General features: G+C 42.9%; 5 protein-coding genes and 1 long non-coding RNA gene across 8 annotated transcripts in view; 3 read left to right on the top strand and 3 right to left on the bottom strand.

Moving 5' to 3' along the window:
* Positions 1–10,357: 10,357 nt before the first annotated feature.
* htr5ab (5-hydroxytryptamine (serotonin) receptor 5A, genome duplicate b) lies at positions 10,358–17,631 on the bottom strand. Its single transcript, XM_076291251.1, has 2 exons — positions 16,912–17,631; positions 10,358–10,690 (listed from the first exon to the last, which is right to left on the bottom strand). The coding sequence occupies exons 1-2, from the start codon at positions 17,629–17,631 to the stop codon at positions 10,358–10,360; spliced, it is 1,053 nt and encodes a 350-aa protein (XP_076147366.1).
* A 28,663-nt stretch (positions 17,632–46,294) lies between these two features.
* insig1 (insulin induced gene 1) lies at positions 46,295–54,223 on the top strand. The gene is made up of 6 exons (XM_076290237.1): positions 46,295–46,526; positions 46,748–47,087; positions 48,161–48,285; positions 49,126–49,292; positions 50,048–50,147; positions 52,066–54,223. The coding sequence occupies exons 2-6, from the start codon at positions 46,754–46,756 to the stop codon at positions 52,093–52,095; spliced, it is 756 nt and encodes a 251-aa protein (XP_076146352.1). The 5' UTR covers positions 46,295–46,526; positions 46,748–46,753; the 3' UTR covers positions 52,096–54,223.
* A 15,849-nt stretch (positions 54,224–70,072) lies between these two features.
* en2a (engrailed homeobox 2a) lies at positions 70,073–72,683 on the top strand. The gene is made up of 2 exons (XM_076291431.1): positions 70,073–70,550; positions 72,361–72,683. The coding sequence occupies exons 1-2, from the start codon at positions 70,073–70,075 to the stop codon at positions 72,681–72,683; spliced, it is 801 nt and encodes a 266-aa protein (XP_076147546.1).
* A 7,833-nt stretch (positions 72,684–80,516) lies between these two features.
* Positions 80,517–101,137, bottom strand: LOC143131617 (uncharacterized). Its single transcript, XR_012988140.1, has 3 exons — positions 101,079–101,137; positions 99,893–99,921; positions 80,517–80,850 (listed from the first exon to the last, which is right to left on the bottom strand). It is a non-coding gene; the product is annotated as an uncharacterized LOC143131617 (long non-coding RNA).
* Positions 101,138–101,236: 99 nt separating this feature from the next.
* On the top strand, positions 101,237–141,183 carry rbm33a (RNA binding motif protein 33a). 3 transcript variants are annotated; one of them, XM_076290235.1, is made up of 19 exons: positions 101,237–101,401; positions 102,621–102,699; positions 109,050–109,095; positions 110,528–110,601; positions 114,289–114,541; positions 116,876–117,049; positions 117,371–117,542; positions 117,995–118,248; positions 120,299–120,740; positions 121,807–121,868; positions 125,158–125,284; positions 125,753–126,099; positions 127,501–127,794; positions 128,040–128,372; positions 129,558–130,235; positions 132,960–133,130; positions 134,551–134,724; positions 135,132–135,220; positions 136,305–141,183. In XM_076290235.1, exons 1-19 carry the CDS (start codon positions 101,383–101,385, stop codon positions 136,393–136,395), a joined length of 3,879 nt encoding a protein of 1,292 aa, XP_076146350.1. In that variant the 5' UTR covers positions 101,237–101,382; the 3' UTR covers positions 136,396–141,183. The 3 variants fall into 3 exon arrangements, with proteins under 3 accessions (XP_076146350.1, XP_076146351.1, XP_076146349.1); XM_076290236.1 differs by having other exon boundaries at positions 125,753–126,111; positions 136,347–141,183; XM_076290234.1 differs by having other exon boundaries at positions 125,753–126,111.
* Positions 141,184–143,514: 2,331 nt separating this feature from the next.
* Positions 143,515–144,179, bottom strand: part of shha (sonic hedgehog signaling molecule a) — a 9,092-nt gene continuing 8,427 nt past the window's right edge. The window contains exon 3 of the mRNA XM_076291250.1: positions 143,515–144,179. This exon is cut by the window's right edge and continues 1,242 nt beyond it. The gene's annotated coding sequence lies outside the window, so the exon portion shown is untranslated.

Genomic DNA, 144,179 nt, shown 5'->3' with positions numbered 1-144,179 from the left:
CCTTGACCAGTTGCTTTAAAGCTTTTGCATGGACTCAGAAAGCACACTTTGCCAAACAGTCTTTTTAAAAGCTCTCCATAAGTGAGAATGGAAATGGTTAACCTTGTCAGTGTGTTTGAGTTTATGGGCATACTGTATGTCTGTCTGTTTGAACGCAACTCTAAACAACAACCATATGCTCATTACAAAAACAAGGAATCCAAGTAAATCCCCCTTCGAAGTAATTATGCCAGACAAAGATCCAAAGGGGACTGCAGGTCACCAGGTGCCAAACCTGAAAATGGTTGTTTGCGCTTGTTGCTGTGTCAGACACAATTAAATTGGAATAATTATAAATAAAAACATCATGCTCATGTCTGCACAGGGGTTGCTTCTGCAGTTATCTCCCAGTGGCACCACGTTTTGTTTATTCCCATTTTGCATTTCTGGTAACACTTTACGGTAAGGGTACATGATTTATCATGAATTCATGCATGAATTAATTCATGATTTATGTATGAATTAATTTCTTAATATCTCATGAATCATCAGGAATTCACGTAAATTCATAGTCATAGTCATAGTTCTGATTTGAACACAACTTTGCAGTTTTCTACACACATGTCATTATTCAACACTTTAGTTGAGGGGCCACAGACATTATGAGCTCATAAGCAATTAAAGGGACACCAGGCAAGCCTGATGCTTTTTCTCTACGAAACTCCCCCTCGCTCGACGCTCGGTCTGAAGCTCTTTTTCTTTTCTTTGCGTCTTCCGTCAAGGGTTTTCGCTGCTTCTTCGCCGGCTCTGCCATTATACACACGTTTGCAACAATCTCTAGCGTTTCGTTAGCCTGCTTTTGTGCTGTAAACTGATCCTGCTTCGGTCGGCGGGTAGGATACACCGAACTTGCAAGTGGGATATTCTTCCTACAGGCAGTAGGGGTGGGCGAGAGAGCCTTCATTCGCCCCGTAATGAGTAATTTAACCATATACCGACTTTACGAAGATGATTAATTAACACAAAAACGTTGCCTGGTGTCCCTTTAACCTTAAATTCATGTAATCATGATGATCATGCTTAAGAAATCATAAATCATAATGATGTACCCATCGTACCTAATGTCTTAGTTGATGTGTTGTTCATGCATGATGGCATGAATGAGAGACTATGAACTAATGTAAATTCCTGATGATTCATAAGATATAAAGGAATGAAGTAATGCATAAATCATGAATTAATTCATGCATGAATTCATGATAATTCATGTACCCTTAGCGTAAATTGTTACCGCATTTCTCATAAACATTTTTTACCCAGAATGGTGAGGTCTGCAGCTGTGCTTTTGTGTCCCTTTTCAGGAAAACTCACATCTCAAAATTAATGTCTAATATCTGTGTCTGGGCATCTACTCAGGCTTTGTTTCCAGAGGGGTTACAGTATAAAAAAAAATATGATGAAGTATGTCTCTAATAATAACCAGAAACATTCTAAATTACAGCCATGGTGGCTTCAGTGCAGTTTTGAGAGGATAATGTCTTGTAATATCTTCGCTCCAGACATTTTCATTTAGGAGGCAGACAGACAGCCAGTGATCAAGACCCACTGGGCTCCATACACTTTCACAATAGTCCTTTCAGAGTGGAAAACGGAGTAAATGTCACTCAGGGATTTATCTGAAAGGTGCTCTATCTCTCCTCAACTCTCAGATGGATGGGATTCTGACAGAATGGGTCCTATGCGTTAGCTTTGTATGCTGTTGCTGTGTGACTGAAATTGCCCATTTTCAGCTTTTCTCATCTGTCGTTTAAGTCATTTTCTTTTCTTTTCAGGAAAAGCGCACTTGGGCTTAGCTCTCAGCTCAGTGGAGTCACAATAGTGAGAGCATCTTAGTTACCATAGACACACAAGACACACACACACGCACACACACACACACATACACACGCACATACACACACACGCAGCCACGCATGCACGCACACACACACACACACACACACAGCCAAATGTTCAGCAAACAGGTACCTTACGTAAAAGGATACCACAAAATGATGCCCGTGTGCCTCAGCTTTAATCTTAGGAGTCCCTCCCCACTCTAACTAAATCTCCATTCTCTGGCCCACCCATTCATATTCTAAACATGCTGCATCTTCACAGGAATTTGCACTAAAAGCCTTCTCTTTGCTTTGGCACACCAATCTATTCACTAATGACGTCATAAGCTGGCAGAACCACGCTTCAAAGCGCTTCAGTGTACAAATGTCCCAGAGCTTACTGCAGACGCAGACTGCAATGCTGCTTTGGCAGACAGATATATCCCAAGTTTACACATTGCAATGTTACAGCTTACACCATACTTACATGCAATGCAGTACTCTATGTATTGGAGATATCATTTCATGTCCAGCTGCTATACAGCATATTTTGCAGACACAATGTTTCATACACATCCATCCATGCAGTATATTATTCACAAGGTGATGGTTGAAATCTGACATTTTTGATGTACAAATTCTAGCCCCTTTCTGTCGGTCTCTCTCTCTCTCGGTCTTATCTCCCGACTGTTCCAAGCGCTGGTGCCGGCCCTGGGATGTTCTCTTGGCACGGGCCCAGAGGAGCATGATAAGTGCTGATGGGCAGGAGAGAGAAAACGCTCAGAATCTCATGGCTGGGGGCGGCCATGCGTACTGATGGACAGCTAAAGCCTCGTATCGGCGTCACACGGGAACATTTGTGATTGCGTTGTTTATGTGGAATGTCACCAAGGGCATCTCGTAATTTATGTCACTGGAGCTGGGAGTAATGCAGCACCAGGGTAAAAGAGGGAGATTATGTTCCAGAGTCCATAACAGTAACAGGCTTTATTTTAAAGAGGGGATTTTTTGCTTTTGATTTACTGGCAGATATAAAAAGCGAGTATGTTTTTGTCCGGCCTGATGGTCAATTTGTAAAAGTGATTGGCAGGTTTGTGTCACCGAAACTCAAGGACATATACCATGACACACACACGCACACACACACACATACACACACACACACACATACCGAGGGTGCGATTTGTAGGGGGGGGATGGTGAGGATTTCCCCCCCTCTGGTTTTCCTATCCCTACGTCTGCTAAATTATTTTTATCGTCGGGGGGGGACAACATTTATCCCCCTCTGCCCATCATATTGATTAATGCTACATCATATAAGTAAAGCGCTGCAACGTGAGAACAGTCTAGTAGGCTAGCCTACATAATAATCTGACATCAGAAACGCACCGTGACCGTCAGTACTGATGCTGCTGACACAGTGGCTGCGTGATAACTTAATTTGGCCTTGATTGTGCAGGACATTTCAGAATGTCGAGTGTGTAATCCATCATAAATGGCTAGGTTCAATGGAAAAGTTAGCTGGACAAATGAAAGAAAACGAGAAGGATTCAGTGAAGCATAATAATGTTTTAGAACCTTCAAAATTAGAAAACTGATGCAACTGAGATGGAGGACAACTGCACGTAGAGTAGAACGTAGGCCTATTGTCCGAAGGAACTTACATTAAATGAGGAGATATTTGCTGAATGTCACTTAAAGTATTACAGAAATTGCTTGGCATCGCTTATTCAATGGCTCTCTACTATGAAGGTATATTGGGTGCAAAAGTGGCGAGCACATTTAACTGCAGATTTTGCATGTGCACACTAAAGTCGTAAATGTGTAACAGTAAAGTTGAAGTTGTACATCTTTTTTTATATCTTGTTAACACAAAATAGGGGCTACGGGTTCACAAATCCTTTTTACAGGTACACAAATCCTATCCTGTGAGTCACAAATTTCAAGAGTCATGCACTCGACACTTTTGCTCCAAACGTTGCAGCGCAGTTGGTGCGAAACACATTTTTTCATACATCAGTTTCATAATCTGAGAACATGCACAACATTCGTGCATTTGTAAACCCAAATGTGAACTAATGCATCCGAAGTTGTGCATCTGTGAAATAATTTCTCATTAATAAAATTCTACAGATCGCTTTGATTTTCTTGCACGACTACAAGTCAATTGATACAAGTGCTCGAATCTGCTTCTACGAGTGACGAGTGACTTTTGCTCCTGGCTAGGTGATATAATAGGAGCAAAAAGATTTGTATGTGTGCACGTCGAGCAGTCGATCGAGAAAACAAGGCGGCCGGATCTGGATCCTGGATCGCGCTCAGATTACCATTGCCTGCTCATAAAGTAAGTAACCTCAGCATGTTTCCTTATCAATGAAGGACACACGATTCATAGTTTTTCTTTGCACAAAGCGAGGAAAAAATATTTGTTGCGGTGTGTTCGAAAATTGAACGATTGTGTCAGATTATGTGTCCTAACGATTTTGGACGGGCAGTGTTATATTTCTGTACTTCTAAACTAGTTATTTATCTAGCGATAGCTAGCTAGCTTGATCTGGCACTGGAGGATTTAGCAAGCAGGTAAGCTAAGCTAAACATAGCTGTCATGATAATGTAAACCAACAAACAAGATAACTTTCTTCATATTATTATCATGTTACTTACCTTATGAGCAGGCAATGGTAGTCTGAGCGCGATCCTGGATCCAGATCCGGCAGCCTTGTTTTCTTGATCGATTCGCTCGACGTGCACACATACAAATCTTTTTGCTCCTATTATATCACCTAGCCAGGAGCAAAAGTCACTCGTCACTCGTAGAAGCAGATTCGAGCACTTGTATCAATTGACTTGTAGTCGTGCAAGAAAATCAAAGCGATCTGTAGAATTTTATTAATGAGAAATTATTTCACAGATGCACAACTTCGGATGCATTAGTTCACATTTGGGTTTACAAATGCACGAATGTTGTGCATGTTCTCAGATTATGAAACACGGATGTGCAAATGTGTTTCGCACCAACTGCGCTGCAACGTTTGGAGCAAAAGTGTCGAGTGCATGACTCTTGAAATTTGTGACTCACAGGATAGGATTTGTGTACCTGTAAAAAGGATTTGTGAACCCGTAGCCCCTATTTTGTGTTAACAAGATATAAAAAAATATGTACAACTACAACTTTACTGTTACACATTCACGACTTTAGTGTGCACATGCAAAATCTGCAGTTAAATGTGCTCGCCACTTTTGCACCCAATATACCTTCATACTCTACCGAAACACCTGTAGTTTGCGGAGGACGAACGAGAAAGCACTCGTTTGATAAATCAGCCAGTAGTAGATAAATCACTTTTAGAAATAATCTGTACTGCAAAAACGAATGTTGGTGGGTATTTAAACTATCTAGCGGGTGTTTTAACAGCTGCAAGAAATAGAAGCTTCATGGTCTTTATGTTCTGGTTCGTAAATTATTTTCATAAAACTTCAAGTTGCCCTATAACTTTACTCTCCAAACTCTTCACTGCACTGTAGGCAATTAACTGACAGTATGATAGGCTATTTATTTTCTGTAGGCTACAATAAACACATTTATTTTTTCAACTTTTGCAATATTACGCACTTGGCTACTGAACGCAAATCAGCAGGAGAGAATGCACGTAGCCTACGCAGCGTGTAGCGCAATGTGTAGGCTATTTGGTTACCAACTAACACTGTTAGCCAATTCACTAACTTAAGACTTCAGTGCCATCATATACAACGTTTTTTTACGAGCGAGCACAATTTATGTTTATGGCATGTCAGCCTTTGATGGGGATCAATCCGTTTGGTTATGACCTGTGAGGTTTAAGTGTATGGAAGTCACACATGGAAGGTTTTAGATTATAACTCAGTTGAATTGCACCAGCTTGTTTTGCCTCTCCCCATGCCCTTTGCCTGTCCTGGTATGGTGTGCAAGGGAGGACTTAAGCCTAGCCCCTAGGTCTTAATTAATATGAGGCAATGGTGAAAAGGATCACAGAGATAATGAATAGTCAGCTGCTTGCTAGATTCTGTCTCTCTTCTGTCTCTGGGGCTGTCTCTCTTTCCTGATCTGCACTGAAGAAGCAGCAGGATTTGCTTATAGTAGCAGTTTGTTTGTCTGTCTGTCTGCCTGCCTGTGATCTCCCCACTTTGCCACTTGTAGCCCAGTTTCGACTGCCTTTAGGGAGTTCATAGTAAAAAAAAAAAGGTCCATCCTTTTGTAAGTCGTACTGAGAATTAAATCTCAGTCTCATTAAATCACACACACACACACACGCACGCACACACTGCTTCACACTCGCATGCTGTGTTTATTCAGCCTTGCTGAAGGAGTTGGCTGTGAGAGGCTCAGGGGCGAAGCAAGCAGCAAGTGGTGCAGCACTGTGGCTGCTTCTCTCTCTCTCTCTCTCTCTCTCTCTCTCTCTCTCTCTCTCGTATTTAACATGTATTCTCTTATTAAACATTTATTTATTAAACATAATTATTATTAAACATAAATGAATCCTTGGAATGGTTATCTTACAATATACATCATGGGTTAAATCCAACACACTAGAGGTCAGTCCTTTGTTTTCTAAGAAGTCTTTAACTATCACTTTCTGTAAAATCAGAGACTGTCAGAGCTGAAGGTTATTTCCATTATTGAAACACAGCGTGACGGCAGCATGTTAAAAGTACTCTCCTCTGGGCCTTTTTAGCCAGAGCCTCAGGTCAGGGTTTGAAGCCGAGAAATCAAAAAGACACATTTACGGAGAGGCTGACCAGGATGCTTACCAGGGACGTCACTAGGATTGAAAGACAGGGGGGGCTTAGGCCCCAGGGTTGTAGGTAATGCGCGTGCATACTGTAGAGCACGCCGGAAAAATCATCACACCTTAAAAGGGCTTCAATGAATTGGTAGGTAGGCTACCCTTTGAGGCCTAGGCTATTTTCAGTGTAATTTTACTATAAAGCTCATACAGTATATAGTTTTTAAGACAGTATAGGCTACACATATCTGGGAAAGTATGATGTGATCGTGCTTTTAATAATATACAAAATACTAAAAGATTTCTATAGTTATTTTTTGTCAGGTTTTACAGCTGACACACCATCATCACTGTGTTATTTAAAGATACACGTGTGCACGAAGTATTACTATATATTTTTAGGGGGGCTTCAGCCCCCCCCCCCCCCCCCCCACCACAAAAATAGGCCTAATGATGTCCCTGTTACCATGTAAGAAACCCGAAATGTCAAGCACTCTGTGTGCAGGAAATCTCCCAAGAGGACTTTTATTCTGTTATTCTGTTGCTATTCTGTTGCTACAGACAAGCACCTTTTGTTGCATTTTATCGCAGCTGTGTTGATTAAGCCAAAGTTATCAGGAAAGACAAGAAAAACATTGTGGCAGGGACATGATGTGTATTGCATCAACTAGACTGTGATAACACACGAAAACAGACTCATCTTACAGGCTAAATGCTTTGCAAGAATCACCGAGACACCTCTGTGGTATGAATCATTAATCAATGTCAAGTAGAATGACTGTAGCAACCTTGTCCATTGTCTGGCACTGACAAGTGCCCTTAGTGACACCTCTGCTGTCAGGAAATTCCCTGTCCACTTCCCCCAGATGCCCACAGGTAAGAAGCCCGAACGTTAACAAGCCGCAGTGGGACAGTCAACAAGCTGTGACCGAAGCGTGTCCCTGTGTCCCCCCCGAATGACGTGATGGAATGGATAGGTCACAGAGTCACAAGTCTTTCTGGTCACGCACCACACACACGCATTCACTGTCATTTCGTTTGTGTGGTGAAGCATCCGTAATGAGGGGTGATATCTGCATCTTTACTGTAAAAGTTTACACTCTGTCGCCTGCTGGGGGGGGGGGGGGGGGGGGGGGGTTCATCGGTTCATTGCTATCGTTGGCTGGGGTGGCATGCGGAAGAAGCTGACAGGGCTGTGTCTGTGGTGACTGTGGGTGGGCCCATATGAACCAGGGAGACCTGCTCTTCTGACAGCAAGAGATGGATACGGAGTGTTCCCAGTCAAAGAGGCGCCCGGGGCCAAATCAGTATGCAGGGTGTCGGTGCAGCCGTCTGCCCAGCAGGGCTGGAGTGCCGGAGGGCGGAAGGGAGTCGGAAATATATTCAAACCAGTTTAAAAACACTGTAGGTTAGTTTGCACAGTCACTTTTTGCTTGAGGGTTAGATGCGCTTGCAAGAAGCATCTCCTGTCTTTTTCGACGTTTTTGACAGCATGGCTCTGTAGCACTTTCCGAACCCCTCTTAATCTCTCTACCTTCTCTATATATCTTCTTTCTCCCTTTCTCTCTCTCTCTCACACACATACTCTCTCTCTCTCTCTTTGATTATCGCTCATTCAATCTTTCATGTAGAAATGAAAAGCATCCCTTCATAAAGGAGGGCCTGCTCAGAGGCAGCATTAATCACGTGTTCCTACTCTTTTCTTTTTTTCTCTCTCTCTCTCTCTCTCCGTCGCTCTTTTTTCATCTCTCTCTCTCTCCGACTCCGCTTGCACTTTCCTCGCCCTCCCCTCCTCTCCTCCGCAGGCTCTCTCTGTGGCTGTCGCTTTTGAGTTGGTGCCTTTCAGGTTGGCTGCACCTGAGCGATTCTGCTAGAGTACATCTCTCGCTGCTAGTTCACACACATACATCACACACACACACACACACACACACACACACACACACTACTACATAGACAAATATAAACACGCACTCAATCACAAACATACAGACACACACACACACACACACACACACACAAACACACACACACACACAAGGAACCTGTAATCTTTGAAATTACAACACTGTTGAAGTGGATCACAGGGTCTTTACAGACTCCCTCTAAAAACAGACATTGTGGCAGAGGTGCTCTCACATCCAACCGGATCTTTTTTGTTTAGGGATCTTGGACATGAAGGCCACTGTACAAGAACAAGCAACTACACAGAGTGTACCCACAGGGGACCCTTTCAAAGACTTTAAAACACTTGAACAGTTGAATTAACCTGCTGTGAGGAGAATAAAGTTGTTATTTCATCAATAAACACCCGTGAGGGCTTGACTATGCTAAAAGCTTCTGCTCCACAGGGTTTTTTTTAAAGAAGGAAAAATGCTATTCTATATCAGGTGTTAACATCATGGTCTGGCCAATTTTATTACTTAACCTTTATTTTAATTACACCTTGTGCACAGATACCCCTGCGATAAAACCTTCACTTGTCTGCAATACCATCTCACATCTTGCTAGATCACACCTTAATGGGTCTCCATGCAACATGTCTTCAACATGGATACTAAGTAACATGACTCATGTACAGGTGGGGAAAGGATGTATCATCAGCACCAATGACAATAGAAGTTTCCCGAAGACCCAAAGCTGCCACATTTGCCCATATAAGGAGATTTGAATATCCTTATAAGGGCAAAGATAGTATCCGGATCTGCTTATATGGGCAACGATGGAAGCTTTGGGTCCTTTTTGTAGGCGAACTTCGAAGGTCTATTACTTCACACACATTGACTTGCTTTAGTCACATTGATCACTTCATGTTCATGAGTGAATAATAACCAATCCAGAAGGCTCTGCTTCAGTCCACAATTTAGGCTCTCTTAAAGACAGTAGTCTACTGAATTGTGTTCCCTCCACAACATGAAACCACATTTCTACCAACACTGGCAGATGTCCACTGAATTCACAAAATGTTTTCCAAGAGTCAGTGTTCCCACAGCTCACACTTGTGAGTCTTGAAGTACTTAGGTCTGTATAGTCAGCCAGCTGTAAATTTGCCTATTTTTGTCCTCAAGTAAGTTTGCTGGAAGTCTTTTTTTGGCAAATATTTACACTCTCCTGATGATGCACACACACACACACACACACACCCCAAGGCAAAGGTCCACCCTAGTGACTCCGTCGTGTGCCACAGTTCTGTACTCCTCTGCATGCATCGTGCCGCTTTAGAACTCCTGTTTCAATAAGTAATATGCTCTCCAGTTCCCAGTTTTATGTCTTTGCTATTTGCTAATTTTTTTTTTTAATAAAAGGCTTTACCATCTCAGTGTTCACCCCCTAGGGTCTCTTGTTGACTCCATCTCTTTTTGTTCCTTAGAGCTCCTGCTGACTGCATGTCATAACTTTGTGTACTGTAGATAGTCAGAACATGCTGGTTTTCTTTGACTATCTCTTCCTGTCATGTTGGCCCTGTCCATTCCTCAGTCCGGTCACCCCCTACGTCTCTTCCTCAGACTCTCCCACACTTACTCTTGCAGTCCTTTTCCCTCTCTCTATATCGATTTTTTTTCGTTCTCTTTCTCTCTTCCTCCTCTTCTTCTTTCTCCCTCTCTCCATCCGTTTTCCTTCCCATTCTCTCTTTCTCTCTCTCTCTCCATCTCCTTCGCCTTCTCTTGTGCTTTCTCTTTCTCCTCCTCTTCCTCTTCCATCCTCCTGCCCCCCTCCCCCACCCCCACCCCAGTTCCTTCAGCGTTGCCTGGAGAAGAGGTTCCGGAAGGCGTTGTTGTAGTTCTTGTTGAAGGCTGTGTAGATGAGAGGGTTGAAGAAGGAGTTGGAGTAACCGAGCCAGAGGAAGACACTCTTCCAGATGGGCGGGATGTCGCACGAGCACAGCGGAATGACCAGCTCCGTCAGGAAGAAGGGGATCCAGCAGAGCACGAAGACGCCGATCAGGATGCCCACCATGAGCGCCGCCCGGCGCTCCTTCTGCTCGCGCCACGTCTCGCCGTCCGTCTGGAAGGAGACGGTGGCGTGGCGCGCCGTGAAGGCCATCTGCGGCTGACGCTCCGCCTCCTTCACCTGAGGTGGAGAGGAGACAAGGGAGGAGAAGAGAAGAGGAGAGGCGAAGAGGAGAGGAGGAGAGGGGAGGAGGGGAGGGGAGGAGAGGATAGGAGAGATGAGGAGAGGAGAGGAGTGGAGAGATGAGGAGAGGAGAGGATAGTGGGATAGGAGAGGAGAGGGGAGGAGAGGATAGGATAGGATAGTAGGATAGGAGAGGGGAGGAGAGGAGAGGAGAGGGGAGGAGAGGATAGGAGAGATGAGGAGAGGTGAGGAGAGGAGAGGAGAGGAGAAGAGAGGGGCATTTCAATTGAGTCATCGCATGATGTCAATATGAAAAAAAGCCAGAAATGGCTTAGTTTGACTTTCCTTCACAACAACCACCCACGCAGATTTAGCCTTTCTGATTTGAATCATTTTTGTCTCGATTGAATTCCCAATGGGTGCTACATCGACCTCTGCTAAATGCCTCCCATTTTGTCCAACTGCCTGTCCCTGTTGAAAACCCAAACTGGAGTCAGAGTCTAATTCATTCCGCCGCCGCAGTAACGGGTGGCTGCCCTTTCCTAACCACCCCACAAAACCAGCTTTTACAAAGCTGCTTTATAAAGGCTTTGTCTCAGTGTCTGCTTGTCCCATTTTTACAGGGAAGGTCTGACCTTTTACAATAACAATAAGTCTGAGATGGCGCAGACACCATCCTATTGTGACTTCGCCGTCTGTCGTCTGAGTCGCTCGAAGGTATGGGAACGAAAACTGGCACTGCGAGCATGAGAGAAAATGAGGGGAGGATAATAAACAAGACATTTCCAACAAGGCAGAATGACAGAAAGAGTCAGGGGAGAGGTGACAGATGGCGAAGGAGAAAGAGAGACACCGAGAGAGATCGCAAGGTACATGGGTGATTTGATGAGCAACAGCAGAGACTCTTGCTCTAAATCAGTCAAGGTCAGTTTGGCTGTCTCGCTTGGCACTCCCCGAGAGAGCGGGTAAGCAGGTGAAATTTTCATTTGCAGCTTGGGTTAAAGACTACTCACAGGCACAGCAAAGAGGCAGCCTGGAGGTCCATCTGGCAATCAGAGTTGGGGCTATAGAGGCTGAGACCAGCTCCAAAAAATGTCAAGTGTCCTGGATCCATGACTTTAAAATGAAGTCATCTCCCATTTCTGTCAGGTCCATTAAGTCAAGAACAACACAGGCAATAAAAATTCTTTAGGAAATTTTATTGAATATATTACAAATTAAATTTGGCGGTATGGCTCTGTTCAGAGGGGTCCCCAGACCTTTCATGAGCACCATGAAAGAGCAGTGAGCCTGGGGACAGCAGCAGCATTAGGGGGCGCTCACACAGTTTAACACTGAGCGAGCTAAACTATTCCCCCATATGAACAGAGCAGGCAACTATGACATAAAAGCCTATGCCATGTTATACACCACAGGGTGGAGCAGGGGAGGAGGTGGGTTGCATAAATGCGAGCAGCAAGCAGTTAGGAATAACTAAAGCAGCTTTAAATAAGGCGCCCTGTTTGGATGTAGCCATTTAGAAGCGAGGGGAGTGCGAAGGGAGTTGACAGCTGATAAGCTGACGCCCTTAGCGGTTAGCAGCGCCTTGACTACTTGGCCTGCCAGAACTGACGCTGACGCTCAATTTGCTGGGAATATTTCACTGTGAGATAATGGGATTATGGCCTTTTCCGGATTTCTGTGAGCAACTTACCCATAGGGGGGCTAAACAAATAACAATGGCTTCTCACCGCTAACTGACCAATTGCGCTGTGCCCTATTTCTTCTGTGATACAACACTTCTTCCAGACTAGTTTTTTTCTGGTCAAGTTGGTGCTCATTCAGCCAAAGTCCAATCAGTTCAAGGAATCTGTACAGAACAGGGGTGTGTTTCCCAAAACCATAGTTGCTAACTAAGTTAGCAACGTTGTTGGTTGCAATGCAATTTTGCATTGCCAACCAACTAAGTTGCTAACAGGATAGCAACTATGGTTTTGGGAAACACCCCAGAGTGATAAATGGCAAATGGATTGTGTGAGTGGGGGAGAGGAAAAGATGGTGCAAACGTATCATCTTGGAGTATGCTCCTTTTCTTTTCCCAACACTGAGCAAACATTTTGGCTTTCCGGGTGTCCGAGAGTGAGAAAGAAGCAAAGACCATAAACCAAGAATCAGCCAAACCAAGAATGTTTTCCCCATCACTGAGCAAACACTTAACAGGTGACTTTACAGGTGTTAAAGAGTGAGAAAGAGACAACAAACATAAACCAAACATACTTCTTTTTTGCAGGTCTTGTTCTGTTGAAAGACAATAACTCCAGTTGGTAGTTATTTTGTTAAAGGACAGTTACTCCAGTTACTGTGTGTGCTAGGCACCAAATACTATTTGGTTGTTAAGTCCGACGTCACGGGCCCAATAGCTTTTTTGTCAAAAAAGGTAACATTTACTAGCGCAGCCAGCCCGTTTTTGCAACTTGTAACCCTTGTCACCATCACCTCCGTTTTAGAGTAAAACAAAATCGATTAAATTTAACAGAGTAATTACTGTAGCTGTGCAGCCAGATGATACAATCAAGGGTAATGTCCAGGCTTCTGCGAAAAATAGGATTTAATTAGGTTGAGGCAACAAGTGAGCAGTAGGATGGCAATTCTAAAGGCTGCTCTGAATAGCGGAAAAAATTGTTTATTTTACTGTCTGTGGAGAAAAACGAGCAGCTCTAAAAGCTGTTGAACCCGGTAAGAGATTTATTATTACCTTTATTGCATTATCACTTAATAACCAAATAGGGACACAGGGCACTAATTAACATACAGACATTTCCGGATCTTATGCAGAGGCAATATTGTCGGTACACTGGCAAGTTCCCAGCAGACTTCACTTGTAGCAGCTAAGTTAACATGTTAGTGAGCAGTGCTGAGCTCTTCTTAGCTAAGGAGAACTTAGAGTCAAGACTCCATGGACGGAGGTGAGAGCTAGAATAGTGGTTCTCTTCAGGGAACTAGGAGGATAAGAGAGAGAGAACAGGTGCTTTCAGGTTACAGGAAGTGTTTGAAGTTAAGTACATATATACTCTTTTGATCCCGTGAGGGAAATTAGTTCTCTTCATTTATCCCAATCTGTGAATTAGTGAAACACACAACACACAGTGAACACACAATGAAGTGAAGCACACACTAACCCGGAGCAGTGAGCTGCCTGCTACAGTGGCGCTCGGGGAGCAGTGAGGGATTAGGTGCCTTGCTCAAGTGCACTTCAGCCATGGATGTGGGCATGGAAGAGCAGTGTTCAACCACTTCCCCCACCCACATTTTTCCTACTGGTCTGGGATAGAACTGGCAACCCTTCGGGAGAAGGAAGGAGAATTGTGACCAAAAAATCCAGGTATCTACAATCCTTGTAGTGTAATCCTACTGTTTATCTATTTGTCTGTTTATGTAATGGCTTACTTTTTAGAGTTTAAATTCCGTTAAGTTCAGTTTAAATCTCACAATGAACAAATTTATTCGTGGAATGAAATCCAATTTGTGGCAAAAGGTTATGTCATTTTGTAAAGTAAGGTTTGCCTTGAAAAATAAACGAGACAAATATTAATCTTGAAAAATATTCAGTTCAGGCCGAAAGCTCTCTGATAAGAATCTCTCCTTCCTCACAGTTGAGTTGCAATACCGACCCACAGACTTCCCTTTGTTGCAATAGCTGACCTGCTTGTCAGGAACCGAGTTCTACATTAGGCAGCACAGCGGCTTTAGACCATCAGTCACGCCTCAAAGTCGCGGGCCATTTCCCTTTCTGCTGTGTCCTTGTGTCCCACAAAGAGCTGCAATAATAGAATGATGCCATGGCAAACAACATCACCCTCTATCTCTCTCTTTCAAGCATTCCTTCACCAAGACAGAGAGGAATTTACCTCTTGTCTTGACTTAACCCACTCAACTTACTATGAAGGAAACGAGAATAATGGCAATCATTTAGCTTCAGCAGTATTGAGTTTTGACATGAAGTGTGAAGTTTCAATAGAAGTTCCAATCATTGTGTTGAAAGTCACAGTAAAAAAAAGAGAAAATTCTTACTTGTCAGCTGTCAGATTTTGGGTTCACTTTGTACAATATGACTTTGCATCCAAAAAGCCATCCACTTGAATTGTGCAGATGAATCCTTTTAACATGAAATTTGTTTATTTGGAGAAAATATTTATATTTTAGATTTCTTTTGAAGTCTTTATTCCTCTGGGCTTTTTGAGGAGTTAGTGGAGACAACATCATCACATTTCACATGTTCATGCATATCCTGGTCTGGTCTATAATTGGATTTAATTGCTATATTAGCACTCAGAGACATGCAGTGAACCCTATAATAGGAAGACATCCTTTTTTTGTCCTGTCAGAACAGGACAAGGCAAGACAACAGATGGATCAACAAGGTTTTCTCAAAATAGCCCTAATAGCAATTGCAGATCCTGTTGCTCAGATATCACCATGCCCACTCAGGCAGGTTTAAGTCTTACTGTTCATTATGCCGAGAGTGGAGACAGTGAATTGTGGAAAATGATACATGCAGGAAAATGCCACAATGAGGTAGTGATTGGTGGCAATTGAGCGATTGTCTGGAAGAAAGAGGGAAGGAAAGAAGGGATTGTTAGGCGAGGAAGAATGGAGGAGAAAAAATGATCAGTTGAGACGACTGAGGCCTTAATGGCATGTCTGAATATATTAGTGTTGATGACTCAATTCCCCAAAGAATAAAGTGATGGTGTTCAAGAATAGACACACATGCAGACACACAAGTGCACACATACACATGCCTAAAGAAAGAGAGAGGGGAAAACACAGAGGGAGTGAGACAATGAAAGAAAGATTTGCGTTCTCTCCTTCAAACGATTCAGCAATTTTCTCCCAAGGTGTGTGTTGTTGGTACCAGCCAAAAAAGCCACGAAGCAGAATATCAATGGTTCTGTCAGTGGTCATTGGTCATCTACTCATCAGTCACTAGTGGTCACCTTTCACTTGCTTAATTTACAATGAGCTACCCATATGTAAACTCAGTCAAGTGTATCCTGCAACATGACAGAAATCTATTTAACCAGATGACCTCTTGCACTCCAGGACTGTCCAGTCATGTATACACCAACAAAACTTTGAGAGTTATCAGCAGCGATCCATTCAGATAGTTCAAACCTCTGAATCTGTGTCATGTTACAGTAGTATCTGCAGTTGCTGTATGTACACAATTTTAAAACAATGTACACACATGCTTCCCCGAGCTTTGCTCTCTAGCACACAATGGTAGATCCACATGAACACAAATGGTCTCTCACTCATGGTGTGTGTGTGTGTGTGTGTGTGTGTGTGTGTGTGTGTGTGTGTGTGTGTGTGTGTGTGTGTGTATGTGTGGTGTGTGTGTGTGTCTGTGTGTGTGTGTGTGTGTGTGTGTGTGTGTCTGTAAGCATGTGGACCATCTCCAAGAACAAATTATGCCTTCTGGCCCTTAATGCATCTTAGGCCATTCAGGTTTCCACCTGAATTCCACAAATGATTATCGACATAATGCTAATGGAAAGCCTTGAGTATATAGGTTTGTGAATGCATAAATTAAGGATTAATCAAAGGAAATCAGAGGGAAACAGAGATTAAAAAGGGCATCGCATTAATATGAATAACTATGGGCAGTTCTACTGTGTAAACCTCAAAGACAGTCTGAACAGAGATAATATTAATATCAACAATCTTGAGATTAAAGGGTGCAGTCAGCAGTTGTGCATTACGTTGCGTTTGTTTATTTTTATGTTTATATTTAAATTTCTTAGCAGATGCTTCTTTCCAAAACAATGTACATGATACTGTATTTTCAGTATTCCGAGAGAAACTCCACAGTGGAGCCTGGGCTGCATAGAGAGACCGCTTTTCTGTTCTGTAGTGGGCAGCTAGCGGATTGTGAGGAAATGTTAATGGAATGTGACAAAATATGTTATGGGCTTGAAATTGCGTACTATCGCCAATTGCACCTTTAAGAAAACAACTGAAAAAGCTACACAGTTTTGTATAGTGTAATAAGTAATAATGTAATAAGTATAATAATAATATAATTTTAATCAACCAAGTTATGTTGGTTATTTGTCATATACATTTGGTTCAAAATAATTTATTCCCTACTAGTGCATGCATCATGATCACTACTACCCTTCACCAGCAGTCAAACCTCCACCCCACAACCCCGTCCCGAAAGCCCGAAAGTAAGTCACCTCTACGACCTCGGCCATGGGCGTGATGGTGTTGGTCTTGCGCGAACCGATGCGGAACTTGGCAGCCTTGTAGATCTTCCAGTAGACGAAGAGAACCACGCAGAGCGGCAGGTAGAAGGCGCCGAAGGTGGAGAAGATGGTGTAGGACGGGTCCTGGCTCACCTGACACTCCAGGTCCTCCTCCGAGTAGGTCTCGCCCCAGCCAAAGAGTGGCGAGAGCGAGATGACGGACGACAGGAGCCAGGTGAGCGCGATCATGACGTTAGATATGCGCTTGCGCGTCTTGAGCGTGTACTCCAGGTGGCGCGTGATGGACCAGTAGCGGTCCAACGCGATGGCCGTCACGTTCCAGATGCTGGCCGTGCAGCAGAGCACGTCGAAGGAGATCCACGCCTGGCAGAGCAGGCGGCCCAGCTTCCAGCGTCGGCCGTTCAGCTCGTGCACCAGGCTCAGCGGCATGACCAGGCCGGCCACCATCACGTCCGAGGTTGCCATGGAGGCCACCAGGTTGTGCGGCACGCGGTGAAAGGTGCGCACGCGCAGGATGGTCACCAACACCAAGAGGTTCCAGACGAACGTGGCCACCACCAGCATGGCCAGCAGTGTGAGCGCCAGCACGCTGAACACCGAGAACGGACGGTAGAAGTTACCCAGCTCCGAGTCGTCCCCGCCGGACGTGGAGTTAGCAGCGGAGAGCACGGAGGCGTTGGTGTATGTCATGACTCGACCTTCCACCCAACCCACCGACATGGTCTCCCCTGGTTCAGCCAGGCCAGCACTTATGGCTCTGCCTCAAAGGTCACTGTGGGGTCAGAAATAGAATAGATATTAGCCCGTAAAGAGTCTCTGATGATGAATAAGCCAAGATGAAAAGAAATACAGTATTAAAAAAGGACAGTTAGCGGTCATCAGTTTAGTACTGATATTCTCTGCTCTGCTATGCAATGTCTGAGCACAGGCCAAAGCCCTCTGTGATTACTAATTGATGTGCTGGATGACTTTCTGTCTAAATGGAGGAAGGAGAAGAGACTCTGGGCTGAATAGTTTATGGCAATGCAGCTCAATTTACTTTGATTTTTCATCACATACTGTATGCTAGTCATCGACATGACTGAATGCAGCAGTTGTTTGAATGTTGTAATAAACTATTTATAATGCTCAGGAGTTCGAGAAAGACATGTCACAATCACTATCATATACGAAATGGCTCCAGCTCTTTCCCTTCTGACCCAAAGTCCTTTTATAATTCAGAGAAACATATCAAAACTGAAGCCATACTAATTGGCATTCCTCACCAGACCAAATCATCATCCATAATCAGCATCACCTTTTCTGGCTCCAACATCCCCCTCTCATCAACAGTCACAAATCTTGGTGTAAAAATGGACTCCCAACTCACTTTTGAAGCCCATATAAATCACCTCTGCAAGACCTCATTCTAACACCTCCGTAACATTTCCAAAATCCGCCCCATTCTCTCCATCTCAGATGCTGAAAAGCTAGTTCATGCCTTTGTCTCCTCCAGACTGGACTACTGTAACGCACTTCTCATTGGGATCCCTAGCAAGAGTCTGCAGTACATCCAAAACTCTGCAGCTAGGATCCTGATGAGAGTGCGGAAACATGAGCACATTACCCCCATTCTCCACTCACTCCACTGGCTTCCCGTCTCCACCAGGATTGAGTACAAGGTTTCCCTCCTCACTCACCAATGCATCCATGGACATGCCCCCCCTACCTCAAAGAAATTATCAACCCACAAAACACCACACGCTCCCTCCGTTCAACTCACTCAAACCTCCTCCACATACCCAGAACCAGACTCAGGACCATGGGAGATAGGTTTTTCTGTGCTGCTGCCCCACGTCTGTGGAATGCCCTCCCTGACACGTTGAGGGCACCACAATCCATTTACTGTTTTAAAAAAGGTTTTAAGACATTTCTTTTTAGCAAAGCTTTTGGTCCCTTTTAGATGTTTTTTTTAAACCTTTTCTTTTTTTTTCTTTTTCCTTAAACTATCCACCTATTTAACTGTTCAGTCATTCCAACTATATGAAACCTCATCTACCTAGCAAATAATTTAACCTTTTAAACTATCCACTTATTTAACTATTTAGTCATTCCAACTATATTAAACCTCATCTACCTAGTTCAGTCATTCCAACTATATTAAACCTCATCTACCTAGTTTAGTCATTCCAACTATATTAAACCTCATCTACCTAGCAAATAATTTAACCATTTAAACTATCCACTTATTTAACTGTTCAGTCATTCCAACTATATTAAACCTTATCTACCTAGCAACCAATAAAGCAACCACCTCAAGTACCTTAGCAACAGCCTAGCAACCATGTCAAATACCCTAGCAACCACTTCCACAGTTACAACCTAGCAACCAATATAGCAACCAATAAGTTTAACCTAGCGACCAGCATAGCAACCACCACAACTAACCTAGCAACAGCCTAGCAACCATCTCAAGTATCCTAGCAACCGTCTAGTAACCATTACAACAGTTACAACCTAGCAACCAATATAGCAACCAATGGGTTTAACCTAGCAACCAGCATATCAACCACCACAACTAACCTAGCAACAGCTTAGCAACCACCTCAAGTACCCTAGCAACAGCATAGCAACCACCATAACTACCCTAGCAACAGCCTAGCAACCACCTGAAGTACCTAGCAACAACCTAGTAACCACCTCAAATACCCTAGCAACAGCTTAGCAACCATGTCAAATACCCCAGTAACAGCCTAGCAACCACTTCCAGTTACAACCTAGCAACCAATGAGTTTAACCTAGCAACCAGCATAGGAACCACCACAACTAACCTAGCAACAGCATAGCAACCACCTCAACTACCCTAGCAACAGCCTAACAACCATGTCAAATACCCTAGCAACAGCCTAGCAACCCCCACAATGTCAACCTAGCAACCACCATAGAAACCAACAGGATTACCCAAGCAACCAGCATAGCAACCACTTAATTTGGCATAACAACCAACATATGTACCCTAGCAACACTATTGCAACTATATCTGCATTATTATGACCGCCGCGCAGCGAAGCGGCGGTCATATAGGTCAAAACTAAACAAAATTAAAAGTGTAGGATCATTATGACACCCTCCAAATGCATGCCAAGTTTTGTGTACTTTCGTTCATGGGGGGCCTTACAATAAAATAATTTATGTGTGCATTTAGTGACGTACACCAACAAGGATTCCCGGGACACTGAAAGACCGGGGTACACAAAACTTGGTGGGCATGTACCCCCACATGGATAGCATGGAACCGTCATTTTTCGTTTTGATCTGTAGCCCCCCCGCTGGACTGGACCCCCCAAAAGGAGGGTAGGGCAGACACAGTTCTCCTAGGATGACCATTTTTTTCCGTATGTTTGCCTCCAGGGGTCATGTTAACCCATTTCATGTGCACACATGTGCACAAACAGATACACACACACACACATACATTCACAGTAATCATACGTATGACACATACTCACACAGTAGACATATGTACACTTGCATGCACAGGCACATACGCAGGCACACACACAAGCACACACACACACACACACACACCCACACACACACGCACACTCACACACACACACACCCACACACATAACATAAACATAACACAAACAATCAAGAATTTCTCAGAATTATGAACAGGCAAGATGGAGGTGGGGTTGTATAAAATTAATTTTACATGTGAAATCTATGAACTAATTATGTTTTGGTACTTGTTGTCTAGCAGATACCAGTGAGAATTGAGTGTGGATAATGCAATTTAGTGAGACAGTTAGAATCATATAGGCCTTTCAGCGTGATTTCTTTTTGTGGAAAAAATGTGCTGGACTGGGCGGCGGTCATATTTTGTACCGCTCTGCGGTACATCTAGTTATTATTATTATATCAAGGACTCCAGTACATTCAGCTTTAGACTCTCAAATGAGCGGAGAGCTGCGGAAACGTTTTTGAGCGAGTAGTCAGTAGAACTGTTGATACTCCTGGAGGGTATTTCAGCAGACTGTGAAGGCGATGACAAGACACTGAGACGCTCATCACAGACATACTCCTTCCGGTGCTGACACTGGTGCTACATACTGCCAGCAGTAAGTTATTTAAAAAAAATGTGCATTTGCACACAGGTTGAGGTGAAATATACGTTCAGCTCTGCAGCACGTTGGGATTCCGCATGCACTAATGTACATACCAAATCAACCGCTGTGAGCATGCTCATTAGAATCCGATGTCAAGGTCTCATGCTGTTCAAAAGAGCATCTGTGTGTGGGAGGGAGGGGTAAATGTCATACTGGAAGATGTGCATTAATTATAGCTATGCTTTAATATCTCCATGCTTAAATAAAAAGATATCTGGGACAGTTTTTACATGGACAAGAGGTACAATTTTAAACCTGAGATATATCTTGGGTAGGTTTTAGAGCAAAAATCACAAGAAACCAGGCCAACTAGGCAGTGTAATTCAACTCCTGATTCAGCAAATTGGCCTCATTAGAATGGCCATTAGAGATATATATGGGATGGTATCCATTCTTAATAAATGATGGAGCGATATTGCATTAGCCCTTGCATAAGTACCTCTAAATGAGTCAGTTGGCCAGCAGTGTTGTGTATTCTGCTGACATAAGCAATATGCACGACTTATTACCATATACATCACTAAAACCAACAGTTTCGGTTATAATTCCCACCGCTTTCTGATAACTCCAACTGCCAAGTGACCTCTGACAGGTGCTGGTGGGGGTTTGGGGGGGGGGGGGGGTAGAGGTGAGGCAGAAGTGGGAATAAGCCACTAACCATGTCCTGGCTAGCTCACCTCCCTCTATTATTAACACATCTCATGCATTTTACAGCTGAACCATCGTGGATCATGTGAGTCCTTCAGTTTTATTTTCCAATTTAAGGTGTTGTGAGCCGCAAGGTTTTATTCTTGTTGTTTAATAAAAAACAGAGGATGAAATAAGATTTGTTTTAATTGGACTTTTATCAGATTTAAATTGCACAACAGGACTTAAAATGGCAACGCTTGTGCCAGGCCTGCGCTTTCTCTAACGACGTTACTGCCTCACTGCTTCCCCAGGGAGGCAACATCTGTGTGGCGGACAAACAATGTCATTGCCACTGACAGGCAGTGTTGGACTTGCTATTTCTGGCGAACTTCACATCTCATGATGTTACAGAGCTCAAACAAATCTCCTCCTGAAGAATGTAGCCACTGAGTTTTGTCATCAGTCAAAACTGAGGCCATGTGACAGACAATGTGAAAAAACAAATAAAAAAAATAAATACAAAAGAGGATATTGCGAACTGTCACATCAACTGAACTTCAAACATATGAGGCAAGATGTATAGCTCCCAGTCAAGGAGAGCTGGAAGCCTTCACTGTGTCTATCTGAAACACTGTGCTGCTGTGAGCGTCTCCTACCCATCACAACCTGACTAAACTGAATTTAATGGCGAGAAGTGAATTAAAAGAGACTTCTCTCTCTCGCATTTGACATTCAGGAGGCGTATTACCGGAAGACTGAGACACGAGACTCTACTCTGTGATGCCTTTGACACATGGCACTGTTCCTGTGAGTGATTAATGTGCCTTTAATCACCTACAGTGTGTCTCATTGCCCAGTGTGCATCGGTACACCCATCCATACACACCATCCTGTCAGGGAACATCTGTGTGTGTGTGTGTATGTGTGTGTGTGTGTGTGTGTGTGTGTGTGTGTGTGTGTGTGTGTGTGTGTGTGTGTGTGTGTGTGTTATCCACATGATCATTACCACATTGGGATGTGCTTCACAAAACCAGTTTATCTTCTTCACTTTCTAGCTCTGTTTCTTTTTGATATCCATCACTCTCCTCAGCCATTGAGCATTCAACAAAAGTCTTCCCCTCAACACCCAACTAGCACCTCCAGCCCCCTTTTTTTCACACACTCACACACACACACACACACACACACACACAACACATACACACACATAGACATGCACACACACACCACACACACAGACACATGCTCACACGCCCTGGCCTCTTTCTGTTGGTATTAGTCACGTCCCTCTCCTTTGTAACCCACCTGCTTTATTAGATGGTGCTCAGGGGCATGAAATTGAGCGCACCCGCATTCTCAATACTGCCAATCACCGGCTCATCTCCCAAGCATCTGCCAGCGCAACCATGAGCGACCATCTCCCTGCTGTGCAAAAGCACACTCTCTTCAGATCGGTAAGGACGTCTGTCCCAAAGCAGTGGCATCTGCCAGTGAGACCCTCATCAGTTGATGGCAGGAAGATGGAGGAAATGAACTCACTGGCAGGAGCTGGGGCTGATAGCTGATTTCTGGAGACCTCCTCCTTCAGCTTTATCTGGGGCAGTTTCACCCAATGCCTTGACGTGTCCCCAAAGGTCCTCTGAGTTAATTAGACACAGAGGGTAATCAAGCAAGCCACCAGTTTTCTTGGGTGAGATTTACAAATGTTCTCTCATGTGCCTCCATGTTTATCAGACAGGTTGGCAGTCACTTGAAAGACAAGTGTTTTCAACAGCTATGTTTAGGAAGTTAGGAGGTTTGTTGGTTAAACACAGGTTCTCCAGTCTTTTAAGTTTCATAGAAAACAACCCTTCAGAGCTCTGGTCACTTTAAAATATGTTACAGACAGAGGAGATATATCACTTATGGATTCCCTCCCAACACAGAGGTACCTGGGGGAATGTTTCAGCACCACGGACAGAGATGTCCCTCACTCTTAACTCCTCAGCCCAAAGCCAAATCAATCTCCCCACATCAGCCTGTTATGCATGTTGATTGAGAAAGGTAGACCTACTGTATGATATGCAGTGACTGGAATGCAACATAATCAATCTGACATAATTGTTTGCCTACAGGAGGAATTAAACACAATTTGGTTCATTCTAAAACAGACATTATGTTAATTAAAAGCCTTTTGAAATTGCAAATGTAGACAAACAAGATTAGTTTATCTATGCTGTTGCCTTCTCTGATGATTTCACTGTTCACAGACACCCAGCACTCTCTCTCACACACACACATACACAGACATAGAGAGAAAGAGACAGAGTGAAGAAGAGAGAGAGAAAGAGAGCGAGAGAGGCTGGATGGTTGAGGGAAAGAAAGAAGTGGGATAGAGAAGACACTAGTGAACAGAAATAGAAAAGACCAATATACATTCATTCATCAAATCCTGGGAAGCAAAACAAACTTTCCTGAATGTCATTCCAATCAACAATGATTGCACAAGTGTCGCAAATGTCACATAATTATTTTTTTTAATAAATGTGTTCCCTGTCAAAATGCTTAATCAATTATTCAAATTCCTCCTGTCTTGATGAGATATAAATATGATATATCGACCTGACATTTACGGACCAAATTTTAATGAAGGAGAATTTCTTATCGTTTTCAAACATTTGCGATTTTTCATGCGAGCATGCTGATGCCGCAGCATCCCTTACGGTGAATATATATATATATTTAATACAAACAGTCGCTGAATACATATATATTTAAAACAAACAGTCATAACGTCCATGCGCGATCTCGGTGAAGTCTCAAGTTAAATATTTTCTAATCAACCTGAATAACCTGTGTAAGTATTTCTACACAAACAACGCCCTCACTTTATCGTTGATCGCTGTAAACCAGTAATCACTATAGGTTACTGGAATACCGCATAAAAGGCATGTGCTCATATGCCGTCAATGTACACAGCGCAGCATCTCGAATTATTCTGCGTTGATTGTGTCATAGCTGCTGCTGGAAGAAACTTTCCCGATTAAATACTTTCTGAACATCAAGGACTATGGTTGCGAAGACTGTTAGGAGCTCCTGTAGCTGATTTAGACGTAATCTATCTCTTGATAAACAAAAACCATCAGACTATGCGCGCTCGTGCTACTGACTAACAAACAGTACAATTTCAGTGTCCATTAAGGTGAAGGCCATAGCTCGTGAGAAAAGAAAAAACAGTATAAGTGAACATCAAACATATTGCCCCATTCCGGTTGACAGCAGATACCCAACTTTGCTTTGGAAACTTACGAATAGGAAAACAACGATTCAAGTAACGCGTGCAGAACTTACCCTGCATTAAATCTCAAGAGACACAAACAAATTAGCGAAAAGAGACTGGATCTGCCCCTTACTTCCATCTGATTTCACAGCTCGTGGACACTCGCCTGGCAAGCACCATGTGAATAAGCTACCCACTCGTATGGCCACAGCATGCTTTCCCGTACAATTCTAACTGTGGATTGAACCAAAGTCCACAACAGTGGCAGGGGGTGGTAAGGGATGGCGCGTTGACGATACACTCGTGCGTCCAATATCCCTGTTATTGAAAACAACCGAGTAAACAACTGGAGCGACATTAATAGCTTTCTATAATGGAAATTTCAATGTCATTGGTTTTATTTGGTTACTGCTTTCATGTCACCAGTTGGCTTTATGATGCGTGAAAGATAACTTTGGAAATCTGAACGACAGGTCCGGGATCGTCTGGGTTTACAAGAGTCTATCAACCCTTTTATTTTCAAATAAAACGAGTTGGAATATAATTTTAGTATGCCAACTGTATGCGTGTGATTTCAAATCGACCTCCTATTGAATGGGATTACCTTGGGAGTTGAACATTTGTTGAAGTCTCTGTGGTAGCTCCAGTTAATTAAAGATAACAATTCATTACATGTGTTTCTTTAAATCTCTGACAGTCGTTTGTAACCCCACTCAACTCAAGTATTTCCCAAGAGTGCAGTCTGTCCTGGAGATATGCAGGTTACATGCATGAAGGGGTGTAGTTTACCCACCTCACACATCTCTCTGGCCTACTTGGAAACGTATACATTTATTTGATGATCTTGAGAATTTATCTCACCAGATAAATGTAGAATTAAAAAGGAAAAGGGCTAATTTTTCTCTTACAGGGGTCAGGTTATGGATTTGTATTGTAGAAATTGCACATGGTTATATCAATATACTGCCAGTTTATAGAGATTTGTTAGGCCTATATGCCTTAATCCCATAATTAGAAGTAGGACTGCAATCACCTCATTTGTGGATGCTATTAAGAGCGTTGCATTCCCAGTGTAATAACCTGGTGATATAGGCATACTCTATGAGCTGCATTCTTTTTCTTGTACTATCTCTCATGTTTTTGCTTTCTAACCACAAATATATTAAACATATATTGCAAATCACTATCCCAAAGTCTAGGTAAAAATTCCAGTTGTTTCAAGTGTTCAAAAACAAATTTCAAATTTACAAATCATGCAGTAGTATAGTTTCCGGAATCGGCAATGTCCCAAAAGACTATTATTGAAAGTGCAAACATTAGTATTGCTTAGTTTGAGAAAGCAGTATTGTTCCTCCATCATCTGATATCATGAATGATACACCTCAGCTATAGCAATGCAGTTGGAATGGGCAGCATCGGTAATGAAACTCTACGACATGACTCAACATATGCATGCACAACAGACAAACATACAGTGTTGGGACTTTAATATCAGTTTCACATAAAGTACACACACACACATACACACACACACACACACACACACATTATCATCATATCCAAATCCTCTTGAGGACCAAACCATTTCCTCTAATGCAGTCTTCCTGACATCCTCAAATGATGAATTACGACAAACAGACTTTGACAGAAAACGTCATTCAGTACATCACTCCCATGCTAGCCTGACAAAACAGATGGACCAGGACTCTTGGCAGACTTGCTCGTCTCTGGACTCTGATTGCTGGCACACGAGGGTCCAGGAGTAGCAGACGAGAGGGCAATCAACGGAGAATCATCTCTGAGAGCCGTCACCGTGGCAAGGATCAGCAAGCACAATCTGCTCTGCTGCCACCCATCATGACTTTTTTTTTTGCAATCTTTTTTCCTCGTTCACGTGGGATGTGTGACGTGCCGTTACACAAGCAGAATAGCCTGGTTTCTCAGGCTGGAGACATGGGGTCACACGATGCTAATTTTTCACTTGAATGAATGTGTGACACATTGCCAAGCAGATGTTACACCCACTACTCCCGTTTACAAATTAGGGTAAAGGACAAATTATTTGGAAAAGCACATATGTCTTGGCTTGTGTCTGTCTGCCTATCCATCTGTATATGTGTGTATGTATGTATGTATGTATGTATGTATGTATATACGTATGAATGAACGTGTACTGTATGTACATGAGAATCTGAAAGAGAAAATAGGTCAAAGGATTAGGTGCTCTCCTTACGCATTCAAATGTGAAACTAATCGAAAATCCAAAAAATCCAAATTTCCCAGAGCCAACCATTACTGTGCAATCACCACACTTCAACTGCCCCTCAGCCTTGCACTTGTTTTGCGTCGGCATTTAAGCCTTTAAGAGTAGGACAGGGAGGATGAGAGACCTTCATTCTACTGCCACTTGCTTTGGGTTTTTACGTGTAATGGACAGCGACTTTTATAAAGCGAGCTGGTGAATGGGTTGTCTAAAAAATGCACAAGGACGGTGAGAAAATGGACAATTAATTTGCTCTGCTTCATTTAATATTGACATTTAAGCCAATCACTTTTTTATGTTTCAGCCCGGGTTGACGCTTCAAATAAGTTCCGACATCAACACCAGATGCTGTAAAATTAGCCAGCATCAATTGTGTCCTGGGGCCTCATGCTTATTTTCAAATTGTGTCAACAATGAACCAGGGCATCCTTTCCAAATCATGCTATTACACAGAAACAATCTCAAGTTGCTTATTACTCCGCCTCTCAACAGCCCTCCTCTCTCTCTTTTATTTTCTCTCAGTATGTATCTATAGACCCTTTCAACAATAAAAACAAAAACAATGCTTGAATGTTCTATTTGGTTCCCAATTTACTTCCTCTGCATTAAGATAACATATGGAATGTTAAAACGGAAGCCTTGTGGGGCCAACTATGATGCTGATAATGGAACTCTCTTGAAAGGGTCTATTGTGTTTCCGGTGATGAGGATGTTCTCTCCTTCTCCGCTCCTTGACCCTCATATAGGCCAGTTTCATTGAAAAGAAAAGAGCACATCTCCATCCACACTTCATTCTCTTCCCTATTCAGCCCTGTCCAGCTCAGTCCCTATATGTGGGTCAAGCTGAGGTTATCGGAGGACAGTTGTCCCCCTGGTGTTTACACTTCTTCCCAATAAGCACACTTGTGATGGATGATGCAGACGCGAGACCATCGGTCATCACATTACCCTCCGGAGTGGGGCTCTGCCACCTGATGGTCACTTTGGTATAAAATAAATTCACACACGTGGAAAGTAACAGAGGTCTTCTCAGGTATTGTTATGCAGAGCCGTTCGGCGGTAATGTCTCAGAGCCGCGCTGGCAGTGTGCAGATGTTTCAGCAATCTCTCAGCGCTGGCACAATGAGGTTTAGCCTCTGCAGGCCCCTCTGGCCCCGCGCCATCCTTTTTGGCAATTTAAATGTGCCAGTAAATATAACCGTATACTGCCAGCAATAGCTGTTGCACTCAGCACTGCACAGAACTGAGAGCGAGCCAGTCACTAATTTCAGAGATGCTAAATCCGCTTAGTTTGACACACATACATATAACATATATATATATAAATTGCATTCCAAAAACAAATTACAGAAGGCACAAAATTGGAACAATTATTGCAAAAGCATGATTTAGAAATCATAACTGTACCTTGGTGAAAAGCTGGGGGTGTGAGGTGACCCATTTATTTCTACAGTCAGTCATGTCCAGCTTTATCTTCTGCTGCAGAAGGGTACATGCGTTACAACTCTGGTCCCAGTCTGTATGAATGGAGTGTCCTTGCTATGGCTTTTAAATAATAAATTGCAGAATGTCCTTTTTTTTTTAGCCGAATCTTCCTGGGTAATCTTCCGCCACTAGACTTTGTTTTCAAAGCCTGGCGGTGAGGCACTAGAAATTAATTGCTCGTGTGACATTTAAACATTTATTTACTCAGAAGCCATCTGAAGCTGCTTTGGTGGAGTTGTCATATTTGAACTATCATGCCAAATGCACCAGTGATTACTGGGCCTGCATTCACTGACAGCGCCTTGTTCCACTAAAGGCATTTGGTATAAAAACAATGTGACATTTGGGATGACGCACAAGCCCATGGAAGTACAAAACAAATTGCGAGTGAATTTGACGTACCTCTGTATTTTCCAGAAAAAGGCCCGACCAAGCAGATTTGTGCTATAGCTATATGAAATCTCATTGATTTTGCATCTGAAACCAGGTTGAGGGCTGCGGCATGCGTGATGTGTTGATGGCAGACTCGTGCGTCACAATGAACTTGAACTGTGGGAAGTGATTCCCCTATAAAATCCTGCTCTTTCAGCAGCACAAATGCACTCACAGTAAACAGGGCAACAAAATGAGTACAGAAGCAAAGGAGAAGTCATGAGGGTTAAGAATGGGTGGAAGGATTAGGCCAAAGATCCTTGATTACTAGCTCCGCTTTAACCATCTCTGATTAGGCATTGGGTTTAGTTGATGTATCTAACTATCCATTTCTGTATCAGGCAGGTATAGGTAGACTGATGCTGGTCCTGGTCTTGGTGCTGGGTCTGTTTTTATGGCACACACACACACACACACACACACACACACACACACAAACATAAAGTTTTAAAAGTTGCGGGATGTTTGCCAAACAGATCTATCCTTCCATGACAGTGACATAAACCCTTTCACCTGATTGTAGGTAGATGAAGTGATCAGGCCGATTGTCTGGGAAAAGCCTCAAGAACTTGACAGAGAATTCAGCTTACTCCAATGATCTGTGCAGTAACCATATTGAGCAACTGTCAAACTAGGTAGAATGATTTATTCTGTGGAGAAAATCACTACGAGTTAAACCTAACACGGCTCCCTGTGTCAGCATCGCGCAGCCTAGCCTGTGTGTGTGGAAACATGCTGGGCCAGATCTGTGGACGCACCCAAACTGCCCCCTGTCCCCATTCCAGTCGGCTGTATGAATTACACAGAGATGTGGTTCCAGGTGCCTGTGCCTCTGATACAATGCATGGTCAGCACTATGTTTATATGTGTGTGTGTGTGTGTGTGTGTGTGTGTGGTGGTTGTAAAAGCATGGAAAATTACATTCTGGTTGTGATGTCTACTGACACCCCTATGAATAAGGGGTAATTAGAGCTTAGAGCTACTAGTGAAATGGAGCAGAAAGGGGAGGAAGTGAGAGGCTTTGCAACTCCAGAGTGTGACATAGTGATCAGGTAAGGAGGGTTTTATCTCCTACAAACGGAAGTGGGGTGAGTAATGGCTGCCTCTCGAACTTTGTTTAGAAAACATCATTTTCTATTTCCTCTGTTCTTCATCCTGTTGTATGATTAGTTTAATCTTCAGTAAACTTCTATTTTTTTTTTCTGTCTTCTCTCTGTTTTCAGAGGAACTGGAAAGTAAGCCGCAGACGTGCTCTGACATTTGAAATAAGCAAGCAAAAGCATTAACATGGAAGATATATTGGTGGTCTAAAGTAGGCTGATTTTTTTTAATGAGTCCGAGAGGTCCTTTTTACATATACAGTGCTGAGTTCTCAAAAGTCATAATGACGAGGTTATACGCAAATTAGAGATACACCTATGCCCCCGAATAACCAGTGCTCCTGCGACTCCGCTCAACTTCAGCTCACAGAACGATCATTATGCAGTACACAACTTTGGCATATTCATTTCAAATATCTCATTCTAATTAGCAATTAATCCACAAACACGACAGGCTAATAATCTTTGAATATGACATTCAGGTAATTGATTTGCCTTAATGTGACAATCCCACAGCAATTCATTAAGGTCTTCACATCGGCCTCTGAAACCTACTCTATGGAATGACACAAAGTTTTGAAGGAGTTAATACAACTACCACGCAGGTCAGAAATTGCAAATCCAGCCTCATCCCCCCCCCTTACGGTCCTCCCTGATAATTATTTCCTAAACGATTTGGGTGTTAATTGACGAGCTTAATGAGCTGTTCGGGACGAGTCTTTGGACCTGCCCGCAGGGCTCCCTGACTCCTCCCCCCTGGGCTGGAAAGCCCGAGGAGATGTCCTCCAAGACGTCGGGAAAATTAAACATGCCACTCTGCCAAGGTCTTCTGCCAAGGTCGTCCGCAAATGCCATGGAAGGCACACCATCAATCTCTCCCAGTCAGAGCTGAGGGAGGGGCAGCAGACCCTTTGTTTCAGCTCATGCCACATATTGCATTTACATCTCCGATACGAATTTTACAGCAGCTTATGATAATAGGGACGCCTTTTTAGAAGTGAACTAGGCCTTGACAGAGAGGCAACGGAACAGGTTTCACATGAAGGACACTTCAAAGACAGCTTCATACACAACTTTCTTTTGTCTTTGAGACAATATGTAAACTTTTATAGATCTGAGCAGATAATGAGTGATTTAAGAAGAGTCCTAACTTCTGATCCATTTAAGATGACTGTCCCCACAACACGTCTCTGTTATGAAACTTCAACGAATGCTGTCTCTCTCCGTTTGTTCACTCTGGGTCATTGGTGTAGCTGTGAATGACACGCCGCTTGACAGAGTTAATTTCTGTATTTGATTAAGACGGCACCAAATGTTTTCATTTTTCTCTTTTTTTGCCTCACCAAAGAGCCCACTCAGGGGGCTGAGAGATGCGAAGATGGGAAAAGTAGCGCCTGTTTACTTGACTTCCTAAAAGCCATTTGGAGTTAGGAGTCCCTGGGAAAGCAATTAACCTCTACATGTGGGATGTGTATGCGTGTGTGTGTGTGTGTGTGTGTGTGTGTGTGTGTGTGTGTGTGTGTGTGTGTGTGTGTGTGTGTGTGTGAGTGTACTGTTGTGTGTATGTGTGCGTGCATGTGTAGCTGCTGAAATAGCAATAGCTCAACTCTCCTACTTACTGCTTCATCCTCTAGCATTCTGTGTCAGCAGGGACAGCTGCTCAGGGCTGAGCTGAGACAGCTCATATCCAGTATGGCACAGAGTGGCTCTCCTGCTAGTCCACACGTCAGCACCCCAGAACTTTTTTTTTTGTTTATGTATTTATTCTTCAGTGTCCCTAAAGTTTGATAAGTATGTGTTCTTTCTCTTTTCTGTTATTCATTTCACTCATTTATTCTTTCTTTGTTTTACTTTTTATGTCTTTCTACATGCCATTCTGTGTCAGCTGCATTTCATTGGCTCTGTACCTGTACTCTGCTAAATGACAATAAAGTTGAATATAATCTAATGTAATCTAATCTAATCTAATTCTGTACTCCATGTTCTCTTAAAAATATATGTATTTCCCTTTTCACTTCTTCTTTTACATGAATATATAAGGCTATGCATCTCTTTCACCCAGATCTTCCAATAAGAAAAAGGCCAGCCAGACATTAAGTTGACATTTGTGTAACTGGACTGCACTGGATGGATTAGGAAGGCTAGTCTTTCCTCTCTCACACCCCTCTCCTGTGTGTCATTATAGTGGAAGACTGGTGATGTTTTCCTCCTGTGGCTTCATGACTAAAAGCACAGTAGTGTGGAAGAGACAGGTAAAGAGGAGGAGGAAATGGGGGTGAGATAGAATTTATTTTTCACTTCTGCACATCTTTGTTCTCCCCAGCATAAATCAGTGGCTCTCTGTGTCGGCAGTTATGTGTGAGAGTGATTGTATGTATATGACATGCCCATGGATATTCTCCCTTTGTCTCTTATTCTCTCTCTCTCTCTCTCTCTCTCTCTCTCTCTCTCTCTCTCTCTCTGTGTGTGTGTGTGTGTGTGTGTGTGTGTGCATGCAGGAGTGGGTACGCTGCATAGCCAAACCTCTCTGTAGTGCACCGCAATCAAACACGTTGTAAGTACCGTGCTGGTGGGGTGAGGAGATGGGGGGGATGGCGGGGTGGGTTGCGTCATCAGTGCAAGAGCACTGACCCTCAACACCCTCACTGATGAGTTAAGATCCATCTCCGCAGAACCCCCCCTCTCTCTCTCCATCTCCATCTATCTGTCTACATACCCACTTAGTTCTCATCTCCCCAACCTGCAATCCTCCCACAGACCAGTGGGCTCTGGCTTGAGGGACACTAATATGCCTCGGTCTGTAGGGTAATCAGGCCATGTTGCAGACGTAGAATGAGAATGAGAGAGAGTAGGAAATTATACATACTTCAATAAACCAATGTGTATGCTAATGGCTGCATGTTATGCATATATCACCAATTGTTTTTGCCAAGTGGTATGCCCGACCCTTTTACTAAGCTCAGCGGACCAAACCCTATAAGCTTTATTTGGAATTGAATATGTAAGGCAATTTCCTGTGGTTGTCTTGGGAACCATAAAAATGATTAAAATGTTTTGTTTATGTTTGCAGCTACATCCCTGCATGTCCCCTGCTGAATTACAGTTCACCGAGAAGGTGACAGGTTTACCTGTGTGCCACACTCTTTAATAGATAGATGAAGAGAGGGGAGAGAGACAGAGAGAGAGAGAGAGAGAGAGAGAGAGAAAGAAAGGTTTGGGTTGTGGTGGGAATTGAGTTCTGATTGTGTGCCAGTGTTATGTTTGCACTAGCAATGGCAAGCACACTCTCTACGCTCTGGCCTTGTTTTCCAAGAAAGAAAGTGACGGGGAAGAAATGTCTTCCACGGTTATGTTGTCATTTGTTGTTCATTGTTATTTGAGATAGGCTATATCTCGGCAGCTGTTGGGGATCATCTGTTGATTCTGTGTCTGCACACAAACTATGGAAATACAGTATAATATTGCTGAGACCGGACAAACAGGAAATAGGTATGGAGAGTGACACCATGCCCATTGTAAAATCATTGAGTTGACTATGTGAATAGGAAACGAGTCATTACATCACATTAAAGCTGCTATACTGTATCTTGTACAGCATAACAGAGAGCCGGGAAGAGAAATAGAGTTTGTTGTACTGAATTTCACAGCTCATTCTTGACACATCTTTTTATGCACAAACTTGGACACATCATCCAAGCTGTAGCCTCAGTGGTTTCGGGTCTTCCAAAAGATACCCACGTCCAGGTCGCTCGACGGAGGTGGATCAAGCCCACGGCCTGTGTCCAAGGGGAGTTCCGTTGACCCCACTGATCACCCCTTCTTCTCCAGCCATCTGGATGCTTACTCTGCCACCTCCATGTTGTTGTCCGTCCTGCTCGTTCCCGTAATGCCCAGTGTTCTCTAGGCCTTGCTGAACCTGCCAACTACCTGGCTGCCCTTTCCTCTTGCGAGCACCCAATCTTTCGCCTGCGCCTGTGGCAGTGCTTACTTTGTTGTTTTCCTCTGTTATGGCCCATTGGGGACATTCTCTCACTATTGTCTACCAAATTGCTGATGAGCTACATGATAATGGGCCATTATTATTTGGGGTTGAGAACACACAGCACTCACCTCATTCCAACCCTAGAAACATTATGCATTACATGACCCATCTCCCACCGCTTGTTCGTCATTTAGTTAATGAAACCATTTTTGGTTTAAAGTCCAACCTCTCTCCCACCTCCCTCTCTTGCTGCAGCTTTCATCATGGACCGTAACAGTCTTCCTGGACAGTCATTGTTATCTCCAGTATCATGAGCTGTCTTGTGGCCTCAGCGACAAAGATGATGTCTAGTCTCAACACGGACTGGGTGACTGGAATTTATAGCTGCCTCTCCAGGTTGACCTCCATCGTCCACTTCTCATGTTGTGGAGAGAAAAGTGACAGTTTTGTGCCTGTTCTTTTTTTTTTTTGCCCGCTCGCCGTCCTTGTGATCATCCCAGCTATTATCGCATCACCACTGCCCTGTGTCACGGCTTTGCCTCGCTCCTCCTCCTGTTAGGGTGCTCTGTCTCTTTTGGCCTCCAGGGGTCACTGTTGAACACTTACCTGTCTTGTTTGTTTTGGTTTCGGCTGTCTTTATGTGACAGGTGCTTGATCTTGTGTTTTGGTTTGCCATGTGCTCCAGGCCATGCCTTTCCTTTGTGTTTCCCTCCATTTTTGTTTCTCACCACCTGTTGTTAATGAGTTATTGTCATGTGACCAATTAGTACTTGTATTTAAGTTCCGGTTTTCTGTTTGTTGGCCACTGAGACTTTGTCAACTCCACACGTCCCTGGTGAGCTCTTTTGAATTCTTTGACTAGCTATGACGAAAACCTTTTGTGTTCATGGACTTTGCTGCTCTTATTTGTTGATCTCTGATTTCGGAAGTGCCTTTTGTTGCCAAAAGCAACTGTTTTTTCCCTCCTTTTTGCTGAACTGATTTATGGACTCTGTTTCTGAGCTTTTTGTGGAATAAACAAGACAACTTTTTTTTTTATTTGAACCTCTGCATTTGAGTCTGATCTCTACCTGGACCATAGCACAGTGGTTAGCACTCCTGCTTGCCAAGGCCAGCGACCCGGATTCAATCCCCGAGTCGGTTCTAATACCTCCTGTCTGTGTTGCTTCTATGGGTTCATATAATGTGTCTTTTTGTCTAGCCTCCCTAACCTTCCTCCTTCCTTCCTCCTGTCCTAGTCCTTCCTTCTAATTCATTTTGTGAAGGATACGAGGACGGAATGATAAGAGGATGGAGGAATGAAGGAGCGACAGATGAGAAATGAAACATCCTTCTCACTCACGCATAATTTTCAAGAGACGTCACTTACTGATAATGTGGCGCATCACCTCTTAGGTTAGAATAAATAGACACGCAAATTGCAGAGACTATAAACTTACACCAAAGCCTATAAATTGCATATGAACATGGACTCTTCCCACTTATTGACCCTGATAATGAGGTAATGATTGATAGTTCTTGAGACATGAATGAAGGGCACGAGCTGGAGGACCTAGGACTGAGAGGCCGTATGCAAATAGACCTCTGAAGTTCGCCTACAAAAAAGTTGCCATCTTTGACACCCGGTATCTGGCGATTTTTATCTATGGGAAAATAACATGGGGATTTTGAATTATCGCACCTGTTAAACTCTCGTGGGGATGAAAGTCGGAAATGCAGACGTTTTCCTCAACACACTTGTCCCCTGCCTTCGAGTGGATACTGTGATCTCCGGTACGTGAAGGCGGCACACTTTGATTTTTGCTACCCAAGAGCTAACTTGCAATGCAACTTGCCATAGGTAGTTAGCTTCAATTAACAACCGGATCTCCTTATATGGGCAAAGATGGCTGTTTTGGTTCTTTTTTTGTAGGCGAACTTCAGAGGTCTATAGAGCTTTGAGATAAACCCTCTCTTGGTGAGCTGGGTGCAGGTGTTTGGAGTTGCACTAATTACTTTCTGGTTTGGGCCTTTAAGAAGCACTTTGAACAGAGGTTGTCCACAGTCGCCGCTCCGTCTCTCCCACACCGTTTTGGAACTGCATTGTACTGATTACTTACACTTTTATTTTCCAAATCCAACACCACTACTGACTTTAGTAAACCTACTCTGTTAAGTTCTATTCTATTTAAGAAATGTAATAGATCATCGCTGTTACTGAGCCAGGCTTGTAATGCCTGCTTGCTCACACTTCCATTGCAGCACAGAACTCTGGATCCACCTTTCGTCTCTCCTCCACACTTGTCAGGTTGATGCCAAACCCTTGAGTCCAGACCTGCTATGTGTCACACTGCCCAGTAGGAAATTCTGCTTCAGCTGACCTTCATCTTGCTGGACTACCTTAGCTTTCCTCCTCCTCCTCCTCCCTATCCCATCTGGTAAGCCCTGCACCAGCCACCTGGGTGTATCTGGACAGACTGTGCGGCAGGTGCTCTCAAGTCTGTGCCATGAACTCCCCTCCGACCAAGCTGAATGGGCCCATAAGGTTGTTGGTGTAAGTGTTCATTCATTCCAATATTTCTTTTAAAATAAATATTGATCAGTGTAGTTTATTTGTTATTTTATGAGTTCATTCACAATCTGTGATTCATTTGAATAGACAAGACACCGAGAAGAGTGATTACACTGTATTACTGGCAATAAAAACTGTGCTACTGCTTCCCTCTGCTGGTCATGTGAGCATTCCAGCAGCCTTCTCTTTTATAAAGTACATTAAGGTACTAAAGCATCTGCATGTTTGCTCTAAAATCATTGCATGTCAATGCATAGAACCCCTTAGAAAGAATCATGATTCATTGTCTACTCAAAGTCTGCGCTATAGGTATTTCAGAAACTCGTTCAATGCCTAGAGCCTGGTGTTTATAGTCTGTAAGGAGTAGTAGTATCAACAAGGCCACACAGAACTGAGATCATATTTAATCACATACGATGTGATCCCAGATGTACACAAACATCACATGAATGGCACAGCCTGTACAGTATAAAGCCACTTTGTCTTGGTTGGAAGAACTGGGATTGGAGAATGCTACAAAGCAGGGCCTGCAATTCTATTTTAAAACACCTGGGGGCAACCTACCTTCAGTTTTGAAGATCGTATGACAATAGGCCCATAAGGAAGTAAAGACTTGACAAAAAGACTGACAAAAAAGGCATTCCTTCACACCATTAAACCATGCTTAATGACATCTTTCAGAATAAAGAGTTTATAGACTGTTTTCATATCATTGCAGCTGAGGCTTTTTTAAAAAAAAGGTTAGTGCAATGTTCACAAGGGATGAAATAAATTGAAAGACCGTAAACAACACAGCAACAAAATGATAGCCTAACACCTAAAGGGCGTTTACAGAGTCAACACATCAGACAGAGATAAGCCGTGAATACATTAACCTTTACAGCCTGTTTGTATGAGCCTGTATAAGCACTTGAGTCCAAACAAAACAGTGGTTATCTGTGTTTCAGTTATGCCCAACAGATTTACTTCTGTAAAATGTAAGGCATGGTGTTGATAATATTTAACTGTTAGGTTAATAATTTAACATAATGAACATACCTTTTACTTGCTTTGAGCACCCTAAGACAACGTTTTATTTCTACCCAGCGTATCTTAAAAACACACAATATAATTGAATGTTTCCATTTAAAAAAATATTTCTCCTCTATGTTCCCCCAAATGCAACATCATCAAGGTTCAACATTCCACATTCATACGCACTGTAAGTCAAATGATAACCCACTGTCATTACTGCAGAAGAAAGTGTATAGTAATATTATTAAAGGGCACCCCCCCCCTTTCCTTATTCCAGTGCCCCTCATCCCTAACTCTACTGCCTGCAAAGGCCCAGGGCTCATGGACTTCAGATTCATCCCTGGTAAACCATCCACAGAGAACAGAGTTCCAACAGCATACCCAGAAGAGCAACAACATTCCACCATGGAGGGTAGAAATATTTCTGCACTTGTTTGCTCTGAGCTGTAAGAGTGGGGTGAGGTGAGGCAGTGAGACAAGGTCAGGTTTACAAAGTAACTTCAGTTTTTTTTTTTTTTTTTTTCGGTAGATCTGTTTTGTAACAACTGATTGTGGAGAAATGATGGCCCCTGTGCAGATTTCAGAGCAAATGTTAAACATTAACAGGCGAAGGGAGAGGTAGCACCTATCTGTAGGAGAGAAGCACACATGGGTACTCTGTTTTGCTTTTTTGTGCACAACTATGTGCATATGTGTGTGTGTGTGAGAGAGAGAGTGTATCTATGTCTGTGTCTGTATTTGTATGCGAGTGTCTTTTTATCTCATGTCATGCATTTCTACGTGTGCAATGTGTTTTCGCTTTCATGTGTGGGCTTATGTGGACGTCACAAACATCAGCCAAACAGGTTCGCCATGCTGACTAGGAATATCTGCTGATAAACCTTTCCAGTCTGCTGATAACCCTACCAATCTTACAAGCATGCTGAGAACTTTCATGGGTAAACACCTGCGTCTTTCCTGCTATGTGTCACAATAAGGCAGATAGGCAGATAGGGAGACCTCTGTACCACTGTTTTACCAGTGTTCCAGACTTCTGAACAGAACTTTGAACAGAAAAATGTTGTGTTAATGGAGTTTCCACCAATACCACAGATAAACGTATTTATTGACATGCACTCCCAGCCCACACACCGAGATAGTGCGCTCTGAATTTTATGAATGAGAAGACTTCAAAACATTGTGGCTCCCCCCTACACACCCACAGAAGGGTCGGTCTGTGATTGGCCTCCTTGGGAACTGAAGACAAAAGGCTGAATCTCATTGGCTCCCAAGTGTGAGCCCATAGGCAGTAAAGAGTGTTGTTTTCCAAAGGCACGCTGATTAAGCACAGTAATAAACATCTAAAACAAAACTAGGTCACTAACTGTCAGGTTAGATTGCCAATTATTGGTCAAGTGCAATAAACATGTGATTGTGTCAGAGTCCTCTGGGAAATTAAACAGTGCTCGGGTGGACTGCGAAGGGCTGGAGACAGAAAACAAGGTCTAATGATCACAAAAGCACAGGATGCCGTACACTCAGAACAAAGGCTCTCCCAGCATATTAATTAAAGTGAGCCCATCGATAGCTTTAACAAGTTGCTACTATTAACTCAAACAGATAGGATCAAATCATTGTTCCATCAAACTTATCATTGGTCGGATCTCACCAAAACGTCATGACTAATGAAGAGCCTTGGATGACTACAGGGCCTGCACAGCATCTCTTGATCCGTCTAACACGCATTAGTAACTATCACGACATATCTACAGCACTGGAACAGTCTGAAAATGAGACTGAAATCAACTCTAGGGCTTAATCCTATGTCTCAGAGGGAGGATTAGCATGTCTTTTTCCCCCCCTACACAACTCCATGCAAACGCATGAAGAGGATGTCAAAATCCAGCCTGATGAGTCAATTTATGGCACGTTTTAACATTTTTATTATTTTAAATATGCTGCTATTCCTCACAGACTTGGAGCCTAATCTGTGCCATGCTTGATCTAGGATTCATTTGATCTGTCATAACATCATGCTGCTTCATCCTCAGATGAAGCCCAACCCAGCACGAGATAGGAGAAAGAAAGAAGAAAACGACTCAGAAAGAGAGAGAGAGAGATGGAGAGAGAGAGGGGTGCAGGGGGAGAGCGCTGAGAGGGATTGCTCCAGAGAGCAACAAAGAAAGGGTGTATGAGAGCGAAAGAGAGACCTTTCATCCCTGATCACCTGTCATTTGCAAGGCAGAAGAAAGAACGAGAGAGAGTGTCTGAGGGAAAAAGAGATGTTTTTTCCTATTCCCGAATTGTGATACTGCTATGAGAAAGAGCTACAGTACGTATGAAAGCAAATGTAATGCCTGTGTACAATGCCTGTACAATATGTGTACAGCTACTCAAAAACTGCAGCCAATACTGCACACACAGGTGAGAATTGACCATACGCTATATTGCACATATCTCTGTTGCCGCAGACGATAGCTGAACATGCCAAGTTCATCAGATGCTGGCTGAAGGCACTGTTGTGCTCTTTTGATAAATGCTTGTGTGTGACATTTAAGCTTTTTTTTTTTTTTTTAAATCACTTGACCCTTGCACCGCATTGGAAAGGACCTCTGTTGGCATTCATTATCCGCCTGCTCCAGGAATCCCTGGAATTCAACAGAAAAAAAACCCAACTACTTTTAAGTGAAGCATTTTGAGAAACACACATTTCTTTGGCTCACTGATTGTAGAAGGTGGGGATGCCTTTGTGCGACTACAGAGGAGGAGGCTTGTTGCTGGGAGGCCCGGATTGTTTCCGTGCGTGACCCTCAGTCTCTGGCACATGCCAATGCCTGCGCTGCGTTTATCTACATGTGCCACATGTCCCCGCCGGGCTTTTGTGGCACACATCATTTGAAAGAGGGGCCTACAAGCTTTTATTTTTCACATGGTCTCTCTCTCTCTCTTTTTCTCTCTCTCTCTTTCCCTCTCTGTCTATTTAAAAAGGAAACATACCCAAATACGACCTGCAAAATCAACCTTTCAAAAAAAGAAAATGAGTGACAGAAAGGAAAGTGGAAGAGTGATAGATAGAGAGAAGAAACAGACAGAAAAAAGAGAAAGATCATGATGTGTGTGTGTGTGTGTGGTGGGGGTGGGGGGTCATGTCTGGTTGAGTCCTGATGTGAGCCCATCTTGGTATCACGAGGTGCAGCCATCACTAAGGGACCCTGTCTGAGACGCCGGAGAGAAAAAGACATATTGAAATTGATGAAAGAAAGCAATCCCTCCTTTCTCCACAGGCTCTTATCCCACAAGGCATGCTGAAGTCATTGCTGGATGGCAAAAAGCTGTTGCCACCACCCCATCCCTGCAAAATGTTGTTGGTAATATTCAACTAAAACATGTTTTCATGCCTGAGGTGTACAATGTCAGTCACACACAGCCTTTCAGAATGCAATTCTGACATGTTCATTCATCCATGGACTCTGGAAATCAAAACTTCATGGGCTTGACTCGCTCTGCATTGCTACAAATCTGTGGCTTAAAATCCTCATTTTAGAGAAAAATAAATGTGTGTTGGGTGGGGGGTTATAACTACCATAGATTCCTGTGCAGTTTTCATCATGGCATAGCAGATTCTTTCCTCATTCCAAATAGAAAAGCTAAGTTAGTGAACACATAGGCTACGGCTGTAAAGCTTTCCAGTGCTCTTCTGCGGCCCTAATACAATTCTGCATTTAAAATCCTTAATTTGTGTTTCCAAACAAACATGTGTGGGGAAACTGCGCTCCAGAGCGTTGAAGTTTTCTGAAACTTGGAAAGCAGCCATATATACTGTAAATCAATTTCCAGATGAGTTCCTTCCTTCATGTTTTTTTTATTATTATTATTATTTTATTTTGGCATCCAAACGACCAAAGCAAATGAATAAATAAAAGAAAGCATCTTCTAAAGACCAACAATGTCAAAAATCGCCTCTGAGTCAAAATTAATTTAAATTTCTTGCCAAGAATATCAGATCGCAGCTACATTTTTCTGTGTGTGCAATAACTTGCTCCAGGTCAGGAGTCAGAGTCTTAATTTTGGTAACGGATTAGCATAAAAAGGATGATACACCCTCAGTATTCATTTCATCAAAATGCCAGGAGCCTGGGAGAGACAGAGAGAAAGAGAGGGAGAGAGAAAGAGGAGAGAGAGAGCAAGTGCTTTCCTGTTTTCCTTTTTGTTACTTTGGCCCACTAATTTGGGTGAATTCATGGCAGACTCAAGTTAATCCCCAAGTCAGACAACTTAATTAAGCGTAATTCTCTTCTATGGGTCTTATAAATTGACATGGCATGTGCCGTACACTGGCTCTCTGGATGACTTAAGTGTTGATGATTTTGTTAAGGTTAGTATAGTGATGGCAGTGCTGGCTTACATCACTTGTCTGAGCTTGGGCATGATTTCTCTATGAAATGATATCAGGGATCTGCCTGGTATGCAGTCATTATATACACACACATACTGTAATCTGTGGGTGTAGCCTATCGCTTGTTCAAATACTGTATGTTTCAGCACAACGCTGACACTTGGTTATTTAATTGTCATGAGCCGTGACCTCTCCCAAATTACATGATGTACTTGTCTACAGTGGTACATAATTATTTCTGCTATACAAGGCTATGCGAAAACATCATTTAGACCTATATAACAAGGAATGGCCATTATCTATGTGATGAAGAATGCATATTAGCAGTGTAGGCAGATGTGGACAGTTTGGTTTTGTATAACAAAGCTTAAGAGTTCTGTCAGCAAGGTATTCATTTTATGATAAAACATTTAAATGGCAAAATATGTGTTTGCATGGGATTACGGCCAGGACAAGAAACATAGGCCTCTGATAACAAGGGTTATTTAATAATGCACTAATGATAGGTAAAAAACCTTTTTGATTACACCTTGATGTGGAAAACATACAGTGTATGTTTGGACTCTGTAACCAGTAGCGCCACAGTAAGTCTGACGGCTCCAAACTGACAGGGGGCAATAGTACAGCCTAATGACCAATGACCTTCAAAGGTCCTACAATTTGTAGCACCCTCTTCCTGTAACATACAAAACAGAAGCAGTAAGGCAACTGCAGACCCTCGCCCCTGTTTTCGACTCTGACTGCAGACCCTTGTACAATATTCACCACAGTGTGATCTGTGATCTGAGCTGGATGCAGGAGGATATAGTGACCCTCTGTCTTGCATAACAACTTGAAGTACGTAAGATCAGCACCGTTTAAGTTATATAAGGGGACACACACACTAACAGACCTGATGACCCCCCCGCCACTGAAAAATAATTCTTACAAATTGTTAATACAAATACATGCACCAGATGCAACCAATGTGATGACAGATGACAGGGTTTTCTAAACAGAAATGAAACTCAAAACAAGTTTCACAATGCATCAGTCACTTCCTGTCTTTTTAAGGAAGCATTAAATATGTATCTAATATGTCCACCCCATGGCCTAATGAGTAGGTTTACCAGACCTTACCAGACATAAAATTAACGGACGGGCATTACATATTTCCATGGGGGGCACAAATTGATCACTGTTGCCGGAACTTAAATTGATCACGGTAGTTTAAGATAGGCCATCAGTGTTTCCCATACATTGACTTATTTGTGGCGGCCCACCACAATATCAACATTGACCACCACACAATGATTTTTCCAGGTTGTACTAAATTGTACTTAAATCTGGTTAGCATCATAACCATGCTGCGCTAATTTGTTAAAAACTGTTGAATTCATGTTAATTCTGCAAACCTACCACCACAAATAGACCCTTTCAAGAGAGTTCCATTATCAGCATCATAGTTGGCCCCACAAGGCTTCCGTTTTAACATTCCATATGTTATCTTAATGCAGAGGAAGTAGATTGGGAACCAAATAGAACGTTCAAGCATTGTTTTTGTTTTTATTGTTTTTAAGGGTCTATAGAATTCAATTCTGTGGGAAACACTGGGCCATTAATAGACACTGGGGTTACAACAACTGAATTCAAGCAGATATCTAGTGCCAAAAATGACCTAAGTGTGGCCTATAATTAGGCTATATTCAATTGCAAGCGTACCCTTGACAAAACATTTTGATATGAAAATGTAGATGTGGTAGTCTATAACCTGTTGTAAAATAGTGCAGCTCCTTTAAAGCTGCAGTTGGCAAGATTTTTTTGATCATATTCACTCAAACCGAGACTATGATCCGACAGAACAACATAAATCAGACGGTTTTAGAAAACAATCAGCACTTCTACCTCCACCTAGAGCCTGTAATTTGTTTTGCAAAAATCCACAGCTCCCGGTTCTTCTGGTCCAATCAGAGCAGGGCTGTGTGAGATCTGACTGTCAATCACAGTCTGGTGTAGTCTGGTGCGCACTGACGAGCAAAACTTGATGAGAGGGTGCTCGGTGGTAGTGGGGGAGGGGCATAAGAGTTGTAAACATTCAACATTTTGGCTACATCCCCTTAAAGGGACACCAGGCAATGTTTTTGTGTTAATTACTCATCTTCGTAAGTCAGTATATGGTTAATTGACTCATTACAGGGCGAATGAAGACTCTCTCGCCCGCCCCTACTGCCTGTAGGAAGAATATCCTGCTTGCAAGTTCAGTGTATCGTACCCGCCGACCGAAGCAGGATCAGTTTACATCCTGCATACAGCACAGAGGCAGGCTAACGAAACACTAGCGATTGTTGCAAATGTGTGTATAATGGCAGCGAAGCGAAGAAGCAGCGAAAACCCTTGACGGAAGATGCAAAGAAAAGGAAAAGAGCTTCAGACCGAGCGAGGGGGAGTTTCGAAGAAAAAATTAGCATCAAGCTTGCCTGGTGTCCCTTTAATCTGTCAGACTTGCCAACTGCAGCTTTAAGAAAGCCCTGTGCGCAGGGATGGAGAGATAAAGGGAGAGGGGGACAGGGTATGTGTGTTTAGAACTGAGATGCGTATGAAGAAAGAAGATGTGCTGTTGAGACTGGAGCGAGTCATATTCAAAATAATGTAAAAAATAAAACTGCAGACAAAACTGAAATCCTCATTCATTTGCTAAGCACTTTCAGATAGAGGGAAAGGGAGTTACGGATAACTTCAGCCATGTGGTATCATGAAGCTCCTCTATGTTCTCCGATAGGTCAGAAGAAAAAACAGTTAACGCTATCAAACAAACCCAGAAACTACTACTACTATCACTAATTACCGGTACAATATGAGACAAAGCCTACCTGCAAGCCGATAAGTCCTATATTTATCATCGGATGACTGGGGTTAGTGCAGAAGTGAAGTGGACTGAGGTTTACTCCTGCAGCAATATCAAACAGAGCAGAGAGAGAATGTGGTATTTCTGGTTAGGCCTTCCATGATGGTTTTCTTAAGTGACAGAAAAAGTAGGGGGACCCAAAGAGAAAGTTTTTAACATGCATTTTTCAAGCATTTTCAGGTGAAAACAAAGACGGTTTCTCTCAGATGCAAACCTGTACTAGATTTATCCAAGTAAGTATAACTGACAAGATTGTCAAAAGAATGTAGGGCCATACGCATGTGACTTTTGAAGCTGATGAGGAAGTCCCAACCTGAATTTGCATGTGGGGAAAGGAGAAGGTGTAGGCCTATTGTTTTTTCCCCCAATCCCCTTTATTTTTTTATGGTTTCGTATCTATTTTCTGATGTTGTCGAAGTAAGTCAAGAGAAATATAACCACTGTCTACATCTGCTTAGCCTATTGGCTTGCCCAGTGGGATGTGCACAGACAGAAGTGACCCAAATAAGCTGCCAATGCCCAGCAGTAAACATGTTTTTGTGTCCCTTTTTCAGACCCCATATCTGGCTATTTTCCTGTCACTCCTCAGTTCTCCTCACTTACACGATGGCATGGGGTGTTTACAGTGTGACACACAAGCATGTGACTGTTCTGACCCCATCGCCTGTGCTGTGTGTCAATGACCCCCCCTGTCCTCACAACAAAGGTATCAGTTCAACCGACAACGCCCATCAGAGTGCCACTGACCCTGTTTCTGCGTTGCCTTCCTGTCTGTCTAACAGGTGACACTGCAGTGGACTTCCATATTGAATTAGGGACAAGATTCTAACCATAAGTCACAGTTGCTTCCAATACATAGGCCTTTCACTGAAAGCAGGCCTGGCATTTTGAGGTGAAGTAGACTGATTACAATTTTTACTAGGCCTAAATTCAGCGTATAAATATTGTTTACAACCAGCATATAATGGAGTCTGATTATCTCACTCTGGACACTTGACCTCATTCCTCATTCTTGTCTTGCCCGTTCAAGTTTGTTTTCAAAGTTACATGACTGCCACCACAGCAGCAGTGAGGTTGCGTTGATCCTGCGCGCGAGAGCATACAGCAGTGGATAGCCTACGTGTAATGCGTGGATGTAGGGGAGGTGGTGTGTATGTCGCGTCATATCGCCCGCCGCTTTATCATTGGCCAGCTCAACTCACCAGACACCAGCGCGCTTGTTTTCTGCAGAGGAAGCACGCCCGTGAGGTGAGCTTTGTGCTAAGGAATGAAATAGCCAACAGCGGTTTTTTTTTCACTTTCGTATCTCATCAAAACGATGATGTGACCAAACAGGCCGCTGACAAACTCTTAGCGCAAGCGGCGGTCACAGTGAAAACATTTTCAGGTGCGATAGTGTAAGCCACGGTCGCCTCTGAATCGCTGCAGACAGTGAGGACGCTGTTGTCTGGTGATCAAGGTAGGTAACGTGATGGAAGATGGTGCTCTCGGCTTAATCCTCTACGAGAACCATGAAGGATTATCAGTAACGTTAGTAAGCTGAAAGAGTGGTACAAACCCAGTAACAAAAACAGTTTGCAATGCTGTTGAACTAGTCGATGAAGGAAATGTTAGCATCATATTTTTATTCATTTAAATTGAGTGTTAACTATTGCCACTGTTTGTGTTTTCCCTCTGAAGTGCCAAATGCCAAGACTTGAAGGACACTGTTGGAGTTGCTCCTGTTCATCACGAATGAAAGCTAAAGACCTGTCGAGTGCCAGTTGGGTTTCATCTAAAGTAGAAGAAATGATGTCCATCATAACCTCAGTTATGCGGCATGCATATGGGTCCATTCACAGTATCCAGTCCGCTAACCTAATACGACGGGGCTTCGTGCTGTTTACCGTCGGAGTGTTTCTCGCATTGGTGCTAAATTTGCTACAAATTCAAAGAAACGTCACGTTGTTCCCCGAGGAAGTGATAGCAACTTTGTTCTCGTCTGCCTGGTGGATTCCACCTAGTTGTGGAACAGCAGCAGGTAAGGAAATGGCTGATTTTCAAACTCTTTTAAGTTAAATGACAAATATTGTATTGCTTCTTTAATTAGTATTAATTTGCAGACCAACATATAAGTACCGAGATGAGACAAAGGATGCTTGTCGCTATTGCAAAAGGAAAGGGGGGGGGGGGGGGTAGGCGATGCCTTTTGCGGAGTCAGGCGGCCATAGTTGACGCTAACGTTAGCTATCAGCCAGACTTTAGTAACGTTACACTTTGTTCCATCATTAGCTCGCTAATCAGCTATCTGGAAGACGTCGTGTGTGGTCCGTTTGTTGTTGTTCAGTGCGTTATGTAATGAGGCTCAAAGTCCACAGAAAAGGGGTGTCTTGTTTTGACTCATTCGATAGTAGCTTGCTAGTTCTATCGCCCATTTTATTCGCTGCCCTGGAAACAGCCTGGCATGTAGGGTCATATGGGGTGTGCTGATTTCTCATTGGCTTTTGTAGAACGGGTGAGTTGCGAAAGCGGCACGTTATTGGCTCTCACGTCGAACATGCCACTTGCCGAAAAAGAGAAACACGGAAGTCGTGCTCTCGAAAAAAATAAATAAATGTGCTGCTCACCCTTCCCCCCGCATTCCATAGACTAGACTCCAGTCTAGAGTGATAGCGTCATGTGCGAGCTACTGTTCGCTTTGTCTATGAAACGAAAGTAGAAATGATGCTTGAGCTTTACTTTTAGTCTGACACCACATCAATAAAAGAAACATCAACGAATTATTCTGCATTTACAAGTTTTAAATAACCTTAACGAAGAAGTAAAGTTAATGGTTAATAGTTTAGCAGATGCTTTCATCAAGGGATTTGCAGAATTCTTTCAACAGAATTACGTTGGACCCACCAGATAATAGAACATTCTAACAGTTTGCTACTGGCCTATTAGAATTTTTATACATCATTAGTTCATAATTTATATACACTTTGTACTGAGATGAAATGCCTCAAGTGTGACCAATGAGCATTTCTGATCTTAAAGCATGACTTTTTGTCAATATTATTGGCTAAATGTTATGATTTTTCATGTATGCATTTTGTTCTTGTACTTCTCCAGCTGTGGTTGGCCTGCTGTACCCTTGTCTGGACAGCCATCTTGGGGAGCCACACAAGTTTAAGAGGGAGTGGGCCAGTGTGATGCGTTGCATCGCAGTGTTTGTGGGCATCAACCACGCCAGTGCTGTATCCTTTTTTCTGACCGTCAACTTTATCAACTTTAAAACAGAGCACTTTTTTTGTTTTTGTTGAACTTTGACATGCAATATGTTCCACTTCCTTACGCAATAATGTCACCTCATGAAAGTTTCTTTACTGTTCTGTAAATTGCCCAAACACTAGTGCACTACATAGTGCATTGCATGAATTATTATCTACAGTGTTGTTAAGCTAAAAGTAATGTTAATAAGTATGCAATGGTGAATATATGCCGAAGCTTTCTCAATTTGTCTAGAACTCTTTGCAGTCAGTATATTTTGATTAACATTACCTGTTTGCATGGCTAAGCATAGAAAGCTAAGGCCAAAAGTGCTTTATAAGTGAGGTGTATTTCACTGCCAATTACAACTTGCTGCCTTTTAAAATGTCATCTTCCTAATTGTTCATCCAAGGCAAGACTGCAAAATATCTGGCAAGGACATGTGTACACATCCAAAGCAGTCAAATCGTTCCATTTGTTGAATACCCACTTCTCCACCAGTGCAGTTCATGGGCTGGTTCAGATGGATGCCTAATCACAAATGTGTTTTTTGTGATTAGGCAGCAAATGCACTGGCTCCTGTTTGTTTACTGTCAAGCCCGTGGAAGATCTTAATCCAGTTTTTAAAACAAAATTGAAATGGTACTTGCACCAGCTTAAAACCTGTAACCTGCTTTGCTTCAATGCAAATTAAGACTCATGTCTGAAACATGCATCAAGCCGTAAGGCCATTCATATGTCACTTTATAATGCTGCTAATGTGTGAATGAAGGTGTCGTCAGTGTCTATTTGCACACTGTATCGCATTTCCCTTAACTCTTCTTCAGAAACTGGACTTTGCTAATAATGTCCAGCTCTCCCTGACCCTGGCAGCACTGTCGCTGGGCCTGTGGTGGACGTTTGACCGCTCCAGGAGTGGCTTTGGCCTTGGCATCACCACAGCCCTGCTGGCCACACTCATCACACAGCTACTGGTCTACAACGGTGTTTACCAGTAAGTATCAGTCAATCGCATCAGCCGTTTGCAACTCAATATGTGTTCATTGCTGCTGATGGTGAAACTAGTAGTTGTGGGCGGGAAACAAGGGCTGATGCTATTTCAAATAAATATTTGTTTTCTTTCAATCTGGAAATCCAGAATAATCAAAACAAACATAGAGTGACAACAGTGAGAGCCCAGTTTTAGATAGTATTTTTCAGCTAGCACCCTTTAAGGGCTGCCCAGAAAATGTATGCAGTTATTTTCCCTGTTGGGAGTCCCAGATATGTGTGAATAAGTAGAGCTGGTAAGATAGGGAGGAAGAATGGAAAAACAGGGAGAGCGAATTCAGCCAATTACCAGCTTCCAACCTGTCAGACATAGGCATGCTCACAAACATCCTGGAGTGCAGCAGGATCCCGGAGCTTGTACACGCCTGTACATAAAGAGAAGAATAAGATCTCTCCCTCTCCCTCTCTCCCTCTCTCTCTCTCTCTCTCTCTGTGGAAGGAGGGAGGTGGAGAAATCAAGAGAAAATGCGAGCACATGAGAGATGGAGGGGGGAGATTCCTTTTATTTCCAGCATTAATCTTTAATGCTTCCTCCTGCTATTGATCTGTCTTTTTAGATCAGTTCATGTTTTTTTCCCTCGTTTTTCCTATCCTTTGTGATTTTTTTTTTTTTTTCGTCCATTGAAAGAAATAGAAGAGAGGTTTTATAAGGATGTGGACATGTCTTACTTAATATAATGTTTTTACCCGATCTTTCAGGTACACCTCTCCAGACTTCTTGTATGTTCGCTCGTGGCTACCCTGTATATTCTTCTCCGGGGGCATTACTGTGGGAAACATTGGACGGCAGCTGGCTATGGTGAGGCCTACTTCTCTCATTTCCTGCAGAACAACTATTTGACACAGTCACAATTAACACAGGCTGAGCTGTGACACATTGATGAGTGAGTCCATGAGGTTCAGTGACTGTACACAGGAAGACCATACGTAAGCATTTTTGAAAAATCTGGGGTTAATTTGCCATTTTCAGACCACAGAAGATAGAGAGGGGCTTGCACACCTTGATGCACCTTGATGGGTGCAGCTATTTCGCAAAATCAACTTAAGAGAACGAGAAAAGAAAAGCGCAACACTGCTTGCTCCATGGTTCATCCAGTTTACATCTGCATTTGTTCATTTGGCAGACACTTTTATCCAAAGCTATTTATTTATATATCTAATTTATCATTGAGGATCTGAAGTTTTGACCTTTGACCTGATGAAGTCAGACCTTCATCAGAGTCATTTTCAGACCAAACATGGCCCATGTTGAGAGGAATCCTGAACAGTGTTGTAAGAAGTAGATTGTGGTGCAGTGCCAGTACACAAAAAAGCAGTTACTTCCTCCAACTAAGAACTATGAACAATTTACTGGTCCAAAGTTGTCAATTAAAAGTGTAGTCTACTCCGAGAGAGCTGGGCAAGAGACTTCAAACGGAGAAGCTTGTCACAGTCCACCCCCCCCCCACCCCCAATTTTGGACAGCTTAAAATGTGTGTAATTATTTCCAAACTGAATTCTCAACGAAGCGATGTCACCGAAATGAGTTCATTGTTAACCCTCACGAAACACAGAGCCCCTCCGCATAGCTCAGCAAAAAGAGAGGGGGAGAAAAAACCCGAAAAACAAACAAACAGAAAAACAACTTAATCTAAGCGTGAGTCATGTCTCGCCTTTCGTCTCCCGTGGAATCTGGGTCCTGTGTAGCCCCTGTTCTCAGCCCGAATAAGGGAGCATGAAAGCAGATTACGCGTGTTGTTTTTCATGCTAATATTCCCAGACCTAGCCAACGGCTGCTTTGTTTACCATTCGAGCCACATTCATTGCCCCCGCGTCTGTTGCGCTGTTCATCCTGGCACAAGCCACTGCTCCCTGACCAAGGGGGACTGTTCTTGTGGGGTTTTTTGCCCTCTCCCTCCCCCATGTTTGTTGTAGCCCTGGAAACCCTTTAGTTGCTGCACTGTGCAAAGCTCCCCTCAGTTGCCTATTGGGTGGCTTCTGTTCCTGTTGGTTTTTGGGGGCAAAGTTTATATAGGGAGTCAGTTATGGAAGTGACTTAACCAATAGTTTGTTTTTTATGAAATTAAAGAATTTTTTTTGGCAGGGGCTTTCTGGATTTGGGGCCCAAAAGGCAAGTTGTTTAGTTCCTGCCTGATTTCCCAGTCCTTGGGCACAGTCGAAAGCGTAACAATTAATTTGGTAGACTAGTTGTTCTGCTTTTTGGATTCAGCTGACTTTCTAATGAATAGTTTGCAGAAGAGGGACTACAGGCTTTGCTTACTTGTAAGAAAGGAAATGGTGGTAAATGTGCCTTCACCCTTCCATTGGTGCTGTTCCTACCACCATAGCAAGTCCTTAAAATCTCTCCACAGAGGCATAAATTATCACTTAGTCAAAGAAAGGAGGATTGATGCCAATTCCTAACTTCTATCCTCCTGCCATATGCTTTCTTTATAAGGACTGTTGGCGCACTGGAAGCAAGCACTCCGCTATCCCTTTTGAGAGAGGAGAAGGGCAGATATTCCCTCTGGGGTCGCTTGATATCATATTTAACTGTCTCAGTGAAGTCCGCTGTGCTTTTTATAACTCTCCATACACTTATATAGGACGCAAAGGCACCCAGCAGTCTGCTGTGTTGTAAGAGCTCAGTGGGTTATGGAATCTTCTATGGGTTTATGCTGCTGTTTGAGACCTGCTTGTCTAATGGTGGTGTTCTCTTTCTCTTTTTGCCCTTGCAGGGAGCTGCAGAGAAACCTCACAACGACTAGGCAGCAAGGCTGACTTTTGAAGGTCAAAGGGCGCAGAGACGCAGGGGTGGAGTGGGGGGGGGGGGGGCAATCCGGTCGCTCCCCCCTCCCACACCTCGAAATGTCGGGACTGTTCTAGAGCCCGGGAGGGGATGCACATCAATCATCGGAGAGACCCCCTCTTCTCGTTTGTACTCCTGATTTATTTTTTTCCTTCTTGTTGCTCAGCGAAAAAGTATGAAAAAGAAAAGAGACATTAACTGAGGTGGTTGGCACACAGAACTGACCCACAGTGCCATGCCCTACACCTCATCTGTGTGGCCAAATGATGCCCTGTGACCTTCCCACCATGACCTTCATCACCATCACCCTCACCATCACCATCCTCCTAACACACACATAAGCATACACACACACACACACACATACACGTTCATCTTCCGGCTGCTGTTGAGGAGGCTGGATGCTGATTTCTCATTGCTGAAGCCTGTGGCTTACTTTGCTCTGAGATAAAAGAACAGCAGGCCATTTCAGGGGGTTGGTGGTTAGGTCGACTGGTCCTTAAAGATAAGAGGGTGCATGGGTGGTGGTGCTAGAGTAAGAGAGTGTTTTTCTTGTTTTACTTTCCTGCTGGATGCAAAAACGAAAGGGAAACATTTCAGAGCTGTGAAAGAAAATGTATGTAATTGTTTTTTCTTTTCTTTTTTGTGTGTGTGTGTGTGTGGTTTAGTTTCTTTTCTTTTGAGGGAAGGGGGGGGGGGTGGCGGGGGCAAGTCTCGAAAGGCAAAAGTACAGCTTGAACCAGAAGTATTTCCAAACCGAAGTTCAGTCGTGCCAATTTGAAGGAACACAGAAGACGGGGGCACCGGGGCTATGTGTTGGGCTCAGCCTTCCATGGGTCAGGGTTGGCCTCCGCCGCTGGGTTAGCCTCCGCTGCTGGGTTGGCCTCCGCCGCTGGGTTAGCCTCCGCTGCTGGGTTAGCCTCCGCTGCTGACCAGCACAAGACACAGCCTGTGCTAATTCCTCTCGTCCTCCTTTGCACCTGACAGAAAGGTGCCAAAGTTCATCCACTCTATCTCTCCTGTCTGCTGAGTGTGTGTGGGGGGGGGGTAACAATTTTTATGAAAGCAAAATTGTTCATTACGTCCAGTAAGTAGCAAGCAGTGACTGATTGGAAAATACTTTGTCCTAATTTGAAGAACCTACAGGCATTTTTTTTTTCCAGCAACCTCGACGATTTGCAATCTGTGATTGCCTTGTATGATAGAATTGAGTGCTTTTGTCACTATTCCATTGTTATTCCTCTTCTTTTTTTGTACTTAATTTGTTGTTGGTTTTTTGCTCACACATGTAATCACTTTTCCCATGTACTCAGAAAGGTATTACTGTGCTGTAGACCTAGTTTTTAGCAGGGTTTGGGGTCTAAGCAACTGAAGTGCAATCCAATATGTATGAGCATGGTATACTTTCCTATTTATTATTTTTGATGTTTAAAAGAAAATACACAGTGAGACTCGTATGCAGTGTGGAAAACAAAACCAAGCAATAATAGTAGTGATGTAGTGTGTGTGTGTGTGTGTGTGTGTGTGTGTGTGTGTGGTTAATCTGAAGGTACAGTGTAAAACAACAACAAGAGATTACTTGCCTTTTTAAGAGTCACAAATAAAAGATTTTATTATTCTCTCACATGTATACCAATGACCATTCTCACTGTCAAGAAAAAACTATAGTGTATCAAGTTGTACTTCTAGATTCATTAGTGGACTTGGGGAACACATTTTAACCGTATTTCTGGCCACATAAATCATTTAAGTGTGCTGTGTTTTTGAAAGGGCTGGAAGGAATGTGTTGAAAGTGCTTTTTAAAAATGGAAAGAGGGGGAAATGTACGAGGTTCAGAACAGATGTGTTGCCTCACTTGACTGTTTGAATCTTTGTTCTGGAGTTGTAAAGGACAGGTAGAATGAAAGCTTTATTTTGAGGTGTTGAAGCACCTGGTGTTTTTAAGTGTTGAGTGTATGTGTTTGGTGAGTGAGTGTGTGTGTGTGTGTGCCTGGGACATTTCAGTTTGAGCATTATTTCTACTATCTTGGACTTCAAGTGAAAAGTAAAAAAGAAAATATTAAAAATAAAAAAAATTAATACATTTAGAGATTGTGTCTGTTTCTTGTCTGGCCAAGCATTGTGTATTCATACATGATTGTTACTCTGTTTTGTGTTGATTTGTATTTGTTTTCTCCCCGAAGGTATTCAAAAGCTTTAAACTTTTTAAACGCATTTTCTTCATGTCTACACTGACCTAAAGGCATGGCGTGTTTACGTCCAACTGTTGGTAGACTGGTTCGGCAGGCACAAACATGATCACTGTACTTAAGTTAGATGTCCCCAGATCTACATAACATACAGATATAAAGTAAAATCAATGACCTCTCTTTCCAATTCACTCTTACTGTACATTCCGTGACGTTTATTCAATAATACTCAGTAGTGAGTAAACAACTGGTGAAAACTGATGAATAATGTGAACTGTCACATTTAAAAAGCAATAAAGTTAATAAAGCACACCAAGCAGAGCTCAATAATCTTTCAAGTTTCATCCCACATCTTTCATCAGGTCTTAGCACCATAAGATTTGAGTTGACTCCAGCTCATCTGCTCTGCCTTTCCTGTGTGGTTTCTGCTTAGATTTTTTAGGCCCGCTCTGGCAATGCACCCGCCACTCGGGCCACCTTCACCTCTCCCATTGGCTCACAGAGGCAGCAAGGGGCGGGATGACATTTGTACACATTTGGACCGTTTCCATCTCAAGTCCACTTCAGACTGCTTCTTTGTCTCCCTCTGTCTGTGGAAATCCCGCCATCAGATCAACACACACACACACACACATTCACAAAACAGACATGGTATTGATCCCTTGAGGTATAATAAAATAATAATACAAAAATAAAAATCTATTACTTCCCTTATCAGCTCATGTGTTACCAGGATTATCCCATGTTTAACACTTCTGTTGTGCCACTAGCAACAATCTTATCACCTTTTTTATTTGCTAGGTACTTGAGCACCACTCAAATGAGTTTTGTGCAGAATGTCTAAGATGACTGTTATTAGTGAAAAGGCTGAAGGGAGGATCATTATGTCAAAATGTGATTAGCTTTATTGTCTGTGCTCAAAAACGACACTGTAATACTAGGGAATGTGTTAAGACAGGGCCATTTTATTTATATTGCACAATTCATGCAGATGGGTAATTCAGAGTGATTTACAAATGACCAGATAAAAGAACATAGAAGAAATAAGAGATTTAAAAAGGTGAAACGCATTAAAACAGTGAACAGACCATAAAATTAAACTATTAAAAAGGAAGGAGCATGTCAAATCAACTAAAGCCATAAAAAAATAAAACGTACAGTGCATTAAATCAGTGGACAAAAAGCATTGGAGAAGAGATGGGTTTTGGGTCTACATCTGAAGCTGGCTATATTTGGAGAACCTTTGATGTCATCAGGAGGTTGGTTCCAGAGCTGAGCAGCATAGCTAAAAGTTGCTCCGCTATGTTTAGTTCTGATAGCAGGTATTACCAACAGATTTCCCCCCAGTGATCTGTGTAATCTTAAGGTCAAGGTAACTAAATGAAAGAGTTATGGACAAAATCATCACATGTATAACATTCAGGCATTATAATTAGCAAACAAAATTATAGACATTTTTAATATTTGTCTACAGTACATTACAGTATTTTTACTGTTTTGTTCATTTGTATAATGTAGTGTCATTGTCTAATTTCTATTACACAATTGTTGTGACAATTTATGCAGTCTCCACTATGGGCCAACAGAACAAGAAGGCCTGTTACCTCACCTTATCTGAACTGAGCCTTCTGAATCATTTACACTCACAAATTCAACACCCTCAAATGCTCAAAATCAACACGCAACCAGTATGCGCATAAACATCTTTACACACAAATCCCCTTCTTGACTGCCATCTGGAGACGAGAGACGCTATTTATACCTGATGCGGCAGGGGATTGACGGCTAACCTTTTGCTCTGAGAGGATGTCTAGGATCTTGGCCAACACCCCCCCTTCCTCCCTCCCACCTCCGCGTCTGGTCTCAGCACGGTCTCAGGGCGCTGGCTGCTGCTGACGGACCAGAGATTATCTCCCAAGTCAATACCCCACTCTCTCCAGATCCTCCTCCTCCTCCTCTACTTTCTGGCTGAATAATTGACTTGGAGTCTCAGCAGACTTCCATTAGACAGCCCCCCCACCCCTTCTTCATCTAAAAGCAGGAATTTGGCTCCTCCTTCTGTCTCTCTCTCAGTCAGGGATATCCAATACCCCCTTGTAGTGTTACGGCAGCCATGTTGGTTCTGTCTGGCGAAGACTGGGGCCTAGGCGCCACCATTTTGGCTCGGTCATGCTCTTACCTCCATGGGAAGAGGGCAGGGTTTGGTTCAATCTAACCTGGCATGATGCCTGCCGCCTGTGTTTGTTGGGACAGGATATAGGTTACGAGAAAGCATTACTCAGACTCCATAATGCCCTCCCACCAGCCGAAACCTGGCATACACACACACACACACACACACACACACACCGCCTGTAACCAAATAGAAAAGTTTCCTAAGGTATCTCCACTCAAAAAATTATAAACTTAGAGTATACCAGGAAAGAAATTGTGGATTTGAATTTCATCATATTCAATTGAAAGATGTCCAATTAAGTCTTTCTGTGTGTGCCTACAAGTGTATTGGTGTATTGGTGCCACAAATGATTAAAACAATTTGTGGAAAGATGACAGTTAGTGAACCCCACTGCATCTTGTGCAGTGTATGTGTGCATGTGGTGTGTGGACGTACATGCATGTGTGTTCCTTCAATATTTATTTTAAATTAAAAAATACTTTTGGGAATGAATACTGATTGCAGTGGTGTAATGGGCCTTGAATTAAAAGGTAAATGTAATGGGACATTGCCACCTCTGTGGCTGTCTGCATTGGAACAGGGTGACTTGGAACACAGTCAAACAGGGGACACCACTTTTGACCAGGTCTGCAAATAACTCTCCATCCATTCCCAGTGTCTACATCCACCATCATACTGGAACCTCATACTGTTCATTAACACAGGGAAGGTGTTAATTAAAGTGTATTACTTCCTGCTGTTAACCTGCATTGTATTGTGCAGGGAAGACACCAAAGGAGAAACCGAGAGAGAGAGATAATTCTGTCCTTTATTCAGATGTTACATTTCGACATGACAATCTATGTCAGCAGTTCATCCAAGACTGACCTCAGACGACTGTAACAACAAAGAAAACAAAACGAGTTTGCTCTCACTGCCACTAGGTGGCACCCTCCCTCCTCCTGGCTCCTCGGATTTGACAGGTCACTTGAGGACCCCTGGTGGTCTGAGTGAACCGGCACCCGCTGACAGACAGCGTGAAAAGGCCAGCCGTCAAACATGGGCCGCGGCACCCCTTCCCATGCAGGCCTTTGTCTGCCGTCTGACGGCCTTCCTCTCTCTCCATCGCTACATGCGTGTTCACGCCGAGAAGCAACATGTCTGCAGGAAATATGGTTACCAAATGAAAGTCTGTATGGGAGCTCGGGGTCTCCACGGCAACGTAGGAGAGGTTAAGCAGGACCTGTAGCCCGAGGGCGGGAGAGGAGGGGCGTCACCTTCGTTCATTTACCTATGGCAGGTGAAGGTGACAATATGACAGTAGGGCACCCAGAATGATCGGTATAAAACTAGGCATTCTTACGATCTATATTAAGTTTTTTTAGGCTCAAAACAAGAGAGAGAGGCATATTTATGTCCATAAGGGAATATTTCCATGTGTTTTTATGGAAATGAGGCCCAAATAAATCTACTGGTTAACAAGCGTTGAGAATTTAAATTGCTCTTTGGCCCTTGTTGCGGGCCACCCATGGCTTCTCTAATGGAATATGATTCAGCCGAACGAGTGAAGAGGCAGAATAGCAATTACCCTGACTTATTGGACTCACGCCTGACATTTCAGTGTCTGTAACTGAGATTACAAAAAGACAAGGAGCTCTCTCTCTCCTTCTCTCTCTCTCTCTCTCTCTCTCTCTCTCTCTCTGTGTGTGTGTGTGTGTGTCTCAGTACGCGCGTATAGTGAGGCGTTAGATGTGAATATGACGGTATGACAAAGACAGCTAAAAGATGAAGACAAAACCTCAAAGCACAAAAATGTGTTGTTGTTTTTTTACATGCGAACAAAATAAATGCATCAAGAGGCAAGAGTCTGTTTAAGTTGCCATATCTTGAAGAATTGACCAAATCCTCGTTTATTTGAAGGGACGAATCTTTTCTGGAATGCCATAACACTAATGAGGTTGATCATCTGAAAACTGAAATTTTTGGAGAGGGCAAGAACGAATAATACCCTCCTACACATGCCAGCCAAGCTCCTCACCCCTCCGTACCCCAGATAACAAACAAGGGATTGGTCACTCATTGCCACAACTTGCTTATTCTGCCTAAACGCTGTTTAATAATTCGGTGAGTCAAAACACGTAGCCAGCTCATACGAGTTGTTGGATATATGAAATGTCAGCTTTTGTACCAACATATGCCTATGATAAAATATGTGATACTATTATAAAGATTAGCTTGAATATTCATGTTATACTGGAAATTGATTGTCAATTGTCAGTCAATTTGCTGATATGAAGTAGCCTAGCCTAATCAACTGAGAGTATGAACAGGCCTACTACGGTTCGTCGACTGTACTTTCTTGATTTCAGTTCACCTTTCGAAGGCCTGTAGGCCTGTATTATTCGGTTCTGAGCTTTCCATGGCCTGAATTTCGGCGCATAAATAGCTGGGCTATTTGACAAAGATGTTGGTGCAGACCTGTTTTTTTTACAGAGACGTTTACGCACGTAATATTCAGGATTAGAGTGATGTGAGCGAGCGACTATTTTTACCCAGATCAGGGAATTCAGGCGTGATGCTCATCGTATCAGCTCTCTGATGATTGCTCCAGCTCTGTGCATGTGGAGGTGCTTGCAGAGGTAGGCTAAATCTCAGGTGATGGCACACGATGCGTCTCATCCGCACAAATCCTTTACAGTGCAAATGAAACACACATTACAGTCTGGGATTAGCTGCCTAGCACTCGATTCGGTAATATTATAACTAATCAAGTTGTAACGTGGCACAGCATCTCCAATGTTGCGCAATATGGAGTTGCCATGACTAGGAAGTTGCAAGTGGAACATATTTGAGGTTATAAAATGACTGTACGGTATACCCCTATATATCTCTGTGTGTTCTTTGTTTGTTTATTTAAAGAAGGTTATTTCACCCACATAAATAAACTATGGATTGGGCTACCGACGATTAATGAAGAATATCTCTTGAGTCCTTGACATTGGCCAAAACCCCTGATTAAGTAATCAAAACTCGACTAATTTTCTCCCAAAGCAGCTCTCATTTGTTTGTAACTTTGGATACATATACATTTCAAATATATTGCGCAGATTTTTAACTGACTGGGACAAATACCGTCTTCACCGCTACCACTTGGGTCTGGGTCCGACCCAGGCCAGAAGTCGCTGATTGGCCTACAAGCGAAAGACACCATCAATGTCTTTTCACCAACAGATGCTGGATGCACCTGACTCCATGCTGAACGCATTTCACAACAATATCAGAGACAGTGAAAGCTATTTGAGAATATAGGTTAACTGAAAAGTTACTAATTGTACTAAAAGTTACTATTCTGGGATGGCTTCCCAAAGCCTAAAACTACGTTATAACAGAGCGTCATTGGTAGCTGTTAACTCTAGGCAAGCTTCCCAAGGTCGGTCTGGGCCACTCTTACCTGAAGGCTACAGTGTTCAGATAGAACAAACAATTTAGAGCTTTAAAATGCTGTGTTAGTGACTGGACGTATGAATGCACTGAATGTGACATATTGCCTGCTTCATTAGGCCAAAAAAATACACCGGTATAAATTAACTACCTGCTAATTTTTAGTCCCTTCCGAAAACAAATCGTGTTACCGCTATGTTGCAGGGCTTATTTGGGTCCCATATATTTCGATAAACATAGTTCTTGTTTGCACTCTCTCTAATGAGGATCACCTGCGCTCTAATCTCCCATACCCATCATGTTCATCACGCATGCTCAAACGTTGGTGAATGAACGTTGGACAATGATCGACTCAAGAAACATGGATTCAGCCTCTTATGGCTAACAATGGTTAACAATTTCGTAAAGACATGCTTTGATAAAGAAGCGAATAAAAACTTTAGTACGGTATACCTTTCATTTCTTCTTAAAACAGTAACAGAGAAAAACAAAAATATTGGGAAACCCACCGCTGCTGGACGCTCTGGCGGCACCAAAACTTTCGTAACAGTAACGGTGATAGTAAACTTAAACTTCTTTGGTTATGTTCCAGTTCCAGGTCTTTTTCAAAGTATTGCTGGGAGTAGGCCTGTAATAGTGTCACTCGACGTAAATAAAAAGAGATAGAGGGCCAAAATGGAGAGGAAGAACAACGACTGAAATAATTGGTTCACATTTTTTCTTTAGATCACATCGCGCAGATGTCCCTGTAAAAGAGGCAGGTTCCGGTCCAGTACAGATGAATAAAGAGGGGTTTTCTCAACTTCTCTGGACTGGAGGGGGTGGCGAAGGACAAACACCAGTCTCGAGGAGCAGTTTTGCTTCCCCAGACAACTGCGAGGGGTAGGTCTGCTACTCGGACTATGTCCTGAGATATTTTTATGGTTGTAAGATGTTATAGGAGTAAATTAGTTTACAAAGTATAAATATCTTAGTTTGTAGTTTATAAAGTACACAAGATACAACACTGTGGTCAACAGAGACCAGCTGTGAAATGAAAACTGCGCACTGTAGGGTCAAAGGTGAGGTGGCCTGCTGAACTCGCGCGCTATGCTGACACCTTAGGGCTTGGCAACCTATATATATCTAGCGTGTACAGACAGACGATGCCACACACGAAGAGGGACAGACTATAATAACTCTAGTGTAAGCGTCGACCTCAGTCAGACTATAGTCTGAGGGTTTCATGTAAAGGTTTAGATTATACTAATTTGAGAAACTTTGAGAAACTACCCTTCGTACAGGGTAAATTGTAATGAAATAGTCTTAAGGCGACTACTGAATGCTGAAAACTGGCCCATTGAGTGCGGGCTAGACACATGAATAAAGTAGCCTAAATTCACTAGTATATAAAAGAAAAGAGCCAACTGACTGTCATTATAGCTGAGATATACTCACTACAAGGAAACTGTATAATGCAACAAGTGTGCGCGCGATGAGGTGGGTAAAGACTTTGACTTTAAGGACAAGTGCTTGTCTGCACCTGTCACATGTTCTGCACTTGTCGCGCAGCTCATAAACAATCACAGGCACTCTGGACAGGTGCCGATGGTATTCAGGGCACGTGAAATTCGTTGAGGCAATAGGGATAGCACAGGGTAACATGCATTTTTAGATGGTTCATGGGGCACCACGAAGCATGCGCTTTCCTGCTTGGTGGCATGGCAGGTATGATATCGCCTATAAGCTCTCTATTGTGATCCCAAGACGCTTTGGTGAATAAAGCCTTTCAGAGAGCCCCTGTTAGATGTGAGTTTGTAGGATATTGTAGCCGACTGATTTTTTTTATTATTTATGGTGGATCGCTATTCATTCAATTGCCACCTCCCTCCCCACATGCATTCTATTTGTTCTGTATGACCAAGAACGTAAACCCATTAACCTCATTGACGGATATAGCCACCACGTGGCGTTCATTCTTTACTGTCAAAAGTAAGACGTCCCGACAGGGGCCCATGATGAACTTTTTCTCGGGCGCTTTAAGTTGTGCGATATAGAAGCAGAACTTAAGAAAGAATTTAAGACAGAAAATAATTAGACATTACACATTTTAACATCACTCCAACTTTCTCCTCATGTCTGCCGGAAACTAAGACAAAATGTGCAGACTCCAGTGTTTTGGCCACATGAAATTATAAAGGCAGCTGCTGATCTCTATCTCATAGTTTTCTGGTCCAATTCAAGTTACTATGCCTATTTAACCCCTAGTAAGTAGGATAATATTCCTATATTGCTTCAGAATACAGTTATATATATAAAACTTTCAAGTATGATTTCCGGGATATATATATGTACCTATACTTGAAAGTGTTATCAATGGCCATAAAGTAGCTTTGGCTACATTTAGCAACAAATGGCTTTCACCTTAATCAAGTAAATATTAAGGAACGGCCCTAGTGAAATAAATGAGCCTATTAGATATATTCTGGACTAATGTGGACCTCAACTTAATGACCAAAGAAAACGTTTAAACTTTGAAGTCACGATAACTATTACTGACATGTATTTTGTTAAATGTAGGCTACTTACTTAATTAAATTAACGCAGTATAATGTGGAATGGCACTCATGAAGTATAATATAATATTACATATTTAATAATCTGAAGCTAATAAATGTTAAATGGCCCACAGAGGATTGAACATCGTCATTTGTAAATTGCTTCAGAATACAGTTACAGTAACTTATGTAAACTTTAGTGGCATATCCCCATTAAGTTAAAATGTGGTTGATTTAAAAAAAAAAATTGACCAAATAGGTAGGCTAATGTAAATAGGATAAGCTACGGGTCTACGTCAACTTCAGAACTTCAATCAAATAGGGTAATGGTTCAAGTGACATGCAGTGTTTCCTACCGCTCAATGAACACAAAAATAAACCCAACCCATGCATTTTAAATCAAAAAGGAGTTTTCTTTGGTTATGAAATAAACTTTATTAAGTCTTTATAAATTACAAAAGTACAAGAGGCAAAATTAACATAATGTTCGTCCAACGAATTTAAAGTAAACCAGTCGGTTGTAAATTAATTTCAGTTCCCAAAAAAATACATACAAATGGCCACTAAACCTCGGTTAAAAACAGACATGAACAGCCAGAAAATAATTTAGATAAAAACGTATGATAGTTTTAACATAAACAACTTCAGACTCTGGTACAAATGTCTTGGAGTTGTGTAACGTATAGGCACAAACCCATAAAGAAACAATCATTCCAGTTTGATATTGTTGTATAAAATAGCATACACATCACACAAACAAGATGCAGAAACCCTCGCCAGTACCAGTATGTTTTCCCTTGGGGGACTAGCTGCAGCCTACTCAGAGTAAATTCATCTAAAATACATATAGGCCTACGTTTTTAATGTCAGGCTGATGCTCACCAGCACAGACTATAAGACTTTTAAAAATTGCAAAAACTGCACCATGTGGCATTTTTAGAGCTCTTCACAAAAAGGAATGATATCCAGTGAGAAACTTAGACAGTGCAGATATTTCTGTGATACTTTTTAGAAGCATATTTAATAATTTACTAAAAGTTAACAAACGTCTTTTTTAAAATGTGGACATACAAATTTCTGTTTTTGTGTGTAGCTTATGTATAGGCCTATGTGTTGAGGGGCTGCTCCATGATTAGTTGGGTATATTGACTTTGGGTTAGCCCACTTTTTCACTGAAATGGTTTCATTAGAAACGTTTGGTCACCTTGATGAAAAAAAATATATTTGCGTCAAATTCAGCTATTAATTTCCAACCGAGAGGGGAATGGAAGTGGTCAGTCGTCGAGCGTTTTGAAATCCACTTTACATTATTCAGATGAAACTGAGATGGGCCTGAGAATAAAAATTGGGTATGTTGGGGGTGTTTGTTTTGATCTACCCTGCTGTTTACGCCATTGTTCCTAGCGAAAGTCAAGGAAAACCTATAAGACAGATAAACGGCTAAAGCTTTGACTGTCAATGAAGCCATTTTCCTAAGAATGGGTATCTCAGGACAGGGGGCAGCATTCAATTAGCGTGATCTCATCCAAAGGAGGTTAATTGCGTTTGCGGGATACAGCTGTCTTGAGGTGCAGCCAGTGACAGGGATATGGTCTTTGAAAAGGGACTTATCTACGCCAGGGCGATCAGACGTTTGTTGAAGGAATTAAAAGTCATCAACTTTCTCCTCCCAACATTTTTCAAAGTGTCCACTCTGCTAAGACGAGGACCCCGACAGTTAATTCGCTTTGTCCAGGAGATTTTAAGACTTGAAACAAAGGATCGGGGTAAGAAATTAGAGCCAACTTGGAAGAATTAATGTGTCAGAAAGTGTGTAAAGACTGATCGTGATTGGCAAACTAACCAAAAGCTATATCGAAGTTGTTTTTGTTTTTATTGTATTCCATGACTTGTAGCCAAAGTATATGACTCTACACGCACTTAAGACAAGTCTGGTGAAGTCTGCTGTTATGAAGAGCATTGCCATTGTAAATTGACTTAGATAATTCTCTGTTTTCACAATTTGGCCGAATATTTTATGGTGTGTCTGTGTGTGTGTGTGTGTGTGTGTGTGTGTGTGTGTGTGTGTGTGTGTGTGTGTGTGTGTGTGTGTGTGTGTGTGAGTGAGTTTGTGTGTGTATAGAGAGAGAGAGAGACAGAGAGAGAGAGAGAGAGAGAGAGAGAGAGAGAGAGAGAGAGAGAGAGAGAGAACAACTTTAGCGGGGATACTTTACAGATGGCTCAGAGCCTTATGATCAGTGAGCCGCGCACACATCAACGCTTCCATTCACAAATCCAATTCGCGCGTCACCACCCATTGTAGTGGAGCGTCTGTGCCAACGGCTCCGAGTGACTGTGACGTCTGGGGCCCCACAAGGACCCCTTTCTATCAGTTTCAGGAAAAACCGGAGTTCTGGTAGAGCCACGGGTGACAACCACAAACCTTCTGGGCCCATGACGGGAATATTGTATGCGCGTATGTAGACTTCTAGTTTTTTTCTTTAGAGATAGGCTATTCACGTCAGTTAGTGTGTGAAGTTGCTTCAGATTCTAAATGTATGAGCACCTGCATTTGGCAGGCCTATGAATGCAGCGTGTTATGATGCCCCAATCAACCAATTCAACAAACTTGCAAATGAATCTCAGATATAACGAATTGCTCTTTGAACGCATGCAGAAAGATGTAAGCAGAAATCACATAAGTAACTAACTAGCCTATATATTTATGGTCCTGACAGCATGGTCTGTGTAGGGGCTGAATTAGGAAGGGAGGTCGTCGAGCAAACCACCTGATGTAAACTAGCCAACTCTTAAGACCCACACCAGTTGGCCACCTTCATTATGGGACACCTGTCAATCATACACACGCACGTTTTACTCAAAGCATAGGCAATCATTTAGACCCGTGTGATTATGTAGGCCCATTGCGAGTAAACTCGATATGCACACCGGTGCTTTCTTGATAAAACCATGTCTATTCCTTGATAATCGACTTTTGTTTGCAAGTGCATTTGACAGGTGTACGGTTTAAGCCTTCATTGCCTGAAGGAGAATCGATATTTTCACTTCCCCTGAAGGTACAAAAAATATTAAAACTAAATATTAATTTGGCAAACCCAAGTCGAGACTTTTAATTATGTTTTTTCATAATTTCCTCACGTAGGCAATGGCCTAGCCCATATTTCGAGCTGACTTGGGTATGGGATATATTATAATGTGATGTAGGCCTACAGGGCAACTGGTAACTATAGTTAGCGTTTGAACTGCACAGCGACATGTGTCTGTATTATGTTATGTGTTTTTAGATAGATGTTTTAATATGCAGAACATTATTTCACGTGATCAACATTTAGGCCTAAGAGATTATATATTTATTAAATGCGTTTTGATACCAAATGGAATTTTCATTGTAGTGATTAAAATCCTGATAGGTTAGGCTACTTTAACGTGTTATTTGTGGTGAGATGGGGGAATGAGTTGGTGAAAAAGCAGATAATGTAATATCAATCGGACTGTACAACAAAGTGATAATCATCTGCAGCCCAAATAATTTCCCACAAGAAGAATGCCGCTTTTTCCATCATTGTTTATTAAAATGGCTGCATTAATTGTGATCACTTGTGACATGGCCCTTCTTGGATCATTGGAATTGAAAGACTTTGGGAGATATAGCCTAATATCCTTCAAAAGTATAAAGTAGGCTATAGCGTTGCTGTCGATGGTTCGATGTATTTGTCTGTGTAGCCTACATTACGTCCATCGAAAATGTGGAAAGGTCTCCGTCTTCTGCGGCATTCAGAGGTGCAATGGGATAAAAACATGGTAGGCATCCTTCTCAGGTGTGGACTCGACGATGACCATCGCGTGAGACTGTTACACGCGTAAGCAGTGTAGAGAAATAAACACCACGGAAAGCGGGGGTGATGTCATATCCAGTCGAAATAAAAACATCAACGTGTTACGTATGCTATGTAGGATAGGCTAGAGTAGTCTTCAGACTGTGCAATAAGCACGCTCGCAGAGAGCCAGTTTCTAGGCGATGTAGGGTAGCGTTATAGCCAATATGGCTGTGAATGTAGGAACTTAGTCCACTGCGACATAGTGCGCACGCCATATTTTGACCTTGAGCGCATAGTGGGTGGCGAAATTATGTGTTTACCCATGCAACAACACAGTATTGTTACACACTCTCTACATTAGCCTACTGCAGTATGTCGATGACCTGAGGCCTGCAACTTTGATACAGCATACTAGGCGACACCATAAAATGGTCTGTAATATAGGGTACCTATATACAGACAATGAGAATAGCCTACTTGACTGTGACTGGAATGCGATGTTGTCAGCTGTGTACAGTATTAGACATAGAAATACAATATTTCATGTTAAATAAAGCTAGAGGAGTTACCCAATTGTTTTAATGGAGCACTCTAAAAACTTGTCGGAAGCCAGTCAACGGCTGTCTGCGATGGGATAACCTCTAAAAGAGGAGACTTTGCGCACAAACGGCATAGGCTATGTAAGCTCTGCCTACCTGCAACATACAAAATACAAGACAGCCCATTAGCCTACACTTTTCACAATGCTTCCATTACAACAGGCTCATTTCCTGTATGTTTATCTGTTCTCTTGTGACTGCAGTGCCACTAAAAGTGCGTCATCTTAGAATTGCAGTTAGAGTATAATATAGAGTAAGAATATAGAAGAATGCCCTTATACTTTGTATCAATCCAATAAAGTCTAGTCGAATAAGGGCATAGGCCTACATCAGCCTCAACACCGTTAACAGCGATACATGTCAAAAAATAAAAAATAATAAGCACTATGTCTAATTTAAGAATCACCTACCACATGGCGCTGGTTCTTCTATAGGGAGACTAAGAAGCACGCTCCTACCTTAATAGAGAGCATTTTTTGGTGTCGGCTGAATGGGATAGGCGGAGCGGGGTTAGAGGGCAGCACTGGCGTGCGGCCTCTCTCCGCGAGTTTTTGTTTTTCATTGCATTTAGCCTTTGAGTTCATCCATCTATCCCTCGTGAGCAAAAAATAAATAGTGTGGAAATGGATCGTCTAATTGTGCCCTCTGAGTCCTACACACATTATTTTGGAGATGGTCAGCTCTTCGCCTAGCCTATTGCTGCTAGGAGGTACTTACTCGTCGTGTGAAGTGGACTAACGTGGTGGTTATGAAAACGACAGGCAACACACAGCATCCTATCTAACTAATACCCCACTGCTCCTTTCAAAATGACAAAGTGAGGCAATTTATTGATTTTGCTTACAAAATTAAGCTGAACGGCACGCGCACGTCAACCAATATAGACGATCTGAACAAAACCACAATAACATAACTCTCTAAGGTTTATATTTGATTGAATATGTGTCCCATAGGCTGTGTGAGTCCTTTATTTTTCTATACATTTATGCTTTGGTTTGACAGACATTTTGTTGCAAAAGAAGATGCTGGAAGACTGCAACAACATCATCTTAATTGGGGGCTGTTTAGTTCCATGGAACAGACTGATAATTGGAAAACTCTGAAGTGTCACTTCACCAAACCTCTTCAGCGACAAAATCCACCCAAGTGCGCCTAAGCCCTCATCTTGGGCCACTTATGGCCAAACGGAGAGGCAGTGAGACAAGCGGTAGCCTAAATCGAGTAAAAATGTAACAAAACACCGGCAAAGCAAAATAAAACGAGAAGTCTTTTAGACGAATGTTTAGTCTGGGTTACTTCAGACCAGTGGTTAGTCCGTCAATCATTTAATATTTTCAAAGGAAATGCAATTTTCTCAAAAATCGAGAGTGAAAAATAAACTACAGCGAAAGTGTAACCACACGCATGCCAATTGTAATCGCGGTAACCTACTCTTTTGTAGCTATATAAGGCTGAAATCTCGCTATTGTGTGATACCAATAACCGCAGAGACATCAATAACCTTTCAGTGATTTATAAAGACAATATTTTGTGACGTTCCCGATGTTTGGTCTATGTGCGTAAAGTAGACAGAATCGTTTTCTTTCCCAGTCTTCACTCACACTTAACGCGCTGCCTCAGAGTCCATCCATAATCCACTGTAGCCCTACATACAGCGGTCGAGAAAGAAACGGTACCATCAAGTCATTCGGTCAATGCTTGTGTCGGAATGAAAATGGCAAAGCAGTTCACTGAATAAGTTTCTGCAAAGTTTCGTCTTTGGCGCGATTCTACATCATGTGCACCGCGAGCACAACAGTTTGTTTGCATCACCGATTTCTTTTAAAGAGGTACAGGCCTTTTTCACCCCAACTGCAGCAAGTAGGCCTATCATATTCAAGATCGCCCAGATTTCTGGTTAACCTGTGCAGAGCTCAGGCAAGAGAGGGTCTCTCACTCTCTCTCTCTCTGTGTGTGTGTGTGTGTGTGTGTGTGCGCGCGCGCGCGTGCGTGCGTGCGTGGTGTGTGTATAATTCAGTGCTTACGTGAGCGCGCTCGTGTGTGTTTGTGTTTGTCTTTAACTAGATGTAAGTTTAAGGCAGCAGCAGCATGGTTGTTTTATTTTCCAAAATGAATTTAGGCTACAGTCCTTGTGCCTTCCATTCGAAAGTTATTCGAATGATTATCTTTCAGAAAGGACCGTAGTTGTTTTTCACACCACACATATTGCTGGTGCATAGTTTTTGAACCCTTCCACAGTATTAGTAGCATATGCTAAAACGAGGCATCTGAATTATAAACATGAAAAATTAGAAATCGCGGTGTTCTACCCCACCCTCTCTGGGCGTAGCCTACACCAACCTGCAAGAACGCCAAATGCAGGCACATTACAGACACATGTACATTCCAGTACATCGCTTTGGGAGCCACCGCGATTAGCTTTTGGTTATTATACATTTCCCAAAGACACAATTACAATACAACAGTATTCTAAAATATACATTTTATACAATGCATGTATGGCTACAGTAGAAACCTAATTTATATTCTTAAATAGAGCGCGGATAGTCATAAAAGTGATGTATAAACGCTTAATGACATTGGCTTCCACCTCGCTATCAAATCAAATATTCAAGCTGCGTTTTGCGCTACTTTTTGCATTTAATGCGTTGATTGCGCACTATTGCTTTAAAAATGCGAGGATGCGCGTTGTCTGTTACTCGCAATTCACTGTCATGTGGTCAAACCTCTCCAATTCCATTGGTTGGAGGCACGTGTCTAGGATACGGGAGTGCGACGTCACTGGGGGCTCGTATTAAAAATAAGAACAAAAATCCGGAGTGAAAGTATTTCGGGAGCAGTTAGAAGCTCTTTTATATCGCATCGGCGCTGCTATTGGAGCCCTGGTAGTGGACTGACGCAGAGATCGGATCATACCAAACGGGCTCCACGTCTGGCAAAAAGTGTTTCCCACCTGCCACTGTAAGTAAAGGACAGCGAACAAGGGGACAAAGGAGCAAAACTATGATTTTCCTTTGTGTTTACGACATGAAAGGGCTATTTGGGGTCCCCAATATCCACTGATATTTCAGCATAATTTTTAACTATTCCTAAATATATTGCAAAGTGATCCGAAGCTCTCCAGAAGTGGATTGTGAGTGACTGTGTCCGGGAGAGCGATAAAAGGGTTAAGGGCAGAGAGTGGAAAGTGTATCAGTATGGAAGAGAATGAGCAGAGTAGAGATGCGGAGCGTCAAGGGTCGGCTGACGAGTCGAATAGGGGGATCCTTCCACTTCTGCAAGCACCGGGAAACCTGCAACTCCCGCATCGAATCACCAACTTCTTCATCGACAACATCTTACGTCCTGACTTTGGACGGCGAAAAGAAGCGAACATTACGCGCGATGAAAGCAACCTCACAAGTCGAGAGAACCACAGCCCGACGACTCCAGGAGTGGGGCAGGTGGGGAGTACCGTGCCAGCAGAGGGAACCTCCACGCCTCATCCGGGCGCAGGGGGGAAGAAGGCAGAGATAGCGACCGAGGAACAGCTGAAGTCCCGTGGTGAGAGTGGAGACCAGTGCCTGAGTTCGGACTCGGATAGTTCTCATGCCAGCACAACCTTACCTAACAGCGCGCCTATGCTTTGGCCGGCTTGGGTGTACTGTACCCGTTACTCGGATAGGCCCTCGTCAGGTAAGCCTAATTCTTCTTATAGTGTGACTTTCAGACTCTCGCAGTGTTGCAGTAGTCAGGGAATTGTTCAGTTTGCAAACACAAAGATTCCTTGGAGAACACAATTTGCCTGTAAAATTTCCGAAACTTAACATGTATGTTGCTAGGGAAGGTGACGTGCAGGACCTTAATAAGTTGTGCAAGATAAGCCATAAATGCATTAGCGAAAAATAGCAAATAATATAGTCGAAAGTAATGGAGTTGATACATTTAAACCCAAGTCTGTAATGTCAGTGTGGTTTATGACTTTTACTCCAGTTGACCTGAGCCAAACACCCCCAAAATATTTGTAGGGTTAGTTGGGAAAGCTCCATCTCAACAATCTGTTTTTGTACTTCATATGCAACATCAAACGAATACAATTTGGAGGCCTGTTTTAGAGTATCTCTAGTGTAAATTTCTCTCCCTGCCTTCTGGAAATGAGCCTTATGTAATTTCAAAGGACTAGACTAACAATAGAAAAATAAGATGTGTACAGAATAAATAAAAGTATAAATCTATCTGGGTCCAATTTCAATTCCATCCGAATGAATCCCGTTGCCTTTGTTGATATTTCATTAGCATATTCTCCACAATGGAGTAGCCAAGGCCTTGCACGCAGCGTTTTAGCGAAAGCGAACGATTCTCGGAACGCACACATTTCTTCAAACTGTTATTTTGCAGTGGAAAGACGTAAACTGTATATTTACATACTTTTATGGAGTCAAGAAGAACAATGTGTACTCATGCATAATGCATAGGGGATTCCTCGATTTAATCCCGCTCGATGTTTGTTACATCTCCTTCATTTTGCCCATTTACTGTAGGATCGGTGGTTTTAAAAGTGTGTTAACAAATTTAAAAGGCGTCCTGAGAAAAGGTTCCTCAACTGTTTCTTCTGTACTCGACTTGTCGCCAGTGTCCCCCCTCAATGTAGGCTGAAGCCCTCTGTTTGGTGTTTTACCTTTCGTGTTAACTATTCGCTGCTAAAATATTCTTGTGTTGTTACCTAACGGTCTATGTTAATCGAGTTTAAATGATCTTCTATGTTGTCAGATAGGGTGGTTAGCACAGAGCTTTGCACGATGCTCGTAGTCTTGGGTACAAGTGCTTCTGCTCTGAACTAAAGTGTAGCCTGGTCAGCAGGCTGCAGCCAGTTCAGAATATAAATAGACCCATCAAAATCATGATTTGTTTACATCTTCTACATGGCATTGGAGAGTTTTATCGTTGCGCTATTGTTCGGCGGACAGTGCAGTGTCTTGTAGGATGGAAAAGGGCGTGTCGCGAATGAATCCTTAGCGAAGTTTACAATGCCAACCATAATATAACAAGCATTGGGATTGTATTTGAGAAAGATAATCGGTGCTTGTGCAATGACTGCCATACTATTACTAAGCGTAGTCATGCTCCATGATAAATAGCCAACTTATTTTCCATCATCTTTATTCTGTCACCCATTAGAGGTCCCCAACACTATCTGTTCAGTCACACTGCTGGAAAAGCGCGTGGAATGATCGAGTTGTACAGGGTGAATCGACACCTATAGTTGACTGACTGGTTGGTGAAATGGATCAAGGAATGGGTAGATGAGTATGCTCAGATCTGTGTGTAAACAAGCATATTTCATTCAGCTGCTCCAATCTTCCAGTGGAGAGTTGAGAACCAGATAACCAAGTAAACGCAGTCACGCACACACACACACACGCACGCACGCACGCACGCACACACACACACACACACACACCAAGTTATGACTTCAAACTAATGTATTCACTTTCATTTATTGCAGGTCCTCGATCTCGTAAACCAAAGAAGAAAACCCCCAGCAAAGAGGACAAGCGACCACGCACAGCCTTCACGGCAGAGCAGCTCCAGAGACTTAAGGCCGAGTTCCAAACCAACCGGTACCTGACCGAACAGCGAAGACAGAGCCTGGCTCAAGAACTCGGCCTCAATGAGTCTCAGATCAAAATCTGGTTCCAGAACAAACGGGCCAAAATCAAGAAAGCCACCGGCTCTAAGAATTCTCTGGCCTTACATCTCATGGCGCAGGGACTGTACAATCACTCCACCACATCAAAGGACGACAAATCAGACAGAGACAGCGACTAAGACAGAAAAATATATCGTTATGATTACAATGCAATAATTTCTAAAAAAAAAAAAAAAGGAAAAGAAAGTAAATAAGGGCCAGTGTATAAAAATACCAGCATTAACTGAATCTAAGAAGATTACTATCAAATACATATCTGTTATTACATACATATAAACGTGATTTATTACATAAATGTACAAAAGTTAAATATCTATATATGTCATATAACATGGCATTTTCTTTCTGAGTAAGTGGGCCTACATGCTTCGTGAGAGAGAAACCGTGTCTCTAGACGTTTTGTATCGTTAACATATTGTCAGGTACATCCAGTGCGTTCGACTGATAAGCTTACTCGACCATTACATGTCAGCAACATGAAAACATCTCGCTTAAGTCCAAAGAATCCTTTTTCTGCTGCATCCAGGCAACTGTGAATATGAATAAATAGCTAAGAAGATATTTTGTTTCAGCTTTGTTGGTTTTATTTGATTTTGAGTTAGATAAAACGGACATGTCAGGAGTCTTGAGTGGTTACTGCGTAGGCTACGTGTTCCCAAAATGTAACAGAATGCATATTTAAAGATATACATATATATTTTAGATACTCAGATTTGCCTGGCCATCTTTGGCAACTTTATTAACAAACGTGTATACAATCAAACAAGTAATCTATTGATGTAACAACATAGCCCTACGGTTGTGAAGCCAAACAACACAGTCCGATAACACTCTAACACTACGAAGTGCTAGAATCCCATTAATTTTAAATGGGTACATTATATTAAATAATAATAGAAATGCAGTTTCGTGGCCTCCTGATATATGAATAGTTTTATGAAAGAGCAATATAACAATAACGTTTTGTAGCAAAATATCTTTTAATCAATGAAAACTGCCTATAAGTGTAGCATACTGGCAATGATGTAGAAATGAGAGCGAACTCATGGCGCCATGTAGGACGTCGCCCAACTTTATACATACATATGAAAATAAATAAATAAATATATACACATAGATATATAAACACACAACCACAGTTATAACCATTAACAATGAAGCAAGCCAATTGTTTACTGTAATACTATTGTTGGAATATTGTTTTATCGTTGTTGGAAAAAAACTTCATATTTGTTATGTATTTATATAGATTATATTGGAGACGAGGAAAAAACAAGAGACCGATGTTGCTTTTTTAGATTTCAGAGGTGTTTACATGGCTTATTTATCTTGCAATAACTTCTTTATGTGAATGAAGCAGTTTCGGGGCCTTTGCATGAAAGCTGCGATGTTATATTATGGCAGATTCAAATGTTTATTAACTATGATCTTTGTCGATAGGGGTATGATCGAGTTATAAGTTGCAGATTGTATCCATGCCAAAATTGTGGACTTTTTGCTGTCTGAATCATTTTGCTGTATATCTATAAAAGTGTGTGTGAATTTAAAATCCACCAAACTTGCCACACTTTGCCTTACAAGTTCCAGTACGAACTTTTTGTGACACTGAACTGTGCCGAATCAGAAAAAACAGTATTTCAATGCATATGAGTTTATCTAAGAACATGGCCTTTATGTGAACTGCTGGTAAGACCTAATGAATTTATCCTAATCATCAGCGAAGATCTATCTATATATGACTATGTTTAAAATGAATTGATGACACAATTTGAGTTGTATACTACAATGCTATTTTTATTTTGTGTTTAAATATTATTTGTTATATATGTAAATAGTTTGTATCATGTATGTATTAATTGTGTAATTAACTGCCTCCTGAACTTGAGGAAAAAATAAATCTGAAATATAGCCTACTACATCTTCATGTTTAACTTGTGTTCTCGCTTTCATAAAAGCGCATGGTTTGGTCTTTGAACCATGGTGTTGTTATGAAATTATTTCGGAGGGAAGGCACAGAATCTATTTAAAGCGGTGACTGAGCAGAGCTTGTGCCGCTGTTATCAAATGAGAATTGAGCCCCCCGGATATGACGTCATGGTTTGGCAAACAAAGCTTCGCCAAGTCAGAGATGAGTCATGTCGTGATAGGATAGGCTACTACTACTCTCACTCACAGTGGCTGTGTAAAGAAAGTGCAGCTTGTTTATTCAAACATATAGTGTTTAGCGTCCATATACCTATATGGATAAAGTTAGTTGCTAAAACATATGTGATCTGGGCTATTTTGAACTTCCTTGGTCTCAGTGGAGCTTCTTGGGAGAAACTTTAGTTCTGCAGGACAAGTGCCGCAAAAGCCGAGCGTGCGTGACAGCCATCGCCAACGCGCTTTGTGACATAAAATTCGTAACCAAATTATAACTTTAACAAAGTAATGGGATTTTTTTTACATGCTTGTCCTAATGATCTAAATCCACTTTGTGTTTGGACATGTAAAACATAAGATATTGTTAGAAACTAGGTTAGATATTGTTAGAAACTTATTGAACTTGCTCTAGCCTATATTTTGTTTGGTTGTTCTAATTGCACTTAACCATGCGTCCTCTCTTTAACCAGCGAAGGTTTTAGCCTCATCGTAGGCTATCACTGCACAAAAATGTAACCCGTTGTAGACCTGTTTTCGTGTATGATCCATAAAGCATTTGACTGAATCTTTAGACTCTCACGAGAATAGGCCTTTTTTGATTTCGGGCCATTACCACCAGGCCGAGATCAGTCACATGGAACTTGATATAGACTTGCTATTAATAAAGGTATTTTCTAAAGTCATGACTACCACACTAACATAATGTTTAATATTGTAGAAATCAAGGTCACCTTGCCTATTTGCCTTGGCAAATTATAAAAATGGTAAAGTCTAGAGTGACCGTAGGCGTATCTTTACTTTTATTTTAAATTCACCACTGAGCTCCCTATAATACGTTCTAGTTATGACCCGTGGCATTTGGTATTTTCAAAGATAGACCTATAGACAAAAATAGATTTCGAACACAGTGTACCAGTTTTGTATACAAGAGAGTAAATACATGTTTTTTAAAGGTGGACGAGTAGTAGACATTTTTTATTTATTGTTTTTGGTCAGCCAATACATGCAGGACATGTCTGTTAAGCAAAAGTACAATTCATCAAAATAAGGGCACGAAAGCCGACCGAATTACACAATGCGCAAGAACTGCGTTTGGAAACATAACGTCATAGGCCTACATTTATAAGTATATATACTCTTTTGATCCCGTGAGGGAAATTTGGTCTCTGCATTTATCATAATCCGTGAATTAGTGAAACACACTCAGCACACAGTGAACACACAGTAAGGTGAAGCACACACTAATCCCGGCGCAGTTAGCTGCCTGCAACAACAGCGGCGCTCGGGGAGCAGTGAGGGGTTAGGTGCCTTGCTCAAGGGCACTTGACAGCCGAAAGTTATTGGCATCAAATGCGCATTAAGCCATACATTAAACTGTCAATCCAAACAGAATGGGACAATTTTCAATGTTCATACTACGTCCACTATTTTTCAGGTATAAAGCTGACCAAACTTTTATCTACCCCTTTAGAAGGCAACACTGACCCACCAAGGTGAACCTTGGGCACACCCACCTGGCATAGTCTGGAGACATAGGTTTAATGTCGGTTGAACCCTCCTCTCCTCTACTGAAAAAGCACACACAAAAGCAATCAAAAATGGTTGGCAGGGAAACATTTCCCATGCACTGACCCCTGCAATGCCAACCCTCACAGAGCCTCATCTCCATTTCCATTCTCAGGACCCATGTATGAGGAAGTGACACCAAATGGGCCCTGAATGACTTGAGTTCACATGGAGGGAAGTAAGACCAAGCAAGAGAGAAAGAGAGAGGGAGTGAGGGAGAGAGAGAGAGGGAGGAAGAGAAAGAGGGAGGGAGGGTAGAAGACAGAGAGAAAGACAAAAGGGGAAAGGAGAGAATAATAGGGAAAGAGAGAGGGACAGAGACAAAGAAAATGAGACTGCAAGACCCAGAGAGAGAGAGAGACAGAGAGAGGGTGGGAGGGGTACCTCAAAAGCGGCCAGTAGGAGAAAAAAAGAAATATGTGGGGAGGGGGTACAGACACCCCAATACCCTGACGAAGGTCAAAGCCGGCTGTCATGGCTGCAGGTGGCTCGTTTCCTCCCCCGCACCCACCCCATCCAACACCCACACCTCTTCTCACACAGTAGCCATTCGGCACCCCCATCTACTGAGGTATGGGCATAATATGATCGGACGGGAAACCCTTTTCAATCTGAGTCTATAGTTTGTTCCTTGGTACAAGGGCGTAAACATATTTACAACATTTAGATGGCCATCATGACTGCTGACTGATGTGTTTTGCTTATGAAAAATCTGTTTTTTAACTTGATGGTCACTTTATTAGTAAGAAAAATGCAACATGAACAAACAAGACAAGTTTAAAAATTGTCATTAAATGGCAAGTTCGGAACAATGTGGTGCCGAGCACAAACCCAACCAAATAATGATATTAGTTTTTATTCAGCAATGACGAAACAATCAGAAACAACTTTCACTTCGGAGTATTCAACTTCACCAGCCTACGTGAAGAAAAAGACTCTCACCGGACAAAGCAAAATGGAAGGAATGAGAAAGGGGAGAAAATGAAAAAGAAAATGGAGGAGTATTGATGTCCACTCGTCTACCTCCCATACAATGGTCTCATACCACACCCCTCACACACTAACCCCCCTCCACACACACACACACACACACACCCTCCCTTCTCGCTCACTCTCTCCAAGTTTTTTTTTTTACCCAGAGTGCTCTAAGCATTTCTCGCAGCTCTTCCCTGACTGGATTGCGCCTCAGAGGTGCGGAAACATCATTAGGAGGAGGGAGGGATGTAAACGCAGCAGAATGGGGATGACATCAGGCCAATTTCACACTAGGCCCTTGGATGGCCAGACCCAAGCCAGGGTCCTCTCCACGCCACGCAGATCAAAGCGCAGTCGCCTCCACACCGGACCGTGCAGAAGAGGAGGAAAAAGGACACTTAACTATGCTAATCCCCAGGACAAATATATTTTAATCTTGTTAGAATACAAGTTAATGCCACAACGCACTGCGTTGGATGAGGAGGGTAACGGGACAGGGACTGGAGTCTTACCTTTCCACAACCAGACAGAACTAGTGCAATACTGGTCCACGGAGTCTTACCTTTCCCCAACCAGACAGAACTAGTGCAATACTGGTCCACGGAGTCTTACCTTTCCCCAACCAGACAGAACTAGTGCAATACTGGTCCACGGAGTCTTACCTTTCCCCAACCAGACAGAACTAGTGCAATACTGGTCCATTCAAACCGACCCACCCTTCTCTCTCTGTCTTTTCCTTTTTCGCTCACACACACATCCATGGAGGCATGCAGACACACACACAGACTCTCTCTCACACACACACTCTCTCTCTCACACACCAACACAAAGACACCCTGTAGGGAGAAGATCCAGATTGGTCCACTTGCTGTTATCTGTCCACAATAAGTTCACACAAAACAGGTTTACTAAGGCACCAATAAATCGTGGTACACGCACAGACACAGAGAGGCTGTATAACTAGAGTAGAAACTCTACAACTCAAGTATTTCTGTAACTAGTTCACAGAAACGTCATGGTACGATAACACTAATGTACAGACTACCACACACTTACCACACTTGCTCACTTACTCTCTCTCTCTCTCTATATATATATATATATATATATATCTTACATACACACAGTCACACAGACACACAGTCACACAGACACACAAACACACACACACACACACACACACACATGCTTTTTTCATTAAGGCAGCGAATTTGGTGTTGGTGTCAGTGACCCCGGCCACAGGCTCAGCAGGATTCTAACAGCGAGAGGAAATGAGTGTGTGTGAGAGAGACAGAGGGACAGGGAGGAGAAAGAGAGAGAGGGAGTATTTGTGCGTAGCAGTCTGTCGTGTCCCTCCTCTATAGCACCTTGGTAACTCTTGATCTCTCATGTATGGGACACAAGGCCTAGGCTGCTCAGAAGTCGACTAGGGAGAACAAAAGAGAAACAGATGCATTGTGGAGAAGTCACACACACACACACACACACACACACACACACACACACACACACACACACACACACAAAGTTTCATTTCACACCATTTGAGTCTTTGAGTGACCTCTGCTAAAGAAAGGCATTTGCACTGCGATACAAAGGCAGGTGGTCAAAGATACCAAGGGTTTCTCATACGAGACATCTGATAGCCATAGCTAATAAGAGCTTTGCCATTCTCGCTTTCATCAAGTGCACTTATTAACACGAGGAGAAGTTGATGTCGAAAAATCACAGTAGTGCATAAGAAAGACTGACAGCAAATACTCTCTTTGGTTCAGTCACTGAACAGAGTTTCGGTTTAATAAAAAGAAAAACCGGGCATAATTTACGTCGCCAAGGCATTAAAAAAGTGTGATGAACACATTGTTTTGTGATAAAGAGACGGTCGGCGATAAGACAGTCTAATGAAGACATCTATCGTAATTACATTTCCCTAATTGAATCACCTTATTTCATTAGGGCAAACACAGCTAAGAGTCCAAATTGCCAAAAATATTTAAAAGTTGGCATAAGTTGGTTCTCAAGTCTGTTAAGACACTAGAGACCAAAAACTCTATCTGGTAGTTCCAGGTTTGTGTCTTGATTATGTGGTGGCAAAAGACATGGCGAGAGCTGGGTCATATGTGAATCTATGAGTGAGATGTATGATCATGAATATTGTGATCTGAACTAGACTCGCTTGCCAATGTTTGGTGTGGTGTGAAACATAAGAACTCAATAGCGTCTTATAAGACTTTGATTATCCTGCATTCACAATGACTTGGATATGTCATGTATTTGTCGCTTTATCACTCAGGGCAAGAGAAATATAATCTGAACCTCAATTGTACAAATATGCAAACACTATATATACCTGCAGCATGCATACAGTATGCAAACACATATACACACATACATAAGGCCCTTCAGCTATATTATATCTTTCAATTGCATTTTGTCCACTGGACAGAAATACAAAATATAATTTAAATTCAATTAAAATACGCACAACAATGTGTGTACTGCACTCTGCAGAATATGCTGGAAAATATATCTGCTTCCACAGAGACAGCATTCATTTTTTTTATTAGAAACAGAAGAAATACCAAATGATGATTCCTTATTACTGGACTTTCTTTCCCTCGGCACTAAACGTTTCTTATGCAGCTGACCTTTACCTGCTTCCTCCCCAGCCTCTGGACATTCCAACTTGACTTTTGCCCTTCTGCTGTTGGACACTCTATGACATGTACAAATGGCCCGGTGTCTTAATGATTGTGTTCATTATGAAAAAGATCTAGGACGGCACAGTCCGTCAGGGTTGCTCTCAGTGTTTCACATTTGAACAATTATAAAATAGAATAAATAGAATACATTTTTAGCCATGAGTATTGTTTTAGCCATAGCCATGCATGCACCCAGCAAGCTACTTTGGCCCACTGTTTTCATTTCCAATTAACATTGTTAATGAGCAGTAGGAGTAGCTGAAAAAATATAGACAAGTAATTTATTATACAATCAAAAGGATAGTCGGCACAATCATCCTTCTGTACAATGAAGAAACAAGGTTATGTCATTTTTTGGTAAGTAAAGATGTAAAATGTGCTTTTGAGATATAGCATTTTTGTCTGTAAGTGTCCGTCAGTGCTTATCATAATTTGTCAGATTGGACCAATTCTCACTTTATTAGATTGAAAGAGGAGCCAATTTAAAACTCTCAAACCAAAATCAGTCAGTGATTATCATGTCTTTATTCATTACTGTAAGATAAACACTTGAGTCATTACTGCAACACAAGAGCAAGAACTGACCCTCTGGGTGTCAGAACTAGAGGGCATGTGGAAAGAATGGGAAGGCTCACCAACTTATTGTACCTCTGCTGCAAGTATGTGTGTATCGCAAATGTATAGGGCAGTGTGTGTGGACACTGTAACTGGACAGGTGAAGCAAAGAGGGACAAGAGTGTGGCTGAGTGACGGCCAGATGCGAGAAAAGACTGGAGGGTAGAGGACAGTGCAGAGCGAGGGATGGACAGACAGGCGGGGTGATACATCTGTGTCAGCTCAGTACCTGCTCTACTGCTGTAGACATATTTCATGGAAGGACATCCTCTTCATCACGCTTTCACTGGACGAGGGTTGGGACAGAGCGGGAAGGGCAGGGAACGAGGGAAGGAGAGAAAAAGAGAAAGAGAACAAAATGTTATCAGTGCAGTGAAACAGGATGGAATGAGCTCGAGCGCTCTCTTATGTTGTGATTTGTTGTGCTATTTGTCGTGATGCACCCAACCCTTCATCTTTTACAAAACAATATTAGTTGTTCCCTTTCGACAATATATGTCAAATAGTTCATTTACGCATGGATGCAGACATGGACCAGAGAACATGTGAAAAGAATTTCTTACAAATTGTTTACTATGATAGCATTTGAAATGATGCTAGATGTAAATGTCTGTTTTGCTCAAATTTACAAAGCATTATGATATAGAGTGATCCAAACCAAATTGCCGATGCTTGTTGGTGTGCATAATTGTATAGCTAAATAGCATTTTAGTGCTTTAGTATATGATCACATTAGGATACTAATTAAAAGCTAATTAATTTTTTTCTGGACAAAGTAGCACGTGCACAGCATTCAGAGAATACCTAGCCACACGCTAACCTCATTTTCGGTCGATTTCAAAATGGAGAATTTCGCTAAGACTCATTAGTTTCAAGGCACCACCGCAATTTAATTTGCAACCCCCAGCAACCTTTGGAACAAATGTTCTAGTGAAGGGCGGCCACAGTGATGGCAGGAGCCACAGCCACCATGTTTGAGACGGAGAGGAAATGGCGCTCGCCATCTCGCGTTTCACACAACCAGTTCATAATCACACTAAGGCGAGTTGGCTGGTGTGAAAATAAGCCCATGGTAAACAAACACATTACTGCTCCACATTCATTCTGGCCCAACATGGACCGAGCGGCAGATTGACTTTGACACGTTTCACTGCCAGTGTTTGCGTGGTGAGGCAGAACTCCACTCTCTCTATCTCTCTCTCCCTCCCACCATCTCTCCTCTGTACAAACACCACACACACAGACACACACACACACACACACACAAACACACACGCACACACACACACCATACACACACACATGCACACAGGCAGACACACACTCATACTCACACACACACCCCCTCCCTGTGTGTGGGACTCATCTGTCACTCACTCACCATGGTTACGCACCATGGCGGCCAAGGGTGTGCAGACAGATAGAGATAGAGAGGAGACAATAACATCTGCATTGGCCTCTGGAACACGGGCTTCCCTATTCCCTTCCACACACACACACACACACACACACACACACACACACACACACACACACACAGTGGGAGAATCTGACACAGCAATTCCTAAAACACTGTGCTGAATGTTAAAGCCCCTTTTCCCCTCTGAGAGGAATAGTATTCAGACAAAAACAATGGATCCAAGTGCCACGCAGACCACAAGACTGAGAATAGTGGTTAGCGATCGTCATGATTAAAACATAGATAAGAAAAACAGATGGAGATAAGCACCCAAAGAGCGAAAGATAACTAGCAGGAAGCAATGAGTGGGTCGCTAAGCACAAGGTTCATTGGTGAATGTGTGAGTGGATTGGGAGGGCGGGGCCCTACCGAAGGCATTGGGGAGTCCTAATGCCCAGCTTCCAAACACAGTAGCAGCAGCAAACGCCCACTTGAGCTCTCACTGCAACAACAGCAGTCCCCCCATTTCTGCAGACAACCCGCCCGATTGACACAACCTAGAGTGCCCACTCTCTCACACCCATCCTACACGTTCTGAGTCATCCGACCTAGGACACACTTGACAACCAGCACTCCAAAACACACACACACACACACACACAATTAACTCCCTGCACCGAATGTCTAGTTTTGCATCGAAACTTCTGTTTGTATGTGTATGTGTTTATAAGAGAGAGAGAGAGAGATAAAGATTATAAAAAAGAGAATTTACTCTAAACACAATAAACAGAACTCCACACAGTGACTGCTGCTGTATGATTTTGCGTGTTTTATTGGCATTAATAGGCATCCAAACAAAGTGCTTTGGAAATAGGTCATACAACAATCAGCAAGCACGTGGCGTGCCATCGTGGCGATGCAAACCTGCCACATCGAGATTAGAATGAAATAATGAATCAATTTAATAAATAAATAAAACAAACACAGTTGTCCTTTTCACAATTCACCAAATCCAATTTTCAAAAAGCATTCTAAATCCTTCGTTCATATCCACAGTCATACCGCTCAATCAGGAAATTATGCATAGCCTGCTTTACATACAAATCTTTTAAGTATAATAAACAGAAACAATGCTTCCTAGTACAAAGGATTCATAACCGCAGGTAGTAACAATGCTATACCATTTACACTGTCAGTGGCATCCAATGGACACATACCAGCTTTTCATTTATTTTCTGCAGGAATCAAATAATATTAACAGTCCATCAAAGGTTCATCATTACTCTTTGATCATGTAAGCATTCAGGAAAAAAAACTGGGCAACTCAATCTTGCATGTCATATTCATCACAGAGTTATGGAAACGAGGGGAATAAAAATATGACCAGGATAACACAAACAGTGGAAAACGAGGGCTAGGTTAAATGGCTAAGGTTGTGACATGACAACACCACAGCATATAAGCTCAATTATTAGGCTACTCATGGTACTTACAGAGGATGGGAGGACATCATGGAGTAAAACATTAAAAGTAATCCAGGTAGAGAAGACACTTGAATGAGTGTTTAGGGGTGCTGCCGCAACGCCTTAGTTTTAAGCCACTACATATTCCAGGTCTAAAAAAAAACTGCTAAACTGACTCTTCTGCATAATTGCAACAGAAACACAGTAAAACTCGCTTCATGCCAAGAAACTGACTTCATGTCCTAACACCCACTTTGGAAGAAAAAACTAAACAGGGGCATCCTAAGGAGGGCATTGAAAAAAGAAAACAAAAGAACAAAAGTTTGTGTAAAGTTAAACTCTCTCTCTCTGCCAATGCTCTCTCCGTGTAGCACCAGCCCTGAACAAACCTAGCACTCGCCCTTAAGCCCTCCGCCGCAAACAAACACACACACACACACACAAATCACTATTGCGCTTCCCATCCGACTACATCAGGGGTCAGAGTTCACTCCCTCCCCTTGGTAACAGCAGAACGCCACACAGCGGCGTCTAGACGGGTCAAGGTGGGCCGTGCCCCCTCCTCTCACCCCTTCCCTTTCGCCGCTTCCCTGCGGATCCTTCCGGAAGGAGGGGTCAGCGCTGGCCAAGTGCAGGATACACAGGAAAGTGGTGTTGTGGGTGTAAGTGCTGGTGTCCAGGAGGTGGTTGGGGGGGGGGATGGGTCACCCTCTGCTGATCAAAGCCCCCTGCAGGGTGCGAGGGCCAGGGGCTGCAGAGGGCAGTGAGGGCACGGCCTCTGGATGGGCCCGGGCTCCAAAGCCCATTGTTTGCGCGCTCCCCGCCTCTTCCGCTGCCACTGATCACATTAGGGCACGGCCTTTCACCAGCCCCGTCCCGCTCTGACAAACACATGCACACACACACACACACCAGCACACACACACACACACACACACACACACACACCAGCACACACAAAGGGGTGACTCTGCACCCCTTTACCATCTGGGGAGCTAATAACACCCCCCACCCCCCCCAAAAAAAAAACAACACAAAAAGAAGTGGGGCAGGAGAGAAGGCTTTGTACCCCTCCCTGTTTTCCACTACTCCGCTCTCTCTCTTCCAATAAATGCAGGCTGTTCCAACAGAAGCACAGACAGACAAGCAAACATACTGTAGAGCTTCCTGGTCCACATGGAAATCCCCCTACAATCTATGTGGGTATGAATGCGCAGAGATAGGGCTGCAGCTAACAATAGAAAATAATACATCTAAACCCACCATCTATACCGTTTTTGTTTACAAAAACACCACAACAGGTCCCAGGGAGATGAGTAATATAAACAGAGTGCATTTGTTGCTATTTGTTACTTACATCGAAGCGAACATATGAAATGGGCCTAGCTAGCGTATTGTTTTATGCAGCACAGCAACATGGAGCTCATGGTGGATTCCATTTTTTGTTCTAAACCCAGCTGGAGTTTTCCGATGCTGAGGGGGTACTGCACAAAATCACCTTGAATCCTATTTAATCTCATGCTCGTCCTGGGGTTGCAGAAGCTACAGGAGACCTTAATTTCCTTGTTTATGGGCTAATTCCTCCTGCATCAGTCTTAATTACACAGGACTGGCTTTTTCAAACAAGGCTTTATATAGACATAGAGATCTGGACAGTTCACATAACATATACTGAAACACAGACAGACAAATAGACAGACAGACAGACACAGACAGACAGACTGACAGGAAGATGGGGAGATGGAAGGAAAAGCAAAGAAGAGAAACTGTCCCACTAAAGAGACCATTGGAATGCTAGATAGAAAGCTTTATTTTGACACTGCTTGTGTGGGGTTGCGTGTGGTGTGTGTTTGTGTGAGAAAGAGAAAGACGCCGTACGTGTTGGACAGCAGTTTTCTCAGCGGAACCGGCACACTCCTGAAGCTTCACTGGGGAAGGTTGCAACTGCCACGCTGCACGAGAAGAAATGATGTTGTTTGGGATTTTCTCCTTTGTGGATGGAGACAGCAAGCAGAGTGACGCTGATGCAGCCAGAAGCTCCAAACGGCAACAACATCACAGTGATTACTGAAAAAATGGACAGGCTGTGCCAATTCATTCGGCAAAAATAAATGTTACCTCTTATCTCTCAGATGAGTATCGGCGCAGATGTCATCTATGTGCAGTGCAGATTCAGTCTCCACTTAATCAGTGAAAGAAGTGGTTCCATATTATATTCCCCTATGCCCGCCTTAGCCATCCTGTGATGCTCGTACAACACTGATCTCAAAATCGGCCCACTACTATACAAAAAAAAAAAAGAACAACCTCTACTACCTACTACATGTTTTTAATCTATGAACTCAATCTGCATTAGATTACATCTACAGTGAAATATTACTGATAGGCAATTTGCGGGGAAATGTGTTTGTTGTAAGGTTTATTCGGTTATATGGCATCGTTTTTTCACTATCCTCCATTTTCGCTACGGCCTACCAGACACAGAAAATCTGCGTGGTTTGTGCACTGCATTGTACCCTACTTTGTTCTTTGTTTCCCCAGATGAATAAATACATGAATGGATCAGTAAAAGGCCATCCTAAGCTTGAGCGAGCCTCTGGTCATGTGTCAAGTGAATAGTCTCCCTCTCTCTGTGCTTCAGATTGGGGTTTGATGGACAGCCCTGCAAACAGCAAGCCTGTTCTTCCATGTGTCTATGTCTGCCTTTCTCTCTCTCCCTCTCATTCTGTGTATGTGTGTGTGTGGTGTGTGTATACATGTACGTGTGTGTGCATGTGTATGTCTGTGTGTGTATAGGTGTGTGTGTGTGTACGCAATCGCATGTATGTGTGAGTGTGTGTGTGTGTGTGTGTGTGTGTGTGTCTGCATGTCTGCATGTGTGTGTGCGCACGTGCATGTGTGTGTGCGTTTCCTCAGTGGCAGTGTTTGCCTGCAGGCTTTGACTAATGAAAGCCTGGCCCGGCATCTTTATTACCCTGAGTGGGAATGGCACACCAAAGCTTGGGGAGAGCGTGGAGAGTGGGGCCATGCACAGAGACACAGAACACAGCAGGAACATTACACATGATTACATCTCCTTCAGCACAAAGAGACACTTTTAAGTGAACGGTGCTGCCTGGTGTGTCTGGTCAAGATGTACCTCCCGGTTGGGGAAAATGTACCGATCCCAAGAAAAGATGCTTTAAACCAACATAAGTCAGCGTGATCATGTTAATGAAGTTGAATGTGTTTGAAAATTGCACATGCTGTCAATGCTTTGTGTATTCACACACATTAAAACAGCAGAGTCTACGGAAAAACTCCAGAGTCTTCAGCAGTTAAAGTTTTGCTACTTCTGTTGCTTATTAACGGGTGGGCGTATAGAGCTCTTCCTCTGTGGAGTTCTTAACAGGGGGAGTATACAGGAATTAAATTTGGAATGAAGGCGTATTCCAGTTTAAAAGCTCCTTTTTTCATGCACCATGGTGCCAGACTGAACCTGCGGAGCATGGCACAAATTCTCCCTCTCACAGATTTCCCGGCATTATTTTGAATTGAAACTGTTAAGGGCTGCACATTTTTGTGTGCGCGAAAATAACATTTCATTAAAAATAGACAGAGACTGCACTGCACCAGGTCTGACAGCGTGGAGCTGTCCACTGAATACACAGATGTGGCTAAAATAGGTATTGTATGAGTCAACCAAAACCAGAAGACGGTGAAGGCACATCTCAAGCACAATGATTGCACTCCTTGGGTTTCGATTAGACCCGATGGCATACACCACCTAATAGTTAATTTAGGCAGTTCTCCTTTTTGATGGCTAAGCCGGTGGCATTTTGGTAATCATATCTATAGTCGTCCGTAATGTGTGTATGTCAATTCCTTCAAAATGGTTACTTGCAATTTCATGAGGGGGAAAGTGGTGGTGTGCTCTCAGAGCACATAACTTCTGTGAGGTAGCGATCCAGAACACGTAGCACCAGCACATATTAAACACCTGAAGTGTGCGTTACAGAGTTTTCCTTAATAAAAGGCAATCTTTGCTCAGAATAACCTGAGCCCTCTACCTGTCTCTCACCTGGAGCGGACCATAACTAATCAGCAGATATTTCACTTTCTCTCACCTGCTCTCCCTAAGCATCTCACAATATTATAAAGCAGAGACATGGGGATTACACACACACACACACACACAGATAGACACACAGATAGACACACATACACTCACAGAAACATTCCAATTACTCTGGCCTTTTGAGTGTGGGTGTGCACTGCACTGCATGTGTGCATGTACCAGCCAGTTAGGTGTGCAAGCTCCACTTCAAGCTTTCCTCTGCCTTCGTCAGGTATTTCCCCAGTCAGGGAAGGGGATATTTGGCAATGGAAGAGTCTTGCACCACATGTGAGGAAAGGGGAGGAAGAGAGCCGATAAGAAGCCAGTGTGTTTTTGGTGTGCAACTCTATCGCTGAGCTCGGGAGTATAACCCACCAAGGAGGGGATTTTTCTTGGTGTGAGGAGGGGGGGGGGGGGGGGGGGGGGTAAGCCACAAACCCCTTGCTTACTCCTTACCTGTTTCCACAGGGCAGGGAAAGAGTGATATGAGAAAAAAGTGAAGCGGCAAAGGTAGAAAGCGCAAGAGGAAAAGAAAGAGAGACAAGAAAACAACAGCAGGAAAGTGCGAAATACGCAGAGGGAGACAAGACTAATAAAGAGAACAAGACATGCCGAGAATGACACAGAAAAGGAGAGCAAGTGAGAGGTACCAAGATAAACAGGGACAGAGAGAGCGGGAAAAAGAGAGAGACAGAGAGAGCGGGAAAAAGAGAGAGACACAGAGAGCGGGAAAAAGAGAGAGCTGGACAAGAGAGTTGGAAAAGAGATAGATTGAGATAAAGAGAGAGAGAGAGTGAGAGAAAAAGAGTGACACAAAGAAAAGGATGCAGGAAGAGATCCTATAGGGAGAGTGGCCAGCAGACGTGCCTGTTTAGAGGTCAGTCCTAATGAAGTGTGGACTTGACCTCTGGTCACTGAGCCGCTGGGCCCCCAGGATCTGACTGCCCTCCTCCCAGGGGTTAATCCTGCTCAGGCCCTGACTTGATGGGAGATAAAATGGGGCTGTTTGGTCCACAGCCCATAGTAGGGCTGTCTCTCTCTCTGACTCTCTCTCTCTCTCTCACACACACACACACACAAATACACAGACACACACACACACACACACACCTCCCCATGGTGTTGGGTGTTAAAGTGTGAGACCAAACGTGAAATTGATATTTTCGGTGGCTGTGTGTTTAAACCTGCCCCTTCCACCCACACACACTGGCAGTGTTAATTTGGGTGTTTCTCTGGAATGCCCTTTAACTGGAGCTTATACACTTGACCTTTTATATCCCCCAAAATCATTTTCTCCCCATTAACTTGTGCCTGCTTCTCACCTCTCATCACATGCTGGTAGCGAGTAGCCTTATCGGACTACAGGGGGGTGAGGGGGGTTTGATCGTGTCATTGTTCCATTAAAATGGTCAGTCAAAACAGGTTCAGGGAAATCACACTTCTCGAATGTCAGAAAGGGTCAGCATATTAAATCCCAGCTAGGGAACAGTTGCGGAATACAATTACGAATTTGCAGTGAAAAACAAAAAAAGAGACGTTTGGCCAATGATTGAATCATCCCTGTTTATGGGGGCATCATTTCGTGTCGCTTACTGACAATCTTGGTTCCATCACATAGAAATGCATTTATTTATTGAAAATTAATTACCAGAGACCTGTGGTAGATTTATTTTTCAGTGTGGTCCAGTGGTCCAGACCCATCCCAAGCCTATGTTAATCAAAACTGCAAATGAAAAACATTGGTGCGGTATAATTTTGCCAATTACTTTAATCTTTCAGGCATATATTTGTTATTCCAACTTTGATTTGATTACGCCTAATGCGGGTGGTTTAGAAGTTGTTTGCTAATAATGACTAGCTCATTGCATACTTGAAGTGATACTAAACACAGGTGAATATCAAGTAGGGTTGTTTTGCATTTTTCCACCAAAATTATGGGTAGAGTGGGAATAAATGGGCTTGAGGCAGACAACAGACCTGTCCAGAGCGAAATAAACATTACGACCTACCACCCATTTCGCCAAGGAGACTGCAACGTCATGGTTGGGTGTTGGGGAGCGCCGCACACGGCTCTATTAGCTCTACCGTATAGCATGCAATTTGTGGCTCCCGTTTGTCGAGAACCATCTGAACTTCTGGCTTGATTTTCCTGAGTATGAAATCATATTATGACTTGTAAGCTTTATTAAACATTTTGTGCGAGGGCATGTGCTGGTGGATCTCTTGGGGTGGGTTGGGGAGGGGGGGGTGGGTCACTGAATGAAATGATAAGACCTGTTCATCAGCTGTTTTAGCGACAAGCTGTGGCATGCTTGTTCTCATCTCCACCGTACGGGCTAATTAAAAGCCCATTAGACACAGGAACGCAGCTGCTGTGTGTATAGGAGGCACAGGCAAGGAGAGAAAGAGAGAGAAGAGATGGAGAAAACGAAGTGTGTATGGGGAGAGAATGAGTGAGAGAGAGAAGGGAGAGAGAGAGAGAGATGGAATAGAAGATGAGATTTCATTAAAATACACTGCAGTGCCTTTGGGGACCTTGAAGATATGAGTGAGGCTCTCTCCCTCCCTCACTCGCTCTATTCCCCAACTTAATGAAAATATTCACATTCCCTAATAAACAATCCAATAACATTACCACGGATGTCTCTGGCACACAATCAGCCCAAGCCCAAGGTTGCTCTCCGCTAGCTCAGAACAGAAGCACTCTATTTACTCAGCAGCTACACACATCGTTGATGGGAGGTCTTCAAAAAGAAACAACCAACCTAACTCTCAAAACTGAGCTGAAATAGCTCAAACAAATTGTCAAGTGTAATCAAGTGTGTATTTGTCCAGTCAAAATCAGGTAAGGTTTTCTCTACATAACATACATAAAACACACATACAATTCTGACCGCATGAAAAAGGTTGTATTTTTGCACACGTTTCAAAATAATATATTGCACATCCTGCAATACGCAAAAAAATAATTTGAAAAGTGTGCAATTGGTGCCAAATCATTCCTTTGATTATCTCCCCACTTCTTTTTACATTTCGAGTGACATCTAAGTCACTCAAAACTTTGTAGATATTTACAATTGGAATAGTATGGGTGAGTAATGGAATAGTATGGGTGAGAATGAAATTGTCTTCTGGGTTTACTCGAAACAGATCACATGCAAATCAGTCTCACTGGGCATAGCAGAGAGGCCAGCACCACTCTCAAAGTATAGCATGTACACGATGGCCTCTGATTAAAACATTCCCATGAACACTGACTGGAGCAGTGCATGTTCTATTGCAATGGAGCTGAAGGTCAAACTCAGTAAGTAAGTAATTCTACCAAATAGCAGATCGTTAAGGAGCACAGACCACTGAACTTACTAAGCCACAAATATCACCCAATCCACTCATAGCCACACACACACACACACCTTTCCAAAAAAAAAACAAAACAACACACCCATACCCCTCCTCTCCTATACCTTTGTGGTAGGAAGATCACAGGCAGGGCTTTGTGTGTCCTGAATGGAGCGTAAGAGCAGAGAACAGATTGAGTAGCGAGCAAAACTCCCCCCCCCACCCCCTCCCCCTCCCCATAGACCCAACACAAAATCCCACTCTGAGAAGCCTCACACCCCAAGACTTTATGTTTTATAGAGCAAGAGTCGATTGTTTTTAGGCAAGTCGTGGAAAATCCATTCTTATTCCAACCAAGAAGCCGCTCAGATTGACAGAGACAAGTTATAAATGATTTGGATGATTTTTTAATATACTGCACTGTTGCATGCTGATGAGAGGCTGTACGTTGTTTTGAGCTATATGTTTCAATTTCATATGGCGGGGTGGCTTTTGCTCATTCAGATTGACAAGTTTTACTAATTTGGAAGCCTAGGCCAGGAATAGTGGCTATACTATGAATGTGACAAAATTACTTTGGCCTTCAGAACGACTCCAACATATTAACTAGTAGTTTGAAGCAGTCTGAGTGGTACCATGTAAACTATGTTTTGAGTTAAACATCATGGAATGTTTCAATATGGTTAAAAATATCACCATATAACCAGTTTTGAAATATACTTTTCAAAGACATATTTAGGCAAGACTAAGTACGTAAAATATTGAAGTAGTGAAGTAACACCCTGAAAATGAATAATGCAATATTAAATATGCAATAGTTAACTTTTTGCTGTATAAAAATCAAGGTTTTAAAATCATGAATATAAACATTGTGAGTTACTAGCAGGCTATTTTAATAAGGCAATTGGACACAAATATTTTTTCTCCAATGTATCATAGTTAGGAAAAGTGGCCTCTACAACAATCCAACAATGTTGACGGTCTGCAATTGTTTAAAACAGTTTTATATTTTACACAAGTGTTGATGCTCGCCATTTAATGATCCTGATATGAGCCTCCTCTACAGGGTGCTGTCCTTCTGTTTTCTATAACTTTCAGTATAGGTAGTTCCATAATTCATACACCGTACCGTCAGCCTCACCATCATCATAGGCAAAAAGCCAAAAAAGTTGGTTCTTCTCCTGCTCAAGAAAAATGGTAAAGATGTCTCAGAATCACAGTAATAATTTAGAAATGCTCCCTGGAGTTGTTAAAGTGGTCTGTTTCAACTTTGCAAAGTTCTCTTTTCAGACTTTTGTAGGATGTACCACTTCTTAGTAACAAATTACATCGATTTAACACTAGACAAAATAAAAAGGTTTTGTTAGCTTTTTTAACAGATCTACCAGGAGCAGTGGACCCCTTACATCATCTTTTCTTAACCTAGATCATTCTGTTTTGTTTTTACTATGTATGTGTAGATGCAATGTCAAATAGGTAACAGTGTCTCACTATGTAGGTTGTCCTGTCTAAGTTCTTATATATCAGGTGTCCCCCAAGGTTCAGTCCTTAGGCCAATTTATGAAACAATACATTTAATCTGAACAATGGTCATCTAGATTTGCATTGCTGTACAACACCATGCAAGTTTCTCTTGAAAATATGGAGCCTTCCTATAGTTTACTGCAAATGGGTGACATGGGCACCTAAATTGCTTCAAGACAAGATTACTAATATTCACATGAACAGACATTGTTGGTCATAGAGGCCTTACTCTGTAATCTGCATTTAACACTTCACAGCATACAAGAATTTCCTTCTTGAATTTCCCCTTGGGGATCAATAAAGTATCTATCTATCTATCTAGAAATCAACCTTGTATAAACATTTGGGAAATCTGACTGGACTGGAGTTCACTTTTAATAATTTTGTTTAAAAGTTGTGCTCAAAGGTTTTAACTTGTTTTACAGGTGCATTGGTCATCTTTCCGTATGTCTAATGTAAAGGTAGAATCTAGTGACACTTTAAAACACAGTGCACAATTCACATTCAAGTACACCACTATGGCGCATATCCATGTTTGCTGTATGACCAGGTTGACTGGCCTGTGCTACGACAGAGAAATGCTGGTCATTGTGGTTAAAACCCATTTTACATTTTAAAAAGTACCATCAGATTTGTTATGCTTTTTCTCTTTTGGATAGCTCCAGATTCTGTGCAGGTCAGTGTCTCACTCGATCATCTTACATTTCATGTTCCAGATATTTATCACTGTGTTGACGAAGTAATCGCTTCACTTTGCTGACCCTCATACTTCACCCGGGATGAAAATGCTGAGGCTGAGCTCTATAGCAATATTAAGTCTTGATTTTGTGTGATCCTACAATTTTGAAATCTATTAAATTGTAGCCATGTCTGGTCATTACCATTTTTATTTGTTGTTGTTTGTTTGATTCATTTTGATAAGGCCTTTATTTTTTATTCTTGTTATTTTCACCGCATTACTTATTTCGCATTTTCAGTGCATATAGTATGTAGTCATATATTGCTATAACTAAACGGATCTTGCACTTAAAACACTTTGAACGTAAACGTATTGTTATTAGTTGCTATCTTACTGATGGGGTGTACTCCACTTTTTCCACTATTTTTAGTCGTTTCCTAAATATGTATTTAGAAGCTGGTGTTACAAACAAATGTTACAACAATAATAATTTGTAACTGTACAACAATACGCTTCCACTTTTAGAAAGCATCTAAACAATTTTTTTTTTAAACAAATGCTGATATATCACAAAATATTCCGCGCTATCACATTTTTCATAATACGTAAAATGTTATATTGTAGATCGCAGATTGATAAAATCACACAGACTATCATTGGACTACTATGGCCTAAATGTTGATATATTACACAATTTCCTGTGCGTGTGATTGGTCAAATATTAGGGGGAAAAAGAAAAAGCGGCATTGCATTTGACAGTCAGATCAGTGCAAGACACAATATCTACTGTGCCGGATGGCATTCAGCTGCCCAACAGACGTACAGTCGAAGCGCTGGCATTGAGTAGTGTGTGTTTCCGCTGAGCTGCCATAGCACAGTACATGGGCAAGGTTCTCCATCTTCCCCCTGAACAGTGCACCCTAAAATGGAGGCCGCTACCCCACTGCAGCCCACTCTGCTTAACTCAGGGGGGCAGCTGTGTGGAGAATCACCCTGCTACGCCACCATCAGGAGAGAAAGAGAGAGAGGGAAGGAAGACAAGGGAAGAAAAGCAAGGCATAGCGGGGAGAGGGTTTGCATTTCTTTTTCTGTCAGGGCAGGCACATCGCCAACACAGTCCTTTAAATGCTGCTACTGCTGCTGTTATATGAATATGCCAGAACACTGCCAGACAGGGAGAGCTGCAATGCCAAGAAGAGATACCTGCCACTCACAGGCAGACAGGCAGTAGGGGGTCGCTGTTGGACCAACAGTACTCTGCACAATAACAGCCAAAATGGCCGAGATACAATCCTCACCAACACAGTCGCGCCCATAACACATTTTCAGCCACATTTCGATTTCGTCTGTTTTAGATGTGTCTTAAATCAGATCGACATTACTATTGTTCCTGCACAGGAACCCATGACTGCAAGACACTGCCAGGAGGCATTTAAGCTCAGACGAAGTCAAGCTATCAGACAAACAGTAGTACTTTTAGCTGAGTTATGACAGGTCTGAAGCCCAAAGCGTGCAAATAAACCCATCTAATTATTTCACTCAATGAAGAGATCAGGAATGAGTATTTACATGAAGTGATGGGTAGACATGACAGGATGGTGGAGCTGAAAGTGCGATTACTCAGCGCGAGCCTTAACACAAGGCTTGACAAAAAGATCTGACCTCCAGTGCTATTAGCCCCTCCAGTGCAAGCAAGCATACTCATCTGCCTGCAGGCTTCCCCAAATTCACACCATCACACACCTTTCCCTGACAGAATTCCTGTCATTCTTCCATGGCATGCCCAAATGTGCTTGGCGGAGTGGTACACAGGACATTTTTCCTGAAATTCACTTTGAGCATCGAAGCGCCTCAGCTATCGACAGATCTCTGCTGGCACACTCAAAGGCCAAACACATATGACATAGTAGTAGAAACTCAATTTAAAAGGCTCTGGGACTATTCTTGTCCTGTCTTATCCTGTACCCAGTAAAAGTAAACACAAATATTGCAGTTATTTACTGGCCAGAAAACAGTAATTTGAAAGCGGTAAGTAAACGGTATAGCGAAACAAGTGAAATTCAAGTACACACTAATATCTGCACATATGCAATTTATTGTCGTTAAAATAAATACAAAACACTAGCAGTGAATAATTGCATGGCTCGTTAAAATTGCAGGGTATGGGTATTGGGGTGTTCATTTTGAAAACCAGACCTTATACTGCAAATGCGCATTCAGAATGTTGACCTATAAATGTAAAAAGATTATATATTGTTTTTGCCCAAAAAATGAGCCCTACATGTATGTTTGGTTAAAAGTCGGCTTTCGTATAGACTTTTAATAATCTGTAATATATACAGATATATTTCTGTACGGAATATGCCCGTGTTTGCATTAATAAAGGTCGGTTCTGTTTTTATTTTAGCAGTGTCAGGTAAGATCAGGTAACATTAATGTTCCTTATTATACTTATCACGTCAGTCCAGACACTTATCCTAACTCACTTCAATACGTCCTATCTCTACGTCTGACCCTAACCCAGACTGTAGTTTATTTTGTAAGAACACAATGTATGCACGCAGTGGCCTAAACTGTGCATATTTAATCATTATTAAGTGGATAGTCCCCAAGGCTACTGAAATTACCAAGATGGGACATAAAGGTATATTTGTACAATTCTGTAGGTGAAGTAGCTATATGGCAACACTTGATTCTTGAGTTTTCTTGAGTTAATTTTTTAAAAGATAAATTAAATTGCTCAGCCATCCTTTCATTTAAAATATACTGATAAATTTGAAACATAAAAAATATGCCAATACACTTCATAAATACAACATTAAAATTGTTCAACATTGTGCTGTTTACATTTTTTTTTAAATCCAATATATCAATATTATCGTGTATGCAGAAGATAAAATGCAATCAAGACGAAATAATATCAAAACTATTTGCAAAAATATCTAATACACATATGAAACCTGGCAAGAGAGACGTAAATAGGCCAAAGCAACTAGAGAAATGTGAAGACTCCTGTCTGCACACACAGGCAATCAACATACGAACTACAGCACTGACCAAATACCACCAACATATATGTCATAAAACACTTAAGCAGCTGCTGATGAAGTGATCTGTTGAGGCTAGCCAGTGGGAGATAAATAGAGTAGAGTGGTAAACCCATAATAGCCCATCATGTCAGGCTGGGGCCCACAGGACATTTCCAGCAGCACATGAAAGCCGCAAAACACAGACAGTTCCTGTGATCAGCCGGAGGAAAGCCCAGTACCCCTGAAAAACCCTGTTCCCCCTGTACACTAGAACATGCAGCAACACATTAGCTCCTGGAGACCGTACCATCATGGGATTACAACCTAATGTCTTTTTTATCACACAACCTAAACATGCCTCTCAGTTGCACAAGTTTTCACGCCTACCTGCTCAAAAACAACTTAAATGGGAAACACTGTGGAATTTATTACATTTATCTAGGGCAAATGCAAGAAACATAATGTGATCAAGACTAAATAAATTAAGTGGTAAATGTTGAATTGAGAATGAAATATACTAGATGACCTTGAGGGAATGTATGAAACTCAAGCGCATTGTCCACTAACAAAACAGCACATCAAACGCAGCACTCTCAATACTAACAGAATCTCCTGCTTCCCCTCAATGTATGCTTAAAGTGGACTGTCAAATTGATGTGCATGATACTGTTGAATGGTCAATAACTAGGGTTATGCATGCCATTTGTTTTTACAAAATTAAATCAAACATATCACAATAGGACTGAAAGAGGACTAAAATGTTCTGGTGAAATTAAAGAAAAAAGGTTTTTAGCTGTTGCATGCAAATTTGAGAACCTGACATAAATTCTAATACATGAATATGGCAAAGCGATACAACCATGAGGTAAATGCTCTCTACCAAAACCCGCACTGGCAGCCATCTTGTTTCACTAGCGTATAGCAGAACAGCCAGCTTGGTCATATGACTTCACCATGTTTATATAACAGCGGTGACAGAGCAGAGCTGACTGGCTCACAGAAATACTGTGTGGTGAACCAGCAAAACTGAAAACTGAGCACTCGGATGAAAGCAACAGAGCATTGTTTTGTTTAGGAGTATCAGAGGGATTAAATGGAACATTACGGAAACATTTTAGACTACAAGTAGACTACACATTCATGGCCTCTTCCAGAACTCATAGGCCTACTGATGTAAAAAAAAAAGCTTAGAGTAGCTCACACACTGAAACTGCAATTTTGAAATTGTACAATTGCAAATTGTAACATTTCAAGCTGCAGTAGGCTACAACCAATATGAAACAAGCGATGTTACTTATACTGTTTCATCTATGACAATATAATCTTAAAAAATAAATAAAATGGAAAATGTATAGATTAATAACACTCAATGTCGTTTTTCAGCAAATAAGCGATGTAGGCTACGTAGGCCTTTGGCTGAGCTTGACTGTCAGTGGCAATCTTTTAACTTCACTGAATATGGAAAAATTACTGTTCATGCTTAGAAGAACTTGTGTGAGACAACCTCTCTCTTGTGACAGGTAATGGCTATGGGTTGCTTTCCACCCTGACAAGATAGCGCCACCCTTTGAGCACCCCCGACAGGATCAGTTATAGTAAACTAAGAGAAGGCTGTATAGGCTTTGGTTAGACACAGGACAGGAGGGGGAGAATCTATCTAAGTTAGAAACATAGATAAATATGCAATGCCATCAGTTCATGTGTCACAAGATGTCAGCAGTCAGTCAAGAACCTCTGTGACCAGAAACTATGCAAACTAACATGTGGGACACCTGCTGATGTCAGATAAAGTTTACATTGACAAAGGATAGCCTATGTTTTTGCATTAGTAATTGCTGGTTATTATTATTATGGTCAGAGGTTTCAATGGCGATGTCGCTGTGGCTTCAAAGTCCCTGCAACATAACAAAGTGGCCACCTGCTTTCGCGCCTTAGGGGGTTAACAAGAGACGTGCACGTGTGAGCAAGGTGCGTCACCTGCGCAGACCTCAGACTGTAGGCTACAAATCTGGTAGCAAGCGTTCCTCCATCGAAAACACACATTTTATTATTATAGCGCACATTCACAACACTGCGCAACGGCAACCGGCAGCGTCAAGAATATCCTGTTTGGCTACAAAGATGAAAGACAGCCGCGACGTCAATTCAAACGCTTATCATTTTTGCCAAAAACAAGAGTTCGGGCAGCCTATAAATTACATACTTGCATCGTATAGATAGACTAGGCTATGCATTAGCAGTCTGATTCAGTAGCCTGTGCACTATAGGCTAAACATGAGTCGTGTCCCCGCCAGGCTGAATTAGAAGAAAGACTTGCGCCCCACCACGGTCGTCTTACCTGTGAAATAATGAACTGTCTGGTGATAAACACTGAATAAAACTTTGGATGCGTTACAAGACTATGTTGTTTTTTGACAACGATTGGTCTAACATTGCTTGCTGATAGAAAAAACACGTAGTCCCATTCCGTTTTCTCCGTTTTTCGAATAGATATGGAGCGAGAGTCTTAAAACTCCATCACCAATTTTTATCAGTTTCAGACAGACTCCAGACACTCTCTGGCCAGTTACGTGCACTGTCTCCGTCGCGCGTTCCCGATCGTCTCGGAAACCCGCGGCGCCTCAGACTGACGCGCTGTAGACCAATCGCATCTTGAACCTGTGGGTGCTATCCAATAACAGACGGATAAAAACGTTAACCTCTGACTGACACCCTGGATACAAGAGGAAACTGCGTTCACGAACGTTATTGCACAGCAATGATTATAAACGCTCTATAGATCAGTCTACTTCTTTACATTCTACCTTTATAACGCAGAGGTGGGATGAGCCCTGAGAATGAGGTTCAATTGACAACATAACGCATGCATAACACTGAAATTGGATAGGGGTTGATGTTTTTGAAAACAAAACAAAAACTAAAAGAACTTCAGGTGAGGGAAGGCAGTCTGTAAATGTATCAAGCTAATATGTACAAAAATGAGTGGAAGTCGCACAGGGCTTCACAAGGACATGCCCCAGAGAGCTAAAATGTTTTTTTATGTTTCAGTTTTAAAATTCATTGCATGATATTAAATCCTGTGGCATAGCCTAATATTCAGGCATGTCCATTATTCCAAAAATCCACCACAAGAGAAAACAAAAGAGTTATCAATGTCTGTTTTAGGAGCACAGCATTTGTCTAAATGTGGACTTTCTAGAGTTTGTTTGTTTAGCAAGAAACTGTTGAATGGTATTTCCCATTTACCATCTTTCAGCATTCCAGCCCAATTGTTAGGGGGGGCTGATAGGAATAGAATCAAGAGGTTTAGCATAATGGAAAATGTCAGTTCTACTCTCTGCATTATTGGAAAGACAACCATGTCACACTTGCAAGAGGTAAAATAAAATTCCCTTTTACATGTGAGGGTATGGTCAGAGCCAACAATAAAATCATCACAATAAAAAAATACTTTTTTACATTCCAAAAGCAATCAGATTTAGGCTAGGCTGTAATTATCTTGAAACATTTGCTGTGTTAAGTGTATTAGGCTATTCATTGACATTTAAAAAGAAAAAAATATGGTTTAAATATTGGTTAAAATGATCAAATTAATTTAAAAAAAATCTAGAGTTTAGAGCTATTTATGCCTAAATGAAATAATTCAAGCTTTTTCTCTTGGCCAAATAGTCATTGACTTTAACTATATTTTCCAAACAGGCCTTTTATCTATTATAGCCTACAGAAACTTCCTTGACATTAAAGGCCTTGCAAAGATAAAAAAAAGGGTTATTTGTTAGTAAATGAGACTGTTACTCACAAGTGAAAAGCTCCCCCCATTTGTGAAGCCTGAAGAGAAGGAAAATATTGTCAAGACAAATTTCATCAAAAACTAAAAACATTTAATAAAAACACTTGCATTCATGCCTGCCACTTTATATTCACTGACTTGAAGACTAAACTCAGAATAAAATTTGTATCTCAAATGCACCTTTTATTCTAAATTCAAGGAATAACTGTGCAACCATGGGACCTTTTTATTCAGAATTTGAAACACACTTTTCTTGAAAATGATCGCCTGAAAATCGTCTGGTCATCAGTGATTTATTTTCAAAGCCTTTAAGTAGTCCCAATTTGACTTGCTGGTCAACGAAGTGTGGACAGCATAAACTTCTTAGTGCATGTCTCCTAATACTTTTATGGGAAAATCTTATTTTTCTACAACCACCTATTCTCAAAGCCTTCCTGTTCAGTGTTTCAAATGGAAAAAAAAAGTATTGCTCCCATTACATTAGAGATTAGACACTGACCCTTGACAGACACAAAATGGCTTCCACCTCACCAGGATTCTATTGATTTGGAAGTTTCACTTGGCTGCACATTTCCCTGCCACTTTTCTTTTCTCTCTTTCACTGAGTTTTTTTCTCTTTAGGGTGAGCATGTTCACGGTGCTTCTAATAAATTGGCTGCATATATTGCCACTACCCCAAGATTTTATATAGAAAGGTACAGGCCTACTAAAAATAACAGGCTGACTGGACAAACACTTCTTAAAACTATTACATGGGCTCAATGATTTTTGGCAAGCATTTTGCTTGATTTCTGTGCTTCTTCATTTAGCCCTGTGTGCATCTGAATATCATCAGTCACTGAGTGAAAATCTGCAGCAAACAAGCAATCTACAACAAAAATGCACAAAATAGGCATTTTTAGCCTAAATGCACACGGTGCTAGCTATACTAGGCTACATACTGGGTTGCTTTTAGGGAAATTACAAACTCGGTTAAATTACAGAAGAATATTGGGTCTAGATATGGACAACAGAACGTCCAATATTTAGCCTATGAATTTGAGTAGCCTATTCTTAGTTTTGCATGTGATTAATCCATACTTGATCCTAATGCCAAATGGCCCTGACATAGCACAACTCAAGTGAACGAACTACATTCATTAGCCTATTTTAGTTGCACATTTCATAGGGATAGCCTAATGCTCTTTCACCTCACCGCTCTACGAGTCTTGTGCTGTCTAATGTTTTCGCTGCCTTCACACATCTGGCGAGCGGCGACAAGATAAACTGCAGGCCATTTCGGCGCAACCTCATCAGTGAATCTCCCCCCCCCCCCCCCCCCATTTTCCCATAATGCACTTGGGCGACCTACTGTCGCCATGTTTCTGTACTTTGAGTAAACAGGTTTTCATAAAAACAAGTCACGTCAAGATTTTGGGGAAAACTGTTATATCCAGTCTAATTTAAATGCATCCTGTATTTCAATCCAGTTTCCATCACTGAAGAATTTCTCTTGTGTTATGGCGGCACATGCCGGAGGTACGACATTTACGAATGATGCAGTAGCTCTCACGCTGGCATGCTAGGGTAGCGAGTTGGCTATGGCTGGCTAGTCAGTTAGCTTGGTGTATTAGCTGTATTTTTTTAATGATTGCGTAAGGCCTGCTACTCGAAGATTATTTGAGCAATTGTAAGACTGTTATTTGCCAGAGCTGGTGCGTTTGTTTATTTCGTGAGACACTATCAACGTGCATACCATTGTAATAGATTATTATTCGATGGGCAAAGTAGCGAACCAGTGAAGTTCTAAGCAATTTAGCTGCGCGAGAGAGGCTAGCGAGTCACACAGGCTTGTTTCCTGCCTAGCCAGCTAACGTTAATCTAAACTGAGGTGTTCGATCATTTGATAGTTCTTGACAATGGTAGTTCAATATCTACCCTAGTACTGTATTGTGGTGACATTAACTGTGTATTGAATAATGCTATTATGTCAAGTAATGTCAATATCTTCAAGAAGGCGAACATTAACCATGTAAGTTAGCCAAAACATTTAATTTCTCTGTAGCTAGCTAGCATCAGTTGGTCAATTGCACATTAACGTTAGCAGCTAGCCTTTGTTGCATAACCTATCCAGCTAACTTATCTTATCGCGAAAGTAGCTAGCTACACTATTATTATAGCAGCTAACAGCGGGTGTTTTATGAAGCAAAACGTCTGTTGGATAATTTAAGCCCGATAATATTTGACCAGCTATTTTTAATATTTGTTATATACATTAGTATATAATCGACCGGGTCTAATACATGATTTAACGGCTTTCTGTTTTGTCAGCTAAGTTGTATGTAAAACACCGTTTAGTTTGCCAGCAAACATTCGCATTGACAGTTTTGTCACCCGTGCCCAGTTATGATTTTTTATTCTTCACTTGTTTCAACGTCCTGCTGGTGTGATTAGTCTAACATAAGTGTAATTTAACTGCCCTAATATTAATTGCCCATTTTCGTATTGTTTTTGTTTCTAGCCAAAGTTATTACGAGAATACAAACATAACCTTCTTAAACTAACGTCACATGTACGTTAGTGTCAATGTTACAGGAAAGAGGACTGGTCAAGTTACAAAATAGAAAGACATAAAACATGACGTCTATCCCCATGATAATTAAACTACAGCTAATTAACCTTTATAGGCCTATAGTCATGTGGGATACTTGAAAACCAATTGTGTAAGTTAATTGACATGATGTGCTCCCTCTTTTAGATGATGACTTTGACGAATATGATAAGCCAGGTGCAGAGAGATCTCGGAGGAGAAGAGGAGAAGATGATGATCTTGACAGGTAGGCCTGCAGCACTCTTTTCCTCAACCTACCTGTTTGACTGTCAGCCAGCACTCAACATAACTAAAGCCATACAGTTATCATGGTTTATATTGAAATGGTGAATAACAAAGATTTAAAAAGAAATTACTGCATGGTTAGCGTCATAATTCTCTGCTCTTCTCGTCAGTGAGGTGAAATCACTGTTGTGAGACATGCCTAAGGAAGCAGTGTTTGGTAGAGAGCTTGATTTGAGTATTATCTAAGTATTCTGTTACCATGCCATTTCTATCTCAAAATTGTGATTCACATTTTATTGGGCTGTTTTCCATATCAATTGATTAACTTGCACTGCCAGATATCAATGGTAGGCTATATTATTTGAAATAACATGATTTGCAAACCACAACAAATGCAATTTAGGCTATATGTTATACAGTAGGTCTGTCACAGCTTGTTAAAGAGCAAATGTCAGGTTAACACATGTTTTCTTTAATGTTAACTAATGTGTAGACAAATCAGAGGAGATGCACACATTTTTAAAATTATTACTCTAAATCAGCGGTTCTCAAACTTTTTCCCCCACGTACCACCACCTACATCCTGACTCGGCTCGCAACATCCAACACATAAAAATTTAACACATTCTATTGACGCATTCCAGGCATCATGTTTAATTAGCCGCCCTACGTGATGACAAATAGCAAAATCAAAATGTGCAACTGGTCTATGAGCTCTTTCAAAAACAGTGTGGAAAACAATATTATGAAACACAAAGAACAAAGAGAACATAGGCTTAAGATTTAAAAAAATAAATAATTTTTAACACCTTTCCGACATTGCCCTCATCTCGCGTACCCCCTAGTGGAAGCTCGCGTACCACAGTTTGGTAATCCCTGCTCTAAATTAGAGCTGGGCGATATATATCGTCTGCGATAATATCGTGACTGTTGTTTTAACAATGTGCAAATTGACGTTATTGAGTATTTAAATTACTTCGGGGGGGAAACACTCGAAATAACGCATTGAAACCCCATACATCCAGGAGGTGCATGCAAAGCGGGAGAAGCCCCTGGCTGCAGCAGAGCAAGTCACATGATCGCTAGTGGGTCCACATTGTCACACACACGCCAAATGTTTATTTTGTGCAGCTACATTGTTCAAGTGTCATTGATGAGTTACACAGTCACGTTTTTCCTACACTGTATTATATTGAGAGAAAACATTAACCTTTGAGTATTTTAATAGTCAGTTGTAAACAAAGAGCTCTTCGTATGTAACCCTTTTGTAAATGGACTTAAATTCACTCTAAATATCTACTTTTATCGATTATGCTAACCGTTAGCATATCTATGGGATTTCTGATATACATAAGCATTAGTTTCTATTCTGTAACTTGGAATGCTAGCCTACATGATTGCTCTTAAACAAAACATTGAAAGATATAACTGATATGTAATCTGTTGGTCTGCTTAGTTTGACAGTGAATCCTTTTGAAAGGAACTTCAGCTTCAGACTTTCTCTTGGGAAGCTGTCAGGCCTATCTTCTTTAATGTAGCTGGCTAGACCATGTCATTGCCACACACACAAGTGGGGGCAGAATTGTGTCATGAGTGACAATGCATTAGCTGATTTGGTTACAAAGTCACAGGTTAGGTTATTGTAATGTTAAAATTGTAGACTTTTTAAAGGATATCCCCTAATTATCGTTATCGTCAAAATCACAAAAAATACACACACACACACACTCTAAATGCACTACAACAACATTTACAGCAATTTCTGTCAAGATCGCATTTCAAAACATAACTGTGTGATGACATCATAAAAGGGAAGAATGTAACATTTGAAGAACAATTGTCAGGTTAAATTTGTTGTAATTAAGATTATTACAAATTATACAACAATTGGGTTCTATGGAACTATTTATTGGTTTCTGATTGGCCGAGAGACGTTCCATGAGTTGGAATATCCCTGGACATTTCAACTCAGACTTTGCACAGCTAATAATAAATCATTCAGCGATACAATGCAAATATTTGACACAATGTTCTCATCCCAGCCCTCCACGATTTTAAGCAATGGGTTACTCCTTAGCAAACCATAACGAAACAGTGCTTCACCACATCTGTGGATTAAGCCACACAGTCAACTCAATGTAAGTAAGATAAACGAGGATGCTAATTATTCTCAGCATTGTGTATAATATGATTGTCACTTGGAGGAGACTGGTAGATAACTAACGTTAGCATACTTAGCTAACCGCTGCTAACGAGCTAGCATCGTCACGTCAGGCTGTGCACAGTAGTGTAACATTTATTCACCATAAATTAATAAAGTTGAGTGGTTCTGCAATGTAGACAATGTTTCCGTTTTTTGCAGTACCATGTCCCTTACATGATATGGCCCAGTGTCCTTGTAACATGCCTGCAGCAAACCTACCTAGATATGAATGTGATTTCAGCCCGACTTTCAACATTTCTTTCAAGAAGACACTAACGAGGGATCTGGAAGGTTGGTTACCTAGCAACCAAGACTCTGTCTATTGAAAAGGGAACTATTTTTTTTATGCGTAAGAACGATGTCGAAATTAACATTTTTAAACAATAACGGGATGTTTTCAGATTATTTAGTTTGTGGTAGAATTGTTGTATAAAAGCAATATAGCACTCGTGATCGTGGGATTGGTCATGGATATTCCCACAGCTGTTGTTGCCTGCGCCACTCGGCCTCTGGAATATCCATGACCAACCCCACTCTCACTCGTGCTATATTGCTTAATTATTCCACTGCTTGGTTGAATTTCCCATTGTCCTACGTAATTTAGAACGACCATTAACCGTATGTTATCTGCACACCTATGAAGTAGATCCATTTTTTTGGCCGTATCACACTTGTATATTAATTCGCCGAGCTCGTTGTGAAGTTTAAATGAACTGTCACGTTGCATCCGAGCTGTAAAATGCAGACATTCAGAACATTGCAACATTGTAGCATATGACGGAGGTGGCTTTTAGCTAGATGGATGACAGCAGGCTAAGTAAAATAGCGATGTTTCAAAGCTAAAGTTCATTAGAATCTTGGGATACGCCCACTTGACAACGGGAGAGATAGAACTAACGACTGGCCTTTGGCCATAGCAACCATCCATTTAGAACTAGTAACGGCAGTTTGTCCTGTGAGTTGAGAAATTAGTTGATATGTGTCGGAAGAAATTAGTTCTACAAACAAGACAGTTTTAGCGATTAAAACGTTTAAATTGTAACAGGAAATGAACACAACGCAAGTGGCAACAGTGGAATAAGCGGGATAATGGACTCCACGGTGGTCTGTTCACAGAAATTAATGCACTTACGAGGTTTAAACGGCCCTCCACTTCGCGTCGGGGCCGTTTTACAACCTCGACCGTGCATTAACTTCTGTGAACAGACCACCGTGTTGTCCATTATCCCTTACATATTTTTTTGACCTCCTGCCTCAAAACCCTCCATATTTTCATATACTTATATATATTTACATTTAATATGTACTTTCTTGGCACGACTCCCTCTGATGTCGGAAAGGTGTTAAAAATGATTTATTTAACGTATCAATAACCATAACCAAATGTTATCGTATATCTTCATTCATATTAATGATTTTTTTTTTTTTTTGTAACTTGACATTTGCCCTTAAACTCTCCTGTTACAAATTTGTGTCATCCACCTTGTGTGGCAGTTCTGAGGGATATAGTACAAAACGAAGCAAGTGGTATGTTGAGCCTAAAGCCTGTGGTGCATTCAAAGACTAGGTGCACGAAAGGGTCTTCCTGTACGCTCATGTTTTTCCCGTGGAGCATTAACTGTGTTGTAACGGCATTTTCTGTTATATTCTGCTCCTTACACTCTTGTACTGTTGCACTGTTGGACTTACTCATTTGCACCATCACCATGACACTCACTCTCACAGAGCACCTTACCTTACTATGCACAGAGAATCACAGGCTCAGTCCCTGCCTCAGTCATTGCAAGCGTCTCTTGCTAAATCACCCACTATGAGGTTACGGTTTTAGACTTGATTTAGATTTAGTGTTATTTAGTATAATTTGTATTTTAGTATATTCTTTATGTTCTACTGTCCTTATTGCTTGTTGTGTTTTTTTATATTATATACTTTTAATTACTTTTTCTTAGTGATGCACCGATGTGAAAATTGTGGCCGATACCGATAACCGATATTAATTTTGCTTTTATGGCCGATACCGATATTTACCGATGTCGATATATCTGTATAGAAAACACATTCTTATGATAATCAAATAAAGAGCTATTTTCCAAAATGCATTTTTTAAAATAACGTTTCAATAGCCTACCTTAGAACACCAGAGGATTACAATATAATAGAATATATCTGTATTATTTTATATCCTGATATAAAAAGAGAGAATACTGAATGTCTGATATTTATGACAGCACTTTATGCAGATTAGCCTATAGGTATGGCACACTATAGGCCTACTATTTATATTACAACTCTCCCTCTTTAATTCAGCTGTGTAGTTGAAGCCTGGAAATATTGTAAACAAAGTAGCATAGTAGCATAGTTGGCTAGCTTATCATAGTCTACTGATTGGACTGTTCAGTTTCCCCATGTGTGTTTAAGTTTAAAGGTAATACTTGTTCTCCTTGGTACAGGCACTTTTGGGAAACATTGGTATTGAGATGATCAGTCAACTTGAAACCAAGAGTTTTAAACAAATATGTGCAGCATGCTAATGTTGCTAAGCAGATTTAATAGTAATTTAGCTAGTCGTCTTCTATGAGTCCTTGCTTTCACGATTGTAATGTTTTATTTGGATTGCGTTGGCCGAGTCGCGCGTGTCCATTGAGTGAGCGAGAGAGAGCGGGGCAAAGAGAGGGGTGTTGTAAAATGGTGTTGCGGCTCCTTTAAGAGAGCTCCGTGTGTGTGTGTGTGTGTGTGTGTGTGTGTGTGTGTGTGTGTGTGTGTGTGTGTGTGTGTGTGTGTGTGTGTGTGTGTGTGTGTGTGTGTGTGTGTGTGTGTGTGTGTGGGAAGCTGGGAAGGAGGGAGATAGAGTGAGGAAGTGTATGTATGCGACTGGAGCAGAGAGTGTGGAAGTTCAAGTTGGAGTCTGTACACAGTGTGAGCGGTGTTACTGTCAGAAATAAAACTCCATAAAGTTCAGCTCGTGTATTTTGCTCATAAGAAATGGGAGCGTGACCCCGACGTTATTCTATCTTATAACACCGGCCCTCGAATAACGAATCTCCCCTGCGTTTCTGACTACGGTCTGAAACAAAGCAGGAAAGGTTAACAGGGGGTTTATACTGTTTGGAAAAGTCTACAATGAAAGCAACGTAGGCTACCGCCAAGTAAAGCGGGAGATGTGTGTTGTTTATGCGGCCGCGTAAGCTGCAAAGCACTGCTAGACACTATAAAGGGTGTGTCGGTTCTGCCTTTTCACACCGCGACACAGATTTGTGGATATGAGTGTTGCAATTTCAGTTTTGAATTGCATATCGTTACAGCCCTATTAAATTCCTATTACGACCATATAACTACATTCTGCCTGATACACAGTTATATTTAGCCTACCGCGAGAGATGTAGTGCTAGGCGTGACATGACATGCAAGCCAGCCATCAACTTACCTTACTATGCACGTGACATGACAACTTAGCCAGCCAGCATCTTACCTTACTATGCACAGAGAATCACAGGCTCAGTCCCTGCCTCAGTCATTGCAAGCGTCTCTTGCTAAATCACCCACTATGAGGTTACGGTTTTAGACTTGATTTAGATTTAGTGTTATTTAGTATAATTTGTATTTTAGTATATTCTTTATCTTCTACTGTCCTTATTGCTTGTTGTGTTTTTTTATATTATATACTGCAAAAAATATTGATTGCAATTGTTTTAGACAAAATATCCTCACTGTTGCTATGGTTAGTGTCCTGTTTTATTAGAGTTAGACGTGTATGATTTGGTCTATTTCTACTGTTATTGCTATTATTGCAACGAGGCTTTGTTTAGAAAGGGACGAATATAGATATAAATGTTGTTGGTCTTAATGGGTGCTCATTACAGAAGGCAGGTGTAGCTTGTGGGAATGCATGTCCCTTGAGCAATACCCCAAGTGACTTTTGTTAGCCTTTGACTTGCCTTTTATAGTTTTAAATGGGCGGGTCCCGGAGCTTCTGTGACCGCACATTAGCCTATTACTGATTGTAGTTTGGGATTTAAAAAAATAATTTTTCGTTTCTGCAGGTTATGTTAGGAAAGTTGAATAGGTCAGTGTTGACACACAAGAATGTTGCTCCCTCCTGTGTGAACTAGCCTATGACCTCACCTGTCACCTGTGTTATGTCTCTTTAGTGACCTTGAAGAGGACCTGCTGGAGGAAGACTGGACAAACAAAAAGGTTTGTGAGCCCCTCAAAGTTTAGGCTGTGCTTGGTTTTCTTGCCGATATCACTTTGAATTGCTATCTTAATGACTGATTTGCCCAAGTGAATACATCTTTGCGGAGGGAACAGAACTGCTTGCGTGTGACCATTTAGAGCAGGGTTCTAGCAAAACACACTTTGCTGAACAAGATGAACCAGTTTTGCATTTTCCACCTGCCTGTAGCTGCTAGGCATATTCTATGATTTTACAACAATACATTTGTTTTAGAAATACCAAGTTGTAGATTTAGTCTTTCACGTACTTACTGACAATGGGATATGATCAGAAACAGCACAATAAGGAAAACTACAGCAGTGACACTCTGCTCAATTATATACAATGCGTAATAAACTTAGCCTGGCGGGGCCATCCTATATCATTGAGATGTATAGTCTGGCATCGAATCATTCACCTCACTTAATCCAAGGGGCGGGCAGAGAATTGTCTTTCAAACTGCCTAGGCATGCAATAGGCCAGCGCTACGACCATATCCGTATCCGGTAGGCAAAACGGCAAACACATCCTTCTTAGAAAGGAATGACTTAAGTGCATTGTGTTGCTCAACTTTCAAAGAAAAGCACAAGTCCAACTCCTCCAAAGTTGATGCCAACGCAGATTCAAACAACCGCTCTTCGTTCGCCACCTTCATAGCCACCTTCCTTGTTGTTCACCGTCACAGGACTGTCGTTATCCTGTTAAGCCCGCCTTAAGACTCTCTAACGAAATAGAGCGCTGTGATTGGAGAACATCCACGGTATTAAGCCAATAGAAATTCCTATGGTTCGATACTAGACGTACAGGCTGAGCAAATTTATTTGCCGCCGCTAGGGTGCGTCTAGATTTCTAGGCTATAATAAACTGTCTTTGCAGTGCCTTGCTAGGGACTCGGTAGCAGGCAGATTAGCAGCCAGAGTTCTTCATAAACAACACGTTAATTTGATATGTAAACAAGAAAAATGGCAACTGAATAGGTTTCATATTAACTAAGGTGCTTGTATCGTGCCTGGTGTCAGATAGTACCTGTCGACATGTTAGCTCAACACATAAATAGAGCAAGGTTTTATTTTTCCTTCAAACTTTTGGCAGGTGGGGAAATTGTAGCTTAGACATTTGTTTATGTCTCTTGGGTGTGAAAAGTGCTATGCACAGTTCAGGCCATGTAGTGGCTACGAAAATGTAGTATTATGTGAGCGATGATGCGCTAGCATCAGCTCGCAGATGTAAATTTGTTTTCCTGGGGATGGTCGCCACTGGTGACTGACAGTAAAAGAAATGGTCACAAAAAAAAAATGAAGACACATTGGTGAGCATTTTAGTCATCCTCCGTGGCATGAGATAATGATGTATTTAGTTGTGCTGTTCCTCCAACCACTCCTTGTCTCACACTGGTCCTTGTTTTTCTCCCAGAACCCCTCAGAGCTCTCAGACGAGGAGCTTAATGACGACCTCTTGCAGAGCGACGAGGAGGAAGGGAATGTCAGGTAAGGCCATCCCAGTTCTGCTCACCTTGAAATCAGTGTTGAAGACGGCACAGTGGGAACGGCAGAAAAATAACTAGAGATAGCAGAGGAAATAAATGAATATATAAATTTAGAAAGCAAAAACATGACATTTTGACTTCAAACTGTTGGTAAAAATATGGCATACCAAAGACAGTCACAAGATCCAGTCATGGAGAAGTGCAATCAAGATGCAGAGTTTAATTTGGCTGTATACAGGAGAGGCACACACGAAGCACCAGAATATGCGTCTCTGATTTGACACAGAATTATCCAGAGCTTATCCAGTACACAACAGCAAAGGATAGATAGTCATACAGTAACAGTGGCAGAGTCAGGAGACATCCAGGCTACCCTAATCAATGACGCCAATGGCATTTAATGCAAAACAAACAACAACCCTGGTGCGTTACATTATCAATAGCAAACAATATCAATAACAAATAGGCTATAGAAAACACCACTACATGATTAGTGCCAAGTTCATCTCTTCAGTTTTAGTCTAGCCTAACTAAAATGAGTATGGTTTTCCGGGAGAAAGGGAACCTACCTTCAGTGCATTTTGATGAGACATAACGACTGATCATTAGGGGTGGGCGATATATATCGTCTGCGATAATATCGTGATTGTTGTTTTAACGATGTGCAAATTTACATTATCAAGTATTTAAATTACTTATGGGGAAAAAACACTCGAAATTACGCACTGAATACTCATACATTCCCAGGAGGTAGTATGCTAACCGTTAGCATCTCTATGGGATTTCTCATATACATTAGCCATAAGCTAACGCATTAGTTTCTATTCTGTAACTTGGAATGCTAGCCTACGTGATTGCTCTAAAACAAAACATAGAAGGAAATAACTGAGATGTAGGCTACTCTGTTGGTCTGCTCTTAGTTTTACAGTGAATCCTATGTAAAGGTTTGAAAGGAACTTCAGCTTCAGACTTTCTCTTGGGAAACAGTAATGTACACAGATATATTGCAATAGGTAATGGTGTAGGCCTATCTGACGAGGACCTGGTTGGAACGTCGTACTTGTACACTGGGAGCAAAGAAGACTATCTTCACCTTTTCCCCTTTGCAACTGTCAAAGAAATCCCATAAACATGGGAAGGCCTAGGGTAGCCTACATCAGGTGACCTAAAGATTAGGCCCCTCTGCATAGCATTCAGTGATTTGCATGCAGTAATTTCAACACTGACCTTGATCTAGCGTTGGCTATTTAAAGGTACTTTATTGCCACAACACAATGTAAATGAACTATAACAAACAATAAAGAACTTAATCACACACAAATTACTATTTTACTGACTATAATAATTATGTAGGAAGTTTAGAAGTTTACAACCTAGAATTGACCTGCACACTACAAAAGTGCACCAAATTCAACACAAATGACTCAATGCACCTGGAGGAGGTCTGCGTCCTTTCTTTTCCAGATATTTTAGGATTTCGTCGTGGTATCATTTCAGTATCGAGCATCGAGATATTTATGGCAGGTATCGTATCGAAGTCATAATTTCGGTATCGTGACAACAGTAGTTTCAAAGTGACCTACTAATGAGAGATGCAGAACATTAAACCACATATTGGAATATTGGACCTAATGCAGTGTTTCCCACAGAATTGGATTCAATTTGTGGCGGTAGCTGACTTGGACAACGGGGGGGGGGGGGATTAAGATCGTCTTGGTAGTGTATAAACTTAGGTCTAATTGAGTGCCTGTCACTTTAAGATGTTCGTGATTAACACAGTTAACGTTAAAAGGCTGCTGATGTGTGGATGCAATTCATAACGTTTTCTACAAAGTTAAAATAAAGGTTCCTACTTCTCCTTGGGACAAGCACTTTTGAATTTTGGAAAACACTTAACCCTTTTACATCGGGATTTTGCAAACATTCAGTGTCAGAGTCAATAAAATGAGCCCTTCAATGAAATTGACAAGCAGCTGTAAGTAGGCTAAGCATGCTATATTCTACATCCAAACAGTATTCTAACGTTAGCTTTGAGATACTGCTTGATTGCATAACTTAACTTTAAGTTTAGTCTCTTCAATGTAGCCTACTATGTTGTGATAAGACCTTAGCAGAGTTAACTTCAATGCAGCAGTTTTGAACAAATTTGCGCTTCAGCATGGTCAGGATGCTAAGCGGATTTAATAGCAATTTAGCCAGACGTCTTCTATGCAATGCTTCTATGTGGCAACAACAATCCTTCAACAATCGTGAATATTTTGTTAAATGCACATGCAGAGGAGGGGCAGCAGGCTACGACAGAGAAGCGGGGGCGGGGTAAGGAAAGGCTGTGTGCGTAAAAAGTGCAGCTCAATGGCAATGCAAGGATATGATCTTATATTTAAATTAAATTAAATTAAATTAAATTAAACATAGAATATTCATCTGTGGCGGCCGATTTTGATTTTGTGGCGCCCCGCCACAGATTAGTCAATGTATGGGAAACACTGTAATGTAGTGCTGGGCGGTATACCGGTTCACGCCGTATACCGGTGTATATTTTCGTTATGATATGAATTTCTCAATAGAATTTTTATATACCCCCATACCGGTGTATTTGATTACACAACGTTTGGAATGCTGCGCCGCGCGACAGTGTTTCAGATGGGACTTTTTTCACACGCACGCATGGTGCGACTGCGAGGCCTAGTGAGGGTAAACACAAAACACCTTAAGTTTTTCCCCTGAAGTATGACCCTTAAGGCTTAATTTCTCCTTAGGTAAGGGGTTTATTTAAGGGTGTTGCACAGAATACCTTAAAATGTTTCTTTAGTTAAGGAAAAACGTTAAGGGATACTGCATTGAAAGGGATTTACCGTCACAAAAATTCTATTGAGATTGTTCAACAGCTCTAACTAGCTGGCTAGTAGTAGACAATGTCGTTAGTTAGCAACCCACCGAACACAGTGAAGTTTAATGTTCTTTCATCTCACCTTAAGAATATTCGCTGAAATTATCCAGGTAGCAAGTAAAGCATGTTATAGACATGAACTGAACAATACTAGCTGGCTAGTTAGAAATGATCCTGACTGTCATCATTCACATACCACTAACGTCATGTAAACCACACAATAACAATAAGGCATGTTTCGACGTTTTGATGGGCCTATTTGACAGAGAAAGCATATTAGCAGAGAGGTTTTATTTTCAATTGTATAATTTTTTAAAAAAGTATAATTATTGCAAGTTGTACTACTTTTTGTATTGGTTTTATACAAGATGTTTGTGAAATTTGCACAGTAAAAGTTCTGTATTTTGACTGCAATTGTCTTTGCATTCTGATTCCTCACTTCATTAGAATCATGAGTGGCTCTTTGTAAACAGCATCATTTTCTGGGGCCATGCAAACCTGCATTACCACTAGTGCGGAGTTATTCAACATCATGACAATAAAATAGACCAGTAGTCAATCTACTGCAGCAATTCCTCTCTCAACCTGTAGAAAATGCTGTAAACATCTGATTATGCATGGGAAAAAAAATACTGTCATATACCGAAAATACCGTGATATACATTTTTGATCATACCGCCCAGCTACTAACCTAATGGTCTATTCCACTTTCTCTCAAAACGACACAACAAATGCATTGTAACTCACCTTATTTTCATTTATTTTGTTTGTTTTTGTTTTCATCTCTCTCCTCCAAAGTGGTCAGGGTGCCTCTGTTAGTCTAAATGCCACACTGGGCCTCAGCTCAACCTTTGATGCAGAAGAGAGGAGCTATGGAGGGAACGCTGGAGAGGGAGTGGGCTACGGCGAGGGAGAGCAGGGGTACGCTGGAGACTATGAAGGGAACGAGGCAGGCATGGAGTATTCCACTGAGCAGGCGGGTGGGGACGGAGCTTACCTGGATGAGGTGCTGGACCTGCAGATCGATGAGCCGCTAGATGACGAGTTTCAAGTAAGAACTTCTTTTTTTTGGTCCCAATCTCAGTCTAGTCTACGGTCATGATTAATGTCAACAGCAACCTTTCCTGTTTACTTTTTATTTCTTTGTACTTTTTTCGTCTGCCCTTTATCCTTTAGTCTGCCTATTTTATTTTTCCCTTTCTTGCTTTTATTGCCTCTTTGTCTGTCACTCTGGTTTCTCCGCTTGTCTGTTAGCCTACTTATCCCCTCTCTCATTCTCTATTCATTTGTCTCTGAGCATGATTTCCTGTCTGGGGCTACGAAGGGGCAGGTGTCAGATCTCTGTGGCCTCTTCATGATAAGATGGGGGGTTGGGGTTGGGGGGTGTCGTTTGTGTTAATGGCTGAATGTGCTCCATTATCGCTCCAGGCCAGTGACCTCCCTCCTCCCATTGGAGACTGGTAGGCTAGCAGGTAGCGTTACTACGCCTGTAGCAGCCGCTGTCTCCATGATTGTGACCGCAGGCTCTGCCTGTCTAAAGCTGGGGGGAGGGGGGGGGGGGGGGGGGAGGGGGGGGGGGGGGCTGCGGAGGTGGAGGTGAGATGCTGCTGCTCCTGCTTTTGTGCGAAAGAGACGCACGGCCAATCGATGCGAGCAGACGCAAACGGGGCTTTTATCTCCGGCTTTAGACCCCATCTGATAAACTCAACCCCTCTCTATAGGTGACAAGGTTATTGACCCTTTTAAAGACACCTCTTTTTACAGTGTGGAAATGCAGAGGATGATTGATGAGTTTCTCGGCCAGCTTATTTATTTGTTAGGCACAGAAAGCGTGGTGCCACAAAAGAGAAGGTAAATAAATAAATAATCCAAACAAAGAGGAAGAGGAAGATCTCAGGTGATATCTGAAATGTGGCTGTCGGGCTCCTCTCCGATGTGACAGCAGCGGACATACTCACAAAGAGAGATATATGGCCTCCCGGAAAGAAAAAAAACATAAATAAACTGATAGAGATAAGCGCTTGACCTTCTGACTAGCGATGTATGGTATTTAGGGAAACACTTGCCATACATGCATGCATGCACCCCGTGTGTGTGTGTGTGTGTGTGTGTGTGTGTATTCATGTGTGCTTGCGATATCTCTGTTTACAAGGTCACCTAGCTGCTGGGGCTTAACATTTATGTGTTTGCTGGTATTGAGAGTTAATGTGTGGAACAGTTTAAGGGATTAAGCTGTTTGGCCCGGAGGGAGAGGCCTGGTCTACCCTGCCCATATCTGTTAGAGCCGCATTGATGCATTGCAGGTAGACACAGTTCGGTGTTTTATGGTTTTCTGCCTCTTTTTGTTTAAGTTATGGGTCTCCAGCTAAGGCCTGACATCTATATTGGAATGGTGATGGAGTAATTGATTAGCTGATCATCTGAATAATTCTATGAGATGCCTACAAGTGGAAGATTCTGAAAGGCAGGGATACAAATATCTCTTTTTTTATGATTTGGCAGACGTCACGTGTGTTTGTGTGTGTCTGCCAAATCATAAAAAAGAGATATTCCCCCCCCCCCCCAATAACTTCCTTTGAATTTGGTTTCAACTAAATATATAGTGTTCAAGGTATTTCCACTCATCAACTTGAATACGTCATTGCATGGCTGTTTGTTTGTGTGTGTGTGTGTGTGTGTGTGTGTGTGTGTGTGTGTGTGTGTGTGTGTGTGTTTTATTTGTGAAGACCTCAGTCAATTATATATTTGCCCCGCTACTGAGCCGTGTGTGTGTGCACGCGTGTGTGTGTTTATCTGCCATTTCTGTGTATCATGTCAAACATTTACATCTCATAGAATTTCAAATGGAGGCAGGAATAGTAATGAGCCTCCTCTCCCACTGTTATGGTAATGCAGGCGCTCTCTACCCTCCAGCCCCCTCTCTCTCTCTCTCTCTCTCTCTCTCTCTCTCTCCCTCTCCCTCTCCCTCTCCCTCTTACTCGCTCTCTCTCCCTCTCCCTCTCTCTCTCTCTCTCTCTCTCTATCTCTCTCTCTCCCTCTCCCTCTCCCTCTTACTCGCTCTCTCTCTCTCTCCCTCCCTCCCTCTCTCACTCGCTCTCTCTCTCTCTCTCCCCAACACCACAGCGTGCTGCCCTTTTTGTTTTCTGATACCCTCAGTAACATTTTTATTCCATGAAGCTTTCAACTCGCTTCTCCTGACTTTCATCCTCATTGGTGCCCCTGTTTTAATTTGGTTCACATATAAACTTGTGTCGTTTTTCCCAGCCAGAGTTTGGGGTCGAGAAAGCACCACAAGCACTGAGAACTGAGCGGAGCCCATCCCAAGGGAGAGTGCCAATCAAAGTTATTAGTTAGTTTATTGACTGTTGCTGTGTTTGGACCCCAGGTCGATGATTACTCCGCTGGGTACGGAGAACAGGGGATGGCCGAGCAGAGAGACCAACAGGAAGAGGCCGTGGACGAGCAGGAGGCAGAGGCTGGGCAGGCCCAGGAAGAAGAGGAGCAGGAGCCAGAGCAGGAGCCAGAGCAAGACGACTCCCAGGCCTTCGATGGGGAAGAGGTGTGTGTGATATGGTTCAGATTTGATGTGTGCCTGCCTGCAGACACACAAAAGGTTCGAGAGAAGCTAAGCAAAGTGGTTAGAAAAGATGACTGACTATCATCGGTCAATTGGTGATCAGTGTGAAAGGTTTTTGGGAAAGGAGTATGTCTTCAGTAATGTTTTCTATAACTGAATAACTGCCGACGGTGACCTGTCCTCTTAGGCTGGTCAATTGAGGATTGATGATCTGTATGGTTCAGGTTGCGGTCACCTAAGACAGGTGTAAATGGGAAAGTTTTTGGGAAAGTTTTCAGAGTATTTTTTTGTGTGTCCTCTTAGGCTGAGAATGAGCCTGAGCAGGAGAAGGAGGAGGTGAAGGAAGAGTCAGACGAGGAGGATGATGACGACGAAGAGTCTGGCCGGCTACGCTTTAAGACCGAGCGCAAGGACGCAACAGTGGTGCGTCTGTCTGACGCAGCCAGGAAGAGGAGGAACATTCCAGAAACATTAGGTGTGTTGGCTAACGGTAACTGGGGAAGAGCAGCTCAGACCTGTGATTTTATAAGAGAGAAAATGGTGACATGAAAGAAATGTCAATATAATTCTAGGTTGATAAAAGAACCATAGTTCTCAGTCACCCCATATTCAAATTGCTCAGGGAGAAGCAAATTATTTGGAAAGAACAAAACTATTTCAGACTTTTAGTCATCTCTCATTGCAGGTGAGAAGAAAATGAGGGGCATTGGATTTTTAAAATATCTTTTCTGAAGAGGGGTTTTTCATGAGCCTCAATGGCCTTCTGCACTCAATATTTCTTGCCTGTGAGATTTAAGGCAGTTTGCAACTCTGAGGCAATTTGGAAAGTTTTATATAGAGAACTGAAGCCTATGCAGAGTTTGTAGAGGAAATTGACGATACCCTTAACCCAGCTCCTCAACTTAATTTACGTGTGTTGGGTTTCAGAGTTGTCAGAAGAGGCCAAGGCCAACCTGCGGGAGATGGAGGAGCGGGAGAGGCAGCGCAAGTTTGGCGGCCGGGGGCGAGGCTTCCGAGGAGGCCCTGGCGGACGGGGCATGGGCATGGGAGGACGAGGGATGCCCATGGGAGGAAGAGGCGGTAGAGGCGGCTTCCCCAACTTCGGAATGGGCGACTTTGGTGGTGGCCGCGGAGGGCGCATGAACGACCAGAGGCCACCACTCATGCACATGGGCATGCAGGTAAACAACCACACCCACTAGAACACTTATGTTTATCTATGCGTGAGAAGAAATACTATTTTCTAGGGCTTGAAGTTAATTTTTCAAAATGGAGGGGAAATGTGTCTCTGCATGGGGTTACGTTACGATTCAAGTCAGAAGTTGGTCCTTCCGATCCCACATTTACACCGCTCCATTATTACATTAACATTATCAGACAGCGCTGTAAAATGTGTGCGGGAATTTCTCACATTATGATGACTAGAGTTGCGGGACTTGAATGAAGTATGCGCTATACCCGCAATTCCGCACTGAAGCTTAGGCTCTGATTTTCTTTCTAGGTTGACCCCTCAACCCCTAGACCCTTTCGATGTCTTGGATGGTTGATTGGTTATCGAGGGATAATGCTGTATGTCAGATATTCAGTGTGCCTGATATTTGTCATATATTCATGTGTGTCAGATATTCATTCACAGACATTCTGGGTACTACCCAGGGGTAATGTAGAGGTATGTTCACCTTCTCCTAACCTGGCCAGGAGTCATGATGTTTGCGTTCATGCCGCTTGACTGCTTTTGGGGGGGGTGATGTATCTGTAATCTCCCAATGGGCTTATAGGCCTATCCAAAGGCCCCACTTCTGTGTGCTGGTGAATAATTTGCCTTGTTTGCTCATGTCCTGTGATAGTCACGCCTTACTCTGTTTGCTTTTGGGAGAGGGGAAGAAGAGAGGGAAAAAACTCGATCATCCTCCCCTGTTCATCGCACTCATCCTTGTTGATATATGGATTATGCCAAATAACTTGGCGGGAGTCCATTTAGAAAGCATTACGCAAAATTTAATTTGCACTTTACCGAGGATTTAAAGGTTCTCGCACTTTATTTTATTATTCCGTATCTGCCGGAGCGCCTAATCCGAGGCGTTGAAAGTTTTTCATCCGTCTCTTGTGACACGTCTCTCGGAGGCTAATTCTTTTAACCAGAGGAGGAGAAGCCATGACAGACGCTCAACAAGACGCGTCGGGCTTCGCGGAGAAACAGCAGAGGCTTTCCGTCAAGGAAAAAAAATTGTGGGGGGGGGGGGGACTCGGAGGTGTCGTCATGGCGACAAGCAGAGAAATAATTACGTTTTGCCATCTGATTGACTCGTGAGGTGAATTGAAAAAGGTTGTGTGTGTGTGTGTGTGTTTAGGCCTATATGCATGAAGCATACATGTATGCATGAGTCTTGCTGAAGCCCATATTATGCATGTATAACTACAGGGCAGAAGATATCTTCATGCAAGCGTGGGGTGGTGAGAGAATGGAGGATAGAAAAAGGAGGGGGAAGATGAGAGGGCAGAGAGAAAGAGAGAGAGACACAGAAGAAAGAGAGTGGAGGAGAGGGTGATAGATTGAGAGAATTAATCCGTCCACCCCGCAGGCTGCTAATTACACACAAGTGAAATGTATAGGTAAGGGAGCTGTGTGTGTGTGTGTGTGCGCCTGTGTGTGTGCGCCTGTGTGTGTGTGCCTGTGTGTGTGTGCCTTTGTGCCTGTGTGTGTGTGCCTGTGTGTGTGTGCCTGTGTGTGTGTGTGCCTGTGTGTGTGTGTGTATGTGTGGATGACGGCGTGGCTCATCGATTGAGTTGTACCGCGGCGCTCGGTGGGCCCCTTCATACACATCGTCTCCTCAGCTGCCTGCGCGTCTAAGCCCCTGCGGTCCCTAGAGCCTCTCCGCAGAACACACCTCGGCGTCTGCGCCACAAATCCACACGCCGCGCACCCGGCTAATTGGATGGTTCCTGCCATGGCGAGCCAGTGATAACCCGGCTTTGTTTTCCCCCATTTTTAATTATCTTTATTTCTCTCTGTTTATCTCTTCCCTCTTCTTCCCTTTTCCCCCTCTTTTCCCTCGGAATCAATCCCTCTCTTGTTCCCTTTCAACCCCTCCTCAAACTCCCCTTTTTTCTGCGTCTTCCTCTGTCTGTCACCCCCTCCCTGTGTCTGTCAATCACCCCCCCCCCTTCCTTTCCCTCCCCCATCCTTCTCCCCCCTCTCCCTGCCCCCCCCCCACCCTCTCTCTGTAACAGAACCGTATGCCCCTGCCTCACCTCCTCCTCCAGCAGCAACAGCAGCAGAGGCAGTCTGGTCTGCGGGGAGGCCCAGGGAGCGGCCCAGGGGGGTTCCTGGACGTGGGCGAGCCTCTGGTGCAGCAGCCCCTGCAGCCGCTGCTGCCCCCCCACCTGTCCCAGCGCTCGCCCCTGCGCTCCCACCTGGACACCCCGCAACGCATACTCAGCCCCCCGGGGCCCCCCCACTCGCAGCAGCTACCGCCGCAGCATCAACATCAGCACCATCACCAACAGCAACAGCAGCAGCAGCATCAGCAGCAGCATCCTCAGCAGCACCCTCAGCAGCACCACCCACCGCAGCAGCAGCAGCAGCACCACCAACAACAACAACAGCAGCAGCAGCCCAAGAACATCCACATCAACCCCCACTTCAGAGGGCCCTCCTCCTCACCTGTGCAAGGTGAGACACAGTGTTGTTCACCAGGTTTAAACCTTAATCACACAGAAAGTTATCTAGATATATTTATTAAAGAAACATCAAGAAGTAATTGTGGATTTTATTTTTTTGTTTGTTAATGTTGTTAATTATACTTTATTTCATTTGATTAATGACCTTATTTCTTAATTGTATAGTAGACATTTTTTTGTAGCACTATCTTCTATGTATTTTATGAACACATTGTATTGTGTCTCCCAATCTATGCTAATTTATAATGTAGCTGCCGGCCCCCTCACAATAGTAGCATCTGTAGGCTCAAGTGTTGCATTGTGCAAAGCCATTCACAGAAAGAGTCGTCAGGTTAATGCATCCATTCCCTGTCTGTCTGTGGTGAGATGGGTTACTTTAGTGTGTGTGTGTGTGTGTGTGTGTGTGTATGAGAGGGGGTGGGGGGGCTGAGAGAGAGAGCGGGAGAAAGAGAGTGTGGTGGGGGAAGGGTGCTCTTTGGAGGACAATCCAGTTTGACAGATCAGGGATGGCATCCTCATTCTGCCTCCAGACATTTATAATGGCGTGTGTGTGTTTGTGTGTGTGTGAGAGTGTGAGTAGTATTTGTCCAAGTGTTTTGGTGCAAATGTTCCAGAAACACTTTTAGGTCACAAACAGAGCCATTCTCAGAAGATTGTGCTCTATTGGTTGGGATGAATACTCACCCATCTCTGCAGCATTAAAATGGATTTGGTGCAGAAGCGGGAGCCGTTTGGCCAGTAAAGGAGCCTGTTGAAAGGACTCTTCTCCCCCTGGCTAGGCCCTGCGCCACCGCTGCGCTTTTTTACAACCCTCTCAGCTTTACAGGGTTACTGCTCTCACCACTGCTAAAGGTGCTGCTACGGGGGGGGGGATGTTTCATGATTGGGGTGATGGTCTGTCAGGTGTAATAGTCGAACCGTTTCTTTATGTCTCTCCTGTTCACTTAATGTCTCTCTCTCACTCTGTCTCTTCTGCTGGTGTTGCCTGTCTTTTGTCTTCTCCTGTGCTCATCACTAACCTTCCCTTTCTCTCTCTCTCTCACCCCCTCCCCCTGCAGTGCCCTTGGTGCCTCCGACTCAGAACCAACCCCGACCTGCGGTGGGTCCCCAGAGATTTCCAGTGAGTAGTTGCTAGTTGCTTCCTCCTCCCATCACACACACACACACACACACACACACACACACACACATACCCATCTCTGTCTTTTGTGAGCATCTCAGACGGCCTCGCTCGAGCGAAATATCTGCTGTGGCATTGGTTTTAGCGGCCCGAGCATGCACACGTGCGCGTCAGTAAGTGTGTTTGTCTGCAGGCGGCCGATATGGGCCTTAGGTACTGATGGGGATGCCTAATGCAGTGGAGCTTGTGTAATGGGTTTGGGCTGAGGGTGGAAGGGGGCTGAGATTCTGTCTGGGGGGGGGGGGGAGGGGGGGTGGGGGCACTACGGGCCACTAGCAGTCTGAGGCATGGAGAAATAGGAGAAACCAGTGCAGAAATATCAATTATGCATTTTCTACTACCATCACCCACTGCAGGGCGGCTGGAGACGGGGCAGTTGGGTTTGGGAGCGCAGGCAGTGTCGGCCTGGTGTTTGTAAGGCCCAGCAGATTAAATGGAAAAAGAGCACGTCCCATATCTCTGCGCTGAGGGCTCGTGTGTAGAATGGGATGGTGTTGTCACGGCGACAAAGAACCCATTACTGACATGACGGCAGTGCCACTAAAGTGATTACTGCCAGGAGGGGAAACAGATCTGCAGCCCTCTCCAGCGCCTGCCAGTTACTCATTCTTCTCTCTTCTCCTCCTCTCCGCTGCTTTTCTCAGTCCCCCTTTTCACTCATTTACTGTGTTTTGCTCATCTATTGAAACGGTCTGTGCTCAGTCGCTTCTTTTCTACAGCATCTCTATCCTTCTTACGTCTCTTTCTGTCTCTTCCCTCCCCTGTCTGCGCTCTCTCTTTCTCTCTCTCTTTCTCTCTCTCTCTCTCTCTCTCTTTCTCTCTCTCTCTCTCTCTCTCTCTCTCTCTCTCTCTCTCTCTCTCTCTCTCTTTATTTCTTTCTCGCTTTCTCTTTCTCGTTTTCTCTCTCTCTCTTTCCTCGCCTAATTAAAGCCAGACAGGGCATCAGGTGATGTGTGTGTGTGTGTGTGTGTGTGTGTTGATGCTCTTGTCCAGGCAGAGGCTGATGTAAATGGATTTATGCAAACCAGACCCTGGCGAGGCTTAGCAGCCAGTTGCGTGTGCCGCCGGTCCTCCAGACTTTGCTGCAGCTGTAAGCTGCTAGTCGATGCTCCGCTTGAGGAGTGAAATGGAACGCACCGATATTGGTATTGATAATCGCTAGGCTTGTGGCATACTTCTAACCAACAGAAGTAAGTGTGTGTGTGTGTGTGTGACAAGAGAATGCGATGCCACTGCTCCTGCAACGTGCCCCTCCCCACACACACTACACACACCTTGCTGTATTGGCCTGGCACATGCTAGACCTGCATCAGACGCCAGCAACTAAACAGCCAACAACCTCCATTAACCCAGGGGCTGCTGATTACTGGCCATTAGCATAGCATTAGCATACCATTGCATCTCATCTCACGTGGCAGGCGGGGGGGTCTCCCATCTGCAGAGGCACCCCGCTTCGAATATTTACTGCCCGAGTCAGGCCTGAATATTAATCCTCGCTATTTATATTTCATTTTCAACTGGGGGAATAGCCTTCTGAAACTCCCGTGATTGAATATGCAACTGTTACTTGTTAATCTTGTACTATTTACAAATTCTTATGGTTGTAGTCCCCAATCATAGGCATCCTCCAGCAGGGGTGATATTAATTTAGATTTGCTGGTATTTGAGAAGGCTTTGGTCAAGTGTACATTTAAATATTAACCGTTGACTGCGATTCAATATGGCGTGCTCACACGTGGAACTTTTTAATTTTGTTTTAAACTTTGTCAAAATCCATTGACCTTCTCGCTCCCTCTATGCTAATGTGTGTGTAAGACCGTCCCTTATTAACACCACTACCGTCATTCAAATGTCATTCTTTAATCTTCTCCACGCCGATAGCGGACATCATATTGGATGTTTTGACCTGCAGTAACCCCTGCATTCAATCCACAAGAAAAATGCCACATTTGTCTCACTCAGTCCTTGCTTTTATCAGACGAGTGCGGGCAAGATCACGCCGCCTGTTACATATTGAGCAGATCGGCGTGTATTGGAACCAGGATTAGCCAGGCTGACGAGGGCATGCCCTTCCCCCCTCCATTCCCCCTTCATCGAACCCCTCGTAGAAGGACAGCGGCGATTGTGAATGTGCACTAAGCTCCATTGTGTTTAAGGAACTGACCGCCTTTTGAATGGGAAGATGGAGAGGCTAGTTTAACAATGCAGATCCCCGCTCCATTTCTCTATCCATCCATCCATTCGTCTGTCTCTCTCCATCCATCCATCCATCCATCCTGCCGCCTCTGCTGTACCCCCCCCCCCACACACACACACACACACACACACACCCTCCAGTTGCTTAGTTAAGCCGGCCGATTAACCTTCTCTTAAAGCAACTTCGCAAAGATCAACGCCAAATTCTGACACACACAGGCAGACACACACACCCACACCCACACACACACCTCTTTCGATGAAGGTCGCCACAAGTCCCGGTGTGGAGAGGCGGATTAAGGGCTGATAGCATCTCAAGGTGTGAGTAATGCGCAGCGTAAAAGTAACACCCCCAGAACACCCACACCCTCCCCCTCCTTTCCCGCCGCCACAAGCCCTCTCTAATTTGCTGAGGTGCGGTCCGCTGAATGGAGGTTAATTTCTTAAGAGAGAGGGATGTTTAAGGGAATGAAAGAAGAATGCAGAGGGGATCGGCATTCAGTGGAGGGATTAAAGGATCGTTATCTGCTCTCGCCTGGAGAAGGTGGAAGAGTTTGGCGGGGGTGTGGTGGGGGGGGGGGGGGCATTGCTGTCTACGTGTGCTGTGCTCTGAAACTAGGGCTGCTGCACCTAGCTGTCTTTGTACGCTTCTCATTGTGCTGGGCTGGTTTTATCTTTTCACCAAGGCCTTGATTGCCTTGCCTTCTTGTTTGCAGAAAATGACATGGTTGTTGAATGGTGATTGATGCAAATCTACACTATACTGTCTCAATATAGGCCATCTCGGAAAAATATAGCGTCTTGCTGCACTATTCTTGCATGTTGTCACAAATACTCATACACACCAACTGAAACTGCCTCTCTATCCCAATCATACACTCTCCGAATCATTCTCTCTATCCGTGACTATTATACACTCTCATCATGCGCGCGCGCGCGCACACACACACACACACACACACACACACACACACACACACACACACACCATGTTTCTCTGTCACTCACCCCCCCTCCCATCTGTGTTTCTCAGGGCCCGCCAGACTTCCAGCAGCACCACCCAGGGAATTTCGGGCAGCCCCAGAGACCCCCTCACCCCCCAGAGCCCTGGAGGGGGCCACCACCCCCTCACCAAGACAGAGAACCTTTCTTCCTCGGAGGTGAGAGAACCAGACCCTTATACCCCCCTCCCAAAAAGCCAGAGCATCAAGGGTTAAGTAGCTTTTGAAGTACCCTTGACCCTGCGGGGGCCATAACCTCATTATATCACATACCTATAGGGTTTAATTTGCAAGTATGTGTATAATAATGACCTATGCACATCCATTGCGAGCTTTTAAATTTTTTGTGCATGTATTATTAAAATCAAATAAAGGCATAAAGGTGTGTGTCTGTGTGTGTCTGTCTGTGTGTGTGTCTGTGTGTGTGTCTGTCTGTGTGTGTGTCTGTCTGTGTGTGTGTGTGTGTGTGTGTGTGTGTGTGTGTGTGTGTGTGTGTGTGTGTGTGTGTGTGTGTGTGTGTGTGTGTGTGTGTGTGTGTGTAGAAGAGCGTCAACAGCAGCTCAATGATAATACTTTACACAAAGCAAAGTCTGAGGTGATGTGTAATGGGTGTGTTCCTCCACGCAGAGCCACGCTTCCCCGGGCAGCACTTGTTTGACCAGCCAAATCCTTCCCAACTCATGAACAACAACAACAACGCCCACCCCATGCCAGGGCAGGGGCCCCTGTCCTTCCCCCAGCCTGGTCAGGGACCCGGCGGCCCTGGGTTTGGCCCTCTGGGGCCTGGGCAGGGCCAGGGACCTCTCGGTGCTCTGTTCCAGAGAGAGCCACCGCCCCGGCAAGGCCTCCCACCGCAGCACGGCGGCCCCCCCGGCCCTCCGGGGCCCAGACCCTTCTTAGGCAACCGGCAGGCCTTCCCACCACAGCAGCAGGGCCCCATCTTCAACTCCCAGCACATGCCGTTTGCGCTACAGGTACGGCCAAGAGTAAGTGTGAACACTAACAGGGGGGCGGGGGGGGGGGGGGGGGTGTTTTGGGATGTGTTGGTGCTGGGATGTTTGTGTACAGTACATGCATGCCTGCTGTCCCAGTTGATTACCCACACTGCAGAGCTGTGTGAAATGAATCAGGACATGTTTAGGGTATTTTTTCACAGTGGTCACCAATTTGATCTCCCTCAGTCAACCTCCAATCTGTGTGCTTTTTGCTGAGCATTGTGCTGTGTTGGCAGAAATGGCATGGGTCCAGAAAGGGGAACTGGATGTGTGTTGTTTCCCCACCATCTGGATCAAATATAGATAGATCAGGCTGTTCTGGATTTAGCATTGTTTTAACGCTGGCATTAAACTGAATGCATCATTGTTCGGTTCTGTGCCGCAGCAGTGTGTGTTGCCTCTGCATAATAGGTGTTCTGGCTGAAATGAGGGCAGTGAGGATGTAGGTCAAACGGGGATACTCTTACTACTAGCAGGGTCTTTCCTCATCCTTAGTGTTTCTTAGAAGGGTTGTGTGCGTAGGCACGTTGGACTCCAGAGCCACCATGTCATGAGAGGTTGCTTGGTGGTTGATTGGTGAAATGGGCAGGCGGGTTTTGGTGGATTTTGGCAGCTCATTTGGTGAGGCTTTGTGGAGCAGGCAAGTCTGCCCTCTAGTGGTGAGCTGCATGTAAATGCACCTTACTGTCTCAAAGACGGGCAATAATGTTAGCTTTCTTCAATGACCTTTTTAACTGATTGGGCAGCATGCTTGTAAACTGTAATGGGAATGAGTCCAGATGCTGTGTGTGTGTGTGTGTAGATCAGGTGTGCCCTGTGAGCTAATGTGAGCTACATTTGAAATGATCTACTGCACAAAAAAAAAAAAACATCTATTGCTAAAAATGTAAAAATATGTTCCTTAATGCACGGATCCTTACAGCACAATACAATTCGATAAATGTATGGTCCTTACCTTATTCTGTTGGTTTGGACTTAATAATGTTAATGTAAAGAAAAGGCTGACTCGCATAAGTAGAGCAATGCAGTGAGACGTAGCACATTTCCCCATGTTTGATGAGTAAGTTCCAAAACTGTCCGTTATGGGCCTGCAGCTTCAACTGACCGCCAGCCTCTGTAGTCATAAGACAGCATTACAGGACGGTCAAGCCATAGGATCCAAGTGGATAAAAGACAATGCAGCAGTCTGGAGTATTGATTGGCTCTCAGTAGCCTGTCAGACCTGGACCTCATTGGTGACCTAATAATGGAGTCTTAATGCACATATCTTCCCATGCTTCTCCAGCTCTGATGGGATGTTTCGGAAGTTCCCCAAGTCATGACGCTGCAGCCGTAACAATGTTTTTTTCCAACTCTCGCCCCTCTTTGTTTTGTGTTCAGGGTTTGATGGGTCAGCCCCAGCTCCTGGACTCTCCGCTCTCCCATCAGCCCCTGCATCAGCAGCAGCACCACCGGCAGGACCAGGGGCCCCCCCATCAGCACCAGGGCCCCCCCCAGCAGCACCAGCACCAGCACCAGCAGCACCCCGGGGACCCCCTGCCCCTCATGCACTTGGGCCAGCAGGGCTTCCGCCAGCAGCAGCAGCAGATGCAGCACATGCACGGCGGCCCGCGGCAGATGCAGCTCCGCCCGCAGAACCCACAGCAGGGCAACGCCCATTCCAGACCACGCATGGTGAGCCACACATGCACGCTACACACACATCATGTCCCTACGCATGTAGACGCACATTTGTATTTTTAAATGTAATAAAGCGGCTAAACAAATGTGTTTTATACCTATGATACTATAAATGGCTAATATACTGGAGAGAACTTATTCTTTTTTTTTTTTGTGAAACCTTTTGCACAGAAGTCATGCAAAGGATGCTGTCCAGTTGTTCCTTCAGTAAATTGTGCATTAAATGTTGTGTGTTCCAGGGCTCCCCGTCACCCATGCAGCAGATGCAGGCTCTCTCTCAGCGCAACAGCAACCTGCGTGAGCTGCCCATTGCCCAGGGCAACTTCGGTAACAACAACAACAACTCGCAGTCGCCCAACAGAGGAGGGCACCAGCAGCAGCGGCCCACGGGCAGAGGGATGCAGGGCCTGGGCGGGCACCAGGGCCCCAACGGCCAGAATGCCCGCGGGGGTCCGGGCGGCAGAGGGCTAGGGCCCGGCCGAGGCCAGGGCATGGGCAGAGGGCAGCCGGCGCCAGAGAGGACAGTGGTGAGCAAGACCCCAGCAGAGACGCCCCCAGCACCACCCCCTCAGGTCAGTCAGGCTCTGGACAGATACGGGTAGTTATGTTGCAGTGAAGCAAAAGTCTTCTTGGGACTTAAAGCAGCCCATTACATGGATTATTGTAATGTAATGCTGCTTTATTTCATTCAAGTTACTATGTAGCTACAAAATAGTAGTAGTTTGTCACATCTCATCGTTTTCAAGTAACCAACCACATTGAACTCAACTTATCACTACCCTGCAAATCATTTATGTCTAAATAATAAAGTAGGGTAAATGTAAGTAATGTATAATATGAAAGGACTAATTTAGGAAATGTTTTGTATTTTAATTGCAAAAAGGTTTCTGTCCAGCCAGGCTTTGTGTAAGCATCTCACTGTGTACCTCTTCACACCTCTGTAAAAGAGCAGCATCCTCTCTCCGACTGCCGTCTCCCCTGGGTAATGTGTGTGTGGAGTAGAGCGGAGTAGGCAGATTCGGTTAATTAAGACTCCATTATTAGGTCACCAATGAGGTCCAGGTCTGACAGGCTACTGAGAGCCAATCAATACTCCAGACTGCTGCATTGTCTTTTATCCACTTGGATCCTATGGCTTGACCGTCCTGTAATGCTGTCTTATGTCCATGTCAAGACCATTCGAAGGAGAATTGTAATTGTGGGTTTTAGGCCACAGCTTTACTTGTTCAGTGTATTGAATATTGAGAGATTTTAAGATTTTCAAAAAGCAGCTCAGCTACAAAACGGCTGCAGTAGGAGTTGATTCTTGTCCATTGTTAATTATAATTTAGCGAAGGCAATTTGACCGATGCATGGAAGGCATTATCATTACTTGGTGCGTAAAGGTGTCATGATGTGAATTTGGTTGACTTGTTTATATACCTGCTGTGTATATCGGCTGTGTCAGCCAAGGCTCAACGTTAACTTTTAAAAGTGGTTAAGAAGGGTTGCAAGCCAACCAAAATGTGGTTACCACTTGTAGCAACTTGGTAGTCAAGGGCAACCGGGCAACCATTAATGTGGAACCCTGGTGTCAGCCGTCCTGTGTGTGTTTGCACCCATATAGCTATGACATTTCTCTCTCATGATCTTTTGTCAGCCTCCTCTACTATTTTGCATTTTTTTTGTGCTTTTTTTTTGTGCTATGTAAAGTGACCCTGGGTTTGTGAAAGGCTGAATATAAATAATGTAGTTAATTGTTATTGTTGTGGTTGTAGGTGGACCCTGACGAGGACGAGGAGACGCGTCAGTACCGGCTGAAGCTGGAGGAGCAGAAGCGTCTGCGCGAGAAGATCCTCAAGCAGAAGGAGGAGCGACGCCAGATGCAGGCCGGCATGCGCAAGCGCGAGCTGCTGCAGCGCATCAGCGCCCAGAACCCCCAGAACCAGACGCCCAACCAACCCCCCCAGCAGCAGCAGCAGCAGAAACCCCCACCCTCCCAACCAGCCCTCACGCCACAGGCTCCGCAGCCGATCCCCGCTCTCCCTGCCAACGGAGCCCTGCAGACCCAGCCCTCCATCCCCACCGTGCCCCGGCCCAACGTCAAGACCCGCCTGCAGATGGCTAAGCCGCAGCCCCAGCCTGGCGCCGCCCAGCAGAACAGTGGGCCAAATCCCGGCCAGCAGAGCCAGTGGCATCAGCAGCAGCAGCAGCAGCTGCAGCAGCAACAACAACAGCAGCAGCAGCAGCAGAGGAGGGGGATGAATCAACAGAACACCCAGGGCCCCATGGGGAACATGCCCAGGCAGGGTGCCCCGATGGAGGGGACGTTTCCAGGCCAGCCCCAGGCTCCGGGGCCCAGGCCTGGAGGGAAGCGGACAGTCATGCAGAGGCAAAATAGTACGGGCTCTCCTCAGCTCCCTCAGAAAGTTCGGGTGGTCAAGCTCTGCGCAGGGGTGAGTGAGACCTTTTTCTCGTCTACCGTTTTACTCTCTCTCTCTCTCTCTCTCTCTCGCTCATTGGCGCCAGATTGGGATTTAAGTGTGACTTGTTCATTGATCGCTCCACTTCCGTAAAGTTCACACCTCTCAAGATCCTGCATGATATTTTTGTCTCTTCCCCCAGCTATTTTCATGACACAAATGTCATCACATCCTCACAGACATAAAGACACAAAAGCCGGTATCGCAAAGACAAAAGGAGAAATTTTCCAATTATTTTTAAAAGTCAAAGAGCCCCCTTTAACTCCCTTTTCCTCTCTCTCTTTTCAAAGTTTTAAGATTTTAAGTCTGCCGTGAGTGACATTAAGGTGGAAATAACGTGTCGTTCGAATGGAATTGATCTATAAAATTTCTTCTGTTGCCGCCACAACGTCTCTCTTGCTTTCGGCGCATAAATGGCACCAACTTCTCCAGTCAATAAAAAGAGAGCGGAGTGACATTTCCCTCCCGTCGTTTGGAAGATGTGCACGTTCTGCTCTTAAAGGTTGGCGTCAGCTGGAAAGTTACCTCAATCTCTCGCGCTGAAAGATCTCCCCCAAAGTTTGGGGAAAGCAGCTGGAATCCAGCTTAATGCGCTGAAGCTTGGGGAAAGTATCTTTAAAATGCTACTGCCTTGGAGCTGTTGTGATTGCTCCCTTAGAGAAATAGACTGGCTCTCCAGGCTTTCCGCCGAAGTTTTTTGTGTTGAGGTTGGCCCGATGGTGATCTGTAGAAAGTCCCATACTCACACTGCGTGCACACACACACACACACACACACACATTTTCAAGCGCGTGCACACACACACACACACACACACACACACACACACACACACACACACACACACACACGCCACAAATACTCTGATTGAGAGGCGGAGATGTGTGGGACTGCGGCGGCCATAGATAAAGATAACTGGACGGGATGTCAGCCTCGCTAATGGAAACCTGCACGGAGATGTCTAAAGCACGGGCGCTCTGACAGAGACAGAGGGAGACAGGAGAGGGAGAGACAGGGGGGGGGGGGGGATGAATTAAATAGGAAGAGAGAGACAGCGATGAAACCTGCGCTGCAAAGCTGATTTTCCAGATGCTGCCCCCAAGACGCTGTCATCCTCGGCAGCTCGACAATGCTATCTCTCCCTTTCTCCCTCTTTTAGTGTCTCTCTATCCTTTGCTCCTCTCCTCTGCTTCCCTTCAGCCCATCACTCAGGTGTGAGTGTGAGTGAGGGAGACAGAGAATAGGTGTCAGTCCATAAGATTGGGCTAATTTATCATGTGTTGGCACGTGGGGGCTTAGCGCTGTAATACCTGTAGAAGAACAGCAGAGAAAGAGATTCCTTCTCATCCTCCTCCTCCTCTCTTGGCTTAACGTAGATAAGGGCAAATTAAATTTTCACCGCCAATAATAAAAGGAGAGGAAAGCGGCCAGAGAAGAGAAGGGTTCTGTGTGTGTGCGTGTGTGTGTGTGTGGAAGAGGCAGAGAAAGATGTGTATAATCAGTGGAAGTGATTTCTATAGAGCCGGATTAAACCATCTACCCGCTGATCGTCAGACGGATTGCATAGATAGTGTGGACGTTCCCCTTTTCTTCTTTTGTGAACGGGAAGACGGCGGAGATTGGCGCTGAAGGGGGACGTTAGGCCTATGTGGTGACCCTTGAAAGGAAGACAGAGGGGGAATGAGATAAGGAAGTTAAGGCAGAGATTACGTATGCAGCCTCCACTAAAAGGAAATGAAGAAAGGCTTCTAGTCGAGGCCTTAACAAATAGCCTACACATTCTGAAAGCCCGACTTTATTTGTTGCATTTTATTCATGCAAGAAGCTATCAAATTGGATTCAGAAATGACCAATGTAAAAGCGAACCTGACCTGAAAGAAAGTCAAGAGATGGCAGACCAGTGCTTTGAACGTCTCCATCAGGTTTAAAGTCTTGCCACCTCATCCACATTCTCTGGTCTTTGGTCTCTGCATTTATCCCAATTAGTGAAACACACTCAGCAGACAGTGAACACACAGTGAGGTGAAGCACACACTAATCCCGACGCAGTGAGCTGCCTGCTACAGCGGCGCTCGGGGAGCAGTGAGGGGTTAGGTGCCTTGCTCAAGGGCACTTCAGGCGTTCCTACCGGTCGGTGTTCGAACTGGCACAAGTCCGAAGCGCTAACCAGTAGGCCACGGCTGCCCCCCTTACTCATTTGCACTATCACCATGACCACTATCACCATTGCACCATCACCGTGACACTCACTCACACAGAGCACCTTACCTTACCTTACTATGCACAGAGAATCACAGGCTCAGTCCCTGCCTCAGTCATTGCAAGCGCCTCTTGATTGATTAATCACCACTATGTGGATACTGTTTTTAGAATTGAGATTAAGTAGAAATTAGAATTTAGATTAAGTGTTAGTATAATTTGTATTTTAGTATATTTAGTATATTCTTTATCTTCTACTGTCCTTATTGCTTAGTTGTGTTTTTATATTATATACTTTTAATGACTTTTTCTGCTGTTAGTGAATGTGTGTGTGTTGTCTGTATGCTACTGAGACCTTGAATTTCCCCTGGGGATCAATAAAGTATCTATCTATCTATCTATCTATCTCTATCTATCTATCTATCTATCTATCTGTGTGTGTGTGTGTGTGTGTGTGTGTGTGTGTGTGTTAACAATATGATGCTGTGTTCCCTTAAGGGCGCCGACACTCCTGACGCAGCTGTCCCAGTGGAGCAGCCACAGCCCATCGGGCGACTCCCCCCACAGCCACGCCAGCTCCCCATCCGAAAGGTCACCATGGGAACAGGCGGACAGCAGCAGCAGCATCCCCCGGGACAGGGAGGCAGGGGCCTCCCACAACCCAACAGGGTAAGACACCGGGCATTTCTCAACCCAACAGGGTAAGACACTGGGCATTTCTCAACCCAACGGGGTAACACTGGGCATTTCTCAACCCAGCAGGGTAAGACACTGGGCATTTCTTAAAGCACCATAAATTAGACAGTGGGACTACATTCTTGTTTTGTAAAAGCATATGTGGGTAAAGTCTGGGTATGCATTCATATTATTGGTTTTCCTCTAAAGGCCTTGCCTACTTACAAGTACATAATAATAATAATAATAATAATAGGGGGCACTTGGATCATTATGTCCACAATTAACATGCTTTTAAGTGTGTGTCTGTTATTATTGAGCTTAGTTGAGCAGTTAATGCCACTAGAAAGCATCTTAGTGTGTCACAGCATGCAATTTCCTGATAGAAAGAAGCGGCAGTGTTCTCTGCTACCTTCAGTCAGACATGAGGAGCTAACCTCTGCTCCGCTAGACTGTATGTCTCCAGGGTCCAACCTCTGTGGAGAACACACACACACACACACACACACACAGAGAGCAGCCTGACTAATAATGTTGGACAGTATGGCAGCTGCTGTGGTTCTTCGGGGAGGGGTGGGGGTCGCTATTGTGGGGACAACACGCACCCCCCTCTTCCACCCCCCAGCCTCTTCGATGTGCCTGTCACCACGGCAACGTCTCCAAGGAGGTGTGGAACAAGTGTCACATACATCCACCTTCAACATGGCTGTCTGCCTCTCTGGGGTATAGATCCCTGCTCGCTCACACACACTTCCAGACGTACACACACACACACACACACACACTCACACACTCACATACGCATATGCGCACACACCACACACAGGCGTACAGTGCATACACGTAGGCGTTCACTTCCCCCAGCTGTCTGACAGCATCAGAGGAGCGGGTCGCTGGCTGATGTTCCGTCTGGCTCCAGTGCCTGTCTGGGCCGCGTTCCTCTCTGCTCAGGAACAGCACACCACACCACAGCCATCCACTCTACACCGTGCGCACACGCTGAGCCGTTCTGTTCTGTTGGATATGCGGCACACTTCAGAGCTCATCGCACTCGTGGGCCCGATGGATGATGGGATGCGACACCGCAGTAGTGACGATAATGACAGGAGATGAGGGGAAAAGAGCTTGCCTGTCTTGCAGTGTCTCATGCGAAAATCTGCTTGAATGATTTCGCCCACCTCTATTTCAGAGGGAAGAAGACGGGAAGATACAGATTGTATATACCTACCGGTATTACACAATACATGTATTTCCTTCTTTCACACTTCTCTTTCCATATCTCTCTTTTTCTCCCTCTCCCTCCCTCCCTCCCTCTCCCTCCCTCTCTCTCTCCCTCCCTCTCTCTCTCCCTCCCTCTCTCTCTCTCTCCCTCTCTCTCTCTCTCCCTCTCCCTCCCTCCCTCCTTCCCTCCCAGGTGGTGATGCCAGGGAGAGGCAGAGGTCGCGGGGCTCGCGGGGGTCGTATGATGGCCACCAGGCAGAGCGGGCGTGTTCAGGAGGAGCGCACCACGGTCTCCATCGAGGGCCTGTCCACCTCCACCACAGAGAAGCAGCTCCGGAACCTGCTGCAGTCCATTGGGCCCATCCAGGTATGTTCAGCCACTATTTACACTACCACCGGGCGGTGGTAGTATAATGGTTAAGGAACTGGGCTAGCGTCCAGTAGCCTGAAAGTTCCCGGCTTCCACCGTTGTGCCCTTGAGCAAGGCACTTAACCCCAAGTTGCTCTGGGGACAATGTGATCCCTTGTAATATAGCTGACATATGTAAGTCACTTTGGTCAAGAAGTGTCTGCTAAATGTAATGTAATATTTAAGTGTTATCATGTTGTGGTCCCTTGTCATGCGTGGCTACAAGAGATTTGGGAAACTGCGCTTAATGTTTTAACATCACAATTTATATCTAGAATGAGTGGAATTTCATGTAATGTGGTACCTGCATACATTTTGTTGTTGTGCGTAACCCTGTAAAATTGCTGTGTCTGTGCATTTCACAGATGTTCGAGATGGTGCCCCAGCAGAGAAAGGCCGTTGCCAAGTTCATCAACCCACAGCATGCCCAGAGTTTCCAGCACAGTTTCCACAGGTGAGCTGACCACACCGACACCAGTGTGCATCCACACAAAGAGCCCCCCCCTAGCTGGTGGTGTTAAACAGATATATTGTAGGTCTCCTCCTTCACTCACTGTCAGGAGGCACTGTATATCCTAAGGCCCAGTCCCATTTCTCTCTTTGGCCTTACCTCTTCATTCTAACCCTCTGTTTTGTGCAGGGTAGACATGTCCCTGGATAGGACTGTTCTTAGAATATCTTAGTTCAATGTAGATGCAAAGGAATATGAAAATAGATTATTATAACACGCATTTCTGAAAAATCGCTATTCGTAATTTCAGTAAAACTTATTTTTTTCAGCTAAACAATGTGACTAGTGAATTATTTCCAATAATTAAAAACAGCAGATTTTCTGCACCTCTGCTTATTAATCTGATATCAGGTCATTAGTGTCCCATGAGTGATTAGTGACATTGCCATCTATCCCCTGTAAGCAAGAGAATTCACTACAAGCTGAGGATGTCCGGCAAAAACACTCTTGTCACTGTTCCAAGGAACTAGATGAGGGGAAAGGGTTATGGGTCTAAAGGAGAGAAGAGATTGGGCCTAAGTCTATTTGGCACTTAACATAGATTAAGAAATGGGAATCAACTGGATATTACATCCAAAATTAAGTATCCAAAATAATGATGACTCAGTTTTGCGAAATTGAAACCATGAATTCCTATAAGATTCAAATGATATTAATTAACCCTTTTAGTCGCATGACAGTTGCAAATAACATACTATTACGTCCCTCATTGTTAACATAAAAATACATAACCAAACAGAAAAATTTGGGAAATTCTGGGGGGGGGGTTTGGTCTTGTGGATGTCAGTCATCAGACCTCTATGATGTTGAAAATTTCAGTCACCATCGCAGATAAGCTTAAGGTTCTGTCAATTGGCCCATTATTTGCCACATTTGATTGACTTGACCGCAACAAAAATTCTGCTTCCAATCTAGTTTTAAGGTTTTTTTTATTATGATTGTTTCCCTGTTAATTGTCATTTGGACACATGGGGGCAAGCGTTAACAATAGATAGTCAGCCTCCTTTCTCTGTGTTGTGTGACACAGAAAGCCCATGTCTCACTCCGAACTCCTCGAAAATCACCACAGGCACATGATCGATCTGTCTCACATTGACGTGTCCATCATCGACGGCTGAGACGAGAGCAGCGGCTCACCCAGAGACGAGACGAGAGGAGAAGAGTGGAGACGTGGGGGGGATTTGGATGGATGGATGGATGGTGTCGGGTCGAGGGAAGAGGAAAGCGCTCCGGAGGGCGCAAACTAACGCTAGCATCTGCTGTAAAGGAGGGGGAGAAATGACACCCCACCTCAGACAAACGCACCTCTCTGATATGGGAGAACTTGCTGTCACCCAGCGACAATGGAGCGCCGATTCTGACTGACCGCGTCCAGACCACTTGAGAAAACAAGAGCCGAAAGAACAAACTGGGTTACGTCTCCAATGTGTTCATTACAGTGAATGCCCTCATGCGGATGAGACTGGAGTTGTGTTTCTAGCCTGGTTTTTGTTACGTTGGCACCAGTTGTTTTCGATGCCATTGGCAAGAAAGAGACTTGAGGATTCAGAGTTTAGTCACAGCTACACCACCAACAAACACATACCAACAACACCAACAGCACCAAACAGTCGACACCTGGTAATGGTTGCGCCCCGCTCCTGTCATAGTCATTCTTAGTAAAAACCTGTAGATTGCAGTTGTTGTAACTCTCAAATGTCCCATGAAATAGAAGTCTTTCCCGCTATTACATTCTTGATGCCTTTAGTACTTTGAACCACAGCCTTGAGTTGTTTGTCCTCTACGGTAGTGCTATTTATCACCTGTAGGGGGTGGTGTCTGACCACAAATCTCTTGTCCATAGTCCACCCCAGAGGATGTCTGTGTGAGGCCCCATTATAGCTTTTTTTCACTGGACTAACAGCACTACCTACTGGAGAACATGATTCGAGAAGCAGTCTTTTCAGTGACCACTATATTTAACAACCCTCTCTCTCTGAGTAAGAACTGCTTGATATTTCAGTATGGGAACACTAGCATATGATCTTGAGTTTTAGTCCACAGGCTGGCTTTGGCATAATACTGGCATTGTCATCTATCGCTGATGATTTCACAATTGATTGCTGTGTAACAGTTACTTTGGCCTATTTTGGGGGCAATTTATATCGTTGACTGAGCAGCTGAGATCATTTGCCTTTTCATGAATGGCCTTCTCATAACAAGATACTAGATTAGTGTAGTGACACAAACACTGGCACATCAAAACATTTTAATGACACACTTTGGTTTTGTTTTTACTTGTTTTAGTCCTTAGTTATTGTTTTATGCACAGGCTGAAGGGAATGTCACACTGAGAACGTACAGAGGACGTCATACCGTAAGAAAGTGTAAAAACACTAATTTGAGAGATGAGATCTCCAAAGTGATTAAGGCTCTTTATACCAGTTTGAGTTTTTCATGTGGTCAATGTCTTTGTCTGAACAGCCCCTTTAAGCTTGTTTATCATTTTGACGTCTTAGATTTTGGTTAGCGGTTTCGGGTGTGGGAGTGTGCGGTTGATGGCTAGCTGTAGTTTTCTGATGGCAGTGGTCGTGGGTTAGGCTGGGCTTTGCTTTGCTGTGTTGAGTTTGTGTTCTGTTGCTTCTGTGTGGAGGATAGCATGTGCACTGGCTGTCTGCATTGGGGGCAATACTGCAGAGGTGTTATAAAAGTGATCTAATATATCACTGGATTGGATTTGAGATTATGATGTTTATTTCGGCAAATCAGTGATGCACATTCTACTGTGTGTTCGGTCAATTTATAATGTCGGACTTTCCTCCTCATGGCGTTCTAGAGTTTCGGAGTATTTACATTTGTATACAAAGTACATACAACCCCTTCATGTGTGCAGCTCTACAGAGCTGCTCTATCTCTTTGCATTCGCAGTTTCCCTTGTTCACCTCATTATTCTTTGCATACATGCATTGATATTCACAACATGATATGTATGGTAGTTTTTCTCTGCTAGTTGCAGTTGTGTCCCTCCACTTTACACAAATTTCTGTTGATTATAAACAAATCCCTGGCATCAAAACAACACATTGAGATTCATTCACATAGAAGGAGATGTTAAAATTGTAATAACCTGTAAAGTACTATAGTAAATGATCAAAAGAGAAACACCCCTTCCCCAGTTTACGCATCCCAGCCTTCAGTTAGTCTGACTATGTTGGCCATCATAAATATGTTTATATTATAAGGAGGACACAACATTTTGTAGAACTTAGCCCCCCCCAGACACACAATCTCTGTTTGACTGTGAGGAGCATGTCGTTTTCTAAACAGTGGGAGCAACCATTATCTGCGTGTCGGTGATCATGTACTATTGAACAGTACACGAGTAAGGTAACCCTTTTTTTGTTTTGATACATTTTTACTAGTATTATGTTTACCACGGTGGTTCCAGAGTTTTTTGCGCAGTGTACATAGTAGGACCTAAAGACTTCAATTTATGTGCTGCAAACACATCCAACCACCCATTCTCCACGTATACATAAAGATTAATGTCAGTAGCTTCGACATTTTAGATGTGTTTTGTTTGTATCTAGGACATTGAGGCCTTGGTTTCTTCATGAGTTCAAGCTTCATTGAAAGCATTTTTAATGTAAAAAAAATAAAACATGGTCATGTATATACCATATGATTATGGGTACGTGAAGCCATTGAACCACTATTTTACTATTCTCTGTGTGATGTCATTGTTGGTTGACCATGACGGTGACGATGGTGCCTATGGTGATGCCCTACTGAGTTGGTCCAGTTTTATTGCATTTTATTTTGATGTTCTCCGAAGTGTCTATCGCCCTTTTCTTGGCTTGATGTGTGAGTGGTGTGTGTGTGTGTGTGTTTGTTTGTGAATGTTGTTTGTGTGTGTGTGTGCGCGCATGTCTGTGGTTGTATGCGTATACCTATGAATTGCTCTTCAATATGCATTTATTTTGAAAACTAATTGATTGTAGAAAGAGAATATGAGGGTGCATTATGTTGTATAAGGTATTATTTTGCTTAGTAGCTTGTATCAAGCATTTGAAGCTCTTCTTGCACATTTTTTTACAGAAATATTGCCAAAACTTGAATGACAAGTTCTCTTAAGCTTTTAACCATGAACTGTATTCTGCTGTGTGTGGTGAACTTGTACATTGCTGTTGGCTCTACTGAGTACAAGAGTACAAAAAAGTAGTCGAGGTGTAATTAGCAAAAAAGTTCTACATCTGTAGGTACATCTACAGTAACGTTTACGGTTGTTGTTGTTTTTTAAAAAGAAGTATCTTTTTGAGTCTTATTCACTGAATCAAGTCAGTGGAGGTAATGTTGCTGTTAAACAGTTGAAGAAATATTGAGGTTTGGAATGTTCGTGGTTAATACCGCAAAATCCTGGACCTGACAATATCCCTAAAAACAATTTTTATTTTCCATGTTTGTCATTTATGTTATTTATTGTTTTTTTTGTTTTGTTTTTTTTTTCTAGTTTTCTTACAATGCTTTATAAGTTACTGCATTTTTTATACATGAAGGTTAAGTGACGTTTTCACATTTAGATGAAGCACTGATGAATGCTCTGTATGTTTTTGCATGTGCTTGAAGCACTTAATTGCAAATCCTGTGGATTTGAAGAAGTAGCAGCTGCGCTGATCGGTCACGAGTAGCCTATCAGTTCATGAGATCTTGTCTTATGTTTTAAACCCAGGTCCATATTGGACTTTAGAGTATCTTTTTGTAAAGGTATTTAAAGTATACTTTGGGAGGACCTTACATGACCTTCCCTATTAGAGACCAAATGTAGGGGTGTACTATGTGTAGAAGAATGGGCAATTTTTTTTTTTTTTTTTTTTTTTCAATTTTGGGTGCAATGGTTATTTTTACAAGGTTCAAGAAAATCTGGTTCAGAGGTCCCTGATGCACATAATGTTGAGGATGTTGATCTGCTTTTTGACACTTGAACCAGATTTTTTTGGACACAGTGGTCCTCCTTTTAAAGTTTCTGTGTCATCTGTATTTGATATTTTTTTTTTTTTTGCTTATCCAGGTGTCAAAGCATGGATGATGGCCGTCTTTAACGTTCTCTGATTTTTGTTCCAGGAAACGGGACAAGATGGAACCCTTTCTCACTAACAACAAGCAAGTCTGTTTTGTTTGCAGGTTCCTGGCTTGAGTTTGGACGGGACTTGTGTTAACTAATGGATTTACTACTTTTAAAACATGCTTAATGATTTTATTGTGCCTTTCAATATCCTCTACATCTAAACCTCATTTCTTTATGCTGTCCTCTTTTCTTTACCTTTCTCTCTCTCTCTCTCTCTGTCCCTTCTGGTTCTTGTCAATGCATTGTGTTGCATCGCTGCTGTTTGCTGCTGGTGAATAAACCTAACCCTTCTGTTATTGAGCAGGCAAGGCCAGCTTCCTGGATTTCCTTTGTTTCTTAGCCTGAGCCAGAGAGGCACACAGCTTTGAGACAGCTTTGAGACATCGTGGTTCACACACAATGAAAGACTTACCCCTGAAAAACAAAAAAACAAAATTCCACCTTTTGTATACTGGCCTGACAGTGTTGTAAGACATGCACTTCTCAGTGTTTGACAAATACAAGAAAGTCTGAAGTTATTAGTATAGAATTGACTGTCCTGAAGAATTTCAGACAAACTACTTATTCAAATTGTGTAACCTCACATAGACCTGTTTTGTTTTTTTGACTTGTGATGCTCATCTGTCGACATACAAAACAAACTGTCAATACTGCAACAGTGTGAAAAAGTACCTTTTGTTCTGAATATTTCATGTTTAATGTATGTCACTCTGACCAAAATCAAAACTGATGTTTGACAACTCTGATCCCATTTGGGTTTTTGTCTTATAATGCTGGAAAAAAATAAACATGTTTCACAGAACCCATTGTTTTTTTTTATACATGTTTGATAGAGTATGAATTAATCATGAATGAATGAATGAATGAATGAATCTGGTATCAACCACATCTACAGGCCATTTTACATTACAGACTGATAATGTGGACTGTATAACACAAATACAGATAGAAAATCGCCAGAGCTTATTTATACTTACCTGGAGAACTAGCTACAATATGATACATGGAATGGAGTCACCATAGCAGTCTATCATTATCAAATATTAAGCTATGAAACTTCATTGTATGGAAGTTTGCACTGAGCATTTTACATGCCACCATATGGAAAAACCGAGCATCTGGATGTTTTCCGAGGCGGCAGTCTGCTGGTGTTTGCGGATGTCAACGTTGGCTGAAGCCTCCTTTAGCGGGCGGCCGAGCAGAGACGCGTGGTCCTGGTGGGGATTAGCGGCTAGTGTTTACCTGTTCTGAGGAATGCTCTCGCCCGACAGTCGAGCCGAGGTCACCGTACAGACTGAGACTCGCCACTCCGTCTGGGGCAAGTTTCCACCTCTCAGTATCAACAATCCCTTCAGCATACACAATGTAGGCGACGTGAAAAGAATTTCTCTTCTTGTTGAAACAGTGGGCTTTTTAAAAGCTGGGGCTTGCGCTTGTCTTTCTGAATGTTCTGAGGTGGCTGCAGACCACAGGGTAGTGAACAGATTTGCGCAAATATCTTCTTTCGAGCAGCTCAAATACACATAATTAAAATGTAATCATTTTGTACCTCTAAAAGAGTTAAAGTTCTTGATTAATAAGGATGTTTTGTTGAGATTAAAAAAATGAACAATTAAGGCCGACATTGTAGGCTACAGCCGCACTTTAATTAGTCTAGACGTAATAGCCTACCTACCATGTAGCCTAGGCCTATAGATGTCCAGGTTGAGAAAGTCTAATTTGTTCACGAATAATATGCACATGTTTGAAGTGTTTTGGTCTGCTACACGTGATGTGTGTTTTATAGGTTTGAAGTAGTTAGAGGTTAAATGCCTAGTTTTTATAGCCTATTCAATTCGTCAAGCGTAAAATCTCAGCAACCAGTTTCTGTTAATAGTGTCACCATTTCGGCAACGATCGTGGCCTGCAGTTGTGTCGTTCAAGAGAAAAGAAAATGTTTTCATGATTAAATAATTTTAGCGTTCACAACGGCTTTGATGTAACGTAGCAATATATATTTTTCAGTGGATTTTTTTTCTGGAGAATAAGGTGGTCCGCTGTTTGCCTTGATACTGAAGTAGCCTAATTTCACTTTCGTCGCACCCCTTCACTTTCAAAACATGTCACTAAGTCAAACTTATTTCAGGTATAGATTTATGTATAACTAACATGACAGTCTACATTGAATGTGCCTCAAAATAGGCCTATAAAATGAATTGATCTACTAGTAGCTTCACAAGTAGGCCTACATTGTAGGCAGGTATAGGCCCACTTCACTCGAATCTATTAACCTGTGGTAAGCAATTGACAAAAAAAATAATCGCCAAGTGTTGCTATAGTGAAAAGCCCTTATACAGCTTCAGTGGGATTAATCTCAATGTGTGGTTGGTGAGTGAGACCCACCTGTTCGGATGTGTGGTTTGGAAGAATGGATTGTTTTACTGCTCAAAGCCACAAGATGTCGCTTACACACCGTGCTTGCAGTCAGACTCAATATGCGCGCAAGTTTGTGGCAACTTGTTGGCTATCAACGAATTTTGACGCAGTAAGCCAATGACAGGTCCAAAACACCAACGCATAAGAAAGCACAGGCCTTGATTGAGCCACATATTGCTCTGGATTTACAGAGGGAATAAATGCATGCACACACAAACAGTCTCGTGATAGCTGTCACTTGTCTTTGAATTACCACGGATTTAAATGAAGTGTATTCCGCAGCGGACTGAGTAAATAGGCCTGATGATCTTGTTTTATCTACGCTTCCTGTTAATGGAAATGTTTGCGTGTTCACAGAAGCTGCAATGAGATTTAGGGCTAACAAACATACTTTTGTTTAATCTGTCTGCAAGTTTTTCAGAAGTTATTTGCGAAAGGCTAACCTCTTTAAAATCTAACATCAGGCCACTACTTTTCACAAGCAGGCACCAGACAGTTCAAAGGTTGGTCGAATTTATCCCGGACTGGCGTCATCTTAATGTCTTATTGGGCAACTGAAATCAATAGAGCCTGATGTTCTCCCCACAATTTGTCTCTCTGTCATACAATCAGGCACACGAGGATGCACAAAACGTTTATGGAGATTTACATGCAGTAAATACGACAACCCAAATTAAACAAACTACATTTGACTTTTTAAATAATTTTAAAACGAGTATATGCATTATTTAAGGGAAATGGCAGCAGACATCGACAGAATACAAATGACTGGTGATATGTTAAGTGCAGAATATAGGCTGTAGTAGGCCTAACAACTTTCCAGGAAAATTGAATGGTGTCATGACTTTTGAGTGCAAGTTTTCGATAGTTTGACCTGTCAATCTGATATCAGTGGTGCTCACTTCACGCCCCTTGCAAATAAAAAATAATAACAGCTGCAACTTTGAACATTTTCTTTATCTCTTTTTATAGTAAACATATAAATAATAAACTCTAGACATTGCTTGACACATTGCCCTCATGAAAGTAAACTGATACGGTCACGCTATCATAAGCTATCCAAACTGTGCATCTTGTCGCATTTTATTTCTATAAAACTATTTCCCTATTACAAAATATGAAAAGAAAAAATACATTTTAGTAAATTTACATGAGTTACTTATTAATTTATTCAACGAAACATTTTGCTTTTTACTACGAGGCTATATGGTTACTGAGATATCAGAATGTGCATTTCTGAAATAGAAGACACAATGAGACCGAGGGAAAGAGAGTATACAGCAGATAGCCTACGAGACGAAAGATCTGCCCAACTCTAACAACTGAACCAAAATCTTACAAAATAACAGAAGTCTTGATGAACACAGAAAAACAGCACAAGAT

The sequence above is a fragment of the Alosa pseudoharengus genome, unplaced genomic scaffold, assembly GCF_046254945.1.
Source record: "Alosa pseudoharengus isolate Yale_2024_CS ecotype anadromous, Long Island Sound unplaced genomic scaffold, YU_APseudo_1.1 YU_APseudo_1.1_scf_18, whole genome shotgun sequence".
NCBI lineage: Eukaryota > Metazoa > Chordata > Actinopteri > Clupeiformes > Clupeidae > Alosa > Alosa pseudoharengus.
The sequence above is the reverse complement of the archived record's forward strand: the minus strand, read 5'-3'. Positions and strand labels throughout refer to the sequence as shown.

What these genes read in the sequence shown, in the direction of transcription:
- htr5ab (XM_076291251.1), bottom strand. Translation starts at nt 17,631, where the DNA reads ATGACATACACCAACGCCTCCGTGCTCTCCGCTGCTAACTCCACGTCC. An exon ending in CCATGGCCGAGGTCGTAGAG is followed by an intron (nt 10,691 to 16,911) that starts GTGACTTACTTT and finishes TCTCCACCTCAG; the next exon opens with GTGAAGGAGGCGGAGCGTCA.
- insig1 (XM_076290237.1), top strand. Translation starts at nt 46,754, where the DNA reads ATGCCAAGACTTGAAGGACACTGTTGGAGTTGCTCCTGTTCATCACGA. An exon ending in GTCTACAACGGTGTTTACCA is followed by an intron (nt 49,293 to 50,047) that starts GTAAGTATCAGT and finishes CCGATCTTTCAG; the next exon opens with GTACACCTCTCCAGACTTCT. An exon ending in TTGGACGGCAGCTGGCTATG is followed by an intron (nt 50,148 to 52,065) that starts GTGAGGCCTACT and finishes TTGCCCTTGCAG; the next exon opens with GGAGCTGCAGAGAAACCTCA.
- en2a (XM_076291431.1), top strand. Translation starts at nt 70,073, where the DNA reads ATGGAAGAGAATGAGCAGAGTAGAGATGCGGAGCGTCAAGGGTCGGCT. An exon ending in CTCGGATAGGCCCTCGTCAG is followed by an intron (nt 70,551 to 72,360) that starts GTAAGCCTAATT and finishes CATTTATTGCAG; the next exon opens with GTCCTCGATCTCGTAAACCA.
- rbm33a (XM_076290234.1), top strand. An exon ending in AGAACCTTTCTTCCTCGGAG is followed by an intron (nt 125,285 to 125,752) that starts GTGAGAGAACCA and finishes TCCTCCACGCAG; the next exon opens with AGCCACGCTTCCCCGGGCAG. An exon ending in CCCATTCCAGACCACGCATG is followed by an intron (nt 127,795 to 128,039) that starts GTGAGCCACACA and finishes TGTGTGTTCCAG; the next exon opens with GGCTCCCCGTCACCCATGCA.